Source organism: Tachyglossus aculeatus, chromosome 5 (genome assembly GCF_015852505.1).
Source record: "Tachyglossus aculeatus isolate mTacAcu1 chromosome 5, mTacAcu1.pri, whole genome shotgun sequence".
NCBI classification, from domain to species: domain Eukaryota; kingdom Metazoa; phylum Chordata; class Mammalia; order Monotremata; family Tachyglossidae; genus Tachyglossus; species Tachyglossus aculeatus.
In genome coordinates, this window is record NC_052070.1 from 22,451,109 (window position 1) to 22,595,287 (window position 144,179).

Sequence of the window (144,179 nt, forward strand, 5' to 3'; positions counted from 1 at the left end):
CCCAAGTCCTCTCCCAGGCCCACCTTCTTTCCACTAGGCCATGCTGCTGCTTAGTTGAGTTGTGTTTTTAATCCACGAAGAGCTTATTGTACTTTCCCAAGCGCTTAGTACAGTGCTGTGCACACAGTAAGTGCTCAATAAATACGATTGAATGAATGGAATTTTTATCTTAAATTGACCCTGAAACTTAAATTTAATTCAATTTTATTTTTAGTTTATGTTTCGCTGTGATGGAAAATTTCCGAGGTATAGCCGATGAGTCGTTTCCAAGCTTCTTGGCGAATTCTCTTGCCAGTGAAAACAGTGGGATTTTGGAAAATGTCACTATTTCCTCCAATCTTGGCTTGCCAGTTGCTGCTTCAACAGTTGCTAGAAATCCAGCTAGCTGTGAGAACAGGTAAACTTTTATTTTTACAGATTATATTTGCTCACCAGTGAAACATTTTGGTATTTGAAAATGTCGCTGCTCATTTTATCCCTTGTGCAAGAATAATCTGGGAACTTTTAAAATGGTTCGGAAGACTCTTTATCTTGAGTGTCTAACTACCACCTCGCTGGGGCAGCTTAGGTACCTTTTCCTCTTTTCTATACTCCAATCCTCCCAACATTATTGGCTTAATTCAGGAGCCAACAGGGTTTAAACTCAGGACCTCGGGTTTATGGAGACCGTGGCCTACCTCAAAATCATGCTTCTTGACTTTGTGAAAGATGCTGCAGCTAAGATGGTGGTCCTCCTAAAGTGGCCACCTCAAAGCAGCCCATGGCACAGTGCCTGCCTCTTAAAGGGGACACTGTGCTGTAAATAGCAGGAAATAGAATCCGCATGCCTTCAGAAATTCCATTAAAATCCTCCTTGCCCTCCACTCCACCAATGCCCCCCTTCTCAGCCCAACTCATAGGTAAGGGGAAGTAGTGATTAACACAGACAGGTGCCAAGCACCGTGCCCACCAACTCCTTAGCTCTTCATCTCAAATCAGGAGGGCCCTCAGATCTGCTGAAGCACATTTCCTGCCATGCCTCTCCTTCCTGCTCCCTCTGTAACTTGTGCTTCCAAAACCAAAGACACTTGGAGAGTGAGGAGATGGAGGAGGTGTGGTGGGGATAGACCATAGGCCTGAGAGTCAGGAGGTAATGGATTCTAAATCTGACTCCACCACACAATAATAATAATACTATTATTATGGTATTTGTTAAGCACTTACTATGTTCCAGGCAGTGTACATAAATAAATGCCATTATTATTACTGTTCGGTCCTTGAGGTCTCTAGACTGTAAGCTCTTTATGGGCAGGGAATGTGTATACCAAGTCTGTTATTGTTCTCCCCCAAGTGCTTAGTAAAGTGCTTAGCCCATAGTAAACTCTCAATAAATACGAGTGATTCCCACAGATAAAAGGCAGCCTAATGATAGCAATAATAATAATCGTAGCTTTTTTAAGCACTTTGTGCCGAGCGTTGGGGTAGATAAAAGATAATCGGATTGGACATAGTCCCTGTCCCAAATGGGGTTCACAGTCCAAGGGGGAGGGAGAACCAGTACTTCATCCCCATTTTATAGGTGAGGAAACTGAGGCAAAGAGCAGTAAAGTGGCTTGCTCAAGGTCGCAGAACAGGCAAGTTTGGGAGCCAGGTGTGGAACCCCAACGGTTTCCTTGACCCTGGTTCTCCTGTCTGCACACAAAATGCAGGGTCTGAAGAACAAGGGTGGAGGTGACTTTTGTGGGTGTCTGTGTATGTAGTGTGCTCATTGTGCTTCTATCCCACTGTGCTCTGGGGTGTCAGTGACTAGGGAATGGGAGGACTCCTTTGTTGTCCTGAAGGTGCCTAATAATAACAGCTGTGGTATTTGTTAAGCACTTACTGTGTGCCAGGCTCTGCATTAAGGGCTGGGGTAGTTACAAGAAAATCCGGTTGGACACAGTCCCTGTCCCATACAGGGCTCACAATCCTAATCCCCCATTTTACAGTTGAGGTAACTGAGGCAGGGAGAAATGAAGTGACTTGTCCAAGGTCACGTAGCAGACAAATGGCAGAGCCAAGATTAGAATCCAGGTCCTCCTGACTCCCAAGCCGGTGCTTTATCCACTAGACCATGGTGCCGCTTGTCTCCGTTTTTCGGGAGAGCAAGCCGTTGGGCGAAGCCCGGAGAGGGAGGAGGGGCCCGCAAGTCCTGCCTGAGCCGGCTTCTGAGGCTGCCCTCAGTTCACTTCCATCTCTGCTGCTATGCCGATGGGTGGTACTGTAATGGCTTCATCTGCAGTGAGCATCACGTGAGAGAAGGGGCTGAGCATTCACGCCCTCTGAACAATGCTCTGCACACAGTTCTCTCTTAATAAATGCGATTGAATGGCTGCCTCCCAAAAGTCCTGCCGACTAACCCCCAAGTCGTATTCCTCTCAGCTGTCGGATCCCAGGCTACTGTTCTTTCCGAGTACCGCCTTCACGGTGAATTAGATTCCTAGGAGCAGGAAGATAATACGATCGATTGATTGATTTGAGCCATGAGAGCAACATTTATTTTACAGTAATTAGCTCATTGTGAGCAGAGAACGTGTCTACCAATTATTCTGTATTTTACTCTTCTAAGCGCTTAGTATAGTGTTCTGCACACAGTAAGTGCTCAGTAAACACCACTGATGTTTTGAATTAAATTTTTTATGGTATTTGTCAAGCGTTTACTCCGTGTCAAGCAGTGTTCTAAGTGGTGGGGTTTGTAGAAGTTTATTCCTCTAGACTACTAGGTCGTTAGTACAGAGTTCTGCAGCATGGCTCAGTGGAAAGAGCACGGGCTTTGGAGTTAGAGGTCATGGGTTCGAATCCCGGCTCTACCACATGTCTGCTGAGTGACCTTGGGCAAGTCACTTAACTTCTCTGAGCCTCAGTTACCTCATCTGTAAAAATGGGGATTAAGACTGCGAGCCCCACGTGGGACAACTTGATCACACTGTATCTCCCCCAGCACTTAGAACAGTGCTTTGCACATAGTAAGCGCTTAACAAATGCCATCATTATTATTATTATTATTCTGCACACAGCACGTGCTCAAATATTATTGATTGTTAATCAGGAGGGACACAGTCCCTGTGTCTCGTGGGGCTCATAGTCTAAGTAGGGGGGAGAACAGCTATTGACTCCGCACTTCGTAGTTCAGGAAAAGTTGGCACGGAGAAGTTAAGTGACTTGCCCAAGGTCACGCAGCAAGCGACAGAGCTGGGATTAGAACCCGTGCCCTCTGGCTCTCAGGCCTGTGGTTTATCTACTAGGCCATGCTGCATTCTCTATTAGTATATGGCAAATGGTATATAAGTAAATGGTGCCCTCTTTGTACCAAATGCATGGCTATTATATCTTCCTAAAGGCCTAATTACCACCAAGGGACTTGACAGAATCCAGTTCATTCCGTAATAATAATAATAATAATAATAATAATGGCATTTATTAAGTGCTTACTATGTGCAAAGCACTGTTCTCAGCGCTGGGGAGGTTACAGGGTGATCAGGTTGTCCCATGGGAGGCTCACAGTCTTAATCCCCATTTTACAGATGAGATAACTGAGGCCCAGAGAAGTTGACTTGCCCAAAGCCACACAGCTGGCAATTGGCGGAGCCAGGATTTGAGCCCATGACCTCTGACTCAAAAGCCCGTGCTCTTTCCATTGAGCCACACAGTAACTTCCCATATCTTCAACTCCTTTAGAGTTTCGTACAGTGTCTTGCCCACAGGCTGGGTTCTGATGATATCCAGTTTCTTCCATAATTTGGAAGGGCCACTAAGACTCTGGGAAAGGTGGCTATTTTGATCATGCCAATTTCAAAAATCACTGGACAACAAATTAGTCATCCAAGTGGTTGTCTGAGAACAATGTAGGGTTAATATAGCCCCAATTCACTCTGATGCAGCAGCTATTAATACCAGTAATGAAGGCTGTCTTCTCACCGGAGAGAATAGAAATCAGATTTTGCAGATTTTAGATTTTAGATCAGATTTTATCAATCCTGTATTTTTATTACTTTGAAATTCATTCATTCAATCGTATTATTGAGCACTTACTGTGTGCAGAGCACTGTACTAAGCCCTTGGGAAGTACCAGTTGGCAACATATACAGACGGTCCCTACCCAACTACGGGCTCACAGTCTAGAAGGGGGAGACAGACAACAAAACAAAATATGCAGACAGGTATCAAAACTGTCAGAATAAATAGAAATATGTCCACTTACATGCCATTGTACCATTCCTTAGTTTAATCAAAACAAACATTCTTCTGTAGGTATTCTGATGTTCAGGCATCTTACCTAGAAGGCAGATATTCAGTTATGTCTCGATCGTCTCATAGTAGTCAGCCTGGCCCAGAACCAGAAGGAAGGTTGGCTAGCTACCAGCATGATGGGTAAGTAATGTCTCCTTTTCATTCTTTTGGAAAAATGGGAATAACTTTTATAATGATCATTTCACAACTTTCTATGGAGATTGCCCCAGCTCTGTATTTGAAGTTAGTGTTTTCGAAAATATTTACAACGTGTCACAGACTTGCTGAGGGTTACTTAAAGCTATTTTTATTTGACCAATTTTTACCATTCTTTTGATTAAAATCACATTCCGTTCTTCACAGTCCCTTCTGCCTGGGCCACAGTTGTTTGAGTAGTGTCACAAGGCCAAAGTCAAATGATCTTAACGGGAAGGCAGTTATGTGATTTTCTGAATTAGTGGCTAAAATGTGTTGTCAACTATGTGAACCGATTGCTTTTTATAGGCTTACAGGTAACTATCTCTCTCTGTAGGCTTTGGGGTTACCACCTTTTGCTCTAGGAATATTATGAAGGTTAAACTCTTAGCCTCGACAATTCAGTGTGAATCTTTATTGTAAAATTCCAGGCTGACTTGATTTTTTTTTTTTAAATATGAAAATCAGGTTAGCAATTTAAACATTGGTTTCGTGGCCTAAGATGAAAGCTGAAATAAAATGTTGTAGCAGCTGTTTAAATGCCTGCATCTCTGAAACAGTTCCAGGCTGCAACATGAGCTTTGGATCTCTTTAAAGTTCAGTTTCTCTGTAGAGTTACAGTGATTCAGTATTTAGATAAAACAATGTAACTTTCTAATCTCATTCATTCATTCGTCTGTCTTCTGACCAGAGAGAATGGGAATCAGGTTTTGCAGTGGCTTTTATCAATCCTGTATTTTTATTACTTTGAAATTCATTCAATCGTATTTGAGTGCGTACTGCGTGCAGAGCACTGTTCTAAGCTCTTGGGAAGTACAAATCGGCAACATATAGAGATGGTCCCTACCCAACAACGGGCTCATCAGCTAAGTGGAAGGTGTAGAGGACGATTGTTATTTCAGTTAAACTCTGCTTAAAGCATATGTGGGCACCTTAGTGATACTTTTAATGGCATTTTCTCCACGTTTGTACTCAATCTGTCTTCATTTTGTAGAGTTGACCTTTAAAATGGAACCACACCGGATAGTACAAACTGGAAAATCTGCATTATAGTATGCATGCACTACAGAACAAAATTATCCGTCCTCTTTTGTCTTTTGAGTATTTGCATTATTTTCCCTGAGCCTTTGACAAAAAATACTCATTTAAATGAAACCTCGTAAAATCTTTCCTTTTGATTTCATTTCAGTGAATCTCCCAGTAGATCTTTTAAGGATCAGATTTAGCTGGATTTTCTTCCCATGAGTATGACTCTTGCCTGTGAGGCTGGGTTGTTTAGTTTTAGTTTAGTTGAGAAACAGATATATCTTACTGTTCTCTCAAAGCTTAGTACTTCACCCAGGGTATCGTTTATATACGTAATGTTCTTTATATTGATTGGGGTATAAAGTTCAAAACAGTCTGTATTTGACCCCAAGACAATGCTTCTCTCTCGTTTTTTTCCTTTACCTGTTTGCCACAGTGTTTTAATCAAGGAGAGATTTATCTACTATTTAAGGCATCTTTCTTGACAAAGTTCATTTTTCTCATGCATAAGCTTATTGTGGGCAGGGAAAGTGTCTGTTTATTGTTATATTGTACTCTCCCAAGCACCTAGTACAGTGCTCTGCACACATTAAGCGCCTCAAGTATGATTGACTGACTAGTGGAAAGTGCTTGGGATGAGGAGTCAGGAGACCTGGATTCTAATCCCTGCTCCACCATTTACCTTCTTCTCCCCCTTCTCTCCCTCCCCATCCCCCCCGCCTTACCTCCTTCCCCTCTCCACAGCACCTGTATATATGTTTGTACATATTTATTATGCCATTTATTTATTTTACTTGTACATATTTATTCTATTTATTTTGTGAATATGTTTTGTTTTGTTGTCTGTCTCCCCCGTCTAGATTGTGAGCCCGCTGTTGGGTAGGGACCGTCTCTCTATGTTGCCAACGTGTACTTCCCAAGCACTTAGTACAGTGCTCTGCACACAGTAAGCACTCAATAAATACGATTAATGAATGAATGAATGAATTTATCTGCAGTGTGAATATGGGCAAGTCACTTAAACTCTGAACCTGAATTCCCTCATCTGTAAAAGCGGGATAAAACTCCTGTTTTCCCTCCTTCGTAGACTGTGAATTCCAAGTGAAGCAGTGTGGCCTAGTGGATAGAACACAGGCCTGGGAGTTAAAAGGACTTGGGTTCTAATCCCAGCTCTGCCAATTGTCTGCTGTGACCTTGGGCAAGTCATTTAACTTCTCTGTGCCTCTGTTACCACATCTGTAAAATGGGGATTAAGACTGTTAGCCCCATGTGGAACATGGACTGTAACCAACCTGATTATCTCCTATTTACTCTAGTGCTTAGTACAGTGCCTGGCACATAGTAAGCACTTAATAAATACCATTTAAAAAAAAAAGTAGCAAGGGAACTGTGTCCAGTCAGATTACCTTATCACCATCATCAATCGTATTTATTGAGCGCTTACTGTGTGCAGAGCACTGTACTAAGCGCTTGGGAAGTACAAATTGGCAACATATAGAGACAGTCCCTACCTAACAGTGGGCTCACAGTCTATCTCAGTTCTTAGCACAGTGCATGGCATATAGTAAACGTATTACTATTATTATTATCGTCATCATCATTATGATTAATTAAAATAATTTACTGACCAAATGTAGCCAAACATTAAATACCCACTATATGCAATTTTTTTTAAAATTCAAAGTTACTTTAAATGGTTTCTAAACGACTGTATGAAGGACACAGGTACTTATCAACTAGGACCACTAAAAGTGGCATTTAATTCCTGGTGATGCATATACTTAGTAATAATAATAGTTTTTAACTTGGGTTTTTCCGTAGCGAAAATGACAAGTGTACAGGGACTCACCATATGTCAGAGGTCCTCAGGAAGGAATTAACCTTAGAACAGTCACCTTCACAGCGTGAGACTGGAGATGGAGAACAAAACAACACTGACACAAATATGAAGTTCGTCAGTCAAGGTAATATATTTTATTGTTTTAGCTAAATCCTGTGAAAGGATCAAGCTTGGAAACTCCTGCATGGAGAAGTTTTTTTGTTTTTCTGTTGTCTCTTTCTACCCAAGGTAGCCTTTTGGTATGATGAAGTCAAAACTTTTCCTGGATATTGTACATATCCGTATTGTGATTGTTGACTTATTGAAAGTAAGGACACTAATTTAGTTGTGTTTTGTACTGAGTTATTTTCCCTTAATATTTTTGTAAACAGGTCTGTCTACTGATGCGTATTTACTACCGCAAATGACGAATAAAGAGAGCAAGGTAAATAATTCCACAGTGACTATCCCAGTAGTACCATCTCTTCACTCTTTGCTTGGGGCCAAACTTGAGGTGGCTTGAGGGAGTAGGGAACAGTGGAAAAGAAAGAGGGGAAGGGAAGGGTGAAGAAGAGTGTGTCTCATTTCTGTTGTACTCTCCCAAGTGCCTAGAATATTCAGTCAGTCGTATTTATGGAGCACTTACTCTATGCAGAGCACTGTCTTGAGTGTTTGGGAGAATACGATGTAACAGACACATTCCCTGCCCACAGTAGTGCTCTGTACACCCAAGGGCTCAATGAGTGAAACTTTCTCCCTGTTTTTGTCACCATCTCGCCGTCGTCTTCTAACACCCGCTAATATCACTGAGCAGTAGGCCTGGCCAGAGGCTACTGTCACTACTGCTGCTTGCCCACCTGCTGCTGTCGTTCATAGACCGCGGTGGGGCTGAGAATAGGGTTGCTCAGCCAGTGCCTCTGACCCAGCTGGCCCATCTTTGGCATCGCGGGTGCTTCCTGTAGACAACAGCGTGTGGGCAGTTGTGGCACCAGATAGGAATGGGTTGTTCTCAGGAGCCAGGAGGCCATACAAAGAAATGCCATAACTGTGACCCCATGAATCAGTTAGTTCACTGGATCCAGCAGGAAACTGAAATCGCCTATATCCTGGCCTCGTAGTCCGAGGACCCCCAGAATATCATCATGGGGAAGTGGATAGAGCACGGGCCTGGGAATTAGTAGATCATGGGTTCTAATCCCAGCTCCACCACTTGTCTGCTGTGTGATCTCGGGCAAGTCACTTCACTTCTCTGGGCCTCAGTTACCCCCATCTGTGAAATGGGGATTGAGACTGTGAGCCCCACGTGGGAGAAGGGACAGTGTCCAACCCGATTTGCTTGTATCCACCCCAGCGCTAGTAAGCGCTAAGCAAATACTATTATTGTTGTTATTATTGTAATTAGCACAGGTTCCAGAGCTGGGCCGGGGCCTGCGGGTCTGCCAGAAGAGGGAAGCTGGAACCTATGGTTTCATCTGCAGCTCCTTTCTAACTTCAGCGGGCAGGACAGGCTACATATGGCTGCTCACCCCATCCAAAAAGCTGTGAGGATGAAGCTAATGGCTTGGCTCTTGTAGTGCCAAATACATACTGGTGATTCCCCACTTTGCTCCCTTTCATTTAGTCATTCATTCAGTCTTATTTATTGAGCTCTGACTGTGTGCAGAGCAGTATGCTAAGCACTTGGGAAAGTACAGTACAACAGTAAACAGTGTCATTCCCTGCCCACAAGCTCACAGTCTAGAGTGGCGGGGGGGGGACAGACATCAGTACAAATAAATAAAATGACAGATAAGTACATAAGTGCTTTGGGGCTGGGAGGGGGGAAGAGCAAAGGGATAAATAAAATTACAGATATAGACATAAATGCCTTGGGGTTGGGAGAGAGGAAGAGCAAGGGGAGCAAGTCAGAAGGGGGTGGGAGAAGACGAAAAGTGGGGCTTAGTCTGGGAAGGCCTCTTAAAGGAGATGTGCCCTCCATAAAGCTTCGAAGCGGGGGAGACTGATTGTCTGTCAGATGAGAGGAGGGAGGGTGTTCCGGGACAGAGGCAGGATGTGAAGTCAGTAGCTGTGTGATACCACTGAACTGATTGACTTATTGGGCAGCAGTTATGGTGTATGTTTTAATATTCTGGGGATTGGTGGGGAATTTCTTAGTCATTTCCCTCCTCCTCCTTATCGTCTTCCTCCTCCTCCTTCAAGGACATAGGGCTCCAAGTAGAAGATGACTGTCTACCCATCTATGAGGGACTCCAAGAAATGACACGCTGCATTGGCTAGCTGATTACACATTCATTCATTCAATCATATTTATTGAGCGCTTACTGTGTGCAGAGCACTGTACTAAGCGCTTGGGAAGTGCAAGTTGGCATCACATAGAGACGGTCCCTACCCAGCAGCGGGCTCACAGTCTAGAAGGGGGAGACAGACAACAAAACAAAACATATTAACAAAGTAAAATAAATAGAATAAATATGTACAAATAAAATAAATACATAGAGATAAATACGTACAAACATATACAGTAGATTAGAATATTCCTTAGGAAAGATTGTAGCACTTGTATTGGAAGCAAAACAATAATTTGATCTGAGCTCAAGTGATCCGGAGAGTAGCACTCTAACTTTAGCTGTGTGTTTGAAGATCTTTTAAATTCTTTGTAGGTTGTTACACCTGAGCCTGGAAAAAAGTTGCCTGAAGATGACTCTTTAAATATAAGCCTTAGCAGTTTTTTAGAAAATGAGAAATTGCTGTCTCTTACAAGCTTAGAAGACTCTACCGGTAAAGTATAAATTTTTTTTCCTGTTGTAGTACCCTTATAGGAATCCTCTAGAAATTTAGCAGCTTCAGAGTTATAACTTGTGGAGGAACGAGGGCAGGATTTTTCTTGTAAAAGCATTTAACTTAGCCCATTTCCTCTATTTGAAGTTATCCGTTGAAAATCTTTTCTATCACTGATTGTAATAGACACATTTAAGTTTTTTCCTTCTCACATCTGGAATACCGGGTACCTTTCTGATTGCAATATCTTGGGAAGAAAAAGGTGCAGAGAAAAGTAACCAAATGACTATGATGATGGGATGTGGAAGCTATGAGCATTTAGCCAAAGGATTAATTCTTAAGTCTGGAAAAATGCAGGCTGAAAGGGGGCATGATTGAATTTGATAGAATCATTAAGTCAACAGGATAAGGGGTGGTAGGTTTAAAACAAACAAGGCATTACTTCAGGCGGTAGAAGGCAGCTTGTGGAATCCATTACTATAGAAGGCTGAAATTACTAGTTCATTCAGTTGTATTTATTCAGTGATTACTGTGTGGAGAACACTGTACTAATAGCTAACACTGACTAAGAGTATGTCACCAATAAACAGACACACTCCTTGTCCACAACAAGCTTACAATCTAGAGGTGGAGACGGGCAATATAAATAAATTACAGATATGTACATAAGTGCTGTGGGGCTGGGCGAGGGATGAATAAAGGGAGCAGTCAGAGCTATGCAGAAGGGAGTGGGAGAAGAGGAAAGGGGGGCTTAGGGAAGGCTTCATGGAGGAGATGTGCCTTCAGTAAGGATTTGAAGGCAGGGAGAGTGATTGTCAGATTTGAGGGGGGAGGGTGTGGGTGAGGGGTCGGCGGTGAGATAGATGAAATCGAGGTACAGTGAGAAAGCATCAGAGGAGTGAAGTGTGCAGGCTCACTTGTAGTAGGAGAGTAGCGAGGTGAGGTAGAAGGGGGTAAGGTGATTGAGTGCTTTAAAGGCAATGATGAGTTTTTGTTTGCAGAGGTGGACAGGCAACCACTGGAGCTTCTTGAGGAGTGGGGATACATGTCGTGAACGTTTTTGTAGAAAAATGGTCTGGGCAGCAGAGCGAAGTATGGATTGGAGTAGGGAGAGACAGGAGGCTGAGAGGTCAGCAAGGAGGCTGGTGCAGTAATCACGGCAGGAGAGGATAAGTGATTCTAGTAACGTGGTAGCATTCATTCATTCATTCATTTATTTGTAGTTATTGAGTGCTTACTGTGGGCAGAGCACTGTACTAAGTACTTGGGAAGTACAAGTTGGCAACATATAGAGATGGTCCCTATCCAACAGTGGGCTCACAGTCTAGAAGGGGGAGACAGACGACAAAACAAAACATATTAACAAAATAAAATAAATAGAATAGATATGTACAAATAAAATGAATAGAATAATAAATACGTACAAACATATATACATATACAAGTGCTGTGGGGAGGGGAAGGAGGTAAGGCGGGGGAGGGGGAAGAGGGGGAGAGGAAGGAGGGGGCTCGGTCTGGGAAGGCCTCCTGGAGGAGGTAAGCTCTCAGTAGGGCCTTGAAGGGAGGAAGAGAGCTAGCTTGACGGATGTGCAGAGGGAGGACATTCTAGGCCAGGGGGATGACGTGGGCCGGGGGTTGACGGCGAGACAGGTGAGAACGAGGCACGGTGAGGAGATTAGCGGTGGCGGAGGGTGCGGGCTGGGCTGTAGAAGGAGAGAAGGGAGGTGACGTAGGAGGGGGCGAGGTGATGGACAGCCTTGAAGCCCAGGGTGAGGAGTTTTTGCCTGATACGTAGGTTGATTGGTAGCCACTGGAGATTGGTAACATGTCCAGAGCGTTTCTGGACAAAGACGATCCGGGCAGCGGCGTGAAGTATGGATTGAAGTGGGAAGAGACAGGAGGATGGGAGATCGGAGAGGAGGCTGATACAGTAATCCAGACGGGATAGGATGAGAGCTTGAACCAGCAGGGTAGCGGTTTGGATGTAGAGGAACGGGCGGATCTTGGCAATGTTGTGGAGGTGAGACTGGCAGGTTTTGGTGACGGCTTGGATGTGAGGGGTGAACGAGAGAGCAGAGTCGAGGATGACACCAATGTTGCGGGCTTGTGAGACGGGAAGGATGGTAGTGCCGTCAACAGTGATGGGAAAGTCAGGGAGAGGGCGGGGTTTGGGAGGGAAGACAAGGAGTTCAGTCTCGGACATGTTGAGTTTTAAGTGGCGGGTAGACATCCAGATGGAGATGTCCTGAAGGCAGGAGGACATGCGAGCCTGGAGGGAGGGAGAGAGAGCAGGGGCAGAGATGTAGATTTGGGTGTCATCAGCGTAGAGATGGTAGTTGAAGCCGTGGGAGCGAATGAGGTCACCAAGGGAGTGAGTGTAGATGGAGAACAGAAGGGGACCAAGAACTGAACCTTGAGGAACCCCTACAGTAAGGGGATGGGAGGGGGAGGGGGAGCCCGCAAAAGAGACTGAGAATGAACGACCAGAGAGATAAGAGGAGAACCAGAAGAGGACGGAGTCTGTGAAGCCAAGGTTGGATAGTGTGTTGAGGAGAAGGGGGTGGTCCACAGTGTCGATGGCAGCTGAGAGGTCGAGGAGGATTAGGATAGAGTAGGAGCCATTGGATTTGGCAAGCAGGAGGTCATTGGTGACCTTTGAGAGGGCAGTTTCTGTGGAATGTAAGGGACGGAAGCCAGACTGGAGGGGGTCGAGGAAAGAGTTGTTGTTGAGGAATTCTAGGCAGCGTGTGTAGACAACTCGTTCAAGGAGTTTGGAAAGGAATGGTAGGAGGGAGATAGGGCGATAACTAGAAGGTGAGGTGGGGTCGAGAGAGAGTTTTTTTATAATGGGAGAGATGTTGGCATGTTTGAAGGCAGAGGGGAAGGAACCAGTGGAGAGTGAGCGGTTAAGGATGGAAGTTAAGGAGGGGAGAAGGGACGGGGAGAGAGATTTCATAAGATGAGAGGGAATGGGATCAGAAGCACAGGTGGCCGGAGTAGCACTTGAGAGGAGGGAGAAGATCTCCTCTGGTGATACTGCTGGGAAGGGTGGGAGAGTAGCGGAGAGCGTTGAGAGCCGGGGGTTTGGAGAAGGTGGGGGAGTGACTTTGGGGAGCTCAGACCTGTTGGATTTAATTTTATTAATGAAGTAGGAGGCCAGATCGTTGGGGGTGAGGGAAGGAGGAGGGGGAGGAACCGGGGGCCTGAGAAGGGAGTCGAATGTATGGAGGAGCTGATGGGGATGGTGGGCATGGGTGTCAGTAAGGGAGGAGAAATAGTTTTGTCTGGCAGAGGAGAGGGCTGTTAAGGCAGGAAAGGATAGACTTGAAGTGAATGAGGTTGGCTTGGTGTTTAGACTTTTGCCAGCGGCGTTCAGCAGCTCGAGCATAAGAGCGAAGGAGGTGGACAGTGGCAGTGATCCAGGGCTGTGAGTTAGTGGTACGAGAGCGGCAAAGGGAAAGGGGAGCGAGCGAGTCTGAGTAGAAAGGATAGAATTGAGAGCAGTAACAGTTTGGATGGAGAGGAAAGGTTGGATTTTAGGAATGTTATGAAGGTGGAACCAGCAGGATTTAGTGATGGATTGAATATGTGGCTTCAATGAGAGAGAGGAGTCAAGGATAACACCAAGGTTATGGGCTTGTGAGACAGGAAGGATGGTGGTGTGGTCTGCATGTGAGGGGAAGGTAAGGGTTTGGGAGCGATGATAAAGAGTTCTGTTTTGGATCTGTTAAGTTTGAGGTGACAGGAGGACATCCAAGTAGAGATGCCTTGAAGGCAGGAGGAGATGCGAAACTGCAGAGAGGAAGGGAGATCAGGGCTGGAGGTGTAGATTTGGGTGTCATCTGCATAGAGTAGTTGAAGCCTTGGGAGTAAATGATTTCTCCAAGGGAGTGGGCATGGACGGAGAATAGAAGGGGACAAGAACTGAACCTTGAGGGACACCCCCCACCCTCACAGTTTGTCGGGGGTGGGGGTGGGGAGCAGAGTAGGAACCTGTGAAGGAGACTGAGAATGAGCTGCCAGAGAGATAAGAGGATAACCTGGAGAGGACAGTGTCAGGGAAGCAGAGGTTGGATAATATTTCCAGAAGAAAACATTGTCGAAGGCAGCAGAGAGGTAGAGGATTAGGATGGAGTAGAGGCCATTGGCTTCTGCAAGAAGAAGATCATTGGTGACCTTTGAGAGGGCGGTTTCTGTGGACTGAAGGGGGTGGAAACCACATTGGAGGGGTTCACACAGAGAATTGGAGGAAAGGAATATGACATATCGGGTTTAGACAACTCGCTCAAGGAGTTTGGAGAGGAATGGTAGGAGGGAGATGGGGCAATAACAGGAGGGGGCTGTGGGGTCAAGGGAGGGTTTATTTAGGATGGGGTGATATGGGCATGTTTGAGTGCAGAGGGGAAGAAGCTGTTGGAGAGTGAGCAGTTGAAGATGGCTGCTAGGGAGGGAAGAAAGAGTAAGTGTTTTGATAAGGTGAAAAGGATTGGAGTCACATGCGCAGGTAGAGAAAGGTAGATTTTTGAGAGAAGGCAGGGCATCTCTTGAGATACTTCTGGGAAAGATAGGAGAGTTGGAGAGGGCAGGATGATGGAGGAACAGGGGAGATTTTAGGGAGGTCACACTTGATAGTGTTAATTTTCTCAATAAAGTAGGTGGCCAGGTCATCAGGGGCAAAGGCTGGCAGAAGTTGGGGGACAGGGGCCTGAGGAGGGAGTTAACTGTCTGGAACAGTGGCGAGGGTGATTGGCAAGGGTGTCAATAACGGGGGGAGAATTAATTTTGCCGGACAGTTTAAGCACCCAAACATAAACTTGAAATGGATGAAGTCAGCCTGATATTTAGATTTCTGCCAGCAACACTCTGCGGCTCGTACATAAGAGCAAAGGAGGAGGGCTGTGCAGGTGATCCAGGGCTTTGGGTTAGTGGTATGAGATTGATGCTGGGTTAGGGGAGCGAGTGTGTTGAGCTCAGTAGAGGGGGTGTTGAAAAATCTCACTTTGGTCATCAAGGGAAGGAAGTTTGGGTATGGAGGCTAAGCGGGTCATGATGAGTTGAGAAGAAAATTGGATGAGGTCTCTCATCTCTTGGGGGGAACGGGGCAGATTTACAGGGAGAAGGTTTGTGGGAGAGAAGACAAGTGAGGAGGTTGTTGTCAGATAGGGGGATTACAGAGTAGGTGAGCGTAGAGAGTGTAGTGGCTAGAGATGATGAGACTGAATGTGTGTCCAGGTTGGTGAGTGGGTGAGGTGAAGTGGAGCAGGAGATCAGTGAGGTGCCTGGCACATAACAAGCACTTAACAAATGCAATGATTACTATTATTGTTATTGAGGAGTGATAGATAACAGGTAGTGGGAACGGGCATCAGGAACATCTGTTTGGATAGTGAAGTCCTCAAGGATCAAAGTAGGCATGGAGAAGGAGAGGTGGAATGTGAGAAGGGGATCAAAATGGTTCAAGAATTTGGAGATGGTACTTGGAAGGCAGTAGATGACGACTGGTACTGGAATCTGGAGGGGTGGTAAAGGCAGGTGATATGGGCTTTGAAGGAAGGGAAAGAAAGGGGAGGGGGAGGTGCAGTGATGTGAAAGCGGCATTGGGATGCGTAAAGGAAGCCAACACCTCCTCCTTTCCCAGTGAGTCTGGGGAGTGGGAGAAGTTGAGGCCCCCTTCTCCGGAGAGAGTAGCAGGGGAGACCACGTATTCTGGGGTGAGCCAGGTTTCGGTGGTGGCGAGGAGGAGGAGTGATTGGGTCAGGAACGGGTCAAGGATGAAGGGAAGCTTCCCCATGATGGAGCGGGGGTTCCACAGGCTGCACTTGGTTGAGGCGGAAAGGGGGTTCTGGGGGAGGGAATGGCATGGGGGGGGGGGAGGAGTTGGATGGGAGTGGGTTGATGGGGCCTGGCATATGGGGAGGGGGATGAGGGGTGACACTGGGACAGGATTACAGAAATGGGGCAGGGAGGAAGGGAGGGGGTGGCGCAAAGGGTAAGGAGGTGGCGGGTGGCGGAGGTGAGGACTGGGATGGGCCGACTGGAGGAGAAGCTTCGGCAGCACATACGCTAAAATTGGAACGATACGGAGAAGATCAGCATGGCCCCTGCACAAGGGTGACATGTAAATTCGTGAAGCATTCCATATTTTTCTCTGCCGCTCACCTCCTCACTGTGCCTCGTTCTCGCCTGTCCCACCGTCGACCCCCGGCCCATGTCCTCCCCATGGCCTGGAATGCCCTCCCTCCACACATCCACCAAGCTAGCTCTCTTCCTCCCTTCAAAGCCCTACTGAGAGCTCACCACCCCCAGGAGGCCTTCCCAGACTCAGCCCCCTCCTTCCTCTCCCCCTCCCCATCCTCCCCGCCCTACCTCCTTCCCTTCCCCACAGCACCTGTACATATGTTTGTACAGATTTACTACTCTTATTTTTTTAAATTGTACATATTTACTATTCTATTTATTTTATTTTGTTAATATATTTTGTTTTGTTGTCTGTCTCCCCCTTCTAGACTGTGAGCTCGTTGTTGGGTAGGGACCGTCTCTATATGTTGCCAACTTGTACTTCCCAAGCGCTTAGTACACTGCTCTGCACACAGTAAGCGCTCAATAAATACAATTGAATGAATGAATGAGAAGAACTGAAGGGGCATGGAGGGGCTGGCGATGTTTTAGCCTGGTATTTGAGGTAAAAGACAGCAATAACTACTTAATCCGGTGACCCTGAGGAGATGGTTGAATCACCTTTGAGTTCTTGAGAGTGAAGAGGCCAGTGATTAGGAGAACCTTGAGGAGGTGATTGAATTGTCCTTGGGGCCTTGAGAGTGAAGAGGCCATGATTACGAGTTGAATATGTAGCTGAAAGAAAATTCTCTAATTCAGGCGGAGAAAAACTTTAATTTAGTCAGTTCTTTTAAAACGCTTTAAATAAAATGATCTTTGGTTCTAGCAACGTCTGGTATGAGCTTCTAAAGTCCTTTTTTTAATTCAATAGATGAAGATATTGATGATGAAGAGTTTTATGATGATCATTTGGAAGCTTATTTTGAACAACTGGCACTCCCAGGAATGCTAAGAGAAGACTTCGAAGCCCAGGAACTTCCAGAATCAAATTCAGCTTTTAATTTATCTGAAAACAGTAAAACTCTGGTAGGTCTGAATCCCATCTGATTGTCTGCAGGAAACTGATTGAAAGAGTATTGAAAAACATTAATAATAGTAATAATAATAATGCTGGTATTTAAGTGCTCACTGTGTGCCAAGCACTGTTCAAAGTGCTGGGGTAGATAGAAGGTAATCAGGTTGTCCCACAGAGGGCTCACAGTCTGAATCCCCATTTTACAGATGAGGTAACTGAGGCACAGAGAAGTTAAGTGACTTGCCCAAAGTCACACAGCTGACAAGTGGTGGAGGCAGGATTAGAACCCACGACCTCTGACTCCCAAGCTTGGGCTCTTGCCACTAAGTCACGCTGCTTCTCCAGGGGCATATTACTGGCTTCTTCAGAGTTGCTGATGATGCTGAAGAGAATTACTCTGGGACATCACTTGCCTACTCCTAGATGACTTTTTTTTTTTAAAAAAAAGCTCCTTTATTGCCTTGCAGATTAGAAACAGCTCCTGTTGTACAGTTCAGTTCTCAGTAACTTCAGCAGGAATTCAAACTGCCCAAAGACTAGATAATACATTCACCATTCAGATCTTCAAATCCAGAGAAGCCATCAAGTTATCTTACCAAAGGGGTATACTTTTTTAAAGTAAGGTACAAGGCGTGCATTTTATTTAACTGGGTAACTGCAATTTTGTAATGAAATAGTGCCTGTGGGCCCAATGAGCATTTTTGAATGCATGCATTTAGTCTGTGGATTTGACAGGAAAATGATTTTGGGGATTTGAATAGAAGGGACCAAACGAGATCCAAGTGAAAGGTAGTAATTACGTGTTTAAGCGAGCTTTTTTTCGCCCAGCCTGTTCTCTCAGATACTTCCATCGTATCGTAATGTAAAATTTCATCCACATCTAATTTGAACAGTTTCCTGGAAGAAAATGTAAGAGATTCTTTTTGAGTGGGGCACCTTTTGGGTACAAAAAGGGGGAAAAAACCTTACGCTTAAGATTTGAGTTAGTCTTCGAAGGATGTTACCATTTATCAATAAATGCTCAATAAATAAAACGCTCAATAAATAAATAAGCGCTCAATGAATATGATTGATTGATTAATTGATTTATCAGCATGATAAATTGTATTACACAGCTGCTAGTGGTTTAGAAGAATTTCTGAGTGACTCATTTTCATGAGGTTCTCCCAGCACTGGATTTTGTGACTGCCATTGGGGAAAAGGATTCCTAGCATGAATTCAGGGAAGCCGACAGTCAGAATTTAAGAGAAGCACTCTTGTTAGAAGGACGTTTAGTTTTCAGAATAAAAGTAATTTCAGAACACCAATTCTTTGTCTCTTGAGACTATTGAAAGTGCAATATTCTACTCATTAAGACTAGTGGTAGGCATTGAAGTTGAGGGCGTTTATCGGTTTTGTAGTAACCTTCATATAGTTGATTGGTAGCTTTAAATATGAAAAGGTACCAGGTATTTGCAAGATTTGGAATGAGTTGTAAATATTTTGAATTGAGCTGAGTTCTCCCCATTTTGCATGAAGTATCATTGGCAGGCTTAGTTGGGAGTCCTTTTACATTTATTTTGGTATTTAAGTGCTTACTGTGTGCCAGGCACTCTATTAAGAGTTGGGGTAAATATAAGCAAATTGGGCTGGACACAGTCCTTGTCCTATGTGGGTGGGGCTGACAGTCTCAATCCCCATTTTAGAGCTGAGGTAACTGAGGCACTGAGAAGTGAAGTGATTTGCCCAAGGCCACACAGCAGACAAGTGTTTGAGTCAGAATTAGAACCCATAACCTTCTGACTCTCTATCCACTAGGCCATGCTGGTTTTTTGTGTTGTACAGGGAAGGCCTCTCCTGGAACAATGGGGCACGACCCCCAAACCTAAGCATTGCCAGAGCCATTTTGCTCTTTTTGGGGTGTGTCCCAGGCAGAAAGTAGTGGGATTTGAGAGCAGCTTCTGCTCCAGTTTTTGCATTTCGGGCCTTCCTTAATGGTGGTCTTGAGCTAACCTTTTTAAAGGATGATTATTTTTTATTTTTAATATTTTTTGGTTCCCCCACCGTTTAGAAAGGGGTTTTTCTTGCACAACTTCAGTGATTGTGAATCTCTGGGCCGGTGACTCTGGGCTAGTTTTAGTTTTTAACCCGGACAGTGTGTTACTGCACATTCCTGAGCGAGGTCCAAGTGGGAGAATTGAAGCTGTAAATGAATAAATGAATAGCTGTAATTTGAATCAAGTCAAATTTTCTCCTCAGGGTATTACAAGGTGGTGTTTCATCCCACCCTCGTGTGTCTTAGAAGCTTGAAACAGGTATTTTAGAACGTGATTTCGACTCTATATAACAAAGGCACTGATGCTGTTCTCAACAGGTAGGTGAGAGGACTGGACAGGATTGTAGAGCTGAAGTAGGTGACAGCTCTGTTGAGCCACCTTCGGGAGTGCAGATCGTACATTCTGAAGGAGGCCTCCAACAGACAATAGAGAATCAAATCATCCATCTACCTGTGCCTGGTAAGCGTACGTAAAGTTCCGTACTATGCTTGTAATCTTCTGATGTTTGTGTTCATTTAAAAAGTATAATTTGTTTAAAGTTGAGGTCAATTAACTTCAAGTTATTATTTTGCTAAAGCACGTTGTCACACATTTTTCTTTTGTAATACTGCTAAAAAGGGAGAACAAATAAATCCCCATTTACAGATGTCTACCATTGCACATGGTCATCTTTTCTTGATTCATGCCCACCAACCACTACCGTAAAACCAGCTCTTAGCATTATAAGCTGAGTAAACTGGAGTATTGGCAATAAAAGAAAATTGTGGCTTTGGTTAGCAGCAGCTGGAAAGGAGATTATTCTATGTGGTTTCTAGGTAAGGATGCTTGGCCACTATTTGTTTAGAGTTAGCACGTATTTCTCTCATTTTTAAAAATGGTATTTAAGAGCTTACAGTGTGCAATGCACTGTATTAAGTGCTGGGGATAGGTGCAAGCTAATCAGGTGGGATATAGTCCATATCCCACATGGGACTCACCGTCTTAATCCCCATTTTACAGATGAGGTAACTGAGATGGAGAAGTGAAATGACTTGCCTAAGGTCACACTGCAGACAGGGGGAGGAGCCAGAATTAGAACCCAGGTCCCTCTGACTCCCAGAGCCATTCTATAACCACTACCTTAAAGTAGATTACAGAGGAGAAATAGAGTATAAAGCTATGTACCTAAGTGCTGAGGGGCTGCAGTGTATATCAAAGTCCTTAAGAAGTACTTAGCAAGCACAGCGTGGCCTAGTGAAAGGAGTATGCGCTTGGGAGTCAGAGGACCTGGGTCCTCTACCTGGCTCAGCCACTTGTCTCCTGTGTGACCTTGGACAAGTCACTTAACGTTCCTGTGCCTCAGTTACCTGATCCTTAAAGTGGGGATTAAATCCCCCTCCCTCCGATTTAGACTGTGAGCCCTATGTGGAACAGGGACTGTGCCCAACCTGATTAGAGCAGTGCTTGACACAAAGTGCTTAACAAATACCATTTTTTAAAAAGTGGATAGGTGATGCAGGTGGGAGGGCGAGTAGGGGAAAGTAGGGCTTAATCAGGGAAGGTCTCTTGGAGGAAATGTGATTTTAGGAGGGGGGAGCGGCGAATTCTCAGATATGAAGGTGGGGTGGGGAGAGAGTTCCAGGCCAGAGGGAGGATGCAGGCAAGGGTCCACAGCGAGGTAAATAAAGATTGAGATACTGAGAGTAGGGTAATGTTGGAGGAATGATGTGTGTGGATTAGGTTGTAGTAGATGGAGCTACAGATGTAGGGGAGAGTACGTAACTCAACTAGTAGTAGTTAGTGGTAGAAGACGTTTTCCTTCCCTGTTGCTTCTCCCATGCGCTTAGTACCCCTCCACCTGTGCAACACACGTCGATATTCATTCAATCGTATTTATTGAGTGCTTACTGTGTGCAGAGCACTGTTACTAAGTGCTTGGGAAGCACAAATCAGCAACATATAGAGATGGTCCCTACCCAGCAACGGGCTCACAGTCTAGAATGGGGAGACAGACAAAGCAAAACATGTAGACAGGTGTCAAAATCGTCAGAACAAATAGAATTATAGCTAGATGCACATCATTAACAAAATAACAAATTAACAAAATAAATAGAATAGTAAATATGTACAAGTAAAATAGAGTAATGAATCTGTACAAACATATACAAGTGCTGTGGGGAGGGGATGGAGTGGAGGAGGAGAGGAAAAAGGGGGCTCTGTCTGGGAAGGCCTCCTGGAGGAGATGAGCTGTCAGTAGGGCTTTGAAGGAAGGAAGAGAGCTAGTTCGGATGTGTGGAGGGAGGGCATTCCAGGCCGAGGGAAGGACGTGGGCCGGGGATCGACGGCGGGACAGGCGAGAACGAGGCACAGTGAGGAGGTTAGCGGCAAAGGAGCGGAGCGTGCGGGCTGGGCTGGAGAAGGAGAGAAGGGAGGTGCTGTAGGAGGGGACAAGGTGATGGACAGCCTTGAAGCCGAGAATGAGGAGTTTTTGCTTGATTTGTAGGTTGGCAGGCAGCTACTGGAGATTTTTGAGGAGGGGAGTGACATGCCCAGAGCGCTTCTTTACAAAGATAATCCGAGCAGCAGAGTGAAGTATAGAATGAAGTGGGGAGAGACAGGAGGATGGGAGATCAGAGAGGAGACTGATGCAGTAATCCAGTCGGGATAGGATGAGAGATTGAATCAGCAATGTATCGGTTTGGATGGAGAGGAAGGGGTGGATCTTGGTGATGTTGCGAAGGTGAGACCGGCAGGTTTTCGTGACGGATTGGATGTGTGGAGTGAACGAGAGAGCGGAATTGAGGATGACACCAAGGTTGCGGGCTTGAGACAGGAAGGATGGTAGTGCCGTCTACAGTGATGGGAAAGTCAGGGAGAGAACAGGGTTTGGGAGGGTAGATTAGGAGTTCAGTCTTGGACTGAACCTTGGCCTCACCCTCGGCTTCATCCTTATCCTCGGCTTCAATCAATCAATCAATCGTATTTATTGAGTGCTTACTGTGTGCAGAGCACTGTACTAAGCGCTTGGGAAGTACAAGTTGGAAACATACAGAGACAGTCCCTACCCAACAGTGGGCTCACAGTCTAGAAGGGGGAGACAGAGAACAAAACCAAACATATTAACAAAATAAAATAAATAGAATAGATACGTACAAGTAAAATAAATAGAGTAATAAATATGTACAAACATGTATACGTATATACAGGTGCTGTGGGGAAGGGAAGGAGGTAAGATGGGGCGGATGGAGAGGAGGGTGGGGGGAGAGGAAGGAAGGGGCTCAGTCTGGGAAGGCCTTCTGGAGGAGGTGAGCTCTCAGTAGGGTCTTGAAGGGAGGAAGAGAGCTAGTTTGGTGGATGTGGGGAGGGAGGGCATTCCAGGCCCGGGGGAGGACGTGGGCCGGGGGTCGACAGCGGGACAGGCGAGAACGAGGCACAGTGAGGAGATTAGCGGCGGCAGAGGAGCGGAGGGTGTGGGCTGGGCTGGAGAAGGAGAGAAGGGAGGTGAGGTAGGAGGGGGCGAGGGGATGGAGACCCTTGAAGCCCAGGGTGAGGAGTTTCTGCCTGATGCGCAGATTGTTTGGTAGCCACTGGAGATTTTTGAGGCTTCAAGGCTGTCCATCCCCTCGCCCCCTCCTACCTCACATCCCTTCTCTCCTTCTCCAGGCCAGCCCGCACCCTCCGCTTCTCTGCCGCTAATCTCTTCACTGGGCCTCGTTCTCGCGTGTGCCGCTGTCGACCCCCGGCCCACGTCCTCCCCCTGGCCTGGAATGCCCTCCCTCCGCACATTGCCAAGCTATCTCTCTTCCTCCCTTCAGAGCTCTACTGAGAGCTCACCTCCTCCAGGAGGCCTTTCCAGACGGAGCCCTCTCCTTCCTCTCTCCCACCTCCTCCTCCCCCTCCCCATCCCCCCCCGCCTTACCTCCTTCCTCTCCCCACAGCACCTGTATATATGTATATACGTTTGTACATATTACTCTGTTTTATTTGTTCATATTTATTCTATTTATTATATTTTGTTAATATGTTTTGTTTTGTTGTCTTGTCTCCCCCTTCTAGACTGTGAGCCCGCTGTTGGGTAGGGACCGTCTCTATACGTTGCCAACTTGTACTTCCCAAGCGCTTAGTACAGTGCTCTGCACACAGTAAGCACTCAAGAAATACGATTGAATGAATGAATGAATGACATTGAGTTTTAGATGCTGTGCATACAGTAAGCGCTCAATAAATACGATTGAATGAATGAGGAGATAAGAGCCTTGGAGGGAGGGAGAGAGGGCAGGGGCGGAGATGTAGATTTGGGTGTCATCACCGTAGAGATGATAGTTGAAGCCGTGGGAGCGAATGAGTTCACCAAGGGGGAGTGAGTGTAGAGAGAGAACAGAAGGGGACCAAGAACTGACCTTTGAGGAACCCCTACAAGTAAGGTTATGTCCTATACACGGTTGCTTCCCTTACCTGTAACTTTAATTCATGTCTCCCCTCTTAATCTGTATTGTGCCCCAGAAGAGCTTAGTACAATGCTCTCTGCACAAAGTAAACATTCATTAAGTACAGCTGATTGATTTAAGAGTATTTGACTGCTTTCCGAATGCAGCGCACTTAATGGTGGCAAAATACAACAGAAGCATTGCTTCCCAAAGGATTGGACACTGTAACCAACTGTTCTGGCATTTTTAGTTCATATTGAATTTTCAGTTTGGGGAATAATTAATTGTACCTTTTTAATCTGATTGTTGTGATTACATTCACTCGCCTCTTAAGTAGAAATAGCCAGAGAAGCAGGGGAATATTATTTTGCTGGAGTTGTAGGGGGGCAACCCAAGATCTCAGTACAGTGCTGTGCATGCAAAAAGCGCTCACTAAATACTATTGATAAAGTAGAAATTCTTGGAATCATCAGAGTAGGATGCTTATTAGGATAATTTAACCATATTTTTCTTTAATTCTGTAGGTAATGGCAGTTGTGGTAAAGATGGTGAGTGTGTAGATAATATTCTGCCACCGTTTTCTGCAAAAACAATGATACCCAATGTTTGGGGAAGTGCAAGAGAAGTATTAAGAGAAGAAAATAAAGATTCAGTTCGTACTTCTACAAAGGTTTTTACCAACGATTGCGTTCCAAGGCTCAGCATGGTAAATTTTCATAATGGTTCCTCTTTAAAAAAAAATAGTAATCTAAAAAATTCTAGAAGAAATTCTGGATGGCAATGTTGTCTTTTTTTTTAGTGGTATTTAAGTGCTTACTATGTGCTAGGCATTGTACAAAGCACTGGGGTAGATATAAGCTTATCAGGTTGGACACAGTCCCTGTCCTACATGGGCTCTCAGTATTCTTCATTTTACAGATGAAGTAAGTGAGGTACAGAGAAGTGAAAGCACTTGCCCAAGGTCACACAGCAGACAAGTTTTGAGCTGGGATTAGAACCCAGGTCCTTCTGGCTCCCAGGCACATGCGCTACCCACTAGGCCATGCTGCTTTTCTTCAGACAATTATATGAATTTTTGAGACTTTCTAGCACCTCTGGGGTAATATTTGCTGTGAGTAATATATGTTTAGATTTGCTGGTGGTGGTCAACTTTGATTATGGTTTTGAATGGAGGGGTGATGAGGCATAGATAATTTGGAGCCACAGATAATTTAAAAGAAGAGGAGACTTGGGTTTCTGGGATTTATCGAGGGATTGAAATTGATAGATGTAGGTCAGTGAGGCTTGTAAGAAACTACTCCTGTGGATTCTGGTGACCCCCTAAAGCTCTAAAGGAAGGCAGTTTCAGGTTTAGAGTTGGACAATCTGTAAATTCCTAATTCAGCTGAAGACGGGTCGGGCTTCTTAGTTCATAATTGGATTTTCACTGTCAATTTAGTATTAGCTTCCCACAGTTTGTTAGGGTTTGTCTAGAAGTCTGCCCTCAAGTAACCTGTATTACCCAGCTGATTAACCTGACCGCTAAGTGTGAATTAATAACGGCTGTTGACAGCTCAAGTAAATGGCCAAAGATTAGTATGGATTTTATCAGGTATAACATTTTTATTTGGCTGTATTAGTAATTCCCAAGTAATTGCAAAGAAACTCAATTTAATACAACAAAATGAGCCAGGATACTTGTTGTAGTTCAGTTCCAATAGGTATTTAGAAAATATTTGTGAATGATGAAAGGAATGCAGAAAATGAGTAGTGTGTTGATTTTAATGTTATGGGTTTTATTTCCATTAAATTTTAAGTGTAGAAGTTCCCATGTTATTTTTGGCTTTAAGTGAAGTTTTTTCCTCATGATGATATTTGTTAAGGGACTACTACATGCCACACACTATACTAAGATCTGAGGTAGATGCAAGGTAATCAGGACGGACACAGTCTTTGTTCCACGAGGGGCTCACAGTTTGTCGGTGGCAATAGGATTTAATCCCCATTTTACAGATGAGGAAACTGAGGCACAAGAGCATTTAAATGAAGAAAATGACATCTAAACTGTAGTAAAGAGGATTAGTAAAATTCACTTGCTTCTTAATTCATAGATAGCAAACAGTTAAATGGGAAATTATGAGATTACACCTGGGGGTTTTCAGCTATTTTTATAAATAATCCCTGTGGTTTTGAGATTTTCCTACCTCTTCTTTGTGAGTTGGTGTTCTCCTTTCATGCACTCTTGTCTTCCTCAAATATTCACTAGATCTGATGTAAATATTGGGTATGAATTAAGAAGTACATTTATGGTTTTTGCAGGTAGAGTCTCCAATATTTAAATTCTAGGATTTAATACCTCAATGTTGATATCCAAGTTGGTTCCCGTGGTGAATGTTTTTCTTTTCTGCTGAGTGCTCTGCTATCTTCTTAAGTGACAGCCCAGTATACAGTTGCTTTAAGTGTCATAGTATTTTCTATGGTACTCAGTGGAAAGAGCCCGGGCTTTGGAGTCAGAGGTCATCGGTTCAAATCCCGGCTCCGCCACTTGTCAGCTGTGTGACTTTGGGCAAGTCACTTAACTTCTCTGTGCCTCAGTTACCTCATCTGTAAAAAAAAAAAAAAATGGGGATTAAGACCGTGAGCCCACCGTGGGACAACCTGATCACCTTGTAAGCTCCCCAGTGCTTAGAACAGTGCTTTGCACATAGTAAGCGCTTAATAAATGCCATTATTATTATTATTATTATTATGTTCAAAGAACGTGGACTTGGGAGTCAGAGGACCTGAGTTCTAATCCCTGCTCTGCCCCTTGTCTGCCAGTGGATTTTGGGCAAGTCACTTTACTTCTTTGTGCCTCAGTTACTTCATCTGTAAAATGGGGATTAAGACTGTGAGCCCCGTGTGGGACATGGACGGCGTCCAATCTGGTATCAACCACAGCAATTAGTACAGCATCTGGCACAGAGTAAATGCTTCACAGATACCATAAAAAGGCAATTGGATCCCATTTTCTTTGTAAACTTGTATTTTTGTGTTTATTTTAATGCCTAATGGAGTGTTTGCTTTTAAAGGGTGCTTTGGTTGATGAAAATGCATCCAAGACCGTCGATGCCACTGACCTGAAACTGGACTGTCTCTACCTTCAGGACATGAATAGCAGGAAAGGGGATGTTGATTTTCCAGATAGATTTTTAAAACAGGGATTGCACTCAGCTCAGAAGACTTTAGCCTTTGCATCAAGTCCAGAAGACCTCTTGTCCTTACCTGATGGATTTTTAGAGACCAGCGAAATTCCCAAAATACCTGCGCAAAGAAATACTGATAAAACTTTTATGAAACCCCTCTGTGATCCTGCATTTGCTTTACCTGACCCTTACTGGTCTCCAACTGCGGAAAGGAGAGCGTGCGAACCTTGGGATTATGCTGAGAAGGGTAAGTTTCCATAGAGACAGTCGAGGCGCATTTGTAGGTATAAAGTTGTCCACTTCGGCTTGATTTTTATAGATTTAAATATAGATTTTAAAGGCTGTATTTTAAAAGAAAATGCAAGAATTACTCCTAAAACAAATTTAGGACCTCAAAATATGAATTTTAAAATTTGTCTTCAAGAGCTTTGCGTGTTTCACTGTTGCATGTTTTTCAGGAGCTGACCCACCACACAATGTGGTCTATCAAAATGAAGAAGGGAAATGGGTGACTGATCTTGCCTATTATACCTCTTTTGATAAAGAACAGAATTTAAACCACTCTCTGGCTGATCAAATGAATGAGGACTTCAGGACTGGATGTAAGTTGATAATTTTTTTTCCCCCTTATTTCTCTGAATTGACTTTCTCTGGCATGAGATTATAAATACAAAATGTATTTGTTACCTCTGTTTTCTTCTGAATGCATGAACAAGGGATAGGAATGCTAACTGCTTTGTCACTTAGAGGAAATGAAATAGAATATTGACAGCTGGTTATTAAAGTTCCTAAGATATCGAGTCAAAACAAGCTCCTCTCTCTTTAGTCATCTCATATATTCAGTTGGGATTTTTTTTTTTTTGGCCATGATAAGTGGATATTCATTTTTTATTCAGTATAAAGGTCCTGTAGGATCTGAGGCAAAGAATTTTCGTAATGAAACATCCCTGAGTGTTTTGAATTGACATATTGATAAAAGAAAAGTGGGTTAAACCAATTAGAATCTTCTCCAAAAGTGTTAAAGTGAGTTTCTCTCTTACTGCTAATCTTTAAGTTGTATTTTGGTAGTGTTTACAAGCACTTACGAAATGCTAAGTACTGTGGTAGATTCAAGGCTAAGAGATTAGGCACAATCCCCGTCCCCCACTGCACTCAGCATCTATTTTGTGCCCATTTGCCAGATGATGAAACTGAGACCCAAAGAGGTTGTAATTTGCCCAGCGTCACACAGTAAACTATTGGTAGCGCTGAGACTTGAACTGAGTCCCATACTCTTTCTGCTATGCTGTGCTGCCTCCAGGAGAAATATACATTTTTCAGTCATAGATTTCTGTTAACCCTGCAAGGGATATTTGGATGCTGCAGGCTTTTTTTTTTTAATTTAAATTTTTTTTTGTACAGCCTTGGCAAAACAAAAAACACCCCTGAACTAACGTGGTGGGACTCAGCAGATCAGGATTTACTAATCTAAGGCAGAAGGAGTGAGTTTATAGCTCTACCTCAGTGATTCCTAGTTCTCAGAAGATTTTTTATTAGTTTTGTAAGATGGTTTTCAAATCCTCAGTTTTAAATGATTTTTGCAATACCTATGTGTTTTGGGATATTTGGGAAGACTAGAGAAGCAGCATGGCTCAGTGAAAAGAGCCCGGGCTTTGGAGTCAGAGATCATGGGTTCAAATCCTGGCTCTGCCACTTGTCAGCTGTGTGACTTTGGGCAAGTCACTTCACTTCTCTGGGCCTCAGTTACCTCATCTGTAAAATGGGGATGAAGACTGTGAGCCCCCATGGGACAGCTTGATTACCTTGTAACTTCCCCAGTGCTTAGAACAGTGCTTTGCACATAGGTAAGCGCTTAATAAATGCCATTATTATTATTAATAATAATAATAAAATGGTATTTGTTAAGCACTTACTATCAATCAACCAGTCAATCAATCGTATTTATTGAGCGCTTACTGTGTGCAGAGCACTGTACTGAGCGCTTGGGAAGTATAAGTCGGCAACATATAGAGACAGTCCCTACCTAACAGTGGGCTGACAGTCTAAAAGGGGGAGACAGACAACAAAACTGTACTAGACGCTGAGGTGGATACCAGCAAATCAAGTTGGACACATTCCCTGTCCCACATGGGGTGCACAGTCTCAATCCCCATTTTACAGGTAATAATAATAATAATAATAATAATAATAATAATGGTATTTGTTAAGCGCTTACTATGTGTGAAGCACTGTGGCACCTGAGGCACAGAGAAGTGAATAGGCTTTCCCAAAGTCACGCTGCAGATAAGTGGCGGAATTGGGATTAGAACCCATGAACTTTCGATTCCCACTGTTGGGTAGGGACTGTCTCTATATGTTGCCAATTTGTACTTCCCAAGCGCTTAGTACAGTGCTCTGCACATAGCGCTCAATAAATGCGATTGATGATTCCCAGGCCTGTGCTCTATCCAGTAGGCCATGAAGGGAGTGAAGCCTAGGGCTCAGTCATGGCTAGCTGTGGGTTTCCTGGGATGCACATCCTATGCTTGCTTGCCACCCTCTCTGCTTAGTTACCCAATCCTCATCCTCACCCAGACCTCAAGTTAATAATAGTAGTCGTCATAATGATAATAACAATTATTGCATTAAGTGCTTGCTACATGCCAAGCACCGTACTCAGAGCTGGGGTAGATAAGTGATAATCGGGTCCCACATGGGACTCAGTCTAAGTAAGAGGGAGGACAGGTATTGAATCACCATTTTGTAGGGGAGGGAACTGAGGCACAGAGAAGTGAAGTGACTTGCCCAAGTTCACACAGCAGATCAGTGGCAGAGCCGCTACGATTAGAAATGGGCACACTTGGATTTTAGCGGGCAAAATGGAAGGATCCATTTCAGCGTCCAAGAGGAAGTGCTTTGGTTAGAGCATAGAGCATTCATTCAGTCGTATTTATTGAGCGCTTAGCGTGTGCAGAGCACTGTACTAAGCGCTCAGCCACATATAGAGGCGGTCCCTCCCCAACAGCGGGCTCACAGTCTAGAAGGGGGAGACAGACAATAAAACAAAACATGTGGACAGGTGTCAAGTCGTCACAATAAAAGGAAATAAAGCTAGATGCACATCATCAACAAACTAAATAGAATAGTAAGTATGTACAAGTAAAATCAATAGAGTAATTTGTACAAATATGTACAAGTGCTGTGGGGAGGGGAAGGAGGTAGGGTGGGGGGGTGGGGGGGAGGAGAGGAAAAAGGGGGCTCAGTCTGGGGAGGCCTCCTGGAGGAGGTGAGCTCTCAGTAGGGCTTCGAAGGGAGGAAGAGAGCTAGCTGGGCGGATGGGCAGAGGGAGGGCATTCCGGGCAGGGGGGAGGACGTGGACCGGGGGTCGATGGCGGGACAGGCGAGAACGAGGTACAGTGAGGTGGTTAGCGGCAGAGGAGCGGAGGCTGTGGGCTGGGCTGGAGAAGGAGAGAAGGGAGGTGAGGTAGGAGGGGGAGAAGGGATGGACAGCCTTGAAGCCCAGGGTGAGGAGTTTCTGCCTGATGCGTAGGTTGCCAGGTGGCCCTCAGAGTGATACTGTAATCATCATCATCATCATCATCAATCGTATTTATTGAGCGCTTACTATGTGCAGAGCACTGTACTAAGCGCTTGGGAAGTACCAATTGGCAACATCTAGAGACAGTCCCTACCCAACAGTGGGCTCACAGTCTAAAAGGGGGAGACAGAGAACAAAACCAAACATATTAACAAAATAAAATAAATAGAATAGATATGTGGTCGCTGTGGCTTCTGGGTCCTTGCCGCCTCCCGTCCGTACCTGCCTTTTCCTCTCACAAACACTGAGGCTGGTGGGGTGGTGGGTGGTAGGTGGGGCCCAAAATGAAGAATCAGAAACGCCTGCCCCTTAACAATAATAATAATGATGATGATGGCATTTATTAAGCGCTTACTATGTGCAAAGCACTGTTCTAAGCGCTGGGGAGGTTACAAGGTGGTCAGGTTGTCCCACGGGGGGCTCATAGTCTTCACCCCCATTTTCCAGGTGAGGGAACTGAGGCCCAGAGAAGTGAACTAATAATAATAATAATTATGGTATTAAGTGCTTACTATGTGCCAGACACTGTAATAATAATAATAATGATGGCATTTATTAAGCACTTACTATGTGCAAAGAACTGTTCTAAGCGCTGGGGAGGTTACAGGGTGATCAGGTTGTCCCACGGGGGTCTCACCGTCTTAATCCCCATTTTACAGATGAGGGAACTGAGGCCCAGAGAAGTGAAGTGACTTGCCCAGAGTCACACAGCTGACAAGTGGCGGAGCCGGGATTTGAACCCATGACCTCTGACTCCAAACTCCGTGCTCTTTCCACTGAGCCACGCTGCTTCTCTAGGTTAGCTACCCTTACCCTAGCTACCACAAGGTACTCAGCACTCCTGGACCCTTCTCCATTGCTTTTGGCACGGCAGTGTCAAACAGCAGAGTGGAGCCTGATTCAGGTGGGAAAGAGGCAGAAAGCCGCCCTATCCATGAAGACTTAGATCAATCAATCATATTTATTGAGCGCTTACTGTGTGCAGAGCACTGTACTAAGCGCTTGGATATTTGGGAACACTCACAGAACACTTCAGTAACGCTAGTTCCACTGATTTTCAAACTTGATTTGTGTTTTCTCCGACTTTTCTTCCATAGCTCTCTCTTAACTTTATACTTGTATTCTCAGTGTGTGCTTAAAGCACGATGATGCTAATATTGTTTCTAAAAAACTTTTTAAGCCGACGCAGTGGCGCTGATTGCACAGGATGAAGAAGAATTTGAGAAAGAGCACAAATTTATGCAGGTTAGTCATTTGACTATATACATGTTTTTAACCTAAAGAGGCGGTGAGAGATGCCCTTAGCCATATCTGAACTCTTTTTTGAATGGAATTATACTTCATACGAAATTCTTCCCAAGTGAATCTGTTCTCCTTAGTAAAGATCTGGGATCGGCATTCATTCACTGAAAACTAAGATCGAGCCATTTTCCTGGAACAAGAAAATCTGCAAATATATTTCTGATTAAATTGTGAAATGATTCCCTTGGAAGGTTTAACTGTTTCTCTCCCTCTTGTGCTGTTTATGGCTCCTCTTACCTTCACCCCAGGGTATTTTCCACAAGTCATGCTGCCTTTTGAGACACATTCAAAAATCCATTTTCTAGCCATGTCCGTTTATCCCATATGGAAGAGGAATTTACAGGGTTTAGAATTCAAGTCCCTGATATATTTACATAACCGCTAGTAATGTAATGTACAAAACAGGTTGAACTTCCAGTTAATCAGGGAGTCTGGGTAGAATTTTTAATCTGTTAATCTGATCAGACGGTCGGACCACCAGATGAGCCCTCCGGGTGACCATGCACCTCCTGGGCAGCCCTGACTAGTAAATCGGCACGTTTGACTAACCAGCAGCCCCTGTTTATTCGTTCCCTGCCTTTAAAATTGTCAGCTCCAAATCAAATTTAAAATGCATATTGAGTTTAAAAAAAAAAAGTACTCGTATCTTGCTATTCACAATATTCTAGAAAACCCTTTCCTTTCCGGCCGTTCTTAGCTCCAAGTGTTTTGTTATTTCGGCTCTTTTTGAAACTTGGAATTGTTTTCCATAGTTAACTTTTTTTTTTTCTTCACAGGAAGAGAAAATAGAAACCCAGAATACGTCAGTTGGTTCAGGGGACACGTCATGGCGGGCTTCTATTAACTATAACCTGCTTAGGGGATCACTGACGGTATCGGGTGTTGACACACATGATGCCAGTTACTTACGTCTGTCTCTGGGAGAATTCTTTGGGCAGAGATCGGAAGCTCTTGGCTGTCTTGGAGGTGGCATGGATGTGAAACGGGTAACTGAAGTGTACGGCCTTTGCTTGAAAGCGGCCAGATACTATTTGTGGCGCATGTTATGACCATATTAGTAGCCTGTTATTTCTGGCAGTTTTCATTAGCTGGTAACTTCCTTTGTCATGGGGAAACTATTCTTGGACTGATTGCCGTATAGTAGAACCACTTCTGATAAAAACAGTGACTCCGTTTATTCATTCAGTTGTATCTATTGAGTGCTTACTGTGTGCAGAGCACTGTACTAAGCGCTTGGGAAGTACAAGTTGGCAGCATAAATGAATTGATGTTGCCCGATCATTCCTAAATGGCAAGAGAAGACTATTAGAATCGTAGAATGCCTGCTGGGAACAGTAAGCCTGATTCAAAATATGACATCAATTTGGCATTATAACCCTATCAGCAGGATATTGCCTTTGAGGTTAGGCGGAGTTCGTAGAGCGGGCGTTATTTTCCATTAGCTCAGTAATTGTATGAAATTTTGCCTGTTGGAGTCTAGAATGTTTTAATATTTCCATAATTATTAGGTTTTAACACCTTCACTTGTTTTTGTAGCCGTCCTTTGGTTACTTTATCACATCTCCAGAGAAGAGAGAACCTGTGGCTCTATTAAGACAATCTGATGTGTCCGGAGGCATCTCAGAGCAAGGTATAATGCTGCAAAAGGTGCTGTTAGGTAATGAGTGAGGCTCACGGGTTTGTGTGATCAAATGATCAGCGGATGAACCAAGCTACTGATTAATAGAATTTCTTCCTTCCCCAGCCCCTGACGGCTTCTGCTTATTGGTGGGAAGATGGGAATTGGCTTCTGACTTGCTCCCTTTATTCATCGCCGCCCTCCCAGCCCCCCAACACTTATATGCATATCTGTAATTTATTTAAATTAACACCTGTCTCCCCCTCTAGACTGGAAGCTTTTTGTGGGCAGGGAATGTGTCTTTTGGTTGTACTCTCCAGAGAGGGTACAGTGCTCTCCACACAGTAAGCACTCAGATACGATTGATTGAATGAATGAATATTTTTTGGCTTCCAAAGACTGGGCTTATTGATTTTTTTTTTTTCCCTTTTAGTTCTTTGTGAACTATCTAAAACATCAATAACTGAAAATACACAGTTTAAAGCCTAGGAATGCTGGCATTATATATAATGTTAGGCAGTTTGGGAGGGCCAAGTGATTCAGACCACTAGGAAATAGTGCAGTGCATGGCAGCAGTGGTTTGAAAGAGTTGATGTTCTTCCCAACGTGCCTAATGTATCACCAGGGAATTTTCGGCATTGTAGCTTTGAGCTTCCAGTTTGAAATTGAAATTCAGTTTCCAGTCCTCTGCTCTGGCAGAATCAAGCAGTATTCACTTCCAGTGTTTGACATCAAATTAGCAGTTTGAACTCTGGGTTATTTATTAATCATCTTTTGTAATGCAAAAATGTCTTTCTATCGAAGACTGGAAAGAGCAATCCAAGGAGCAGATAGATGATGGTTCGACGACATTTAACATTGGAGAATTGGAGGCCATTCCGGAAGAAGACAAAAATTCGGATGCTACCGTCACTGCCAGTAATGGCAGCGCAGAGGTATCCTTGTATGAAACCCAAAATCCCGTTAAGAGGTTTTGTCATTTCTTGACATTCCTTTCATGCCCAGTCAGTGACTTTTCCACATTTGGATTTTGGGCGAATGTATGAGAGAAATCTCCTAGACTTTGAACCTGTTGTTGGGTAGGGATTGTCTCTATTTGTTGCCGTACTTTCCAAGCGTTTAGTACAGTGCTTTGTACACAGTAAGCGCTCAATAAATACAATTGAATGAATGAATGAATCAAGCAGCAGGCCTAGTGGATAGAGGATGGGCTTGAGAGTCCGAGGGACCTGTTTTATAATCCTGGCAGTGCCGCTTGCCTGGTGTGTGACCTTGGGCAAGTCACTTCACTTCTCTGGGCCTCACTTACCTCCTCTGTAAAATGGGGATTAAGTCTGTGAACCCCAGGTGGGACATAGACCGGGTCCAACCTGATCAGCTCTTATCTACCCCAGCGTTTAACCCAGTGCCTGGAACATAACAAATAGCATAAAAATGGTATTTATTGAGCGATTACCGTGCACTGAGCACTTAGGGGGAACTGTGGAGGTGTAGCAATACGACAGCTCAAAATGAAGTGTTTTGGCTGATAGCGTAGTACCAAATTGATGTCATATTTCGAGTGGGACGTAGTGTTCCCAGCAGGCATGTAGTTGCTCCGAGGCAGGGAAAAGTTTGATGCCCCTTCCCATTCCATGGGTGTGCAAATTCAGGGTTCCAAATAACATTGTTTCACAGTATATGAACACAGCATCCAGAGTAATATTTTGCGGCAACCCGTGCCAAGTCCCCGAACCTAGAATATCTTTCTGAGGGGACCCCTGCCTTGCCTTGAGAGAAGCAGCATGGCATAGTGGATAGAGCCCGGGCCTGGGACTCACAAGGTCATGGGTTCAAATCCCAGCTCTGCCACTTGTCGGCTGTGTGACCTTGGGCCAGTCACTTCACTTTTCTGGGCCTCAGTTACCTCCTCTGTAAAGTGGGGATTGAGACTGTGAGCCCCACATGGGACAGGGACTGTGTCCAACCCGATTTGCTTGTATCCACCCCAGTGCTTAATACAGTGCGTGGCACATATTAAGCGCTTAATAAATACCATAATTATAAGCCACATTTTGTTCCAGAGCCAGTGTGTTTCCCTGCCAGATCCCTGCTCTTAAAGGTGCCACTTCCACAGGGTAGGCATTTGTCAAATCCTCACCAGCGGCCTCACTTGCTCACCACCTGAAGCCTACACGGGTCCCCAGTCAGATCCAGGCGTACATTTCAAAAGTACAACGTTTTAGTCCATCTCCCAAAATACTGTTTAAACACAAAGTAGGTAACCGTTCTTTCACCTGTCACCTTTTAATCTTTCGATGTATAGTTTTACTTCTGTTCAGGTAGCATTTATTACGCCTACATATTATTTCTGGAGCCCCACCGCCAAAATATAAAATGTGAATATGGAAACTAAGGCTTGTGTCTGAAAATTGGGTGTTTAGATTTGCCAGACATTTTGAGAGCTTAAACTTAACACTGATCTGTGTGTGCGAATTGATGAGAAGCAGCATGGCTCAGTGGAAAGAGCACAGGCGTGGTAGTCAGAGGTCATGGGTTCTAATCCCGGCTCCACCACTTGTCAGCTGTGTGACTTTGGGCAAGTCACTTAACTCCTCTGGGCCTCAGTTCCCTCATCTGTAAAATGGGGATTAGGACTGTGAGCCCCACATGGGACAACCTGCTTATGCTGTATCTACCCCAGCACTTAGAACAGTGCTTGGCACATACCTTAACAAATACCAACGTTATTATATAGACTTCTGGGTTAGTACTGGATTCCCTGCAGTTGTCTTTTTGTTTTTAAGCAGATAGCATTTACTGTTGAACTCTCAAACTAATCCTATAAAGGGTAAAGGTTAGGGTAGACTGTGCCGTAAAACAAATGAGAAGCAGAGCGACCTGGGGGGCCTGAGAGTCAGAGGATCTGGGTTCTAATCCCGGCTCCCACCACTTACCTACTGTGACACCTTGGACAAGTCTCTTAGCTTTTCTGTGCCTCAGTTCCCTCATCCGTAAAATGGGGATTCAGTTCCCGTCCTCCCTCCTATTTAGACTGTGAGCCCCATATGGGGAAGAGGTCGTGTCCGACCTGATTAACCTGTATACCTATCCCCGTGCTTGACACGTAATACGCGCTTACCAAATATCGTAATCAGTCGAAATATTTAGTGTTAATTCATAGTAATAATTTCATCTCTTTTCATTTTTAGGAAACCCTTTCCTGCAAAAGCAAACCTGTAGGGAATGAAGACAAGCTTCCTGTTGGTGGCGATTCTATGCTCAGTATAAACACCATCGCCACAGCTATCGCCAATGCTTCAGTGAGTGCCGACCCTGCCCAATTAGCCGCTATGATAATGGCACTTTCTAATAAAAATAAAGACAAGACTTTTTTTCCTCAGGGTAATAAGGAAATGGACCTCTCTATTGTGAATCACGTCTTACTTAGCAATTTAGAGAAAAGCAATGCAGCTAATACATTTGATATGGAGAAGTACCTCAAAAAAACAGAGGTTCATGGATGTGAAGGGGATTCTGAAAATTTTTCGAAAGGTGTGGTATCTGGCACGTGGGACTTAACTTTGACAACTGCACAAGAACCCCAGGCGGTACATTTGCTCACTAAGAGTTTAAATTTCAAGGGACCAGAAGACAGCTCAGAAGATACTTCCAGAAAAGAACTGAAAGGAAAGAAAGATAGGCAGGGCTCATTAAATGCTTCAAATTCAAGTAAAAATAAGCAAGAAATGTGGGGAAGGGCTCAGTGTTCTGAAAATTCATCTGATTTAATAACTAGTAAACATTCATTACCGAAGCAAGCACATTTAACATCTAGTAGAAGTAATGTGAAAGACTCTTCCAAGGACCTTGCCTCCCCAAAGGAAAAGGCACCAAAAAGCAAGTTTTCCTCATTAAAATGGAGCAGTAGCCACACTAATAGCCCTGAGAATTCTGTGCTGGATGATGGAGCAAGAAACACAGAAAGAACTGAAGTGAGGAATTCCCATTATCCCGAATTTTTAGACATTGGTTCAGGTGAAAAGCCTACGGTTACAGAGTTAACCCCAACCATGACCCCAAAGGCTGGCCCGTATTCATTAGAAAGGAATCAGAAAACCGCTTCTACGTCAGCTCCCGGCGGAGGAAGAGAAATGCAGGACCATGGAAAAACCCAGAAGGCCAATGGGGATGTTACTGTGTCGTGCAGCAATGAGAAGCATGTGACTTTTGAAAAGCATTTTGTTACTGCCCCTAAAAATGTTGGTAAGTTGTTTTTTTTTCTTTCAGTACTGTTCAGATTCCTAAAGTTTCACTGGAAATTTTTCCGTATTTTGCGTTTATAAACTTCCTCTCCACCACAGATTTGAAAAACACTTCTCCTGAACGTGACCCGCAGTATTCAGAGGATGACCAGTGTAGCTTCCGGCCTTCAACTTCACCACTGATCCACTCTTCTCCCAGCGAAGTTTCTGCAACGACTATTTCAGGGTAAATAAGCTTTGAGAGATGGGAGTGGTCATAAGATCTCTCTAATAGGCAAATATACCTGTAAGTAATGCGTAAGTGGATAATATTCACCCAAAGTCCTAGAGGCAGTGATTTGAGAAATGCTAAGTGCAGATGACTCGCCATGTGCATTTACAGACGGCTTCACTGAGTCAGCGAGGCATTGTGGATTGACAGGAAGCCTAAAGGAGGAGTCCAAACCCTCTGACTCGGGAGCTAGATGTGGGTCTTCATGAAACCAGAAGTGGCTTATGAGCACAGGCTTCATTCCATGACAACTCACTCAGTACCGTGAGGGTGATACCACTAACATTCGCCGTCACGGCTTTGTGCAAAAGTAACTAGCCTGTCCTGCCCCTTGGATAGGTGGAAAGGGGTCTGTGGGGTATCAAGAGCTATTCTTATTTCTTATACCTATTTCTTGGTATCGGGCAGCGGGATGTAGCCTTAGTTCAGCTTGTTGTGGGCTGGGAAAGTGTCTCCCAACTCTGTTATACTGTAGTCTCCCAAGCGCTTAGTACAGTGCTCTGCACAAAGTAAGTGCTCAGTAGGTACCATTGATTGACTCAGGGAACCATGGGGCCCCACCAGTTTCACAGGACTACAGGGAAAGTTGGAGCTGCTCTTACCCCTGCCCGCCTTTCAGCAGCACACATATATGCACGTGAATTCTCTCCTTCCCTCTCCCTCCCTCTCCCTCCCTCTCCCTCCCTCTCCCTCCCTCTCCCTCCCTCTCCCTCCCTCTCTCTCCCTCTCCCTCCCTCTCCCTCTCTCTCCCTCTCTCTCCCTCTCTCCCCCCCAAGAAGGGAAGGCTTCTCGGAAGAGGTGTTAATTTAGTAGGGCTTTGAAGATGGGGAGAGTGCTGGTCTGTTGGTTATGAAGTCGGCAGGAATTCCTGGCCACGAGGAGGGTGGGAGCAAGAGATTGATAATAATAATAATAATAATGGCATTTATTAAGCACTTACTATGTGCAAAGCACTGTTCTAAGCGCTGGGGAGAATACAAGGTGATCAGGTTGTCCCACGGGGGGGCTCACAGTCTTAATCCCCATTTTCCAGATGAGGGAACTGAGGCGCAGAGAAGTGAAGTGACTTGCCCAAAGTCGCACAGCTGACAATTGGCGGAGCCAGGATTTGAACCCAAGACCTCTGACTCCAAAGCTCGGGCTTTTTCCACTGAGCCATGCTGCTTCTCCAGTGTGGCTAGAGAAAGATCAAAGTACAGTAGGTAGTTACAATTAAAGGAGCAAGGTGTATGGGCTGGGCTGTAGTAGGAGATGAGTGAGGTTGAGCTGATTGAGTGTCTATAATAATAATAATTGTGGTATTTGTTAAGTGCTTACTAGTGTCAAGCACTGTTCTAACAGCTGGAGTAGACAGAAAACTTAATCAGGTCTGACATGGTCCCTTGTCCCACCTGGAGCTCTCAGTCTAAGTAGGAGGGAGAACAAGTATTAAATCCCCACTTTACAGTCGAGAAAACCAAGGCACTGAGATGGTAATTGTCATCCCCAAGGTCACACAGCAGATCACATGGCAGGCAAGAGGCAGAGCCAGGATTAGAACCCAGGTCCTCTGATTCCCAGGCCCAAGATTTAGGCCATGCTGCTTCCCAAATCCAATTCAATTTTGATTTGGAGGCTTTCGGGGATTGGAGACGTGTGGACTGAATGGTTATTTTAGAAAACCGACCTCAGCAGCAGAGTGTAGTAAGGACTAGAGTGGGAAGAGCCTGGAGGCAGGGAGGGTCAGAGAGGAGGCTGATGCAGTAGTTGAGCCAGGTTATGACACGTGTTTTTGGAGCAGCATGGTAGAGATTTGGATGAGAGGGAAGGGTGTACTTCCCAAGCGCTTAGTACAGTGCTCTGCACACAGTAAGCGCTCAATAAATACGATTGATGATGATGACGGGTGGATTCTAGAGATGTTATGAAGGTAGAACCGACAGTTTCACGACCGATCGGTTACGTGCCTTGAATGAGAGATGAGTCGAGGGTACCACCAGAGTTAGAGCATCATTAATGTATTCCTCTTCCAGTATCTAACCCCCGCTGGTTTCTTCTGTCTTTCAGATCTGATTCAGATTCCCCTAGCTGTACAGTTGCTCATCTTCATAGGCTTCCTTGTGACGATCGTGTACTGCCTCCATCTGTATGTTTAAGTCCGAGCATGAGCAGGTTGACTTACATCTCTGTCTGCGATCGCACCATTCCTGCTAGAGCGGACATTCCTACTGCCGAGAAACGGCAGGTAAGGTGGCATTTATCTGTTGAATGTCTCATGTTAACCGTGAGTCAATTGGCCCAGTGTGTTTGGTGTTTTTGGCCCAATAGGAGATTAGTAACATCCTATTAATTTTTAATACAGTGGCATGTTATTTAGGATAATACCTTGTCTTCTAACAGCATCTTTCCCCATTCTGCTGCTTTTGTATCAGCCAGGCTGAAAGATTGAAAAGTCTGTTGCGGAAGGTCTTGATGGCTTTTTCAAGAGCTCTGTTTTGGCTTGGTCATATCCCTGAGTTCTGAATCTGGGTTGCTCCATGGATTGGTTTGGTTGAGTCGTCCATCCTCTTCTCCTTCTGACACTCTCTCTAAGTTGAGCCAGTTTCAGCTGGGCTTGGCACTTGCCTGGTTTCCCTTTCCAATTTTGTCCCCTCGCCTTTTTAGATTTGGGGAGGGCTGGCTGCGTCGGGTGTGGAAGTTCTCATGAAATCCCCATTAGGGAGCCACTCTGGCCTCTGGAATTGTCACTTTCCCTGTCAGTGAGTCTTGGAAATATGTTTTGTGGATATTCAGAGAAGCAGCGTAGCTCAGTGGAAAGAGCACGGGCTTTGGAGTCAGAGGTCATGGGTTCAAATCCCGGCTCCACCAATTGTCAGCTGTGTGACTTTGGGCGAGTCACTTCACTTCTCTGTGCCTCAATTACCTCATCTGTAAAATGGGGATTAAGACTGTGAGCCCCCCGTGGGACAACCTGATCACCTTGTAAACTCTCCAGCGCTTAGAACAGTTCTTTGCACACAGTAAGCGCTTAACAAATGCCATTATTATTACTATTATTATTATTATTAAATCAGTTGGTCAAGCCTACTGAAGTGTGGTGAATACCAACAATTCATCAGACTATATTAATGTTTTTCTCGTTTTGTTTTTGGTATTTAAGCCCTTACTCTGTGCCAGGCAGCTAGACCTGGGTTAGATTTAAGGTAATCAGTTTGGACACGTCCATGCCTCACATGGGGCTCACAGTCTTAATCCCCATTTCATAGATGAGGTAACTGAGGCACAGAGAAGTTAGTGGCTTGTCCTCAGTCACACAGCAAAGTGGTGGAGTCGGGATTAGAACCCAGGTCCTTCTGATTTCCAGGCCAGTGCTCTATCCAATAGGCCACTCTGCTTCTCTAGGTAGGTTTTGAAAGTGCTACTTACAAGTTGTGAATTGGCACATGTAGCAGTTTGTACTCATATTTTCAGCCGTAGATTTTTCTGAACATGTTTTACATTTCTCCTGCACATGAACGTGGTTTCCTACATTCTGTAGCTCTCTCAAATGTTAGCCACTGAGATTAAAATTACATAGATGTGTTGCAGTCCATTTTTTTGGGTCAATTCAGGTGGAAAAGCATCCAGGCACAACAAAGTGATGCTTTATGAATTATGATTATCTCTTCTTTGCAAGAGTAAACATTTCACTGTTAAGCGCAGCAGAAATAAGACCTGAAAATATAATTTTGGTAATGGATAATAAATAGTCAAACTTTCCTGAGTGGAAATTAGATAATTTTAAAATGGAAAAAACTATGACTTTAAAACCTATGCTTGTTGAATGCCAATTAAAATTAAAAATAAAATTTAAAATCACTTTTCCCTTCCCTAAGAGACAGCCTAGCAAACGTCTGTGTTAGAAGTTGGACATTAGACTAAAAGAGATGATTTGGATTAGACTAATAGGCTGTACTGTAGCTGAGGTGTCCTGTTTGTGATTGAGCATCTTCTGGGTAGCTGAAAATTGGCTGATATCGTTGTAACTATAGTAAGCACTTTAATACCATTTAAAAAACGCCCCCAAATTGTGGCACTGGTACAAAAGGACTTTTAGTGTGAATGTTTAAAAAATTAGTGAATCATGAAAATTATGACTTCTTTTTAACTGTGCAGTATTGCTGAATTGGAATTGTCTTTTGGTCATTCTTAGAGTGATGCCACGAATGAATTGAGCACAACAATAGTTCGAGCCAGTCCAATTCCGATGGAGGACCAAACTGCCGCCAAATTAAAAGAAAATCTGTCTCTGCAAAGCATAGGAAAAGGAACGTCGTTAAGTAAAAGTCCATCAAATTTGAACAAGATTGAAGTGACCGAGCCTGCTGGTTCTGGCAGTGGAATTGAACATCAGATTCCTTCCCCGCAGAGTGGCAATCTCCTGGAAGTTCACCCACGAAGCCTAACATTTAACCATGAGGAATTGGGGCAAGTTAACCTGGCTCCACCAGGCAAGCCATGTGTAGTCCATCAGGCTTTTTCAGCCAGCGTAGATACTCCCACGTCATGCCAAGATTGTGCAAACAAAGCTCAAAGTCAAGGATTCCCCTCGACAGATAGGGTAAATGCCCTTGGCGGATTAAGCGGCTACATTCCACTGAGTCAGAATGCTTCTAGTGACCAGCCTGCTTCACTTCCAAGCTTCAAGTCTCATGGCTCCGCCTCTGAAATGAGGACCCTGTCGGCTCCGGTTCCTCCGCTCCTGACCGGGCACTCCCTTTCGACGGCACCCTTCGCCCAGCAGTACTTAGGAACTTTGCCTTCCAGTGGTAATGTCGCTCTGCCTCAGTATATTGGCAGTTCTACCCTTTATGGTCTTCCAGGATTTCCTTGTGCTGCCGTTCCAGCCGAACATATCCAGAACACTCTTGCGATGGGAATTCCTTTAGGGCAGAATGTCGGATCTGGACTGTTGGGTGCTCCTCCTCTTTGTAACACTCACTCTAATTCCTTGAATCAGAATCTTTTAAATGCCGCAAAACCATATCCTGGGCAACCTATTAGAACCTGTGGTATTGACCAGTGGGAATCAAGAATGACACCGGGGTTTGGTAAGGATATAATTTTTCTCCTATGCTGAATTTTTGCTCGGATTAATTCGATTTTTTGAATTTAAAATGAAATAACGGTCGCTCATTTATGAAATGTGATGTTATTTCATCATTATTTATCTTCAACACCTTCTGCACTGAGAGAATGGAGAACCTACTGTCTCACCTACCTTTTCTTCTTCATATTTATCCATGGACTAAGAGGTCATTTTAAAAAAAGTTCCCTTACGAATTATTCTTTCTCAGAAACAGAGCCTCTCCCATTTTACAAGACACCTCATCCAAAGTCCTGATGCAGAAGTTGAAAGTATTTCAAGTGCACTGAATATTTGTATCCTATTCTCAGGAGGTGTAATTTTATACTTTTATACAGAGTAGAGTTAGTCTGTGACAAAAATTATAGGTGAGTTGGAAACTTCCAGAGAATTACTCTGCTGTGCTGAGTAAAATTTTACTTTAGACCTCACGGTCCCTCTCCCAATACACTGCCTAGGCTGAAGCTCAAATTCTAGCTGGGAATCCCAGATGATGATGATGGTATTTGTTAAGCACTTACTATGTGTCAAGCACTGTTCTAAATGCTTGAGGGGGGGGATACAAGGTAATCAGGTTGTCCCACGTGGGACTCACAGTCTTAATCCCCATTTTACAGATGAGGGAACTGAGGCCCAGAGAAATTGTGACTTGCCCAAAGTCACACAGCTGACAAGTGGCAGAGCCAGAATTAGAACCCGTGACCCCTGACTCTGAAACCCGTGGTCTTTCCACTGAGCCACTCTGCTTCCAGGGAAGCCTCTGATGGGCACCTGGTTGGGATGTTTTGTTGAGCTTAAGTCCATTTCCTTGGCAGTCCTGGAACTGGAGAGGGGTAACTCAGGGGAGCCCTGCAGCTGAGGGGGAGGGGGCGGAATTTGCTCATAAAATGGACCATTTTGGGGATTTCTCAACTTTTGCAAATACCTTAATAGTGAAGCCATTTGCACCTCTCTGTTTAATCATCCTGTCATTGTATTTTCCCCTCTACCCTTCAGTTATAAGCAGTTGATATCATTACTTCTACTTCCCTTGTACTATCCTCCTAAAATCACTTTTCCTCCAAGAGGCCTTCTCTAACCGAGCCCATATTTCCCCTATTTGTCCTCCCCTCTTTGGACTATGCCCTTGACTCTGTACTTATTAATCCGTCCATCATTGGAGTTTACTGAACGCTTACTATGTGCAAAGCACTGTAATAATAATTATGGTATTTTTTAAGCACGTACTATGTGCCCAACACTACACTAAGTGCTGGGGTAGATACAAGGTAATCAGGCTGTCCCACGTGGGGCTCACAGTCTTAAACAGTGTTTGGCACGTAGTAAGCGCTAAACATGCCATTATTATTATTATTATTAATAGTCAATCCCCATTTTACAGATGAGGGAACTGAGGCACAGAGAAGGGAAGTGGCTTGCCCAAGGTCACACAGCAGCTTTGGAGGAGTATTCATTCAATCTTATTGGAGCATTTACTGTGTGCAGAGCACTATACTAAGCACTTGGGAGAGTACAGTACAGCCATAAACATATTCCGTGCCCACGAGTTTACAGTCTAGAGGAGAGTACAGGACAACAGAGTTAGCAGAGTACTTTGATACTTCCTCTAGTCCCACAGCACTCGTAAATATCCTTAGACTTTACTACTTCCCCTAGCCGGAATTTATTTTAATGTCTGTCTTCCCTTGTAGACTGTAAGCTACTTTTGGTCTTTGCATCTGGGAACTCGTATTGTACTTTTCCATGCTCTGCACACTGTAAGCACTCAATCAGCACCCTTGATTTATTTATTTATTATTTTTTTAATCTAGGGGATTTATATTCCCGAAACATGCCTTACTGCTCCATGGCAATCTTTCCAGGCACCCTGACTGTGTGGCTAGTTTAGGGGTGCACGTTAAAGCAGATTCTTGCCTAGTAAAGTGATATTTTTGTTGGAAATCAGAATATTTCAACCAGTCTTCTTTGCTGCTAGGTTTCTAAATAGTATGAAACGTTCAGTCCGTGTTTCCCCTCTCTTCAAGAACCTCCAGTGGTTGCCCATCCACCTCCACACCAAACAGAAACTCCTCACCATTGACTTTAAAGCACTCAATCACCTTGCCCCCTCCTACCTCACCTCACCACTCTATTACTACAGCCCAGCCCGCACACTTTGTTCCCCTAATGCTAACCTTGTCACTGTGCCTCAATCTCATCTATCTTTCCGCCGACCTCTCGCTCACATCCTACCTCTGGCCTGGAATGCCCTCCCTCCTCATATCAGACAGATAATTGCATATAGCTTTAATTCTTTAATTCTTTTTGTTCTGACGATTTTGACACCCGTCTACATGTTTTGTTGTCTGTCTCCCCCTTCTAGACTGTGAGCCCGTTGTTGGATAGGGACCGTCTCTATATGTTACCGACTTGTACTTCCCAAGCGCTTAGTACAGTGCTCTGCACACAGTAAGCGCTCAATAAATACGACTGAATGAAAGAATTGCTCTCCCCCGTTTGAAAGTTTAGTGAAGGCACATCTCCAAGAAACCTTCCCAGATTAAGCCCTCCTCTCCTCTTCTCCCACTCCCTTCCGTGCTGCTCTTACTTGCTCCTTCATTCATTCGCTCTCATTCATTCATTCAGTCGTATTTATTGAGCACTTACTGTGTGCAGAGCACTGTACTAAGCACTTGGGAAGTACAAGTAGGTAACATATAGAGACGGTCCCTACCCAACAACGGGCTCACAGTCTAGAAAGGGGAGACAGACAACAAAACATGTAGACAGGTGTCAAAATCGTCAGAACAAAAAGAATTAAAGAATTAAAGCTATATGCAATTATCGGTCCCATCCCCACAGCACATATGTATATATCTGTAATTTATTTATGTATATATTTATTTATATTAATGTCTGTCTCCCCCTCTAGACTGTGAGCTCATTGTGGGCAGAAATGTGTCTATTTGTTGTTGTACTCTCCCAAGCACTTAGTGCAGTGCTTTGCACACAGTAAGCGCTCAATAAATATGGTTGAATGAAAGTATGTACATATTTGTAATTTATTTTAATGTCTCCCCTCTAGACTGCAAGCTTATTGTGGACAGGGAACATGTCTGTTTATTGTTCTATAGTATTCCCCCAAGCGCTTAGTACAGTGCTGTGCGCACAGCAAGCACTCAACCAGTATAGGTCTGACTGACCGACTGACTTTATGAAAACCTATGTTTGGCCGGCTGTCTCTGAAATTGCGTGTGTGCTGTTCCTTTTCTGATTCTTTGCTGCAGTTTTCAAGTACCTGCTCCCTAACAGCCATCAGGGTCAGTTATTTATCCTTTTGTCCGTAGAAGTTGATTACTAGGCATTTGTAGCTGTGTAAAATGAGAAGGACAGAATCCAACTCAAAGCACAGTGAAGGACCTCAGTGAGCATTAAATAACCTAGCTATACAGAAGCACATACATTCTGAGTTGGCAACGTATGGAGAAAATCTGACACAAAAGATCACTGACCATGTGTGTGTTCTCTTCACCAGGGCAGGTGCGTGTACCTGAAGAATTGAAGTTCCCCCATGCTTGTTGTGTGGGAATCGCTTCGCAGACCAGTCTTAGTGTTTTTAATCCAACAGACCGCTGGTTACAAGTCAGTATTGGAGTACTCAGTGTTACTGTCAACGGTGAAAAGGTAAGCCACCTCTGATTTGTGGCATCCAGTGAAAAGACTGAGTGGAGTCAACTTCTTTGGCCTTTTTTTTTTTTTTTTAAGATTTAAGTGCCTACTATGTGTCAAGCGCTGTTCGAAGTGCTGGGCTAGATACAAAATAATCAGGTCAGACACAGTCCTTGCCCCACATGGGGCTCCCAGTCTTAACCCCCACCTTGCAGATGAGATAACTGAGGCACAGAGAAGGTAAACGATTTGTCCACGGTCACACAGCAGGCAAGTGGCAGAGCTGGGACTAGAACCCAGGTCTCCTGACTCCTAGGCCTGTGCTTTTTCCACTAGGCCACACTACTTCCCTATAGTTTGAATCTCAGTCTGGTGGTATTTGTCTCCGCTCTTCTCTAGGTACTTGGGCTCCAAACTTCTATCTTCCTTTGTCGTCTTTTTTAGGAGGAGTGCTTTGCTATTGTTTGTTCTTTTCCCGGCAATGTTGATGATTCCTGAAAGGTATGAGCTTTTGAGCCCCTTGAGGGGCAGGGCCCGTGTCTAATTTCCATCTGTGTACTCTTTCTCGTGCTTAGATCAGTGCTTGGCATGCAGTAAATCCTGTTATTATTACTGCTACCAGATCTTAGCCTTTGTGAAAGGAGGACAGGGAGATGTGGCTCAGACTTTTAGAGTCGGTTTGTCGAGCTTGGGACACACAATTTAGTTGAATGTGGCCTTCACAGGACCACTGCTTGGCAGTGGCAAGAAAGCAGGAGTAGAGAGAAAACAGTTGTTGTTATTATTATTTCAGGTGTTGAAGGGCACAGATCTAAGTGCCTGGGTGACACAGAAAGGAGAGGGATTCTCACTGGTCTTCAAGAATCCAGCCTCTCCTCCCTTCAGTTTATACTACATCCTACTGCTCAAGTCGTCTTTCTGAAACGTCACTTGGCACCTGTCTCTCCAGTGCCTAAAATAGTCACCCACTTCTCTCTGAATCAAGCAAAATGTCTTTATCATTGGTTTCAGGACTTTCCACCTCCTCTCCCCATCTTAAACTTGCTAGATTCTGGCTCACACCCATTGCTTCTCCCAGAGTCCATCTCCTAATTGAACTCCACTCTAGACTTATTCCTTTCCTGATCACTTGTTCGTTCTGTTCTCCTACCTGGAAATCTGTCTCTCTTCAGTCCGGTGTTTGCTGGTCTATGGCTTAAAAGCCCTCCTGAAAAAAAACCTCCAGGGATGCCTTCCCTGATTAATTCCCAACATCTTAATACAAGTCAAACCAACATTCATCCCTTAGCACTTACGTGTTCCCATCATATCCAAACGTTTGTTCTCTCAAAACGTGTGCTCACTGAGCATTTCAGACAGAACCTTGTTAGGGAATTAAGATGTGTTCTGACACGTCTACAGCTGGAGGCAATTTTTGGAGGAAATGCTTGTGTGTGATGTTGGTCGGGGCACGCGTACAGCAACACAAGTTGTCCTTGGTGTGAAATTCATGAAGAAGGTCACCCCCATGTTCTGGGAGAACGGAACGTGTGTATATTCAGTGGCTTATTCCTATACTGTATCCTGATGGGGTCATGCTAAAGTTGTTCTTTCTCCTGTTCTCGCTCCTTTAATCTTGAGGGTAGAGAACTTCCATATATTATGCTTCTTTGTACTCTCCCAAGCATTTGGAACACTTAGCACTCAGTACATCTTCAATAGATAACCACTGATTAACTGATTGAAATTAATAGTCGCATTTTTGAGAAAATGAAAATTTTTTATTTTAACCTGTCCCTTTTTCTTTTAAAGGTGGACCTTTCAACTTATCATTGTCTCGTTTTCAAGAATAAAGCCATCGTAGGCCCTCATACTACAGAAGACATAAAAATACTTTTTATCCCATCCCACCCGGGAATTTTTCGGTGTGTGTTCAGTGTTTCTTCTTGGCCAGTTTCAGCGGATCCTGAAACAATAATGCAGGCCGAAGCCTTGGCAACGAGGGTAATTTTAACATCGGTTGCTGAAAACCCCGTCCTAGAGGTAAGGGATTTCTATTTAAGCATACTGTCTATTCTGAAATGTTTCCGTGTAGGAACAATTTAATTCAAACCGAATTTACATCTAACAAAGATTGCTAATATTAGGTTGCTACTGAGCTAGGCTATTAAGATGGTGATTGGTTGGGAAAATTAGGGAAAAATCTCACTTCATACTGTAGTCATGATAAGGGTTAGGGTGTTACCTACCTAATGAGATAATCCTTGTGAATTAGCAAAGTTTTTTTCCTTATAGGTTCATAAATTTTTTTACTGCCTTTTAAATTTAGATAGAAACAGGAATGACAGAAGCAGCAAAGACAGATGTTCTAGATTTTGGCGATCTGACATGTGGAAGCTGGAAAGCTCTCCCATTAAAGCTGATCAACAAAACCCACGCCACGGTCCCAATCAGACTTATTATCAATGCAGTAAGTATGACAATATAAGCAAATCTCTGAAAGAGCAATCATACAACTTTTGGCCTCATAGACAATTAGGTAATGTTTATTCATGAGGAATGCATATAAAAAACAGGCTTAACTAGTTTGGATATAGTGAAAGACAGCATATTAAAATCATATTATGTTTTTGACCTTATAGTACCCATTTAGCCATTTTCATTTATTTAACATTCTTTTTCCCAACAGAATGCCATAGCATGGCGTTGTTTCACATTTTCCAAGGAACCTGTTAATGCTTCTTTTGAAACTGCACTTCAGACTGATCTCATGGCCCAGCTAGCAGCTCCTTCTGTCATAAACCATGTGATGCACGCAAGTTATGATGGACAGGCAAGTAGTGGGATTTATAAACTTGATTGATTTAATGAGGTAGGCCCCCCTTTTTTTTTTTTCCCTTCAAATGTAGTTAGCTTCGTTGCTTCTGCCTTCTGAAGAGGAAAATGAAGTCACTATCATTCAACCATAACTTTTTGGATACAAAGTGAGGAATGCCTTTTTTATTTTTCAGGATCCTGAAGTTCTGGTCATTTGGGTTATTTTCCGTGGACCAAAGAAACAGATTTCTGGATCAGGTATCTTGATTTCTTACATTTTAAGAGAGCTTTTCGGTTGAATCAAGGTAATTGTTTTTTTGGTTGAGCGTTGGTGGGTAGTTGAAGGTACTGGATGTATCAGACTCTCGAACATTAATTCTAAGAGGAAAATTGGTCCCTTCTTAGTCTAACTCCCACCTATGTAATCTCTCCCACTGCTTAGTACACTGCTCTACCTAGAGAAAGAACTTACTCTTTCAGAAACTATTGTGAAAACTTCATTCCCCATAAAGTACTTTGGTGTACTTTTCTAGGGGTACAGTGCTAAATTAACTTCACGGTCCATTTCCTCAGTTTAGTCCCACTTTCAGTATATAATAGTTGGAAAATGGCCTTGGTTCACAGATTACATGCTCCGGAAAAGCTTTTAGCATGTGATCGTAACATGTGGCGGCCTTTAAGATGCCTTCTTAACCTCCTTAGTTGTGGTCTTAAACAGCAGCAGCAGTGTGAGCCCTCCGCCACGCCTCTTCATCTCTCCCTGCGGAGCCCAACTGCGTGGGAGAGAGGCTGTCCCGTCCTCCGCGCCTCCAGGATCTCATCGGCCCCTGTTCCAGCCCAGGAAGGGCTCCAGTAGCAGCAGCATGAACGCTTCTCCGCTTTTAAAACGTTGAGAAGGTCACCGCCGTGGCTGTAGCTGTGACTTCTCTGACTGTTGTTCTGAGCCTGAAATCCTGCTGCTTGATTCTTGTTAGCTTTATCTTTTTTTTTAGATTTTTGCTTCATCTTTCCTTTTTTAAAACCGTCTCCATCTCCGTACCCGCCCCCCCTCCCCCACCCCCCAATTATTCTTAGACTTTGAGCCCTTTGGCGGAGGTCTTGGGTCAGATGTATAGCACATCCATATACTACTTTCACAGCGCTTAGTACAGTGCTTTGCATATCGTCAGCGTTTAATAAGTACTGGTTAACCTGTCCCTGACTCAACTTCTGATTTCTTTCTACCACCTTGCTTTAGATAATCCTTTTTTTCTTTCTCTTACCCTCTACTTTCTCTCTAATTTTTCCCTTCTACTTTCCCATGTCTTTTTTCTTCTTTATTTTTTCTTTATTTCTTTTCTTTTTTTTCTTTTCTTTTCTTTTCTTTTCTTTTCTTTTCTTTTCTTTTCTTTTCTTTTCTTTTCTTTTTTTTATTTTTTTATTCTTAACTTTTTTTTCTTTATTTTCTTTATTTTCTTTCGTTATTTTTTCTCCCTTTTCCTTTCTTCTTTTCCCTTTTTGGCCTTTTTCCCCATCAAGTCGCTTAACAGATGCCATCATTATTATCTTTGGGTTATTGCATAATCCTGCTGGTTATGCCTAGCACTTCTAAGGTCGAAGATCTCTGAACTAAAACACTAACCTTTTTCAGAGATTCTGGGTCCAGCGGAAGAATTCTTTGCCAGAATTGATGTGGAAGTTGACAGTCCAAGCCCTACTACTATCATCAAAACCGTGGCCCTCCGAGCAAGGATGGGAATAGCAAGGATACACGCTCCCAAAGACTTACAGGTATTGTAGATGTTGGAAAAAATACCTAAGCTATTGACATTGGCATTCTTATGCTATAAACCCAGCTTCTGTCCCCAACTGCGAAAGCTCCCTGTAGGAACAGTTTCACTGTTTTTAGAATTTAGGGTTGTACCATCTGGAGACCTTGACCATAAACTTTACCACCTCCTTATGTTCATGCCATCCAAGCATCTATCTAACCATTCCTGAGGTAGCATCCTTTGCCCTCCCCTCCTTCTCCTCCCCCCCGAGTATTCCTAACTTTCTTTTTAATATTACAGCTCTGTTAGATTGTAAGCAGGCCAAAATCATGCCTCCAGCCTCTGTCGTACTCTCCCAAGAGTTTATTATGGTTCTCTGTAGAGTAGGCACTAAATAAATATTGACTACTTAGTTCATGAATTCATGCAAATGCTTTTTGAGCCCATTTGGTTTTTTTGCCGCCTTAATTTCTTTTGCTAATAATGTCCATATACTTCTATCTAGTAGATTAAAAAACTACATGGAGAATTGTTTTCTGTATTTAGGCTTCATTTTTGTAAAAATACAACTGCTTTTTTTTTTTTTTCCTCCTTAGACAGTACATTTGTTTGCTGGTGTGGGTTCATCAACAAAGCAACTCTTGCCTTTGAAAAATGCCGGGAATATTGAAGTTTATTTGAGTATCAAGGTAGGAGGGGTTATTTTTACTTTTTTTTTTTTGAGAAATTGTTTCTTCTGGGCAGATTTAAAAAATCAAAATTGAGTAATCTTTTTTTGTAGAATAGTGTATATTGCAAAACTTTTATTTGAAGAATTGCTGTGCAGTGTTAGGCAAGTATTTTGCCTCCTACACTAAAAAATGCTGGGTGAAGCAGTGTGTGACTGGTGGGTCTCATTTATAGCTATCCTGATCAGAGATTTGTCATTTGTCATTTACACTTGCTCCTATTATTAACCCATCACCAGCCTGTTCTCCATCAAAGTCAAGCTTTTTTGAATCCATCAAGGGTATCTGTTTGAACTTATTTTGGAAGCAAATTCTTTATGCTCTAGTTGTGTGAGAGTGTGAGATATTTATGCTATCCTTGCGCCCAACGGATTTGCCCTTCAATGGTTCACTTGTAGTTTATTGTAGAATATTCTGAACTTGGATTCTTTGTTTGCCTTTAAACTGTGAGCTCATGTGGAACAGGGAATGGGTCTGATCTGAATGTATTAGGTGCACCCAAGCACTTAACGGAGTGTTTGACTCAAGTGCTTAACGAATACGATTATTGTTATTATTACCCAATTTACATCCATTGTGATTTTTATTGTCTTCAGGATTTTCCCTCTCAACCTTTCGTCTTTCTAGACCCAAGCACCTTAATGGTCACAATTTATCCTTCTTAGGAATCCTTCGATCCCCGGGGTCATTTTAGTTCCTCTACACTACACTAACCTTTAAGAGCTTAAGTCTGAAACAGAATAGGGAGGGTGGGCGCTTAGGGAAAGAAGAAGGGGTGAAATAGGAAGCAACACTGCCTAGTGGATAGAGCACGGGCCTGAAAGTCAGAAGGACCTGGGTTCTAATCCTGGCTCCACCAGTTGTCTGCTGTGTGATCTTGGGCAAGTCACTTAACTTCTCTAGGCCTCAGTCACCTCATTTGTAAGATAATAATTAATGGTATTTGTTAAACGCTTACTATGTGCTGAGCACTGTTCTAAACGCTAGGGTAGATACAGGGTAATCAGTTTGTCCCACGTGGGGCTCACAGTCTTAATCCCCATTTTACAGATGAGGTAACAAAGGCACAGAGAAGTCAAGTGACTTGCCCAAGGTCACACAGCAGACAAGCTCATTCATTCATTCAGTCATATTTATTGAGAGCTTTACTGTGTGCAGAGCACTGTACTAAGCGCTTAAGTGGCGGAGCCGGAATTAGAACCCACATCCTCTGACTCCCAAACCAGTGTTTTTCCCAAAGGGAAGCAGCGTGGCTCAGTGGAAAGAGCTCGGGCTTTGGAGTCAGAGGTCATGGGTTCAAATCCAGGCTCCGCCAATTGTCAGCTGTGTGACTTTGGGCAAGTCACTTAACTTCCCTGGACCTCAGTTGACTGTGAGACTGTGAGACAACCTGATCACCTTGTCACCTCCCCAGCGCTTAGAACAGTGCTTTACACATAGTAAGCGCTTAATAAATGCCATTAAAAAAAAGGGGGGTTAAAACTGTGAGCCCCATGTGGGACATGGACTGCGTTCAACCTGATTAGCTTGTATCTATCCCAGTGCTTAGAGCAGTGGTTGGCACATAGTAAGTGCTTAAGAAATGCCATCATTATAATATTGTTATTGTTATTATCATCATTATTAAATAGGGAGTGATGTGTGTAGGAAATATGATGTTATGGATAGAATTCCTCAGACTTGGCTGGGTCTAAGGTGTACTGGACTAGAACAAGTGAGTGGGTAGTACATAAGTGGCCAAGTGGAAAGGGATAGGGAAAAGAAAAAAAAAAAAGGGCTTTATTTGCCGCAGTAAGCATCTAGTCTAATTTTGAGTTTGTTTAGGTTTCAGATCAAGCCAAGTACTTTTCGGTTGAACCACAGAATCTTTTTCTGAAACCTGGAGAAGAGCAAGAAGTTGCAATTTCATTTGCTCCTAAAGATTCCAAAGTCTGTGATGAAAGGTACCGTGTCTTTCTTTCCCTTAAGAGAATAACATGTTGATTTTATCAAGGTATCTTTACTGGGTGATACCAGATCTTTTTTTTTACCTCTCCAAAGCCTAATTTTTGCAGATAAACTAGTAATTCTTAGTATTATATTTTCTGAGGAACACTGCATCCTTGAATAACTCAGTAAGTTGGCAAGTTGTTGCCAACCTGTACTTCCCAAGTGCTTAGTACGGTGCTCTGCACACAGTAAGCGCTCAGTAAATACGATTAAATGAATGAATGAACTCCAGTTTTACCAAAAAATTTATAGTGGCTTGCATACCCTTTTTTGATTGTATTATTTTGTGTCCACAACTAATCCATCTACACCCTCATACATCTATCAGCCTATAATTTTCTGAGTTCTGAAAGCTCTTAGATTGTTTTACTTGGAAGAGAAACAAAAAATTCCAACTGACCTGCTCTCTTCATCATCATCATCATCATCATCAATCGTATTTATTGAGCGCTTACTATGTGCAGAGCACTGTACTAAGCGCTTGGGAAGTACAAATTGGCAACATATAGAGACAGTCCCTACCCAACAGTGGGCTCACAGTCTAAAAGGGGGAGACAGAAAACAAAACCAAACATACTAACAAAATAAAATAAATAGAATAGATATGTACAAATAAAATAAATAAATAAATAGAGTAATAAATATGTACAAACATATAGACATATATACATATATCTCTTCTTCCTTCCTTCCTTCCCTCCCTCCCCTGAAAATCTCTCCACCTAAACCCCACTCATATCAGAAGAGGGAGAGACAATAATTGGACTTTAAGGACAGGGGGTCAAATAATCAGAAGTCTGTCCTGTCTAAAGGAGTCTTGGCGGGGCAGGAGCTAAGCCTGATAAGAAATTGTAAAGTATCCAGGTGTACTTCTGGGCTTGATCTTTTTTGTAATGATAGCAATATTAGGTAATTATGCTTACCCATTAGGTAAGCATTACTAACGTAAGTATTTTTCTTTGCATAGCATCTTGAAAATATTAGTGCAACCATCCGGGCCTCAGTATGAAGTAGTACTCAAAGGTGAAGTAGATCCCTCAGTGAGCAAACATCCGACAGCGACTTCCTGCTACTCCAATGTTCCCCCCCATTTTGTCTAATAAGCAGTTCGTAGCATGGGGTGGCGTTACCCTCGGAAGAATACTGTAAGTAGCAATATAATGTGTTTCATGTAAGAAATGTCTCATTCTTAAAATCCACCTCTCTTCTGTATTTGGGTTATAACTGCTAGAATTTCCAGAACATTCATGAATCATATACGATCTTTTTTTTTTTTCCTTTTGGTCATAACTCCTTGTGTGTGTGTGTTTGTGTGTTTTTGTTTGTTTTTAAAGTCAACAGAAACTTGCTCTAAGAAATAACTCTTCATCTACAACGCAGCATTTACGTTTGTTGATAAGAGGTCAGGATCAGGACTGTTTTCAGGTTTGTTTAGTATTCATTTCAATATAAAATCTGGAGCATATAATCTAAATATGAAAAGCATTTTGGAGATTAAATGGGTTTTGCCACCTGCCCACTGTGTTACCTTGGGCATATCATTTCACTGAACCTGTTTCCTCATCTGCAATATGGAGGTAAAATACCTGTATGCCCCCCCAGCCCCCAGTCTGTGTCTGAACTGATTATTTTATATCTGCCCCAGCACCTAACACTGCTTTGGCACATGATAAGTGTTTAAGAAACATTTTTATTAGTATTAGTAGTGGTAATAATAATGCCATAGCATTTTGAAATCAGGTTCTTGAAATGCAAAGTTTTACAAAGGCCGTAATGTAAAATGTGAAAACATGGTATTCAGTGACTTTTCTCCTGCATTTTCAATTTCTAGCTTCAAAGTACGTTTGGTCCAGAAGAGAGATTGACAAGTAATCGTGAAATCAAAATTCGTCCTAAAGAAGATATTAACATCTATTTAACATTTGCGCCCACTCGTATAGCTTGTATGTTGGCCAAACTTGAGATCAAACAACTAGGGATTCGGTCACAGCCAGGCATTAAATTTACCGTAAGATTACGCTTTTTTTTAATTGTTAATAGTGCCTTATGTGGACTTTCATGCGATAAATTTGGGATTTTTAAACTATTGTTAGGGATAATTCTGGATGTGTGATTGATTGTTCCATGTTTTGAGATTCTTAAATAGTTTTTTTAATTTTATTTTTGTTCTTGTGAAGTCTGAGTCACTAAATTTAATGATGTTGATTTTTTGTAAGACAAGCTGGCACCCTTATTTCACTTTAAAGTCCACCATGCATGGTAGAATTCCTTTCACTGTTTGCCTGTTAATAATTCAGAGACTACTGTTATTCTCTGAGTTTCTTCTGAGGTTGAATATTTAGACTATTTTCTTGAGTTTTGGCATTTTTCAGCTTTGTAATCATGCATTGTTATGACATTCATTACCCATTTTAAGGAAGAAGTTAGAAGTTTACTGTCTGGTTGATTTTTCTTAATGCTCCATGCCATAGCTTTAAAAATTGCTGACATGTCAGAAACTCTCAGAGTTTACTTTGATCCTTGTTTGTAAGATCTTTGACAACTGGGATTGTATCTTACACTTCGAAACATTTACTACGTGTCTCAGGGCTCTGCATATGTTAGACACTCAGTAAATACGGAGGTTGAGTAATATGGAAAGAGAAAGTTCTGCTTTGATTTAATACTGAAGAAAGAAATCAAATTCCTCTACTTCCCAATAGTTGAACCCCTATGGAGGAAATGCAAATGATGCTGTTTCCTCAAGGGCCTGGGAGTAAGAAGAACCTGGGTTCTAATTCTGGCTTTGTCACTTGTCTGCTGTGTGACTTTGGGCAAGTCACTTCACATCTCTGGGCCTCAGGTACTTCATCTAGGGATTAAGACTGTTAGCCCCATTTGGGACATGGACTGTGTCCAATGTGGTTAGCTTGTAGCTGATTAGCTCCAGTGTTTACTACGGTGCCTGGCACATAGTAAGTGCTTAACAAATACTATCCATAAGTCTGTAGCATAGCTGATTTAAAATCATAATCTTGCCATCAGAAATGGAATGTAGGCCTCCGACTTCCACTTCCTTCCAAATGCTGGCTTGGTGAAATGAAGAACCAGTGGCCCAACACTGACAACCATTCTTGCTTTCTTCTTAACATATTTTTAAGTCTGTGCAAATTTCAATTAGATATATCATATGGGGACACACATGTCAAATTAGGAAGTAAAACGGAATCTGTAGTGTTTTCCATATGCAACCCTAGAGGCTAACTTTGACGGTGGAAGAGCTTCGCATTGGAGAATCCAGACTAGCCTTAGGCCTGTGACTTCAACGCCACGGATCTGCAAGAAGGAATTGGTTGTGGGGTTAGGGATTGGAACAGAGCTGAGCCACTTTTCTTGTCCATGCTAATCGTGTTCCATCTGGGGAGTGGAGAGCATAGCGAGAAGTGGTGAATCACATCACAAAGTGCCCTCAGGATTTTCATGCGCAGGACACATTTGTGGCCAAAGCGACCACAACAAAGGGCTGATGCTACACTGTAACACAATAGGGCGGCAGGAGGTTGCTTTAGTAATAATAATGATGGCATTTAAGCGCTTACTATGTGCAAAGCACTGTTCTAAGTGCTGGGGAGGATACAAGGTGATTAGGTTGTCCCATGCGGGGCTCACAGTCTTCATCCCCATTTTCCAGATGAGGTAACTAAGGCAGAGAGAAGTGCCTTGCCCAGGGTCACACAGCTGACAAGTGGCGGAGCTGGGATTAGAGCCCACGACTTCTGACTCCCAAGCCCAGGCTCTTTCCACTGAGCCACGCTGCTTCCCAAGCTTCCTTAGTAGCTAGGGCAGTCTTTACCCTACACATTTGCCAGCTATTTTTCAGGTTTCCTTGATTTTTTTTCATTGAACCCATAAAGATGGTGTAACCCATGCAGGCATTCCCCTGCTTTCAGATCTGGGACAAGAACCCAGACCTCCCTGAGTCCTAGAGCCGTGCTCTTCCTCAGGACCAACAGCAAAGATTTATACTTGACTACTTCGGTGGCTCTGAATAAATTGTGATATGTACTTTTAATTCTAGATGACACATGACTACAGAGATGTATTGTCAAGGATTATTTTACGTACGTCATTTTTTTCTTTCAGATACCTCTGTCTGGGTATGGAGGAACAAGTAATCTTATACTGGAAGATGTTAAAAAGCTGACAGATAGCTACATGGTGACCCTGAATCAACCAGTACCTGGTAAAGGAAGTAGAGTTGCTTTCTCTGTGAGAAATACAGGGTCTCGAGCTGCCTACGTTAAGGCAGTATGTTTTAAGGACACACAGACAAAAACTGTTTTCGATCCTAAAGTGTTGAGCGTTTTTCCAGATAAATTTGTGCTCAAGGAAAGAACTCAAGAGGTAAGGAAAAAATCTCCAACTTAATAATTTAAGGTCAAGTTTTGAAATTACACAGCTTTATTTTTGATGTCTGAGAACATGGAGGAATTGCTACCGAAAGGTTTTTTTAGTTCCTATTAATTTCCACATTTGCCATTTATTTTAATGTCTATCACCCCCTGAAGACAGTAAGATCTTTGTGGACGAGGATCACAGCTACCAACTGTACCAACATCCACATGGATATCCCTGGTGACTTCTCTGCCACCCGCCTTCTATCTCTCCTTGACACTGCTGACTTCTTGCTCCACCCCACTTCGCCCACTCACCAACTTGGTTACACCCTCGACCTCATCATCTCCTACCGCTGCACTGTCTCCACCCTTATCAACTCTGAAATCCGTCTCTCTGATCATAACCTTCTCACCTGCCTCCTCACTCACACTCCTTTCCCCTGTAAATCTATATTACTTCCTCACAGAGCTCTCCGCTCTCTTGACCCCATCCATCTTTCTGAGTGCCTCACACCCCCCCTCGCCTCCCTATCCTCTCTACCCAATCTTGATGATCAGATTACTGCTCTCAACTCTACCCTCTCTACTCAGCTCGACTCGCTCGCTCCCCTTTCCTTTCGCTGCTCTGGTCATCATCATCATCATCAATCATATTTACTGAGCACTTACTGTGTGCAGAGCACTGTATTAAGTGCTTGGGAAGTACAACTTGGCAACATATAGAGACGGTCCCTACCCAACAGTGGGCTCACAGTCTAAAAGGGGGAGACAGAACAAAACCAAACATACTAACAAAATAAAATAAATAGAATAGATATGTACAAGTAAAATAGATGAATAGAGTAATAAATATGTACAAACATATATACATATACACAGGTGCTGTGGGGAAGGGAAGGAGGTAAGATGGGGGGGATGGAGAGGGGGGTGAGGGGGAGAGGAAGGAAGGGGCTCAGTCTGGGAAGGCCTCCTGGAGTAAGTGAGCTCTCAGTAGGGCCTTGAAGGGAGGAAGAGAGCTAGCTTGGCGGATGGGCAGAGGGAGGGCATTCCAGGCCCGGGGGATGACGTGGGCCGGGGGTCGATGGCGGGACAGGCGAGAGCGAGGGACGGTGAGGAGATTAGTAGCAGAGGAGCGGAGGGTGCGGGCTGGGCTGTAGAAGGAGAGAAGGGAGGTGAGGTAGGAGGGGGCGAGGGGATGGACAGCCTTGAAGCCCAGGGTGAGGAGTTTCTGCCTGATGCGCAGATTAATTGGTAGCCACTGGAGATTTTTGAGGAGGGGAGTAATATGCCCAGAGCGTTTCTGGACAAAGATAATCCGGGCAGCAGCATGAAGTATGGATTGAAGTGGGGAGAGACACGGGGATGGGAGATCAGAGAGAAGGCTGATGCAGTAGTCCAGACGGGATAGGATGAGAGCTTGAATGAGCAGGGTAGCGGTATGGATGGAGAGGAAAGGGCGGATCTTGGCAATGTTGCGGAGCTGAAACCGGCAGGTTTACAAAATTCTGCCCTGAAAAATGAGTTGCTAATGGTGGGGTGCCACAGCTGAAGCAATCCAGGGGTATGCTGACCACCCCAAAACTGAGGACCTGTATTCCTCACCAAAGAAGGTCGAGGGCATCATGCACACTGTTACGGCACCATTGAAGGGGGTGAGGACGGAACCACCGTTGACACAAAGATACCTAAACCTCAGGCTTAATTATATGAGCTTTTTTCTTTAATGGAATTTAAACACTTACTACATGCTCTGCAGTGTACTACACGCTGGGGTAGATACAAGCTAACCAGGTTGGATGCGGTCCATGGCCCATATGGGGCTCACAGTATTAATCCCCATTTTACAGGTGAGGTAACTGAGGTGCAGAAAAATTAAATGCCTTGACCAGCCGACAAGTGGTGGAGCTGGGATTAGAACCCAGGTCATTCATTCAATCATATTTATTGAGCACTTACTGTGTGCAGAGCACTGTACTAAGTGCTTGGAAGAGTACAATAGAACAACAATACAACAGTTGGGTCATTCCAACTCCAAGGCCCATGCTGTATCCCCTAGGCAACACTGCTTCTCTGCTTTTCCTCAGCATCTGGAACACAGGGGAGATGCCCCAAGCCTTCAGAGTTGGCACCACAATAAATATTTTCAAAAAGAACGGGAATCTCTGTGCTTTCCATTGCAGCCAAGATATTAGCCAGAATCCATCAGAGCAGAAAAAGAAGCCAAGTGCACTTTTATCCAGATCTCCATGTGGCTGCAGATCAAAAGGCGTCCAGCAGAAATGGTCTTTACAGTGTGTCAGGGAAAATGCAGAGAACCATGCCAAAACATTATACTGAATTCTTTGACCTTTCTAAAAGCATTCGATGGTATCAGCAGGGTTGTCCCAGTAGGGCTTTGCGGATTAAGTAAGTTTACCTGTGCTGAGAAAGTCGCCAAGGTACTCAGGCACGACAAAATTGTTGGTAGGAGTGAAGGTGCCTTGTCTGCTCTTTTTCCCCCAATCACCATGAGGCCCTGTAAATGGGGCTACTTGTAAACCATCTAATTTTGGTGGGGGGAACATATATTCTGTGAGGATTTCCCATTTGTTACATTTAGTTTATATGCAGGTTAGTATTAACCCAGACTAAGCCCCCCTTTTCCTCAACTCCCCCTCCCATCCATATCACCTCAACTCACTCCCTTTGCTCTTCCCCCCTCTCCCCACCCCGCAGCACTTATGTATTTATAATTCTGTTTATTTATATTGATGCCTGTATACCTGTTTTGATGTGTATGTATCTATAATTTTATTTACTTATATTGATGCCTGTTTACTTGTTTTGCTGTCTGTCTTCCCCCTTCTAGACTGTGAGCCCGTTGTTGGGTAGGGACCGTCTCTATATGTTGCTGATTTGTACTTCCCAAGCGCTTAGTATAGTGCTCTGTGCACAGTAAGTGCTCAATAAATACGATTGAATGAATGAATGAATTCTTATTCATTAATTCAGTATTAATTCTTATTTTTTTGGTGTCAGGTTGTTACTCTATTGTATAATCCTACTGAAACAGAAAAAGTCAGCACCACCAGAACATCAATGTTATCTACAGTATACTTCTTTTGTGGTGATGAAGTTTCAAGACAACAGTATCGCAGGTATGGTTTGCTCTGCAGTTTTTAATCAAGGGATCCTAAATTGCGTATTTACTAAAAGCAATGAGTGCCTTAATGGTTTGGAAACTGTAGGCAGGGAACGTGTCTGCTAATTCTGTGTATTCTCCCAAACGCTCAGAACAGTGCTGTGCACTTAGTAAGTGATCAGTAAATACCATTGATTGATAGAGAGTTAAGGAGACTTGAAGTGACCTCCTTTTAATTTTTGGTCGGGCTCTTTAATTCCCAAACTGGTACTTCATATTTGGCAAGCGACATGCTCTAATGGTTGGACAAAGGTGGTTTGGACTTTGCCTTTTTTTTTTTTTAAGTTAACAAATTCACCGGTAATCAGTATGAAAATAAGAATTACCTAATTTATGATTTTCGGTTGTAGAGGTGTCTAACACTATTCTAGCCAAATATACAGTGAAAACGTGTGTTCACAGAATTGGCTGTAGTCTTAGCCACCCTCGTTCTCCCATTAGATTATATGGTTCTCAAGGGCAGGGATCATTTGTACTAATTTTAGTGTACCCTTCTTAGAATTTAGAAGAGGGCTCTGAGCAGAGGTGCTCAGTATGTACTCTGCGTGATAATAATGATGGTATTTGTTAAAGCGCTTAACTGTGCCAAGCACTGTTCTAAGAATGATGGTAGACGTCTCTTAGAATTGATTTTGAGAAGAGGCTATTTACTCAATTGTGCTATCACTTTTTTGCACTTTGCAGGGAACAGGCCAGAATGCAAATCTGGGCCCAACAGCCCAATAAGGGCAAAACCCCACAAGGCCAGAGTCTGTGGACCCAATGTCCCTCGATCAGATCTCCCAAAATCAGATCAGATGTCCCAAAATGTCGAGCAAAATGTCCAACAGGCAATATACACAAATCAATATGTAAACTTTCACTGGGACATAATAGCAGTGGATAAAAATTGCCTACTAGAACATTAGACATTTTAGTAAAAAATTTTGTGTGCCTACTTGATGCAACTGATGCAATTTACTTTAAATGGCAGTTATTAAATTCCTGGAGAGAGAGGGCTTTGATCATAAAATATAATAAATAACAATTATGGTACTTGTTAAGGGCTTACTATGTGGCAAGCACTGTTCTAAATATTGGGACAGATACAAGGTAAGCAGGTTGTCCCACGTGGGGCTCCCAGTCTTAATCCCCATTTTACAGATGGGGTAACTGAGGCACAGAGAAGCTTGCCCGAAGTCACACAGCTGACAAGTGGCAGAGCCGGGATTAGAACCCAAGACCTCTGACTCCCAAGCCTGTGCTCCTTCCACCAAGCCACATAGCTTCTCGTAGGATATCACTACATAGTCCTCTTAATAAATAAATAAATAAATAATGATGGCATCTGTTAAGCCCTTACTGTGTGTGAAGCACTGTTCTAAGCACTGGGGGGATACAAGTTGATCAGGTTGTCCCACGTAGGGCCCACAGTCTTAATCCCCATTTTACAGATGAGGTAACTGAGGCTCAGAGAAGTTAAGTGACTTGCCCAAAGTCACACAGCTGACAAGTGGCGGAGCCGGGATTAGAACCCATGATCTCTGACTCCCAAGCCTGTGATCTTTCCACGGAGCCACTCTTTGTGTATTCATTTGCTTGCATTCGTACACAAAGATATCTAGAACTCATTTTTTGATTTTGGTGTTTTCTGCCATGTCCTTCTGACAGGTTTTGGGATCAATCAATTGAATTTATTGAGTGCTTACTGTGTGCAGAGCACTGTACTAAACGCTTGGGAAGTACAAGTTGGCAACATATAGAGACAGTCCCTACCCAATAGTGGGGATGGGGAGTCTTTTGTGGGGATGAGGTGGGGAGATGAGGTGATACTGGCCGTTATTCCTGATCAGTAGCCTCTGGGCACCACAGTACTGTTTGGGGATTAATACTTTTGATCCTAACTAGGCCAAGCCGCTTTTACCCTGCTTATGCCCAGTAAGGATAATAATAATAATAATGATGGCATTTATTAAGCGCTTACTATGTGCAAAGCACTGTTCTAAGCGCTGGGGAATTTACAAGGTGACCAGGTTGTCCCACGTGGGGCTCACCGTCTTAGTCCCCATTTTACAGAGGAGGTAACTGAGGCCCAGAGAAGTGAAGTGACTTGCCCAAAGTCACACAGCTGACAAGTGGCAGAGCCGGGATTTGAACCGATGACCTCTGACTTCAAAGCCCGGGCTCCTTCCGCTGAGCCACGCTGCTTCCCAACTTCCCAAGCGCGTAGTACAGTGCTCTAACCACAGTAAGCGCTCCATAAATACGACGGAATGAATGAGTGGATGAAGCACTGTTCTAAGCGCTGGGGGGTTACAAGGTGATCAGGTTGCCCCACGCAGGGCTCCCAGTCTTCATCCCCATTTTACAGTTGGAACTGAGGCCCAGAGAACTGAAGTGACTTGCCCAAATCAATCAATCGTATTCATTGAGCGCTTACTGTGTGCAGAGCACTGTACTAAGCGCTTGGGAAGTACAAGTTGGCAACATATAGTGACAGTCCCTACCCAACAGTGTGCTCACAGTCTAGGAGGGGGAGACAGAGAACAAAACCAAAGATATTAACAAAATAAAATAAATAGAATAGATATGTACAAGTAAAATAAATAGAGTAATAAATATGTACAAACATATTATACAGGTGCTGTGGGGAAGGGAAGGATCATAGCACCCCAACTTCAGTGTTGGAAGCTCCTATTCTACCGTATGTGTGCACTTTCATCTGTGACCTTCGGACATTTGATATTTGCCCAAACCCAACCTCACAGCTCTACATAACTTTATATATTAAAAATAACTTATTCATGTTAATGTCTGCCTCCCCCTCTAGACTGTAATTTTATGGCACTAATTCTGTTGCACTCTCCCAAGTGCTTAGTAGAGTGCTCTGCGCTTAGTAAGTGCTCAGTAAATATGATCGATAGCATTGATATTTCATTAGAAGTAAATATGCTATTCCAAGAATTTGCAGTCCTTTGCCTTAATTCACTGTTGGATTATTAAGACAAGATTTCTAAGATAAAGAATTATTAACTGTACTTTGGGACCGCATTAGGGATCAAGTATGCTAATGATATACAGAAGAAGAATAAAACTGTCCACCCTGTGGTAAACTGAGACACAGGCAAATTGGTGACTAGATCATAGTTAAAAGCATGAGTAGATATAGGGTGTGCATGTAATATCTTGTTGTTTATCCAGGTTTTGCTATAAAATTATTTAATAATGTAACTGGATACGTTAAACTAATTTTTAATTAAAACCTCCCCTGGCAGAGCTCTGATGCACAAACCAGATCTGGCAGAACAAATTCTTCCACAACATAGTCTCCTGAAGAATATTAAATTTGATGAGGTATTTCAAGATGAACAACTGGTTACTGAAGGTAAGGTTTTTTTGATAAAGAAAATTAATGAAGGACTTTGAAACCGTCACTCCTAAAATATCTCACATGAGCTTCCAGTGTAATTAGAAATCCAGATTGCAACCGAATTATTATATCTCTCCTATGTTTTCTTACCTGAAAAAATGGATTTTCTGCATCGTAGCTACCCAATAGTCTTACTTATTCTGAGGAAAAGAAATGTAAGGTACAAATGGATTTTAGACTGTGAGCCCACTGTTGGGTAGGGACTGTCTCTATATGTTGCCAACTTGTACTTCCCAAGTGCTTAGTACAGTGCTCTGCACACAGTAAGCGCTCAATAAATACGATTGATTGATTAATAATTTAGGGGCAAAGCAATATAAGTGAAATCACCAGTCTTTTTCACTGTATTTGCCGAATTTAAGAACTTCAAATCCTTTGAATGATTTTTATAACAACTGGTGATCCTTATGTTAGAGAAGCATCATGGCCTAGCGGAAAGAGCATGGGCTTGGGGGTTAAAGGACTTGGATCCTAATCCTGGCTTTGCCTCTTTCTTTTCTTTCTTTTTTTTTTTTCTTCTAATGGTATTTAAGCACTTACTGTGTGCCAGGCACTATACTAAGCACTGGGGTAGATACAAAACAATCAGTTTGGACACAGTTCCTGTCCCACACAGGGCTCACAGTCTTAATTCCCATTTTACTGATGAGATAACTGAGGAACAGAGAAGTGAAGTAACTTGCCCAAGATCACACAACAGACAAGTGGTGGAAGGAGCTGGGATTAGAAGCCAGGAGCTTCTGACGCCAAGGCCCAGGCTGTATCCACTGGGCAATGCTGCCTTTCTTGTCTGCTGTATGACCTTAGGCAGTTCACTTCTCTGGGCCTCAGTTCCCTCATTTGCAAAATGGGGATTCAGTACCTGTTCACATTCATTCATTCAATCATGTTTATTGAGCACTTACTGTGTGCAGAGCACTGTACTAAGCACTTGGGAAGCACGAAGCTCACTGTGGACAGGGATTATGTACTCTCCCCAAGTGCTTAGTACAGTGCTGTGCACACAGTAAGCTTTCAGTAAATACGATTGACTGACTACTTAAATTGTGAGCCCCATGTGGAACCTGATTAGCTTGTATCTACCCCTGCACTTAATACAGTGCTTGACACATAGTAAGTGCTTGACCAATCAATCAATCAATCGTATTTATTGAGCGCTTACTGTGTGCAGAGCACTGTACTAAGCGCTTGGGAAGTACAAGTTGGCAACATATAGAGGCAGTCTCTACCCAACAGCGGGCTCACAGTCTAAAAGGGGGAGACAGAGAACAAAACCAAACATACTAACAAAATAAAATAAATAGAATAGATATGTACAAGTAAAATAAATAGAGTAATAAATATGTACAAACATATATACATATATACAGGTGGTGTGGGGAAGGGAAGGAGGTAAGATGGTGGGGATGGAGAGGGGGACGAGGGGGAGAGGAAGGAAGGGGCTCAGTCTGGGAAGGCCTCCTGGAGGAGGTGAGCTCTCAGTAGGGCCTTGAAGGGAGGAAGAGAGCTAGCTTATCATTTTTTAAATTATTACATTTTCTATTTATGGTATTTAAGCATCTACTATGTGCCAGTCACTGTGCAAAGCACTGGTATTGATACAGACTAATCAGGTTGAACACAGTCCATGCCCAACATGGGGCTCCCAGTCTTAATCCCTGTTTTATAGATGAGGTAAATGAGGCCCAGAGAAGTTAAGTAACTTGCCCAAGGTCACTCAGCAGACAAGTGGCAGAACTGGGATTAGAACCCAGGTCCTTCTAACTCCCAGGCCCACCTCTCTCCACGGGACTACACCGCTTCTCTAACTGTATTACGTTGCTTGCTTCTGGAACCTTTCTGCCTCATTTGCAAATGCTGAGCTGCCTATTGAGCTTACATAGTTCTAAAAGATTGCAGTCGACATACACAGCGCTTTTTGAAAGTCAGCAGAGGTAATCCAAGAAGAAAATGAGATCTAGATGTATTGTCGTTGAAGACCATAACTGAATGAGAGAGCCTGACGGTCTCTTCCCTTCTTTAACGCGTCAGTGAGTTTCAATCCATTTAAGCTCTGAACTCTTTCAATTAATGGTATTTTTTGAGAATCACTGGGTGCAGAGCACAGTACTAAGCACTTAAGAGAGAGTACAAAACAACAGAGCTGGCAGACACTTTCCTTGCCCACAAGAAACTTGCTGTCTAGAGGGGAAGACGGACGTGGGTATAAGTAAATTACAGATATGTATGTTAAGGTGCTGTGGGGCTGAGAGTGGGGTGAATATCAACTCCTGGAAGGGTACAGATCCATAGGAAACACAGGAGGGAGGAGGGGAAATGAGGGCTTAATTGGGGAATGTCTCTTGGAGGAGATGTGATCTTTAATAAGACTTTGAAGGTAGGGAGGGTGGTGGTTTTGAATGTGGAGGTCACAGGGAGGATATGGGCAAAGAGAGTCGAGATCGATTAAGTTGCCGTTGGAGGAACAGAGTGTGTGGACTAGATCGTAGTAAGAAATCAAGATGCAGTTGTAGGGGGCAAGCTGATTGAGTGCTTTAAAAGCCAATTGTAAGGAATTTCCATTTGATCTGGAGATGTACTGGTAACCCCTGGAGGGTCTTGAGGAGAAGCAGTGTGGCTTAGTGAAAAGTACACGGGCCTGGGATCAGAAGACCTGGGTTCTAGTCCTGACTCTGCCAGTTGCTTGCTGGGTGACTCTGGGCAAGTCACTTAATTTCTCTGTGCCTAGCTTAAGTGTAAAAGTGCATAGACTTAAGGAGCATCTTGATTTCTTTTCTGCTCAAGTGAATGACCTCCCACCACGGTCTAATGATATCCAGCTCTTTTATGGAAACATGCATAAAATTACACTTTCTGTGATTGGAGATATTGGTGATTCCAGTTCTAACAAGGATTTCATTCAGCATTCTCCAAAACACAGTTTGGAGCCTATCAGGTAAGAGAATTCAGGTTTTATTTGATACAAAAGCCCTTGCTTTGTTGGGTCATTCAGCATTCTCCAAAACACAGTTTAGAGCCTATCAGGTAAGAGAATTCAGGTTTTATATGATACAAAAGCCCCTGCTTTATTGGGTCTGGTCATTATGAACATCACTGAGTTTTCCATGCGCATACATTCTTAATGATTGATCAATCAGTTGTATTTATCGAGCACTTACTGTGTGCTAAGCAATGTACTAAGTGCTTGAAAGTAGAATTTAACAATATTAGAGACTCATCCCCATCCACAACGAGCTCCCAGTCTAGAGAGGGAGACAGAAAATATAAGCAAATTATGATTATGTATGTAAGTTCTGTGGGGCCGAGGGGGAGTTGGTGATTAAGGGGAGCAAATTAGGGTGGCAGAGAAGGGAGTGGGAGAAAAGGAAATGAGGACTTAATCAGGGAAGGCCTCTTGGAGGAGAAGTGCCTTCAACAAAGCTATGAAGGTGGGGAGAGTAATTGTCTTTTGGATATGAAGAGGGAGGGCATTCCAGACTAGAGACAGGATGTGGGCGAGATAGACAAGATCGAGGTACTGAGTTGGATGACGTTAGAGGAGTGAAGTGTGTGGGCCGGGTTGTAGAAGGAGAGCAGCAAGGTGAGATAGGAAGGGGCAAGGTGATTGAGTGCTTTAAAGCCAGTGGTGAGGAGTTTCTTTTTTATATGGAGGTGGATGGGCAACCACTGAAGGTTTTTGAGGAGTGGGGAAACATGGACTGAGGATTTTGGTAGAAAAATGATCCGGGTAGCAGGGTGAAGTGTGGACTGGAATTGGGAGAAACAGGAGGCAGGAAAGTCAGCAAGGAGGCCGATACAATAATCAAGGTGGGATAGGATAAATGCTTGGATTAGATAGAGAGGGAAAGGCAGATTTTAGCCGTTGGTGTTGTGAAGGTTGAACAGACACAATCTAGGGTCAGACTGAATATGTGCGTTGAATGAGGGAGATGAATCAAAGATAATGCCAAGGTTAAAGGCTTGTGAGACGGGAAGGCTGGTGGTGCTGTCTATAATAATGGAAAAGTCACAGGGAGAGAACACGGCTTGGGTGGGAAGATAAGGAGTTCTGTTTTAGACATGTTAAGTTGGAGTTGAAGGCAGGCCATCCAAGTAGAGATGTCTTGAAGCCAGGAGGAGATGTCAGATTGCAGAGAGGGAGAGAGATCAGGGTCGGAAATGTAGATTTGGGAGTCATCTGCAGAGAGGTGGTAGTTGAAGCCATGGGAGTGAATGAGGCCTTCGAGGGAGTGGTGGATGTACATGGAGAATATAAGGGAACATAGAACTGAAACTTGAGGGACACCCACAGTTAGGAACTGGGAGGCAGAGGAGGAGTCTGCGAAAGAGTGAGAATGAGCATTCAGAGAGATAGGAGGAGAACCAGGAGGGGTCAGTGTCAGTAAAGCCGAGGTTGGATAATATTTCCAGGTGGTTGACAGGGTCGAAAGCAGCTGAGAGGTTGAGGAGGATTAGGATGGAGTAGAGGCCATTGGAGTCGGCAAGGAGGAAATTGTTTGTGACTTTGAGATATAGTGGTTTCTGTTGAGCTGAGAGAGACAGAAGCCAGATTGGAGGGCATCAAGGAGAGAATTGGAGGAGAGGAACTTGAGACAGCAGGTGTAGACAACTTACTCCGGGAATTTGGAAAGGAATTTTATTTCAAATTCGTGCTAGTTTATTGTGTAGGTGGAGTTGAGAGAGACAGAAGCCAGATTGGAGGGCATCAAGGAGAGAATTGGAGGAGAGGAACTTGAGACAGCAGGTGTAGACAACTTAGGGAATTTGGAAAGGAATTTTATTTCAAATTAATGCTAGTTTATTGTGTAGATGGATTGGGTAGACTTCCGTTTTGCATTTAATGGCAACTTAAATGTCACAGAATATATTTCAGTTGTAATTTTGTACACTTTCAAAGTCGTTTTTGTTTGGTCATCCGGAAATGTTGGGCATCGATGAAGTAACCAGACCATTTTTTTCCTCTTCTCTATTTCTCTCTTCCATTCTTTAATGGTTTCCTAGTGGACTTGGAAATTCTGAGCGGCATATTGGCAATGTTTCTCTGGACGTTCTTCCAGTTAAAGGACCTCAAGGTCCTTCCCTCTCTTTACAAACTGCTGAGCCAGTTTCCAATCAGTTAGATCCGCCACAGACATGGACTGTTTTGCCTGAGCACTTGATTTTGACAGCTCCGTCTACTAGTGAGTATATCATCAAACCATGAGTTAGAATTGACAGGGTAAAAAAAATGTCACTGTTAATTTTGGTAAACCCACATTTAGGGAGTAAAAGTCTAGCAACTTTTCATTTGCCAACTTCGACTAGGTTGGTGAGATTACTGGTTGGCCCAAAATAAGTTATGTAAGAACTCATACTTTTTACCTATTTTATTTCTGATTTTATTAATGTAAATTGTAAAGCTTAATTCACCCCCAAACACTTAACTTTTTATATCTTTAATTTTCAATAGGTAGCACAGTAAGAACTGGACATTTGCAAATTTCAAACAATTCTGTTAGAACATTGAAATTTGAATTGTCGTGGCCAGCTCACTGTCTGATGATAACCCCACAGCATGGAATTATTGAGCCACAGTAAGATTATTTTCTCATTGGTTTTAATAAGAAAAACAATTTTGGGATTTGTAGAGATGTTCTTGATTTGCGCTATGTATACAATTTAAAATGATATTACAAATTACTTATTTAGATCTAATGTCTGTCTCCCCCTCTAGACTGTAAGCCTGTTATGGTCAGGGAATATGTTTACTAATTCTGTTGTCTTGTACTCCTGCAAACTCTTAGTATAATGCTGTGCACATAGTAAGCGCTCAGTAAATACCATTGTTTGAATGCTTTAAGTTTTCGGTCAGTGGCGTTAGAGGGCTTCCTATGTGCAGAGTAATTAGTAAATTCTTAAGAGAGTACAGTAGAGTTGGTAGACGTGATCCCTATCCTCAAGGAACTTACAATCCAAATAGTATATCAGTTAGATTAAGGGAATTTCAAGGTAGAATAAGGCCTCATTTACCATGTGGTGGTATACGGTTATTAAATCATTTAACTATTCTAAGTGCTTAAATATTGCTCTTGTGAGGCAGTGGCATTCAACCGGGAAGCACATTCATTCATTCATTCATTCATTCATAATAATAATAATAATAATAATGATGGCATTTATTAAGCATTTACTATGTGCAAAGCACTGTTCTCATTCAATCATATTTATTGAGTGCTTACTGTGTGCAGAGCACTGTACTAATTGCCTGGGAAGTACAAGTTGGCGACATATAGAGATGGTCCCTACCCAAAAACGGGCTCATGATCTAGAATGGGGAGACAGACAACAAAACAAAACATGTGGACAGGTGTCAAGTCGTCAGAATAAATGGAATTAAAGCTAAATGCACATCATTAACAAAATAAATAGAATAGTAAGTATGTACAAGTAAAATAGAGTAATAAATCTGTACATACATATATACAGGTGCTACATGTAATCGAGTGATTTCCTAAAAGCAAACAGAATGAGTTAGTAGTAAAAATTGTGCACGCACTCATTCCAATGTAAATTTAAATTAGTGGACCTTACCTTAAATGTGTAGATCTATAAATTACCTCCTTTATTAAGAGAGATTTGAAAAATTACAAACCAGAATTATTTACTTCACGTTTTATTCGAACTGGCTACGAAAATAACTACTCACTAAGCTTGCGAACTTCCAAAAGTGGGAAAATCCATGGGAATCTTCCTTACCAGTGTATCTTCAGGAAATTTCTGGGTTGGATGTGATGCATCTTTGTTATCCTGCCTTTTGTACGCTCTGTTCAAATTTTTAAACCAATCTTTCATTTAGAAGCCAACTAGTAATTCTTGTGAGTCCTAATTCATCACTTGCTACAAATCCATCACTATTCCCATGGAGTGGTGTGATCTACATACATTGTGACAATGGGCAGAAGGTAACATTTTAAACTAATTTCTTGAATCTTTCAGTTTTAGATACTTTGTCCCATGAACCGTTTCTCTCCTCCGCCCCCCCCAGCTGATTTCCAAACTGTAGTCTGTTTTCGGTTAAGCAAATTTGCTTGCATTTCTCATCTGGAAGGGGCCTGGTCCAGTTTAACCAGTGCCGTGGTTTGTGAGTCTGACTCCGCTATATACCAAGTTGGCAGTAAAGAAAAACTGACGTTGGGTTTGCTCGGCTGACTGTAGAGGCCACAGATGATCCAATGGAATATTTTATTATTTTTAAATAGTAGGGAAAGGGCAGTGATGAGAATGAAAAAATGTTTTATTATAGTCCGTGACCAATTGAAATGTTGGCGTTTAAGTATAGCAGTTGATTTGGCCGTCTTAGGCATGGCTAAATTAATGTACTTGGAGTACTTTTCTAAAGGGTGAAAAAAAAAATTGGATTGATTATTCACTTAAAATATCGACTGCTTTTAATTGCTATTGTGTTCACATAAAATAAGGCCGTGGGTCTCAAGTTGAACACATTGGGTTAATTTTGGGGCAGAGAATATAAAGAATAAAAAGACCACAGTTATCAGGGCAGTGTTTAGAAATTCCCAAATGCTCTGATTTTATGAATGTTGAACTTTGTATGAAGAATTTATATTCCCCTCCCTTGACCCTGGCAGTATATTCTCTTTGCAGTGGAGTTCTTGCAGGTGTCTAACCATGTCGAAACTACTTTATACTGCTTTCTGTGAACTCTGCATTTAACTGGGCCTTATCCTAATGGTAAGGAGGGTAAAAATAACCCTCCGATAGTCTCTGTTGGAGTTGTGGTAATTCCACAGAACTATTTATTACAATAGTCATTTATTGAAAATGATATTCTAGTAGTTTCAAAAATAATGTCTGCGCAATAGATATTAGTTTACTCCTTCCCTAGTGATCAGGGTAATCTATTGTAATTTAGTAGTCATAAGTATGTGATTGCTACAGGAAGTCAGGTAGTGCCAAATTGTGTTTCCAGAGCCATTTACCAGCTCTTTTGAGGTTGAAGTGCGGTTTTGAGAGAACACCCAGTGTTTTTTCTGACCTACAACCAAGTTCCACTCCAAACCTCATGGCCTACTTGCTCCCAATGTGCTAACCGCGGCCATCGTGACCCTTCCTTCCTTTTATTCCATTTATTAAATGGCTCGTAGTACTAAAATAGTACTAAAATACTCTGACTTTAGGCAGCAGGTCCAGCTGAGAAGAAGAATGGGTAGAGGGGACATTCTGCAAGTGCCTCACTGCTCTTAGATTTCTAAAGTTGATCTTGCCAACACTCTCCACGTCAGTTCACCTAGGTAATTGAACATGTTTTCCTTCTCCTTGTTTTTCGAAAGGTTGTGAAAGTACAGATTCGAGAAGACGTATCCCATGAAGTTGCTTCCACTAGCTCAGCGTCTAAGCAAGTGGCTGTCCTTTCGCCGATACCTGAGACTCCCATTACTCATATGGTTAAACCCATAACCAAACCACCTTCAACCAAGGTTGAAATAAAAAACAGAACCATCACTTTTCCCGAGACAGTATCTGGTGAAAGCTCAGGTAATTTATGCTAAAGTGATTACCATTAGCGATCTTAAATTCCTTGCAACATTTTATGTAGATATCCCTCTAGACGGTAAGCTCCTCCTCAGACTAAGCTCATTATAGTCGGGGAATGTATCCGCTAATTCTGTTGTATCGTACTCTCCCAAGTGCTTAGTGCAGTGCTCTGCACACAGTAAGTGCCTTTAATTTCACTCTATCATATCGGATGCGTGGTGGCCTCGTAGAAAGGGCGTAGCACTAGGAATCAGGAGACTTGGCATCTAATCCTTGGTCTACCGCTTCCCTGCTGTGTGACCTTGGGCAAGTCACTTAACTTCTGTGACTCAGTTTCCATAGAGGACTCGTTTGCTCCCAAGCCTTCAACTGCCATCTCTGTGCAGGTGATTCTCAAATCTCTAACTCCAGCCCTGATTTTTCTTGCCTTCAGGACATCTCTACTTTGAACGTCCTGCCGACACCTCAAATTTAACATATCCAAAACAGAAACTCTTTATCCTCCCACCCTAACCCTGTCTTCCCACTGACTTTCTCATCACTGTAGACAGCACCACCCTCCTCCTTGTCTCAAAACCCTGGCATAATCCTCTATTCATCTCTCTCATTCAACGCACATATTCAGTCTGTCACCTCTATCTTCACGTCATTAAAGTCCACCTTTTTCTGTCCATCCAAGCTGCTACTATAACAATCCAATCACTATTCTGCCGTGATTATGCTTCAGCCTTATTGCTGACCTCTCTGCCTCCTGTCTACCGAGCAGGCATTTAATAAAATACAGTTCATTAATAGTTCTCCCTTTCAAACTGTGAGCTCTCTGGGGGATGTGGTCTGTGTCTGATATAATTATCCTATCTAGTCCAGTGCTTAGCAGAGTTCTGTAGCATAGTGTGAATGCTATACAAATGCCACAATTTATTATTATTATTATTATAAGGTGTTAAGCGACCTCTCTATGTAGGTAAGTTTTATGAGCATAATATTTTGTATCTGTATTTGCCACTCTGGATCCCCTTTCAGAGAAGCAGCGTGGCTCAGTGGAAAGAGCCCGGGCTTGGGAGTCAGAGGTCATGGGTTCTAATCCTGGCTCTGCCACTTGTCAGCTGTGTGACTTTGGGTAAGTCACTTCACTTCTCTGGGCCTCAGTTCCCTCATCTGTAAAATGGGGATTAAGACTGTGAGCCCCACGTGGGACAACCTGATCAACTTGTATCCTCCCCAGCACTTAGAACAGTGCTTTGCACATAGTAAGCGCTTAACAAACGCCATTATTGTTATTATTATTTGGTATAATTTGACTTGATTTCTGGAAACTTTCAAGTGTTTGAGCTTGTCATTCATTCTATATCAAGACTATGCCAGTGATGATGACGTGGTAATTTCTTTGTGCCTGCTTCAACGTACCTGGAGGGCTGAGCATTTTTTGAAAATATTGTGAAGGTGCTATGTTCCGAGCCCTAATGATGGCTCAAGAACTTCCTTTAACTGCATTTCTTACCAAGCTTGTTAGTTCAACCAGGCGATAAGCTTGAACTGAGATTTGAAGGTTTTAAAAAGTGTTCACTGACTTCAGGTTACCAAAGTGGTACTATTAATTGCATGTTTTGACCACAACAGTATTTTTGTGGCATACTTCATATCTGATGCTTCCTTAAAAATACTGATCTTCATGACTGAGTGTGACTCACTGGTTGCCTTCTCTCTTGCCCTTCTCAATTTGGATCTTCCTATTTTAATCACAACTTTATTTTTGCTTTCTCAGTCAGTATATTTTCTACTAAGTTAGTAAATTATCTCCCTGGTAGTTAAATTGCCTAACAACTGAGATGGGCATCTAAACATTTGTGACATTTGATTCTTTTAAAAAACTTTGGGACTTTGTATAGCTCATGAATTAAACTGTGTAATGAATATTACCTTCAGAAAAATACTAAATATTGCTTTTCCCTAAGAGGAATTATTTTTTAAGTTGTGAATAAGATGTGCCACATTTAGCTGGCCATATTTTTAACTTATAAAGTGTTTCAGTATGATTTGGAACTCTTCTGGAGCAGGGAATATTTGTCTCACTTCCAAATCTTTAATGTGTTATCCATCACAGCAGACCCAGAGCACTGTTATAAGCACTTGAGTGACTGCAGTAGGATTACGACACATGATTTCTGCCCTCATATAGCTTTCAATTTAGCAGAGGAGACGCACTAAAATAAATTACATTTAGGATGAAGTAATAGAATGTGAGCAGATGCACATTTGCCGTGGTGGCATAGTGGATAGAGAGCATGGGCCTGGGAATCAGAAGGTCAAGGGTTCTAATCCGGGCTCCGCCGCTTGTCTACTCTGTGGCCTTGGGCAACTCACTTCAATTCTCTGTGCCTCAGTTACCTCATTTGCAAAATGGGGATTGAGGCTGTGAGCCCTATGTGGGACAGGGACTGTGTCCAACCTGATTTTATTATATCCACCCCAGCACTTAGTACAGTACTTTGCACAGAGTAAGCACTTAACAAATACTATTATTATTATTAATATTATTATTATTGAGTGTGTGACTACCCAAGTGCTCAGGTGTCACAGAAGTGATCATAATTATAACTGGTATTTAGATGCTTATTGTGTGCCAAGCACTGTTCTAAGCACTAGGGTAAATGAAGTATCTACAGATACGTAAAGGGGGATATAAAGTTGGTGGGGGGTGTTCAGAATTATTCAGAAGAGCTTAGTGGAGAGAGCAGTGGTCTGTTGGGTTTGAATGGGGAGGAAATCCCAGGCAGGGGAGAGGGTGTGAACAAGAGGTCAGTGATGGGAGAGGAGAGAGTGGAACACAAGTAAGTAGGCTAGCTTGAGAAGAACAAAACATGTGAGCTGGGGTGTAATGGGAGAAAAGACCGGATAACTAGGAGGGAGAGATCTGATCGAGTGCCTTTAAAGCCAGTGGTTAGGAGTTTCTGCTTGACGTGGAGAGGAATGGAAACTTTAGGGGTCGTTGCTTGAGGAAATATAGTCCTGTTCAGTTAAGCTTCTAATGTAAAATTCGTATACATGTTTTCCTTCCTTTTAGAGAGTTATTTGGAGCTGGAAAATCATGGCAATGAAGATGTTAAATGGCATTTGTCATCTTTTGCTCCACCTTATGTCAAGGTTAGTAACAGTGGTATAAAGTGTATGGAGGATCAATTCCCCGTATCTTAATATTTCTGGAGGAAAACTCATTGGATCTACTGTCTTTCCAATCATGTTTCTACTTTAAGAAACCCCTGCTGAACACTAGATCATTTGTTGTCCATGGGATTAATTTATTTTTTTCATTACTTTAATTTTGTGTAAATTAGTTCACTCACTGGACGGAGGTGTTGGTGTGTGAATAGCAGTCTGGCCTACCTCCTTGCTCTTCCACCTCCCAGTAATTGGGGATTTGACGTCCAACTGGATGGAATTCTTCCAACGACACCTAGTTCTCATATTTAGATTTTAATGAACTTGTTACTTCATTTTTAGGGTGTTGATGACAGTGGAGATGTCTACAGAGCGACCTACACAGCTTTCAGATGTTCCCGTATTTCTGGTACACTGGAAGCCTACGGAAAACAGAAAGTGAGCTTTGGGGTTAAGAAATTGTACCCATTGGTTTCTCTTCATAAAATGACTTGTACTTGGTTAATTGGGCACCCTAACAGAAATCTGTGTTTTAGAAACCAAAGTCTGACCTTTGAAAAATGACTTTTGCAATTCATACAATACATTCAAATGTGAAGGGGTCTTCTGGAAGTAGTTAAGACCCAAGAATACCATATTATAAACTGCACTCTTTCACGTCTTGCCCCTTTTAATTCTAAAGCAAGACTTTCCTCTCTCCGAGATACTCATTCAGGATATTTAACTTGGATAAAAAGATAACAAGCTCTGAGGGCGGAATAGGAAAAGGATCTGCATCTCTTTTTTATTGTCTTTGATTCATTCTTATGTCTCGTTCCCTCAACTGTCTCTAAACCTACACTACTTCTATCCCCATCAAACATCCTTCTATTTTCAGAAGTTGAGAGCTTATTGCCTCCGCTTTTGTCCTCTCTCCTGACCAGCAGAGGGTTGCATCTGCCTGGCCATGACAGCCTCACCAGAAGCTCTTATTTGGATTTCTGTGATTTAGATACTTAGCTCGTCCCCCCCGTTTCCCCATTTAGGTATCCGACCTAACAGCTGTGGTATATTTTGAGATGGCTTTTTCAAAAACAATGTGCCAAGGGAGGTGTAGCTGTATATAAAGTCTTAACCAAAAAAAGGATTTTGCAGACGGAATTACATTAACTTGTTGACTAGAAATAGAGTTTCAGCCTCTTTTTTTAATACCTGATAAATAACGGTCTAATGCTAGGCATTTGTTCCACTGTGTACTCTCTACCGAAGCTGTTTACTGGTTACCAAGCAGCGGGGGTTTAAGGTTAGTTGTTTAGCCCACAATAAAGAAACTTTCAGTAAGGTTTTTATTCTGGTTGTGCCTGTAGGTTGCCATTACGTTTTTACCTAGAGATCAAGGAGATTATGCTCAGTTTTGGGATCTCGAATGTCATCCATATGCAGAACCTTCCATGAAACACACACTAAGATTTCAACTTTCTGGAGAAGTGAGTACTGGTTTGAATAGAGTCATCATCTGTATGACTTAAGTGGACTCTCTTAAAAAGTGAAATGTATTAGAAAGGAAATTGTTGGCATCCAAATGCTTTCTGAGATGTGAACTATCTAGTTCTGATTTTCTTTTTTTTTTGGTATTTTAATTTCCAGTTTCTTGCCACTTTGTTGTTTCATTTCTACTTAGCCACTACTCGTGCCTTCCTGGAATTCGTGGCATCGGTTCTGGGGAGGGTTCAGAACTATTTATCCCCATAGAAATGGTAATAAAGCAGATTTGAAGGGGGAAAAAATATCTAGATAATTCCGTTATATTAATGTTCATCATATCAGTGCAAGACAAAAGTTGAGTCACCTGTACTGGGCAGCAGCAGCTTGGGGAAGAATCAAAGATCAAAGATAGCGGCAGAGACTCAAGTTTTTACTCCATGGAAAAAGGCGGTGATAAGCCGCTCGTATTTTTTACCAAGAAAACGCTATGAACTACATACCGGAATGACCACAAATGAATAACAATAATAACAAAAATAATAATGATGATGGGATTTGTTAAGCGCTTACTATGTGCCAAGCACTGTTCTAAGTGCTGGTGTAGGTACAAGGTCAGCAGATTGTCCTGCTTGGGGCTCACAGCCTTAATCCCCATTTTACAGATGAGGTAACTGAGGCACAGAGAAGTTAAGCAACTTGCCCAAAGTCACACAGTTGGCAAGTGGCAGAGCCAGGATTAGAACCCACGACCTCTGACTCCCAAGCCCGTGCTCTTTCCACTAAGCCATGCTGCTTCTCAGATGAAGGTGGGATGTTCTGGAGAAGACGCATCCATGGAGCCGCCACGGGTTGGAAATGACTCGCCGGCATTTGACAGTCAGTGCAAGAACCCAGCTGAGACACCGAAGGATTTGGGGGGATTTTAGGGAATTTTAAGAACATCTCTTAAACTTCCTTTTGAAAAGTTGGTGTGAAATCGTCTATTTTGCTTTGTAAACTGTAGCTTGACCAGTTTAAGGATGATGGTAGGAACTTCGCCTCACTTTTTCGTCAACAAACATTGCTCAGACCCTGTTACAAATTTTGGGTAACCAAGAACTTGTGTTGGTTTACCCATCCAATTGGCTATTAAATCTCTCTAAAATAGTTAAGTTTTTTCATGTAGTCCCATCCCTTGTACATAAGATTCTGTTTAATTTGAGCACCTAATGTTAGGAGGGGCTCTGGATTTGTCAAAGCAGTTAAGTTTTCTCCAGTCCTTGTCCTTATATTTCTGGTATCTTCATTGTTTCCCCTCTGAATCTTTTCCCTCTTAATAGGGCGTCAAAGCAGAAAACGAACCTGCAAATGCCAGAGTTTCCACAGATACCCTCGTAAAGACAGATAATCTAGTTAAACCCAGAAGGCGAGCCGGATCTGAGGCATCTGCTCTCACTACTAGGTATGTGCTGCTTGAAACCAACCCTGTGAGCCGTTCAGATGTGTGTCTTGACCAATTAGCTCTGCCCAGTTTTAATGATGCTGTTTTTCTCAAATAGGTCAGAGTGGAAAAAAAGTGGAATTTGTCATCCCCAGTGCCCAAGTGCCTCCCCTTGTAGTAAGCTAGGTGCTTAGGGCCGCTAGGCGACCCGTTTAGTGCAGTGCCGCTGCAAGGCATTAAATGGTCCTTTGGGGGATTGACAGAGGGAATGTGCCTCCCTTGGCGCCTCATTTACTATCAAGGAGTGACTTAAGCATCGGGGATTGCCTGGCTCATTATTTGTTAGCCACCTGCCTTGCTTAGGGTAAATCTGATGCTTTGTTAACTGCCTGGGATGAAAACTGGCCCTAATGAAGCCATTGCACTTTCAAGAGAAATGAAGGTCTTGAAGTTGAATCTTTCCCACTCATTCCTAGCCATGTGCTTCCTTGCTCTCTTTCTTACTTAGACTGTGTGAGCCCCAGGTGGGACAGGGACCGTCTGGCCTGATTATAATAATAATAACAATAATAATAATGATGGCATTTATTAAGCGCTTACTATGTGCAAAGCACTGTTCCAAGCGCTGGGGAGTTTAGAAGGCGATCAAGTTGTCCCACGGGGGGTTCGCAGTCTTAATCCCCATTTTACAGATGAGGTAACTGAAGCCCAGAGAAGTTAAGTGACTTGCCCAAAGTCACAGAGCTGACAATTGGCAGAACTGGGATTCATTCATTCAATCGTATTTATTGAGCGCTTACTGTGTGCAGAGCACTGTACTAAGCGCTTGAGCACTGTACTTTGAACCCATGACCTCTGACTCCAAAGCCCGTGCTCTTTCCACTGAGCCATGCTGCCTCTTATTTCCTGTCTACCCCAGGATTTAGAACAGTGCTTCTTTTTTTTAAAAAAAAATTTTTATAGTATCTGTTAAGCGTTTACCATGTGCCCAGCACTGTACTAAGTGCTGGGGTAGATTCAAGTTAATCGGGTTGGACACAGCCCCTCTCTCACATAGGGCTGTCAGTCTTAATCCCCATTTTACATGTGATGTAACTGAGGCCCAGAGAAGGGATGTGACTTGCCGGAGGTCACACAGCTGGCAAGCGGAGAAGCCGGGATTAGAACCCACATCCTTCTGACCCCTGGGCCCATGCACTAACCACTAGGCAACCCTGCTCAGTGCTTGGCACAGAGGAAGCTAATGCCAGTATTACTGTTATTATTATCTGGTTCTATTCTCTGCATTTTCTCCTCAGAAGTGCCTTTTGGCTTGAGGGAAATCTCGTAGAGAGAAATCTCCTTTTTATAGGGCAGAGACTGTGGAGGACGGCGTGGCTGCTTCTACACTTGCAGTGTGGGGAACGGACACCGTGCAGGAGGGAGAGGGCATGTGTGGCAGCAGCAGCCGCCTTCCAAGCCTTCACCCTTGGCTAGTCTGGCCCATCCCCAATATATTTTTTTGTGTGTGCATATAGCTTTAATTCTCTTTGTTCTGATGACACCGGTCTACATGTTTTGTTGCCTGTCTCTCCCTTCTAGACTGTGAGCCCGTTGTTGGGTAGGGACCGTCTCTCTATGTTGCCGACTTGTCAATCAATCAATCGTATTTATTGAGCGCTTACTGTGTGCAGAGCACTGTACTAAGCGCTTGGGAAGTACAAGATGGCAACATATAGAGACAGTTCCTATCCAACAGTGGGCTCACAGTCTAAAAGGGGGAGACAGAGAACAAAACCAAACATACGTCGCAAGCGCTTAGTACAGCGCTCTGCACACAGTAAGCACTCAATAAATACGATTGAATGAATCCCCTTGTGGCTCGGGCATTCCCAGTGGGCACAGAGGGAGATTTACAGCGCCCAGCTCAGCTGTGTATTACTATTAAAAAAACAACAACAAAACAAAACCCAAAACAAAGCAAAAAACCCAGAAATGGTGCCAGGGCGAGGTGGTGGTTACGGATGGACCCTGGACATGGGGACACGGGGGAGCCATGGGGAAAGTTTAAAGAGCAATGGAGCAGGAGAGTGGGGAGCGGCCAGGCCTATTTAATCGTCTGGTGTCGTTCCCCGGATAGCCCACTACATCCAGCCTCTCCATGATGAAGCTATACCGCTGTTGCCGACCTGTACTTCCCAAGCGCTTAGTACAGTGCTCTGCACACAGTAAGCGCTCAATAAATACGATTGACTGTAGCCGGCACACTCATCTAGTGCCATAGAAAGGAGGCTCGTGTAAAGTTGGAGCAGGTGGCCAAGTTGAAACGGGTGTTTCATGTAGAAACACCGGGATTGTCATTGGTCCAGATTTAAAAATACGAAAGTTGAGGACTGCATCGATCTTTTAAGAACTTCGAGAATGTACTGTTAAATATTTGTCTCTGACCCAGGGTCACATCTTCTCCAACACCCAGTTCATTTGGTAGAAATAGGATTTGTTTCACTGTTTTGCCAAAAGCGTATAAAACACATCAGTCCTTAGTGTTTGATGATGTTTTGATCAGTCCTGATGGAGAGTTCCTAACTGGAACTAAAGAACAGGTTTCCCGGCCCAGAGAGAAGGGCCCTTTTCTCAGCTGCCCCATCCACCCTTCCTTCCAGCTATGCCTGTACTTGAATTAGAATATGGCTCATTTAAGTGCTAAGAATAATTTACATCTACCTTAAATCTTTTCTAAATCAGGCAAGCTGAATTAACTCGGCGAGGAGTTTATGCTCCAGAAGATGTTTATATGTTTCTCCCAACTAGAGTTGGGGAATCAAGAACACTGAAAGTCAATCTGCGGAATAATTCTTTCACCACACACTTGGTAAGTACAGGGAACTCTTACTATGGTTTGGCAAGTTAAAGAACATCTGAAAGAGCTGAGGTAAAATACAAAAAAAAAAGGGCATTTAAATGCATAAGTGAACTTTAACAACGCACTTTGAGATGTTGAGGAGAAACTCCCAGCATTCAGTGGTATGGCCACGGTACTTGAAGTGAAAAATGAGATAAGTGTAAACTTACACCATGACTTGAGGGGGGTAAGGGGAGGTCATTATTTTTTCCTTTTTTTTTCGCTCTCCACAACTTGTAAGCAGGCACACTTTTCTATAAAAACATATTTGATCAAATTCATCTAGTAAGTTTACCAGTAAATTTGGTCTTGAAATTTTTTATTATTATATTAGGTGTTAGAACTCTATCTTGTAATGCATGCTTTTGGATGTCTGGTGGCCTTCCTAATATATGGCATGCAATTCTTACTAAAAGAGCATTTAGAGCATGGTTTGTTTAAATGTGTTGAGATAATATATGCGTTATATTATATATATATATATATATATATATATATATATATATATACCCACGCATTAGCTTGCATGCTGTTTTTTAAAGTGTTTCATGTTAAATTCCAGCTGAAGTTTTTAAGTCCCAGAGAGCCTTTCTACGTCAAGCATTCGAAATACTCTTTGAGGTGAGTTAAATGAAAATCAAAAGTGTATATTAAAATAAATAGAGTTTTGTATCCAGTAGGACACGGGTGGCCAAGCGATGGCTACCCTGGGAATCGCGGGGCCAAGAATCTCGTCTCTCTGCCCCGTCTTCTCTTTGTTTCTTCCCTCGGGACTAAACAGACAGAGGGCTTGAGGAGGTGGAAAAGGCGGGTGTTGGGCCTATCTAGTCCAAGTGCTCTAAATGTGGCCGGAAAATGAACACTTCAGAGTTCTGGCAAAGGCTCTCAACTGCCAAGTAAGCGTCTTGGCCACCTCTGACGCATTGCCTCTGCTGAAATCTATCTTGGATCGCATCCCATTTGTAGGTTTGCACACAGTCTTTTGATTCAGGTTTATCCACGGGCACTGGATAATGTAGAGAATCTTAGTTCTTTGATTAAGAATAATTTATGTATTATGTATGTATCTGATTCATCAAAGGCCCCCATGTAAGTCCTCTCCAGTTTTTCTTCTGCTTTGTTCTAGACTCCTTGTCACGGAACAAAGCTTCAAGTAAATCATTGTACATAATTGTTTTCCTGATAGTACAGGCATAGCTACTTTTCTCTTCTTTCCACTGGTAGCTGATCCGGCCTTTGGAATTGTAACAGAATTTTTCTTTAGCTGTTTTTGTGGAAATAACTTTCAAACATTCTACAGTTATTACCAAGGAACAACTTGTCCACTTTGGAAAATCCAGCTCATCCTCTAATAACGTGGCCTAGCAGACGTGGTGTGCTCATACCAACAGAAAATTATAATTGTATCTAAGCAGATACAATATAGAAAATCCAAAGTGTACCACAAAGATGGAACTTCAAGCAGTGTGGTCTAGTGGATAGAGCAAGCACCTGGGAGTCAGAAAGACCTGGGTTCTAATCCCGGCTCCACCACTCTGCTGTTTAACCTTGGACAAGTCACTTCACTTCTCTGGGCCCCAGTTCCCTCATCTATAAAATGGGGATTAAGACTGTGAGCCCCATGTGGGACTTGGACTTGTCCAACCTGATTACTTTGTTTTTACCCCAGAACTTAAAACAGCGTGTGACACGTAGAAAACGCCTAAGAGATATCACAAAAAAAGGTATCTAATCATATGCATCTGTAGCATACGTAGAAATATGTTACCCGAAAGACACTTATATGCATTAGACTGTTTACAAATGGCTCAAATTCAGCCTTCTTTAGGGGAGAACCTAGAGCATCATTAACATTAGTTGCCCACATTTATTTCAAATATGACAAATTACAACCAGTCCGACCTGTTTATTTTAGGTGGGCAGAATGTTACTATCCAACATCGTGCCCAGAGCCAACAAGTATTGGATACTGCAGAGTTTTCAAAGACTATTAAAGTGGCAGCATGGTGCCCTTCATCATGTCTTTTTTTCAAAGGACATGAAAATATCCTGTGGTAGAACTTAGGAACACTCGCTTTGCATGGTGAATGCTAATTCTGGCCAAAGCACTGTACTAAATATTGGGGTAGATACAAGATAATCAGGACCCACACGTGGCTTGCAGTTTCAAGTCTGAGGGAGAACAGATGTTGGATCCCCATTTTGCAGATGAGGGAATTGAGGCACAGAGAAGTTAAGTGACTTGCCGAAGGTCACACAGCAAGTAAGTGGCAGAGCTGGGGTCAATCCTTTGACTCCCTTCCACTGGGCCATGCTGTTTGGAGTTCCATCTTCGTGGAACATTGGATTTTCTAGGAAGCCTGCAATTGCAGTATTCCCATGGCCCATCTCGCTATAGGTTGTAAGAAAAACTGTCTCTAGGGAAACCTCTGATTAATCAGCTGTGAAATACCCATAAAGAAAAATAATCTCCTATTAAACACCTTGTAAAAATGCTTTCCAGAAAGGACAGCAAAAAAGCTTGACGGATTTATATCACAGTTTTTTTTCTGAAGAAATTTTAAGAACAGCAGAGAACTTGAGAAACAAGCATGTATGTTTCATCTAAGCAGCATAAATTACTCTGTCATCATGGCAGCATCGTTTTGAAATGTATAAAGTGGTGTGTTCTGATTTACAGATGATAAAACCCAGAGGTTAACTAAATTTTCAAAATTCGTCCAAGAACAGTGCAGCTAGGAATATAATCCATACTTCTCAGTCAGCCCATCAGCAGGCACCTATAATCTTAGACTGATTGTTGTCTTAAAAGGAGCACTATTTAGGAATGATTAATAATCTTAGTGACAGTTAAATCTTTTCATATATTTGATAGGACACAAACCTGCCATTTTTCTTTCTGTATGTACCAATGTGGATTTTGCCATGTCTTTGCTTAGTTTATGGCATCAGAGAACAACGTGTCTTAAGCATCTGTAAACTTTAACCTTAAAATGTAAGCTTTTATTTCACAAATGATAGTAAACTGTGGTAATTCGCTTAGTAACTGCTTGCTTTTTTAACCTGCTTTATAGTGTGAAAGTGTTTTTGCTGCCATCCTGAAGAGCTAACCATTTAAAATGATTGGTACTTATTCTACTGAAGTTGAGCCTGTTGAATTGCTAGTGCAGTGCAAAAGTTTAAAGGCATTATAAATTAGGGCAGTGCTATCCTACTAAGGTGTGGATCTGTTTGAGATGATTGCATTGAAAAGAAAATGAAAATCTGTACTACAAAGTGTGAACTTGGGCAAAACGTGGTAATTAGAACTATATTTAAAATGAGGAGCCTTGATTCATAATTCAGTTTGGCTCTAATTCTGTTTTTTGGTATTCATTCATTCTAGAACAAAATAGTTTATCAGATAATATAAACTGATCCTCAGGGACTCGGAATCCATGTGGATGTTCTCAACGACCTTTCAGTCTCCCGCTTCCTCTCAGTTGGTCAATCGGTGGTATTTATTGAATGCTTACTTTTTGCAGAGCACTATAGTGCTTGGGAGAAGAGTGCCATGCAGCAGAGTTTAGCAGACACATTCCCTGCCCATAACGAGCCTACGCTTTAGAGGGGGAGACAGACATATAAATAAGCAATTTGTAATACATAATTTTTGAGAAATGTACTAAAGTGGTGTCGATTGAGGGTGGGGTGACCATCAAATGCCCAAAGGTCACAGATCCAAGCACAGTCCTCAACTCCACTGACCTCACCATTCGCAACATGAACGCAGACTTTGTCTCATTTTCTCCAATTACTGGACAGTCTCTAACCCTACCAACTGTGAAATCATACTCTGACCACCACCTCCTCACGTGCCTTCTCCCATACACTCACCCCTCACAAAACTGTCCCACTGCCCCACGGACATCTCTGATCTCTTGATTTCCTCCAGTTATCCCAAGGCGACATGCCCTATTTGATCTCTTTCCTTCCCTGCGGTCTCATTTTTTAAAATTGGTATTGGTTAAAAACTTACTATAATCCAGGCACTTTGCTAAGCGCTGGGGTGGATACAAGCTAATCTGGTTGGGCCTAGTTCCGCAGTTCATGTACCACAAGGGGCTCTCAGTCTGAGTCCCCATTTTTCTGATAAGACTGAGCCCCCCTTTCCTCTGCTCCTCCTCCCATCCCTATTCCCCCAACTCCCTCCCTCCTGCTCTACCCCCATTCCCTCCGCCTTACCTCCTTCCCCTCCCCACAGCACCTGTATATATGTATGTACGTATTTATTACTGTATTTTATTTGTACATATTCTATTCATTTTATTTTGTTAATATGTTTTGTTTTATCGTCTGTCTACCCCTTCTAGACTGTGAGCCCACTGTTGGGTAGGGACCGTCTCTATATGTTGCCAACTTGGACTTCCCAAGCGCTTAGTACAGTGCTCTGCACACAGTAAGTGCTCAATAAATATGAATGAATGAATGAATACCCCCTTCCCTTCCCCACGGCACTTGTGCATACATGTACATATTTGTTATTTTATTAATTTTATTAATGATGTATATATGTCTATAATTTATTTATATTGATACATGTCTACTTGTTTTGTTTTGCTGTCTGTCACCCCCCTTCTAGACTGTGAACCCGTTGTTGTGTAGGGATTGTCTCTATTTGTTGCCAAACTGTACTTTCCAAGTGCTTGGGGAAGCAGTGTGGCTCAGTGGAAAGAGCACGGGCTTTGGAGTCAGAGGTCGTGGGTTCAAGTCCCGGCTCTGCCACTTGTCAGCTGTGAGACTTTGGGCAAGTCACTTAACTTCTCTGGGCCTCAGTTCCCTCATCTGTAAAATGGGGATGAAGACTGTGAGTCCCACGTGGGACAACCTGATTACCTTGTATCTACCCCAGCGCTTAGAACAGTGCTTTGCACATAGTAAGCACTTAACAAATACCAACATTATTATTATTACAGTGCTCTGCACACAGTAAGCGCTCAATAAATACGATTGAATGAATGAATAAGGTAGGTAACCTGAGGCACAGAGAAGTTAAGTAACTTTCCCAGGGTCACACAGTGGACAAATGGCAGAGCCACGACTAGAACCCAGGTTCTTCTGACTCCCAGGCTTGTGCTCTAACCACTTGGCCATGATGCTTCTCCTTTATCTTGGAGTTGGGCAGGGATCCAGAGAAGGATGGCCTAGTCCGTGGGTCTACCCACTGTCCCACCAGCACCTCCGAATTAGCACACCCAAACCAGAGCACCTTTTCATCCAAGCCCTCTCTTCCCCGTGCCTTTCCCATCACCATAGAAAACCCCATCATCCTCACAAGTGTGTAACCATGGCATTATTCTCGACTCATCTCTCTCATTCAATCTGCTTATTCAGTCTGTCACCAAATCCTGTCAGTTCTACCATCGCAGCATCCACCCCTCCTCTTGAATCCTTCTCTCCATCCAAATTTCTACCGCGTTGGTCCAAGCAGTTGTCATTTCCCACTTCAACTACTCACATCAGCCTCCTCACCGAACTCCCTACCTCCTGGCTCCCCTACTCCAGTTCTTACGTTCTGTCTTCTTGTTTTTTTTTAATGGTATTTAAGGGCTTACTATGTGCGAGGCACCATACTAAGCCCTGGGGTAGATGCAACTTAATCAGGTTGGCCCAGTCCAGGTCCTCCATGGGCCTCACAGTCTTAATCCCCATTTTACAGAAGAGGTAGCTGAGGCACAGAGAGGTTAAAGCGCCTTGCCCAAGGTCACACAGCAGCAAAGTGGAGGATCTGGAATTAGAACCCAGGTACTTCTGATTCCCAGGCCGGTGCCCTACCCACTGTCCACTAACTTCACTCTGCTACCCGGCTCATTTTTGTATAAAATCAACAAAATGTCTTATACTGTTCAGTCATCTCCGACCCATAGCGACACCATGGACGCATCTCCCCTAGAACGCCCCACCTGCATCTGCAGTTGTTCTGGTAGTGGATCCATAGAGTTTTCTGCGTAAAAATACAGGAGTGATTTACCATTGCCTCCTTCCGTGCAGTGAATTTGAGTCTCTGCTCTTGACTCTCTCCCACGCCGCTGCTGCCCTGCACAGGGGAGTCTTGACTTGCCGTAGATTGCCTTCCACTCGCTAGCCACTGGCCAAGCTGGGAATGGACTGGCCATGCCTCTGCTTGACTCTCCCTCCCGTAATCAAGACTGGTAGAGTACAGGAAACTCTCCAGGTGTGATCCTGAGAGGGGAGCACTTACGTATATATCTAATTTATTTTAACGTCTGCCTCTCACTCTGAACTGCAGGCTCCATCTGGACAGGGAACACGTCTACCAATTCTGTTGCATTGTAGTCTCCCAAGTGCTCAGTGCAGTGCTCTATATTCATTCATTCAATCGTATTGAGCGCTTACTGTGTACTAAGCTCTATACCCAGTAAGCACTCAGTAAGTACCATTGATTGACTACTGAGTGCTTACTGTGTGCAGAGCACTGTTTGCCCATCCATCTCCACATCAAAGGAGCAGCATTAGAGAAGCAGCGTGACTTAGTGGAAAGCACACTGGTTTGGGAGTCAGAGGACGTGGGTTCTAATCCCGGCTCCGCCACTTGTCTGCAGTGTGACCTTGGGCAAGCCACTTAATTTCTCTCTGCCTCAGTTACCTCATCTGTAAAATGGGGATTAAGAGTGTAAGCCCCACATGGGACAACCTGATTACCTTGTATCTACCCCAGGGCTTCGAACAGTGTTTGGCACATAGTAAGCATTTAACAAATGCCATAATTATTATTATTATTGTCGAACAGAAACTCCTTAGCATTTACTTTAAGGCAGTCAGTCAACTCTCCCGCCCCTACCTACTCTTGCTCCTTTCCCGCTACCACCCAGCCCACACAGTGTGTTCCTCTGAGGTGGCCAGAGAGGGGAAAAAAAGAACTACGATGATTTCAGCAGAAAGAGTTCTTCACCAATAAAGCCGTTGTGATGTGAGACATTCCGTTAATTGTTAGGCAGTTTTTCATTATGTTTGGCTCTATCTTCCTCTGACAGCCGTGTCCCAAACTTGAAAAATAGTTTCTACATTTCCATTGGCGACTGAATATCCTTCCTATCAAGCTGAGCAGATTTCTGCCTTTGCAGTGATGGAAAAACTCATCTCTGCTGGCTGAGAATTTTGGCTAGAATGCTTTTGGCTGCAGTTTTGTTAAGCATGTACTCTCAGAATTGTGATGAAACTTCATGCTGTACGGTTCAGTGTTCGGTTCAGGAGGAAGGCAGGGAATAAGATTTTCTGCATAGAATTTCTTAATTTAATATAAAAATATGAATCAACCAATTGTACTTACTGGGTACCGAGCACTGCACTAAGTGGGGAGAGTATAGTACAATAGAGTTGGTAGGCACAGTCCGTGCCTCCGTGGAGCTTACAGTCTAGCAGAGGGAGACAGACATTAAATTCTAGATAGGCGAAATAGCAGAATGTATGGATGTGGACAGAAGTGCTGTGGGGTGAATATCAAATGCTTAGGGGACAGACCTAAGTGCATAGGTAATGGATAAGGTAGTATGAGTTGGGGAAATGAGGACATGGTTGGGGAAAGCCTATTGAAGAAATTATTATTTTTTTGAAGGTGGGGAAAACAGTGGTGTGTCAGATATGCAGGGGAAGGGAATTCCAGGCTAGAGGGAAGATGAGGGCAAGGGGTTGGCAGTGGGATAGCCATGATTGAGGTAGAGCAGGTTGGTGTAAGAGGAGCGAAGTATGCAGGGTGCATTGTAGAAGGAGATAAGTAAGGTGGGGCGGAAGAACTGATGACTTTAAGGCTGATGATAAGGACTTGGTGTTTGATGCGGAGACGGATGGGTGGCCACTGGAGTTTTTTGAGGAGTGGGGAGATATGGACTGAATGTTTTTTTAGAAAAATGATCCAGGCAGAGGTCAGTTTGGAATGGAGTTGGGGGAGACGGGTGGCAAAGAGGTCAGCCAGGAGGCAGATGCAATGGTGTGCTTGGATGAGAGTGGTAGCAGTTTGGATGGAGAGGAAAGAGCAAGAGAACCCGGACACCGCTAGCTACTAAGCAAGTTTGGGTGCCCAAGGAACTGTGGTCAGGCTGCATGGTGATATCAATCAACCAACGGTATTTATTGAGTGCTTACTATGAGCAGAGCACTGTACTAAGTGCTTGGGAGAGTATGATGCAACAGTTAGCTTCAAGTTTGTTAGCTGAGTAATAGCTGATCTCTAGCACCCACAGAACTGGCCTGTGTGAAAGGTCCAGTTGCATTTTATCATCTCAGCATTTCTGGATCCTGCCGCAGGAAATCTGAAAGTCAGTGACAGACCACGCTTCCAGCTCAGGAGACTGCCGAGTCCTTGAGACGTCATTTAGAAACTGCTCTATCCTGATGACTCTTCCAGAAGCAGAAATACGCCTATATTAGAGCAAGGGATTTTGGACGGCTCTGCAGAGTCAGCATAGTATTATGGATTGACAATCAATCTCAAAGAGACAGGGTTCATTTCCAAGTCTGCTCCAGGGAAAGTATACAATTAAAGCTGAGGTGTTCGCGGGAGACAGAATTGAAAGCTGTTGTCAGTTTCTGGCCAATGTAGCAGAATTCACGAGTGACAAATAGAAGACTGGATTAAGAAGACCAACACGTTCTCTGAAAGACGATCAAAACCTATTGTGTCTCCAGATCAAGCAAATGGTCTTCAGAGTATGAGACCAGGAGCTCCCACAGGTGCCACATATAGCTTCTTGAGCAGTTCTGGTAAGCGCTTAGTAAGCGCTCAATAAATATGATTGAATGAATGAATGAATAAGAGGAGAGCTCCTGGAACCCAGCCAGTAGACTACCATCAAATGTCTGGGCTCTGCTGGGCAGGAAATTAATGACCAGAAGATGTGAGAGAGTTCAATAGAGGCTTCTTATTAAAATCACTGGGGCCAAACCCAATTCAGATAACTGGAAGCTTGGTTAGCTAAATCCTGTTTTGTTTGGTTGTTTTGGGCAGGTGGTGCTAAATGTCCCAGTTTTGTTCAGTTGTCTGTCCTTTCTTTTAATCCAAATAGTCCTTGATTTGGAAAACTGCAAGGCGTGAGTAACTGATAGTCTGATTTCCATTGTACTGAATGGCTAAAGCGTCCAAAATCAGGCCATCAATCCGAGTTGATGGTTGAGCACTCTACTAGTTAAAGGAAACAGGAGACTTGGTTTCTTTTCTCAACTATTGTGCATCATGATGAAGCAGGGCAAATACCAAAGGACATAGAAACATAAGTAACAGGCTTTTATAGCTAACTGCAAATACACAGAATTAGTCCGCAATTCCGTCGAATCCTGGAATAACTGAAGCCAGCTTCATGAGAATGAGTTTTGAGTGGTGTTTGAGAGGGAGAGAATCTAGTTTGAAAGGAGGAGGCCATTCTAGGCCTCTTGGGGCCTGAGTTTCCTCACCTCTAAAATAGGGATGAAATACTTACTTTCCCTCCCTCCTTAGATAGTGTGAGTCCCATGTTGGGCAGGGGCAGTGATGATCTGATCCGATCTTTACCCCAGTGCCTAGCACCTGAGAGGATTTAATAAATGCGGTAATGATTATGGGAAGCTGTGGGGCTGGAGAGCCGATCAGTGAACGGCCATAAAACCAATCAGGTGTTTCAGTTTTATTTGCCAGGCAATTTAGTGGTCCTGTAGGCATCTGAGAGTGAGAGAGATCATCAGAAGATAATTCTCATTGCCCAGTTAGGAATTGAAGTGGGAAGACTCTTCCAGGCTTGGGGGTGTCTTCTTCCTGTACTAGCCTGGTGACTGAAGGGAGAAAAGGAGGACGAGAAAGGTCCAAGAAATACCGTGGAGGCGGCATCAGGATTTAGGGTTTGATAGAACGTGGGAGTTGAAGACAGATGATCCCAAAATTATGAACCTGGTGATCGGAAGGATACTTCTGCCACTGACCAAAATGATTATAGTTGTCCTTCACGATAGACGCTATTGACAGTTAAATGGCTGACAAGGAGGTTGGCAGCCAACAGTCCTTTCCTTGCAAAGACTGTCCTTGGCTACTGTTGAATTTGCAGTTTGTATCCCTCGATTCTACCTCTCCAAATCATAATCTCCTGAAGTCTGTGTTCAAGGAGAGCCCCCTCCCTTCCCCCTTTCCCTGTTGCCATCATTGGGGGGTTCTGCCTGCCACCCTGAAGTACGTCCCGGAAGTCTGCTGCTAGTCCACCTAGTTTGAGGGTGTTTCCCACAATCTCTAAAGCTTTGGATCGGCCCTTCGTGTTTATTTATTTATTTATTTTACTTGTACATATCTATTCTATTTGTTTTATTTTGTTAGTACGTTTGGTTTTGTTCTCTGTCTCCCCATTTTAGACTGTGAGCCCAATGTTGGGTAGGGACTGTCTCTACATGTTGCCAATTTGTACTTCCCAAGCGCTTAGTACAGTGCTCTGCACATAGTAAGTGCTCAATAAATACGATTGATGATGATGATGATGATGATGATTGATGACAGTCTCCCCAGTTTCCTACCCCAACTGCCTAGGTGTTCTACTGTTGCTTGTTCATCCCGTATGAGTCACCTAGTGAAATTGTGGGTGATGAGCTATAACTTTCACTCTGACATTCCCAGAAGGCGAGATCTGTGTTCCTGTCTTACCATTTGATGTTTCTGAAACTTATAAGTGAGGGCATTTAGAGGGCAAATGAGAGCGTTTCTATTTTGCCTAAAGAGCTCTTTTCACATGTCGGGTCGCAAAGGCGCAAAGTTAGGTTAAGTTTCTCAGATGAGGTTCTTCCCACGAAACGTCGTCGATGCGCAGGCTGCAAGTACCCTGGTTTCTCAAGATTCTGTCTGATAACGCTAGTATCGTGGGCTTGCTAGTTCTTTCCATGAAGCAATGTTTGTTACCTTTTGACTCAAAAGGGGAAAAAAAAAATAATGGATTTTTGTGACTTTTTTTAAGGTTCTTTTTAAAAAAAAAAAACCTTTAAATGTAAATGGGTGGCATACAGTGGAAGGGATTGTAAAGCCCTGGTTTAGAGTGCATTTCCACAATTGCCTTTTAGCTGTCTTAATGCATTTTTCCCCTTGTGTCCCTTTGCTGCAAAAGTAGTCATTAGCTGTTAAAAGGGTTTTGAACCGGACCCCTTCCATTTGGGTTCAGAATACTTGCTTTCCCTTTTTCCAAGGTCTCCATTGAATAGCTTAAGTGTGTGTGTGGTTAAGGCTTATCTTAATGATAATACAAAATGTATAATGCTTTAAACTGTGTCCTTGTCCCTTTTTTCCATGAAAACTCCTGGAATAAGTTTACTGGCGGTAACTTTACACACTGCCGTCCCCTTTTAATCTGCATTCATCAGATTGTTCAATTTCTTTGCCATAATTCTTAGTTAAAAAAAATCCTTTAGTCGCTGTGTTTCAAATAAATGCTTAATACTATATTTAGGTAGTCAAGAAAATCGTGCTTTTCTAGAGGAAACCACTTTTTAAGAGTTTCTTTTTGCTTTCCGCCGGCTTTCCGTCATCTGTCTTTCATATCTTCAGCTGACAACTAAGATGGTAATTAATTATAGAAAAACCTGTGTTCTGACAAATCAAGTAGTGACATAAAGGAGATTAAAAAAAAATGAAAGCACTTTCCTTGAGTCCCGGTTAGTTTTACTAGATCTTGTTCACCTGTTGCTCCCATCCCTTTTGGTTTGAATTGGTGTTCGAATGGGGGAATTGCCGTTATGTGACTAACATTTTCCACTCCTTCAATACAGACCTCAGCATTACATCAATATGCCAGTCCAATTCAAACCCAAATCAGTGGGCCGATTCGAAGCTCTCTTAGTCGTACAAACAGACGGCGGCACAAGTCTCGGTATTCGACTGGTTGGTGAAGCTCTTGAAAAACAGTAGAGAGCGATGTTATTGTGTGTAAAGTAAATTATTAAGGTGTTATATTTGGTAAGCTCCTAACTTTTCTACACTACCGTGTTATTTGTAAGCCTTCTGTAAAGATAAATTAAGCTATATGTTTAATAACAGACTTCTGGTTTATTGTTCTAATATGAAGATCCTGACTTTGTATATTAAACAATCATGTTCCTAGCTTTGATACTGCACATTTAGTTTTTACAAGGGATAAAAGTGTTATATTTTTGCATTGGATTTGATTTGCCAAATGAAGATGTATTTATTTTAAAGTGGTATATCCAGAAATAAACTTAAATTTTCAGAGAACAGGACTTTTGTGTACAGTGTTGTAGAGAAAAGTGTAAAGTATAATAGTGCTTTATAAAAATAAAATGGTTTTAAGCTCAGGCTCGCTACCCCTCTCTCTTATCACCTTCTGCCATTCTAGAAATCACTTCTGTTGAAGAAATCACTTCTGTTTTCCCTCTACTTCATCCCGGGCTGGAAAAGTCTTTCTTTTTCCCCAAGGGTTGTTGTTGGAAGAGTAGACTAGAATAGAAAAACAATAATGGGTTGGGATAGGGCACTGACCCTACTTGTCAGTGGTTGGACAAGCCTCCCCTTCAGCGGCTCCACCCAGGAGAGTTATCCTGCAATTTTCCTGTTCATAATAGCTTTGAGCTTTGGGAGAGAATGGAAACGGCAACTCTCTAGTCTTTCCCCCTCTCTTTTAACAATTCCCAATTTTGGAAATAGCTAAAAATTCAAATTGTTTTTACTCAAAGCCATCATTGTAGAGAAAAAAGAATTTGTAGGGCCAAGAGGACAAAATCGAGCTGGTAGATGCTTTTTGGGGTCATGTGTTTTGTAGAGAAGCGGCATGTCCTAGCTCTGCCACTTGGCTGCTGTACGACTTAACTTCTCTGGGCCTCAGCTTCCTCATCTATAAAATGGGGATTTAATAGCGGTTCTGCCTCCCCATTAGGCTTTGAGCCTCATGTGCGGCAGGGACTACGCCTAACTGGATGATCTTGTGTATGCCCCAACACTTATAACAGTGCTTGGCCCATTGTACGCCCTTAACAAATCTCGCAGTTACTATTTTTTTTTGTTCCACATATACTCTGTTTTGTTTTTTGACTCTTGTTGTTGCTTTTCTCTTGGTTTCCAATGAAAGGGGAAAATATGCCCTGACATTACTAACCTACTCTTAGGGTCCTCGTAATGAGGGCTTATGAAATGGATGATGGGACAAGGGTGTTTGCTGCTGATGAGATCTTAGAGACCTTCTGTTCTGTGACCCCAAACTGCATCCATTCTCCCTAACAGCCTTTTCTTGATGGATGTTATTCGACACACGGGGAAGTGAGCAAGAGAGTGGGTATGGCTGTTCCAAAGTGAACCGGGACACTCTGCACCTCATGGTCAAACACTGTCTTGTGACTGCCCAAGTTAGCAAAGCGGAACTTGGAAGCGCGGGCTGGATACCGCCCCCGCAACCGAAACCGCTAAGTAGACATCCCAGGCCGTGAATACGGAAGGTGTCCCTCGCCTCCGTGCCAACCGAATAAGGTATGGAAGGGTGGGTTGGGGGGTACACACAGAGATTGGACAAGCAGAAACCGTAAGCCGTGAACAGCCTGGAAGGACTGAGGATAAATACCTGCCGTATTGGATAGCGGATCGAGAATTGCAACAGCCAGCTGTGTGTCGCCTCTGCCCGGAGCGTGAGATGCCCGCTTTGTCTGCACCAAGTGAGAGCCGTGGAATAGGTGAGTGTCCCTCTGAGTGCTCATGGATGTGGAAGCCAGGTGGTTCGCCACACGCGTGTAACGCATAAGTGGATTTCTCTTGAGAGGGAAGCATTTGTGGGCGAGAGCTAGATCCTTCGCCACGTGCGAGTCACACACAAGTGGATTTCCTCCCGATCGTGGGCAGGAGCTCGATGCTTCACCACAGGTGAGTAACACACAAGTGAATTCCTCCTGAGCGGGAAGCGTTCGTGGTTGGCAGCTAGGTGCTTCTCCGTGTGTAACACATAAGTGAATCCCTCCCGAGTGGGAAGTGTTTGTGGCTGGGGGCTAGCTCCCTCGCCAAGTGTATTCCTCCCAAGAGGGAAGTTAAATTTGCCACATGTGAATAACCAAAATAAGTGCATTCCTCCCGAAAGGGAAATTCAGTTCGCCATGTAGAATAAATTTCTCGTGGCCCAGCCCTTCTGACCCTGGTCTCGGTCTCGCTGGGTTGATCCTCGAATGCCTCCCCACACAATGGTTGATAATGGCTCAGGGCAAACCCTCGCCAAGCACCCATCCTGCTACCTTCCCCCTTTTAACCAGCTCATCCTAATTGGCAAAGGACTAGAAAAGACCCATCATTGTATTTTCATGAACAGAGTTTGCAGGGGATTCTCTCAGGCAAAACACTCAAATATAGCTTTGCTGTCAGCAGTCATCTTCTAACCAAAGGATAACCCCGTGCAGAAGACATGTCTAGCAAGTGTGGCAAATCCCCCCCATACAGTGCCACTCGGCAGATTCCTTGGCTTCCTTCGTTCCTGTGCACAAGCCACAGAGCTCTACTGGCGGAACTCCAGATCTGTCTGACCTCATTCACCTCAATTTCATCCTTACCTGCTTTAATTCTGCCCTCTTCTTTGCCTGGCAACATTATTTCTCCATCCCTATTGACCCTTCAAGGCCCTACTGAGAGCACACCTCCTCCAGGAGGCCTTCCCAGACTGAGCCCCTTCCTTCCTCTGCCCCTCGTCCCCCTCTCCATCCCCCCCATCTTAACCTCCTTCCCTTCCACACAGCACATGTATGTATGTATATATGTTTGTACATATTTATTACTCTATTTTACTTGTACATATCTATTCTATTTTATTTTGTTAGTATGTTTGGTTTTGTTCTCTGTCTCCCCCTTTTAGACTGTGAGCCCACTGCTGGGTAGGGACTGTCTCTATATGTTACTAACTTGTACTTCCCAAGCGGTTAGTACAGTGCTCTGCACACAGTAAGCACTCAATAAATACGATTGATGATGATGATGCTGATGACCCCTGCATGCCCAGTGCCTTCACCAGTTGTCCCACTGTTGGGTAGGGACCGTCCCTATATGTTGCCAACTTGGACTTCCCAAGTGCTTAGTACAGTGCTCCGCACACAGTAAGCGCTCAATAAATATGATTGATTGATTGATTGATAGAAGATACAAGGAGGATACTTGTATCTGTTTTGTTTTGTTCTGTCTCCCCCTTCTAGACTGTGAGCCCACTGTTGGGTAGGGACCGTCTCTATATGTTGCCAACTTGTACTTCCCAAGCGCTTAGTACAGTGCTCCGCATACAGTAAGCGCTCAATAAATACGATTGATTGATAGAAGATACAAGTAGGATACTTGTATCTGTTTTGTTTTGTTTTGTTGTCTGTCTCCCCCTTCTAGATTGTGAGCCCACTGTTGGGTAGGGACCGTCTCCATATGTTGCCAACGTGTACTTCCCAAGCACTTAGTACAGTGCTCCGCACACAGTAAGCGCTCAATAAATACGATTGATTGATTCCAGAAGTATAGCAATAATAATGACATTCGTTAAGCACTTACTATGTGCCAAGCACTGTTCTAAGCTCTGGAAACTTCCTCCTCAACCCCCACCCTTGTCTCCCTAATATCTTGTCCCTAGTGACTTTATTGAGAAAATTGAAACCCTCAGATGTGATCTCCCTAAAATCTCCCCTGCTGTTGTCCAGTCCCTCCCTCCACCTGCCCCTTCAATAATTTTCCAGTCTTTCCCAGCAGTATCTCTAGAGCTCCTGTCTCCTGTCAAAATCCGTCCCCTCCACCTCCAACCCCATCCTTTTGTACCTTATCAAAACGCTTGCACCCATCATTCCCTCCCTGACCACCATCTTCAATGGTTCACTGTCCAATGGCTTCTTCCCCACTGCTTTTAAACATGCCCATGTCTCCCTTGTGCTAAAAAAACCCAAAAACAACTTTCCCTTGACCCCAAGTCTCCCTCCAGTTATCACCCCATTTCTCTCCTACGATTCCTCTCCAAACTCTTTGAGCTAGTTGTCTAGACCAGCCGTCTCCACTTCCTCCTCCATTTTTCTCCTTGATCCCCCAGCCAAATCCGGTTTAAAGCCCCTTCACTGCCAAAATTGCCCCCTCAAAGGTCACCAATGATCTTGCCAAATCCAACGACCTCTATTCCATTCTAATCCTCTTCAACCTCTCAGCTGCCTTTGACACGGTTGACTGCCCCCCCCCCCCCCCACCCTTCTGGAAACATTATCCAACCTTGGCTTCACTGATAATGTCCTTTCCTGGTTTTCCTCTTTTCTCCCTGGCTGCTCATTCTCGGTCTCGTTCGTGGGCTCCTCCTCTGCCTCCCACCCCTTAACTCTGGGTGTCCCTCAAGGTTCAGTTCTGAGTCCCCCTTCTCCATCTACACCCACACCTTCGGAGAACTCATTCGCTCCCGTGGCTTCAGCCACCTCCTCTATGCAGATGATTCCCAAATCTACATCTCCTGCCACGATCTCCTTAACTGAAGATTCATATTTTCCCCTGCCTTCTACTTGTATGTCCCGCCAACACCTCCTACGTAACATGTCCTAAACAGAATTCCTCATATTCCCAACCAAAACCCTGTCCTCCTCCTGACTTTTTTTAATGGTATTTAAGTGCTTACTATGGGCCAGGCTGAGTGCTGGGGTGGGTAAAAGCTAATCAGGTTGGACGGAGTCCGTGTTCCACGTGGAACTCACAGTCTTGACCCCCGTTTTGCAGATGAGGAAACTGAGGTACAGAGAAGCTAAGTGACTTGCCCAAGGTCACACAGCGGTGGAGTAGGAATTAGAACCCAGGTCCATCTGTCTCCCAGGCCTGTGCTCTAGCCACTAGGCCACATTGCTTCTCTTTCCCATCACTGTAGACAACAACATCATCCTCCCTGTCTCACAAACCTATAACATTGGCTTTATCCTTAAGTCATCTCTGTCATTCAACCCTCGTATTCAATCTGTCATCAGAACCTGTTGATTCAACCTTCACAACATCGCTGAAATCTGCCTTCCTCCCCATCCAATCTGCTACCATGTTAATCCAAGCACTTATCCTATCCCGCCTTCATTACTGCATCAGCCTCTTTGCTTGAGGGATTGATTGGTTTGGTGTTATGGTCCCATTCTCATCAATCAATGGTATTTACTGGGCACTTACTGTGAGCACTGTACTAAGTGCTTGGGAGTTGGTAGACATGATCCCTGCTGACAGTGACAGTCTAGAGGGAGAGACAGACAATATAAATAAATTACAGATACATAAGTATCTGTGGGGCTCAGGGTGAGTAACTGGTCAGTCAGTGGGTATGGGCCCAAGTGCATAGATGACAATTAATTAATTAATGATGGTATTTGTTAAGCACTTACTATGTGCCAAGCATTGTTCTAAGCGCTGAGGGGGATACAAGGTAATCAGGTTGTCCCACGTGGGGCTCACAGTCTTAATCCCCATTTTACAGATGAGGGAATTGAGGCCCAGAGAAGTGACTTGCCCAAAGTCACACAGCTGACAAATGGCAGAGCCGGGATTAGAACCCATGACCTCAGACTCCACTGAGCCGTGAACACTCAGGAAGGGCCTCTTGGAGGAGATTTGATCTTTAATAACTTTGAAGTTGGGGGAGTGGTGGTCTGGTATATATGGAGGGGTAGGGAGTTTCAGCCCAGACAGAGGATGTGGGAAAGGGGTTGGCGGTGTGATAGGCGAGAAAGAGGCCCAATAAGTAAGCTGATGCTAGAGCGAAATGTGTGGGCTGGACTGTAATAGGCTATCACTAAGTTAAGATAGGATGGGTGAGCTGATTGAGTGGTTTAAACCAGGCGGTAAGGACTTTAAGTTTGATGCGGAGGTGAATGGGCAACCACTGGAGGTTCTTGAAGAGTGGGGAGATGAGGGCTGAGAGGTTTTGTAGAAAAATCATCTGGGCAGCAGAATGAAATATGGACCAGAGGGGAGAGACAAGTGGTGGGGAATCAATACCCACAGAGTTGGTGAGTCAGAGAAGCTGTGTGTAAACTGACAAGAACTTTGAGGGCCTGACTTCAAGTGTGTGCCCACCCATTTACCCCTGCCTCCTCCTTCCTCTGCTCATTTCAGTTGTGGTGAGGGTGGGAGGCAAGCAGTTTAACTGCTTTCTTACTCAAGCTTCTCTTCTCTCAGGAGCCTAGCCTCTCAGGCCCATCTCTGGCCCTAATTCCACTGCAGTTGGGCTTATCAGATTTGGTACCTTCACTGTCTGCCAAACTAAAATCTGTTTATCTTGAATGTCCATTTCTGAGAACACTTGCCCATAAACAGTAAGTAAAAAGGAACCCAGTGACTTCTTTTAAAAGGGTCAGGGCACAATCTTTCACAATTCATAAAAAGGTTTTGACATTCCACCCAACCATAAACTAGTTTGTCTATTTTTTTTTTTTTTGGATGGGGAGGAGACTGAGGAGGCAACGTAGTCACCTTTTAGAAGACTGCACTTCCTGATTGACGGTAACCCCAGCTTCTTCCTGAGCTCCTGAGCACAGTGCCGTCATCCTGTTCTGGAAGCCTTTACTTTGGAGATTAAATCAGTAAATCATTTCTAGGTTCATTCATTTTCTTACCCAGTAGGACCTGGGCTGAAAGTGCCAACTCAGGTTTCCCAGGCTCTGAAGGAAGAAATTAAAAGTGCTCAACCATTCCCTGAAAGCTGAAAAGTGGTTTCTCTGGTAATAACCAGTTTCCTGTAACAGTAAGCCTCTATTTTTCTTTTTCTAAGTGAATTTGGTGTCCACAGAGGTGGTTCAATGGACTGTTCTGGGGCTCCCCAGAGTCATCCTGGAGCTGCATTGAAAAGCTGCAGCCCAAGTTTCCTTGGAATTCACCCCCATCTGGAAGGCTCGCCTAAGGACTGAAAAATTACTAATGTCCCTTCAGCTTTTGCCCCCATATTGGGAGTTTCCTGGACCCTCATTTGTGAGGGTAATTCCTCTACCAGTGTTCTTCTTTTCTACAAGCAACAAAGCTGGTGGATGACCTCGAAAGGCATCACAAAACCCAGTCTGGTCACAGTCTGGTCTATAGATTGTAAACTCCTTGTGGGCAGGGAACTGTTGCATTGCACTCTCTTAAGCGCTTAGTTCAGTGCTCTGCATACAGTAAGTGCTTAATAAATCCCATTGATTGATTCCCATTGTTTGACTCAGAACAACATAGAGATAAAATTCTCTGTCCTATCTCTGATATCTAGAATTTGGTGGCCAGAGCCTTCTACTTTGTAGTTGCCTGTGGGTAAAATAAATCTGTAGAATTTCTCTGCTCTTGGAGTAAAACAGCTGTACCTTTCTTAAAATGGTATTCTATGTGCCAGGCATTGTACTAAGCTCTGGGGTATATATAAACTAGACTGTAGCTCATTGTGGGCAGAGAATGTGTCTGTTTATTGTTATATTGTTTTCATCCAAGCGCTTAGTACAGTGCTCTGTCCACGGTAAGTGCTCAATAAATACGAATGAATGAATAAGCTAGTCAGGTTGGACACAGTCCATGTCCCACGTGGGGCTCACAGTCTAAATCCTCATTTTACAGATGAGATAACCGAGGCACCCAGAAGTGACGTGCTTGCCCAAGGTCATACAGCAGACAAGTGGCAGAGCCTGGATTAGGTCTTCTGACTCCTGGGCCCATGCTCTTTCCACTAGCCCCCCTGCTTCTTGAGCCACAACCACTTTTAATAAAGTTGGTGCCTTCTGATTTCAAGACACTGCTGAAATTGCAAACTAATATACCCTTTGGCATGAATACATCTTAGCTCATTAAGATGAATAGGTGTAAAACGCCTTAATGTCATCAACAAGAGATGATGAGCATAGCAATTATATCCAGAACCTCATAAACTTCGGTGGTGAATGATAATAAAACCTAATGACTGAAATCAGAAACTAGATTGTCTATCAGCACATACTCTGACTCCAACTGAACTGAAAAGTTGGGATTCGTTTTGAAAGTTCTGATCTTGGAAGAAACATCTTGGGGTAGGACAAATTGAGTTATTTCTTCAATCGATCAATAGTATTTATTGAACACTTAGAGCACTCTACTAAACATTTGGGAGAGCCCAATAGTGTTCTTCATAGGGATATTTGGTGAACTCTTACTGTATGCCAGGTATTGGCGAAGGTAAAACACAATCGAATCAGACACAGTCCCCACCCCACAGGGGCCTCACAGTCTAAAGGAGAGGGAGAACAGATATTTTAGACCCATTTTACAGATCAGGAAACAGACACAGAGAAGTTAGGGAGCACTAATGGAAAGAGCATGGGCATGGGAGTCAGAGGACCTGGATTCTAATCTCGGCTTCACCAAGCTCCTGTTGTGTGACCTTAGGCAAGTCACTTATCTTCCCTGTACCTCTGTTACCTCATCATCATCATCATCATCATCATCAATTGTATTTATTGAGCGCTTACTATGTGCAGAGCACTGTACTAAGCGCTTGGGAAGTACAAATTGGCAACATATAGAGACAGTCCCTACCCAACAGTGGGCTCACAGTCTAAAAGGGGGAGACAGAGAACAAAACCAAACATACTAACAAAATAAAATAAATAGGATAGATATGTACAAGTAAAATAAATAAATAGAGTAATAAATATGTATGTATGTATATACCTCATCCGTAAAAGGGGGATTCAATGCCTGTTCTCCTTCCAATTTAAGATTGTGAGCCAGAGTGGGACAGGGATTGAATGTGATCTGATTATCTTGTACCTCCCCTAAGTGCCTAGAACAGTGCAATTACTATTATTATTATTATCATTATTATTAGCCTTGACCAAAGCTGCAGAGATGGGATTAGAACCCAGATAATAATAATAATGATGGCATCTATTAAGCGCTTACTATGTGCAATGCACTGTTCTAAGTGCTGGGGAGGTTACAAGGTGATCAGGTTGTCCCGCGGGGGTCTCACAGTCTTCATCCCCATTTTACAGATGAGGTAACTGAGGCACAGAGAAGTTAACTGACTTGCCCAGTCACACAGCTGACAATTGGCGGAGCCAGGATTGGAACCCATGACCTCTGACTCCAAAGCCCATGCTCTTTCCACTGAGCCACGCTGCTTCTCTAATCGAATCAGACACAGTCCCCATCCCACAGGGGCCTCACAGACTAAAGGGGAGGGAGAACAGATATTTTAGACCCACTTTACAGATCAGGAAACAGACACAGAGAAGTTAGGGAGCACTAGTGGAAAGAACATGGAGTCAGAGGACCTGGATTCTAATCCCGGTTTCACCACGTTCCTGTTGTGTGACCTTAGGCAAGTCACTTAGCTTCTCTGTGCCTCTGTTACCTCATCTATAAAAGGGGGATTCAATGCCTGTTCTCCTTCCAATTTAAGATTGTGAGCCCGAGTGGGACAGGGATTGAGTGTGATCTGATTATCTTGTATCTCCCCTAAGTGCTTAGAACAGTGCAATTACTATTATTATTATCATCATTATTATTAGCCTTGACTGAAGTTGCAGAGTGGGATTAGAACCCAGATCTTCTGACTCCTTTCCTGTGCTTTTTCCACTGGTGGATAAAGCATGGGCCTCAGGGTCAGAAGAATCTGTAGGATGTGAAGGAGGGAGCTCCGGGAAGAAAGGAGGGAGGGTGTGAGCCAGTGGTTGATGATGACAGAGATGAGAATGAAGAAGAGGGAGTAGGTCTGCTTGAGAGTGGATTGATGCTTTTTCCCCCAGTTTTTTAAAATGATTCGTTCCTGGAGATATTCCTAGCTGTTCTCGTCAAAGTCTGAGCCTGTCATTTGAACCAGAAGGCTGATATTCAGCATGGAGCCTGGCACCTCTCTCTGAAAGGTTTCGAGAGCTGAACAGTGAACTTTGGTCTGACGAGAACAGGCCATCTCTTCCAAGCCTCCTTGATGGATGGAGTCATTGCTGATGCTAATGTACCGTCCATTTAGTGAAACCTAATTCGTCCAGCCTTTTAGAGATAATAGTGCCTCCTGCCCCTGCAGAACCCCCTCTGTGATTCGTGGAGTTTTTTTTCACGTTTCTCTCCCTTCATGGTCAAAGACAATTACATCGGTGGCTCCGAGCTGCTTTGTCCAGAGATGCCATTTGCCTAACTTTAAAGATGGTTTTGGGGTTTGTTTGTTTTTTGGTATTTCGGGGTCCCAAGCAGCATTTTTTTTTGCCTTTTGAAGGCTCCTCCAGGTCCATGTGTTCCCTCCCACAGTTTCTGCCTTCCTTTTCAAAGAACCCTGTTTCTCCTTCCACCTCTTTCTCAGCCCTAGTGATCCTTTTCCTCTTCACAATCTCCCTCAAGTACCTGGACCTAAAGGTGCCGATGTCCCCTTTGGAGGAAAACGCTTTAAAGTCAATCAAGGGTCTTCTATCATGTCTGCCAACTCTATTGTATCCAACTCCCCCAAGCACTTAGCACAGTGCTCTGCACACAGTGAATGCTCAGTAAATACCATTGATGATGATTAAAAACCTGTGCCTAGAGCAATTAAATGGGACTATGCCCTCAAACAGGCTTTCCACCCTTTTGAATCACAATAGCAGAGACCAATGCCCATTTCCCTTGCTTGTGTGTTTCCCAATTCCCGCAGGGCTTCAGTGAGAGACTGGTGATGATTTGAAAAGGAAAAGACAAAGTCAACAAATAACAGAGAGAAACAATTTTTTGTTCAAGCTTGAGCATGGGCTTTGGAGTAAGGTCATGGATTCAAATCCTGGCTCTGCCAACTGTCAGCTGTGCGACTTTGGGCAAGTCACTTAACTTCTCTGTGCCTCAGTTCCCTCATCTGTAAAATGGGGATGAAGACTGTGAGCCCCCCGTGGAACAACCTGATCACCTTGTAACCTCCCCAGTGCTTAGAACAGTGCTTTGCACATGGTAAGCGCTTAATAAATGCCATCAGTATTATTATTGCAGTGCTCTGCACACAAATGCTCAGTAAATACCTTTGATTGAGCAGCGTGGCTTAATGGCAAAAGCATGGGCCTGAGAGTCAGCGGACCTCGGTTCTAATCCCAGTTCCATCACTTAATAATAATAATGATGGTATTTGTTAAGTGCTTAGAACAAAGCACTGTTCTAAGCACTGGGGAGGTTACAAGGTGATCAGGTTGTCCCACGGGAGGCTCACAGTTTTAATCCCCATTTTACAAATGAGACAACGGAGGCACAGAGAAGTTAAGTGACTTGCCCGAAGTCGCACAGCTGACAAGTGGCAGAGCTGGGATTTGAATCCATGACCTCTGACTCCAAAGCCCGTGCTCTTTCCACTGAGCCACGTGTGACCTTGGGCCAGTCACATAACTTCTCTGGGATGGGTTCAAATCCTGGCTCTGCCAATTGTCAGCTGTGTGACTTTGGGCAAGTCACTTAACTTCTCTGTGCCTCAGTTACCTCATCTGTAAAATGGGGATTAAGACTGTGAGCCCCCCGTGGGACAACCTGATCACCTTGTAACCTCCCCAGTGCTTAGAACAGTGCTTTGCACATAGTAAGTGCTTAATAAATGCCATTATTATTATTATTATTGTTACCTCATCTATAAAATGGGGATCCATTTCTACTCCCTCCTACTTAGAGAAGCAGAAGCATAGAGAAGCAGCATGGCTCAGTGGAAAGAGCCCGGGCTTTGGAGTCAGTGGTCATGGGTTCAAATCCCGGCTCCGCCAACTGTCAGCTGTGGGACTTTGGGCAAGTCACTTCACTTCTCTGGGCCTCAGTTCCCTCATCTGGAAAATGGGGATTAAGACTGTGAGCCCCCCGTGGGACAACCTGATCACCTTGTAACCTCCCCAGCGCTTAGAACAGTGCTTTGCACATAGTAAGCGCTTAACAAATACCATTATTATTATTATTATTATTAGATTGTGAGCCCCATGATTAACCTCATATCTATCCCAGTGTATGGCACGTAGTGAGCTTTAACAAGTACAATATTATTATTATTGTTTTTGGGGCCAGGACAGCCCACAGAGCCGATGCTGTTGGGGCAGGGCTATTCTGCGCTGAGAGTTGAGGTGGGTAGAAGGAGGCAGAGAAGTGGGGCTGTGAGCGGGTTCTCCAAGCAGAGATTAGGGAAAGGACTTTCTACCCAGTTTTCTCCCCTGCCTCCTGAAAATGAGGTCACCAGAATCGGAGCCCAGCCTCCGTCAGGCAGGATGGGGAGAGAGAGGGCATGGGCGCACCACACTGAGCCCGAGGCCGCACAGGGATAGGGGTGAGGTCCAGGGGCCAGCCAAGTCAGTGTCCTTGGGGAGGGACATTGCAGGTCTCCAGCGCTAGCAGTCCTCTAGAGAGACCTTCGCCTGCATCGGGCTCCACGAGGGCGAGCCCACGTGGCGGAAGAGCCACGCGCTCTGGCCGTGGGGCTCCTGCGGAAAGCTGCTCCCGGCCGGGCTAGCGTTCGACGCCCGGGAGTGGATCGGGCTCACGCGGGACCTGAACAACTGGACCGAACGATATGGGAGGTAAGGAGTGCTCACCTCCTCCAGGAGGCCTTCCCAGACTGAGCCCCCTCCTTCCTCTCCCCCTCCCCATCCCCCCTGCCTTACCTCCTTCCCCTCCCCAGAGCATCTGTATATATGTTTGCATGTATTTATTACTCTATTTATTTTAGTTGTACATATTTACTCTATTTATTTTATCTTGTTAATATGTTCTGTTTTGTTGTCTATCTCCCCCCTGTAGACTGTGGGCCCGCTGGTGGGTAGGGACCGTCTCTATGTGTTGCCAACTTGGACTTCCCAAGTGCTTAGTACAGTGCTCTGCACACAGTAAGCACTCAATAAATACGACTGAATGAATGAATGGAGTGCCGTCCTTCTCCTCCCTGCCCTTCCCCTCCCCACAGCGCCTGTATACATGTAAATATGTTTGCACATATTTATTACTCTATTTTATTTGTACATATTTATTCTATTTATTTTATCTTGTTAATATGTTCTGTTTTGTTGTCTGTCTCCCCGCTCTAGACTGTGAGCCCGCTGGTGGGTAGGGACCGTCTCTATATGTTGCCAACTTGGACTTCCCAAGCGCTTAGTACAGTGCTCTGCATACAGTAAGTGCTCAATAAATACAACAATGAATGAATGGAGTGCCATCCCCCTCCTCCCTGCCCTTTCCTTCCCCACAGCACCTGTATATATGTATATATGTTTGCATGTATTTATTACTCTATTTATTTTATTTGTACATATTTATTCTATTTATTTTATCTTGTTAATATGTTCTGTTTTGCTGTCTGTCTCCCCCTTCTAGACTGTGAGCCCTTTGTTGGGTAGGGACCGTCTCTATATGTTGCCAACTTGGACTTCCCAAGCGCTTAGTACAGTGCTCTGCACACAGTAAGCGCTCAATAAATACGATTGAATGAATGAATGAATGAATTGGAAGCTCCATGTGGACCGGGAACATGTGTACCAATTGTGTTGTATTGCACTCTCCCCAGTGCTTAGTGCAGTGCTTTGTACACAGTAAGCGCTCAATAAATACTGTTGATGATGGTGAGGAGGATCCAGGACATCCTCTGAGGAACAGGAGGGGAGCAGGAAACCCCTGTGGAAACAGAGCAGTTCTATGAGAACGCAGATTTCTTTTAAGAGCGTGGAGAAAAGCTCTGAGTTCGGGACCTGGTGGAAGCTCCTAGCCTGTGTCGGGGCTACAGCTATAGAGGATAATAATAATAATAATAATAATAATAATGGTATTCGTTAAGTGCTTACTATGTGCAAAGCACTGTTCTGAGCACTGGGAGGATACAAGGTGATCAGGTTGTCCCACGTGGGGTTTACAATCTTAATCCCATTTTACAGATGAGGTAACTGAGGCACAGAGAAGTGAAGTGACTTGCTCAAAGTCACACAGCCAATAAGTGGTGGATCCGGGATTTGAACCCATGACCTCTGACTCCCAAGCCCATGCTCTTTCTACTGAGCCATGCTCCTATTTTAACCTCTAGGACTGTTGAGTAGTAGTAGTAGCAGTAGTAGTTGTATTTACCTATTATGTGCAGAGCACTGGACTAAGCACTGGGGAAAATGCTCCGGTCCCTGCTGTCAGAGCTTGGGCTCCAAGAATAGAGGTGCCAAGACAGTTGGAGTCTGGGATGGGAATGAGGACAGGCAGACCTGGATTTCTGGGGACTGGGAAGAAATCAGCGTAGCTGGTTGAGGGGGGCTTGTTAATGTTAGTTATTTGCAACCCCAAGCGTCCTTGTCTTTTATTGAGCCCACTGTTGGGTATGGACTGTCTGTATATGTTGCCAACTTGTACTTCCCAAGCGCTTAGTACAGTGCTCTGCACACAGTAAGTGCTCAATAAATACGATTGATGATGATGTAGATTTTTATGTTTTCACTGCTTCATCTTTTCTTATGTGTCCGTTGCCAACCTCTTTTCCCACTTTTATTTTTAGATTGCCAATCCCTTGGGGGTCAGGGATCGGGCCTAATTCTCTCACAGTGGTTAGAACAGTGCTTTGCCACAGTAAGCCCTTGATAAATATCATTACTACTAGTGTCCTAATCATTTGCTCCACCATCCAGATCATACCAACCTAAGGCGCTCCTCAGAATTTGAATGCCAGCTACGTACTTTTTTTTAATGGCATTTATTATTATTATTAACAATAATAATGGCATTTATTAAGCGCTTACTATGTGCAAAGTGCTGTTCTAAGCGTACTTATGCCCTCACACCCATCTGAGACACTTCTGTGCATATCAACACCCAACTATTTAAGTATTCATCTGCAGATCTATTTTTCCTTTTCTTCTAGATGGAAATTATTTTGTTTCTGGATCCCCATCAGGCTGTAAACGCTTTGAGGGCAGGGATGGGTCTCTAACTTTTGAACTCTCACAAGCACTTAGTGCAGTTCGGGGCCCTCAGAAGGTACACAATAAATACTATTGACTGACTGATTGCAGCTGGCTCCAAGGAATCAATGAACCAGTCCGAAGACCATGGGCTTGGGAGTCAGAGGACGTGGGTTCCGATTCGGCTCCTCCACTTGTCTGCTGTGTGACCTTGGGCAAGCCACTGAACTTCACTGTGCCCTAGTTACCTCATCTGTAAAATGACGATTAAGACTGTGGGCCCCATGTGGGACAACTTGATTACCTTGTATCTACCCCAGCGATTAGAACAGTGTTTGGCACATAATGAACGCTTAACAAACACCATAATCATCATCAATATTTTTCCTTGTTGATGGCTAAGGCTAATATGCCTACATATACCTGTCTTCCTCTAGACTGTAAGCCCATGGTGGGCAGGGAATGTGTCCACTAACTGTTCATGGGTTCAAATCCCGGCTCCACCACTTGTCAACTGTGTGACTTCGGGCAAGTCACTTAACTTCTCTGGGCCTCAGTTCCCTCATCTGTAAAATGGGGATGAAGACTGTGAGCCCCATGTGGGACAACCTGATCACCTTGTAAATTCCCCAGCGCTTAGAACAGTGCTCTGCACATAGTAAGCGCTTAATAAATACCATTAAAAAAAAAAAAAACTGTTGCACTGCACTCTCCCAAGTGCTTAGTACAGTGCTCCGTACATAGCTGGTGCCCAATAAATGCATTGATTGATTTATACTTAGTTGCTTCTCCTACCTGTAATTTATTTTTACCGTCTCCCTTGCCATATTGTAAGCTCCTGAGGACAGGGACTGTATCTCCCATCTCTTTTTTTTTCAGTAGCATTTATTGAATGCTTACTATGTGCAGAGCAATCAATCAATCAGTCGTATTTATTGAGCACTTGCTGTGTGCAGAACACTGTACTAAGCGCTTGGGAAGTACAAGTTGAGCACTGTACCAAGCACTTGGGAGAGCGCAATACAACCGAGCTGGTGGCCATGATCCCTGCCCCACAAGTTTACAGTCTAGTCTCTGTTGTATTGTTCTCTCCCAAGACGCAGTAAGCACTCCATGATTAATACCATTGATTGATTAATTATGGGTTCCCTGAATCCCTTACACTGGTCACGTCTTGAATCCAGTTGAAACTTTTCTAATCTTGCTCCTACCCAAGCGTGCCATTTCTTTATTCAGTCAGTTCTTCCAAAACACGTGCCGTCTCCTTGCAATTTGGATAAAGTGCTACTGGGAAACCAGGGAATGTTCTTTTGTCAACGTGTCTTTTAGACTGTGAGCCCACCGTTGGGTAGGGACTGTCTCTATATGTTGCCAATCTGTACTTCCCAAGCGCTTAGTACAGTGCTCTGCACACAGTAAGCGCTCAATAAATAAATACGATTGATTGATGTGTCTGTGTGGATAGGATGCAAGGATGATGTCAGAAGAAGTGGGAGGGGGTGGCGGCTCATGGGCCGAAATGTAGGTTTTTCTTAGGGAAGCAGCATGGCCTAGCGGATAGAGCACAGGCTTGGGAGTCAGAAGGACTTGGGTTCTAATCCCAGCTCTGCCACTTGTCTGTTGGGTGACCTTGGAGAAGTCACTTCACTTCCCTGTGCCCCAGTTCCTTCATCTGCAAAATGGGGATGAAGACTGGGAGCCCCAAGTGGGACAGGGACTGTTTCCAACCTGATTACCTTGTATCTACCCCAGTGCTTAGAACAGTGCTTGGAACATAGTAAGCACTTAACGATTATTATTAGTGCAGGGTTCATCAGGACAGTTGGAGTTTGGTGCGTATACTGATTCCATCGGAGACTGGGGTTTAATAAATTGTTTCTGAACTTCTGGCCAATGTTGGGGGCCATTCTGGGGGTGCTCGGTGCAGAGGGGAGATCGCTTAGGGGAGCAGCTTCGATCTGAACGCAGATCAGCGTGGCTCAGTGGAAAGAGCCCGGGCTTTGGAGTCAGAGGTCATGGGTTCGAATACCGACTCTGCCACATGTCTGCTGTGTGATCTTAGGCAAGTCACTTAACTTCTCTGGGCCTCAGTTACCCCATCTGTAAAATGGGGATTAAGACTGTGAGCCCCATGTGGGACAACCTGATCACCCTGTATCCTCCCCAGCGCTTAGAACAGTGCTTTGCACATAGTAAGCGCTTAACAAATGCCAATTATTATTATTATTATTATTATTAGATCAGCAGTTCCTGCCCTGTGGCTCTTAATGAAGTTAAGCTTTATCGTGGTTATCGGAGCTACCATGGAGACCCCTTGGTATCCCTTCCTTTGGGGTGTGGGAGCTTGACGTAAATTTCCGATTTGGAGAATGAAATCTTTCTGTATTTTACACAGTATTCATTCATTCAGTCAGTCATTTATTGAACGCTTCCTGTGTGCAGAAGAGCACTGTACTAAGTGCTTGGAAAGTACAGTACAGCAATAGAGACAATCCCTGCCTGCAATGCTTAGAACAGTGCTTTGCACATAGTAAGCACTTAACAAATGCCCTCATTATTATTACAACGGGCTCGCAGTCCTGGTTGGCGGTGGAGGGGTTGGGGGGAACGCAGCAAGCTGGTTGGTTTCGTGCCTGCTTAACCTGAGCCTCCTAATAATAATAATTGTGGTATTTATTTAGTGCTTACTATGTGCCAGGTGCTGTACTAAACTCTGGGGTAGGTACAAGCGTGGCTCAGTGGAAAGAGCCCGGGCTTTGGAGTCAGAGGTCATGGGTTCAAAACCCGGCTCTGCCAATTGTCAGCTGTGTGACTTCGGGCAAGTCACTTCACTTCTCTGGGCCTCAGTTACCTCATCTGTAATATGGAGATTAAGGCTGTGGGACAACCTGATCACCTTGTAACCTCCCCAGCGCTTAGAACAGTGCTTTGCACATAGTAAGTGCTTAATAAATGCTATCATTATTATTATTATTATTCTTACAAGATAATTGGGTTGGACACAGTTGCTGTCCCTCATAGGGCTCACGGTCTTAATCCCCATTTTCCAGATTGAGGTAAATGAGGCCCAGAAAAGTGAAGCGACTTGCCCAAGGTCACTCAGCAAGTCATGTGGCAGAGCTGGATTGGAACCCAGGTCCTTCTGACTCCCAGGCCTGTGCTCTAAGCTAAGCTGACCAAATCATCATCTTCATCATCAATCGTATTTATTGAGCGCTTACTGTGTGCAGAGCACTGTACTAAGCACTTGGGAAGTACAAGTTGGCAACATATAGAGACAGTCCCTACCCAACAGTGGGCTCACAGTCTAAAAGGGGGAGACAGACAACAAAACCAAACATACTAACAAAATAAAATAAATAGAATAGATATGTACAAGTAAAATAAATAAATAAATAATGACCAAATGAGTGAAAAAGAAAGAAAATCATAGGACTTAATGCTGCAGAAGACATCAAAACAGAAGTGCCAGTTAGGCACTCTCCTTGGAACAACAGTTCCTTGTATTTCATTCCCTTGACAGCCATAATAATAATAATAATAATAATAATGGTATTTGTTAAGCGCTTACTTTGTGCAAAGCACTGTTCTAAGCGCTGAAGCACTGTTTAATTCTATTTGTTCTGACAATTTTGACACCTGTCTAGATGTTTTGTTCTCTGTCTCCCCTTTCTAGACTGTGAACCCATTGTTGGGTAGGGACCGTCTCTATATGTTGCCGACTTGTACTTCCCAAGCGCTTAGTCCAGTGCTCTGCACACAGTAAGCGCTCAATAAATACAATTGAATGAATGAATGAATTGTCTTTGAGTTAGAAGATGATGCTGTTGCTGGTGAGATTACATTGTTAAATGGGTGCCTCTCAGTAAGAATCACCTTCTCTCTTGCATCTTTATCCTTGAAATATATTAGTGCAGCTCTTCTGGCCCCTTGTCCCTTCTAGACTGTGATCCCGTTGTTGGGTAGGGGCTGTCTCCATATGTTGCCGACTTGTACTTCCCAAGCGCTTAGTGCAGTGCTCTGCACACAGTAAGCGCTCAATAAATACGATTAAATGAATGCATATTGCTTGGTCACTAGTGGTGAGAGAAAAGGTATGACCTAGGCAAGGACCTGCCTCCTCTAGACTGTAAAGAGCCTTGTGGATAGGGATCGTGTTTACCATCTCTGTCATACCCTCCCAAGTGCTTAGTACAGTGCTTTGCACACAGTGAGTGTTCAATAAGTCCCTTCTAGACTGTATACCCTGTGCCTCAGTTACCTCAACTGTAAAATGGGGATTAAGACTGTGAGCCCCCGTGGGACAACCTGATCACCTTGTAACCTCCCCAGCGCTTAGAACAGTGCTTTGCACATAGTAAGCACTTAATAAATGCTATTATTATTATTATTATTATTTATTATTATTATTAAACCCGGTGTGGGCAGGGATTGTCTCTATTGCTGAATTGTGCTTTCCAAGTGCTTAGTACAGTGCTCTGCACACAGTAAGTGCTCAATAAACACGATCAAGTGAATGAATAAGTACTATTGTGCTTAGAACAGTGCTTGGCACATAGTAAGTGCTTAACAAATGCCATTATTATCGAATGAGTGATTGATCTCCAGTGCTTAGAACAGTGCTTGGCATGTAGTAAGCGCTTAACAAATACCATAATTATTATTGCCAAAGGCCTACCCTGACTAGCCCCTCATTTCCCCACCCTGTGTGAGAAGCAGCGTGGCTCAGTGGAAAGGGCCCGGGCTTCGGAGTCAGAGGTCATGGGTTCAAATCCCGGCTCCGCCAATTGTCGGCTGTATGACTTTGGGCAAGTCACTTAAATTCTCTGTGCCTCAGTTCCCTCATCTGTAAAATGGGGATGAAGACTGTGAGCCCCCCGTGGGACAACCTGATCACCTTATAACCTCCCCAGCGCTTAGAACAGTGCTTTGCACATAGTAAGCGCTTAATAAATGCCATCATCATCATCATTCCCTTCTTCATCACCTGTGCAGTTGGGTGTGTGCTCCTTAAGCACTTCTGTGCGCCCTTCCACCCTCAGCCCCGCAGCTTGCATGTACATACCTTATACTCTCTCATTTCCCCTATCTGTAATCTATTTTAATGAATGTCTGTCCTGAAACACTGTGAACTCCTTGTGTGCAGGGAAAATGGTTACCGACTCTGTTGTATTGTCCTCTCTTAAGTGCTTGGTACAGTGCTCAAGCACTCAATCAATACCACTGATGATTGATTGAATAATTGATTGGGAGTGGCTTAGTAAGGGTTGGGTGGGTCTCCTCCACTTCCGTGCCAATTTTTTTCACTGTCGGACTTTGGGGTGAGTAGGTCAGACACTGGGGAAGACACTTAGTACAGTGCTAAGCGCTTAGTACAGTGCTCTGCACATAGTAAGCGCTCAATAAATACGATTGATGAAATACGATTGGTGGGATTTGGGATTTGGTGGGGAATCGGTGATGAAGCAGCATGTTGTAGTGGACGGAGCCTGGGCCCGGGAGCCTGGGCCCGGGAATCAGAAGGTCAGGAGTTCTAATCCCGGCTCTGCCACTTGTCTGCTGAGTGACCTCGGGCAAGTCACTTCACTTCTCTGGGCCTCAGTGACCTCATCTGTAAAATGGGAATGGAGACTGTGAGCCCCACTTGAGGCAGGGATTGTGTCCAATCCGATTTGCTTGTATTCACCCCAGCGCTTTGAATGGTATCTGGCATTCATTCATTCATCCATTCAATGAAGTCGGGTTCCCCTTGATTCTCCACTTACACCCACTCCCTCAGAGAGCTCATTGGCACTTGGGAAGTACAAGTCGGCAACATACAGAGACGGTCCCTACCCAACAACAGGCTCACAGTCTAGAAGGGGGAGACAGACAACAAAACAAAACATGTAGACAGGTGTCAAAATCGTCAAAACAAATAGAATTATAAGTATGTGTTCATCATTAACAAAATAAATAGAATAGTAAATATGTACAAGTAAAATAGAGTAATAGATCTGTACAAATATATACAAGTGCTGTGGGAAGGGGAAGGATGTAGGGTGGGGTGGATGGGGAGGAGGAGAGGAAAAAGGGGGCTTAGTCTGGGAAGGCCTCCTGGAGAAGGTGAGCTCTCAGTAGGGCTTTGAAGGGAGGAAGAGAGCTAGCTTGGCGGATGTGTGGAGGGACAGGTGAGAACGAGGCCCAGTGAGGAGGTTAGTGGCAGAGGAGCGGAGGGTGCGGGCTGCGCTGGAGAAGGAGAGAAGGGAGGGGAGGTAGGAGGGGCCGAGGGGATGGACAGCCTTGAAGCTGAGAGTGAGGAGTTTTTGCTTGATTCGTAGGTTGACAGGCATCCACTGCAGATTTTTGAAGAGGGGAGTGACATACCCAGAGCGCTTCTGCACAAGGGTAATCCAGGTAGCAGAGTGAAGTATAGACTGAAGTGGGAAGAGACAGGAGGAAGGGAGATCAGAGAGGAGGCTGATGCAGTAATCCAGTCAGGATAGGATGAGAGATTGAACCAGCAAAGTAGCAGTTTGGATGGAGAGGTAAGGGCAGATCTTGGCGATGTTGTGTGGGTGAGACCGGCAGGTTTTGGTGACAGATTGGATGTGTGGGGTGAATGAGAGAGCGGAGTCGAGGATGACACCAAGGTAGAAAGTAAGTGCTTAACAACTACCATAATTATTATTTTTATTCTTATAAATGTGTTCTGTCTTTCCCTTCGAGGGGGGGATCACCACCCCTTCGGGTTAAAGACGCACCCCATTCCAAGGGCAGCTCCTCCCAATCAATCAATCAATCAATCAATCGTATTTATTGAGCGCTTACTATGTGCAGAGCACTGTACTAAGCGCTTGGGAAGTACAAATTGGGATCACATAGAGACAGTCCCTACCCAACAGTGGGCTCACAGTCTAAAAGGGGGAGACAGAGAACAAAACCAAACATATTAACAAAATAAAATAAATAGAATAGATATGTACAAGTAAAATAAATAAATAAATAGAGTAATAAATATGTACAACCATATATACATATATACAGGTGCTGTGGGGAAGGGAAGGAGGTAAGACGGGGGGGATGGAGAGGGGGACGAGGGGGAGAGGAAAGAAGGGGCTCAGTCTGGGAAGGCCTCCTGGAGGAGGTGAGCTCTCAGCAGGGCCTTGAAGGGAGGAAGAGAGCTAGCTTGGCGGATGGGCAGAGGGAGGGCATTCCAGGCCCGGGGGATGACGTGGGCCGGGGGTCGATGGCGGGACAGGGGAGAGCAAGGTACAGTGAGGAGATTAGTGGTGGAGGAGCGGAGGGTGCGGGCTGGGCAGTAGAAGGAGAGAAGGGAGGTGAGGTAGGAGGGGGGCGAGGTGATGGACAGCCTTGAAGCCCAGGGTGAGGAGTTTCTGCCTGATGCGCAGATTGATCGGTAGCCATTGGAGGTTTTTGAGGAGGGGAGTAATATGTCCAGAGCGTTTCTGGACAAAGATAATCCGGGCAGCAGCATGAAGTATGGATTGAAGTGGAGAGAGACACGAGGATGGGAGATCAGAGAGAAGGCTAGTGCAGTAGTCCAGACGGGATAGGATGAGAGCTTGAATGAGCAGGGTAGCAGTTTGGATGGAGAGGAAAGGGCGGATCTTGGCAATGTTGCGGAGCTGAGACCGGCAGGTTTTGGTGACGGCTTGGATGTGAGGGGTGAATGAGAGAGCAGAGTCGAGGATGACACCAAGGTTGCGGGCTTGTGAGACGGGAAGGATGGTAGTGCCGTCAACAGAGATGGGAAAGTCAGGGAGAGGACAAGGTTTGGGAGGGAAGACAAGGAGCTCAGTCTTCGACATGTTGAGCTTTAGGTGGCGGGCGGACATCCAGATGGAGATGTCCTGAAGGCAGGAGGAGATGCGAGCCTGGAGGGAGGGGGAGAGAGCAGGGGCAGAGATGTAGATCTGGGTGTCATCAGCGTAGAGATGATAGTTGAAGCCGTGGGAGCGAATGAGGTCACCAAGGGAGTGAGTGTATATTGAGAACAGAAGGGGACCAAGCACTGAACCTTGGGGAACCCCCACCGTAAGAGGATGGGAGGGGGAGGAGGAGCCTGCAAAAGAGACTGAGAAAGAACGACCGGAGAGATAAGAGGAGAACCAGGAGAGGACGGAGTCTGAGAAGCCAAGGTCAGATAACGTGTGGAGGAGAAGGGGGTGGTCCACAGTGTCAAAGGCAGCTGAGAGGTCGAGGAGGATTAGGACAGAGTATGAGCCGTTGGATGACCTCCCAATGACCTCGTTGGATTTCTTGGGTCAGAGAGGAGGAAGCGGCGTGTGGGAGCAGGCCTTGAGGCACCGGGGCCCGTCTCGCCCGCCCATCGGACTAGGTCAGAATGGTACAGAGAGGGCCCCTGGGCAGAAAGATGGGCCCACCAAATCCCACGTGCGAGGTGGGTCTTCAAACCCAGAGTGAACCAACAATGAAAATGCCAGTGGAGCTGTTTCGTGTTCCGACCACAACACAATGGGGGCATTAGGTAGGTGGGTACAAAGAGCTCTCACCCTCCGAGGCCGTTGGCTTTAACGTTCGAAGGAAGAAAAAACTCAGCAGGGGTCCCCAACGTGGTTGAAATGCCCCCTTCCTCCCTCCCCCTGTCCCGTCTCCCGCTCTCTTCCTTTTCTACCTTCCTGCCAGGGATTTTCTTCCCGGCGAGCGGTAGGTAGCACTCGTCCGACAAAGAGCCGTTCCTCATTGTGACCATTCTGTCACCGCTCTGGGCTGCCAGTCAGGCCGCATTGTGGCCGTGTCACAGGCATAATCGGCGAGATTAGGTGGCCACAAAGAGCAGTGAATGAGGTAGTAATTGCGTTCAGGAAAAAAAGAGTTAAAGAAAGAGAAACTTTCCTTTCTCACAAGATCCATTAAAGAGGTGACAGCTAATATTTTAAAGCTGGAACAAGATAATTGTGGTAAGAGATCTTTGTGTGTTCCCTGCAAAATGCGGCCTGCTCACAATAAATATTCAAATGCTTGTCTTGGGTGGTGAATGCCAGATAAACTAGCTCCAGCGAAGCCGCTGACATTTGCCACTAGGAGAAGTTTGAATCCACTTGTTGTGGGGGGAGAAAGAGGTCCTGTGCCCCAAAGGGGAATGTCTCCTGCAGTTGCTACTCGGGACTCTCGAGGCCTCGGGGCGATTTGGGGTCCTTTGGTTGCAAAACGGGCTTCGAAGGGGATAGCGTATTTTGGGAGTCGGAGAAACCAAGTGGCCAACTCGGAGCCTCTCGAGCCGTTGCCTTTTTAACACCTGAAGGGATAGAAGGGGAGGTCAACGACTGAGACGTTCTCAAACCAGGGAAATGGCAAAATGGAAAAAAAAAATGACTCCGGGATGCCCTTTCTGTCTGCGTCCTTCTCCGTGTCTCTGTCCGACAGTTCTCTCCCACTTTCACACGAGGTCTGCACTCAGCCCTGGGGGAGAGAGATGATTAAGCTGTTTTCCAGGGTAAAATTAGCAAAATCAGTCACGGAAAGGTGCCGGAGCTTTTCACGTATAAGCTCCTCTTGACAGTGTTTCACTTCGACAAGAATTTCCTATTGTATCTGCTTGTCAGGTTTATCTGAAGATTAGCAGCGTGCAGCGGCGATGGCTTCCCCTATCTGCTCCCTTGTCTCCGCTGATTGATGCCGAAATGGTGGGAGAAACGTCTCCTCCAAAGCAGAGGGAGAGAGCTGACGTGTTTCCATTGGAACGGTCTCATAAGCACTTTCCAGACAGCGGCGCGCAGCCTGACTGATTGACTGGTTTGCTCCTTTGATACAGGTAAAGGCATTCTGATGCAGATGAATTCACCCTGGGCGTACAGACGTACCCCCCCTTCCCTGTCCCAAGCTGTTCAGAGTGGCGAAGCCCCCTCCCCAAAACCAAACAAAGCCATGGACAGGGCTATTCACCCAATAGGGGGTTTTCCTTCTAAACTGAGCCATGGGATCCATTGAAGGCTGACACATTTGGATTCTCACATTTTTGGCACAGTCCCTTATCAGTGCTTTAAAAGGCTCTGCATTTTTATGTGCGAGTTGGCATCTTTAAAGTTCCCGGCGCCTAGACCATGTGAGCTGTGAAGCCACACACAGATTCAATGAGCTGTGTGAACATGATACAAATCTCGGCCCAGTTTTCCAAGCCTTTCTGCTACAGGATGTTTTGTAGACAAAACCCAATGGGGGTTCCATTTAGAACCTCCCAGGAGTGGGTGGGTGGGAGGGAGGCCAATTGAAATTGAAGCGCCCTCTGAGGAGTCCACTAAAAGCAAAGTCACCCTCAGATGCCTTCAGGAAGCCTCGGTCTTGGCCTGCTGTGAATATCAACCTTTCAGCCCCGAGATGACAGCTTCTGGAAGCCTGTGTGTAAGCTCGTCGTGGGCAGTGAACGTGTCTACCAGCTCTGTCATATTGTACTCTCCCAAGTGCTTCGTACAGTGCTCTGCACACGTTAAGCACTCAACAAATACCATTGATCGATTGTGAAAGAAATGGGACCAGAGTATGCACGATCTGCCTCTTTTAGATTTACATTTTCGACAGTCCGCTCCTCTGCTGCTAATCTCCTCACCGTGCCTCGTTCTCGCCTGTCCCGCCATCGACCCCCGGCCTACATCATCCCCCGGGCCTGGAATGCCCTCCCTCTGCCCATCCGCCAAGCTAGCTCTCTTCCTCCCTTCAAGGCCCTACTGAGAGCTCACCTCCTCCAGAAGTCCTTCCCAGACTGAGCCCCTTCCTTCCTCTCCCCCTCGTCCCCCTCTCCATCCCCCCATCTTACCTCCTTCCCTTCCCCACAGCACCTGTATATATGTATATATGTTTGTACATATTTATTACTCTATTTATTTATTTAGTTTACTTGTACATATCTATTCTATTTATTTTATTTTGTTGGTATGTTTGGTTTTGTCTCCCCCTTTTAGACTGTGAGCCCACTGTTGGGTAGGGACTGTATCTATATGTTGCCAATTTGTACTTCCCAAGCGCTTAGTACAGTGCTCTGCACACAGTAAGTGCTCAATAAATACGATTGATGATGATGATGATGATGAAAGGTCCTCCAGAATGTCCCTGCAGGGAACTGACTATGGTCTCTGGGTCCTTCTGCTTCTCCGGGTGGGTACCCCAAATCCTGGGGCCCTTCTGGCTCCCTGATCCCGAGGGGCTGGGACAAGTGGCCTTCGCTTGCTTTCTCCTGGGCCTAATAATAATAATGGTTTTTGTGAAGCGCTTACTTTGTGTCAAGCGCTGTCCTAAGCTCTGGGCTTAGATACAAACTAATCGGGTTGGACACAGTCCCTGTCCCTCATGGGGCTCTCAATCTTAATCCCCATTTTATAGATGAGGTAACCGAGGCACTGAGAAGTGAAGTGACCTGCCCAAGGTCACACAGTGGACAAGTGGTGGAGCCGGGATTAGAACCCAGGTCCTTCCGACTTCCAGATCCATTCTGTATCCTCTAAGCCATGCTGTTTCTCTAAGCCTGGGATTATAGTCCCTGCTGATAAGAAGGGCAGGAAGAGAAGGAGGAGGCTGAGGAAGGTAAGAGGATGCTGTGTGGACTTGCCTGGATTCCTGGAACGTATTCACCTCAACCGTGCTACTCTCTTGTTCTCACCTCCTTCCAGCTTCCTCTAAGAGTACATTGTTGAGGTGAAGGCTCTCCAGTGGCATTTCTCATTCCTGGGCAATGCGCAAAGCACTGTTCCGAGCACTAGGAGCAGGGGATGGTTACGATTCCTCTCCCCACCATCCCGTCTGACCCAATCATCGCCACAGTGGGAGAATGAAACACGGAACAGAGGCACACCTGCTCGGGCAGTGTCACTAGTGGCGAAGAGTTCAATGCATGAGCCACCTAGACCGTCTCATATAGTGGACAGACTCAGCAGGAATCCTGAAATCAGCTGGCTCACATGATGATGATAATGAGAATGGTGATGGTATTTGTTGAGCACTCACTCTGTGTCAAGCACTGTTCTAAGCGTCGGGGTAGGTAATCAAGATAATTGAGTTGGACCCAGTCCCAGTCCCATTTGGGGCTCATAGTCTAAGTAGGAGGGGGAACAGTTAATGCCACAAGGGTGGGAAAGGCCCAGGAAATCCAGGAGTTCCCAGGGTCCTGATAGGCTCCTGGGTGGGTGCTCGCTCTCCCTCAGAAAGTGTCAAGTTCATCAACCGATCAATCATCTTCATTGAGCACATATTGTGTGCAAAGCATTTTTTTAATGGCATTTATTAAGTGCTTACTATGTGCAAAGCACTGTTCTCAGCGCTGGGGAGGTTGCAAGGTGATCAAGTTGCCCCATAAGGGGCTCACAGTCTTAATCCCCATTTTACAGATGAGGTAACTGAGGCACAGAGAAGTTGTCACACAGGCCGTCAATTGGTGGAGCGGGGAATTGAACCCACGACCTCTGACTCCAAAGCCCGGGCTCTTTCCACTGAGCCACACTGCTTCTCAAGCATTGTACTAAAAGCTTGGGAGGGTACAATGTAACAGAGCTGGAAAGACACATTCTTTGCCCACACTGAGCTTACAGTCTAGAGGGGGAGACAGACATTAATACGAAGAAATACATTTTGGCTATATACATAAATGCTGTGGGATTGAGGGAGGGGTGAATCAAGGGTGCAAATTCATTCATTCAATCATATTTATTGAGTGCTTACTATGTGCAAATCCAAGTGCGAGGACAGAAGGAAATGGGAGAGGAAGAAAATGAAATGAGGGCTTAGTTGGGGAAGGCCTCTAGGAGGATGTATGCTTTAAATAAGGATTTGAAGGTGGGGAAAGTGACTGTCTGTTAGTGGCTCAATGGAAAAAGCCCGGGTTTTGGAATCAGAGGTCATGGGTTCAAATCCCAGCTCCGCCAATTGTCAGCTGTGTGACTTTGGGCAAGTCACTTAACTTCTCTGTGCCTCAGTTACCTCGTCTGTAAAATGGGGATTAAGACTGTGATCCCCCCGTGGGACAACCTCATCACCTTGTAACTTCCCCAGCGCTTAGAACAGTGCTTTGCACATAGTAAGCGCTTAACAAATGCCATTATTATTATTATTACATGAAGCAGGATGGAGTTCCAGGGCAGAAGCAGGATGCGGGGGAGGGGTCGACCGAGATGGATGTATGGTGCCTTCTCCCCACCTCTCTCGCCTCCACCCTGTACTTGCCAAATACTTCAGTGACTAAATGGAAACCACCAGGTAGGAGCTCCCTAGAGTCTCTTCATCATGTACCTGGATCCTTCCCTCCAAATTCCACACTTTCGTTCTTCTCAGCCGTCTGTCAAGAGATCTCCTGCTTGCTTTCAAAGCCTAGCCCCTTCACTTGTGCCTCTGACCCCATCCCTTCGACACGTCTAAAAACATGTCTAATCATCCCTGAATATAATTTTGAACCGTTTGCTCTCTGATGGCTTTTTCCCCTCTGTCTTCAAGCATGCCCATTTTTCTCTCATCCTAAAAAAAACCCCTCACCTGAATCCCACTGCACCTCCAGTATTGCCACATCCCCCCTCCTCCTAGTCCCATCCAAATTCCTCAAATGAGTCATAAGCTCCCCTCTAGACTCTAAGCTTTTTGTATCTACTCTGTTATATTGTACTCTCCCAAGCACTTAGTACAGTGCCCTGCTCATAGTAAAGGTTCAATAAATATAATTGATCGAATGATTGCCTTCAATTCTTCCACTCCAGTTCCCTGCCTTGACCCTTATACTCTGGTTCCTGTTTTCTTCACCCCTCTATTCCCTCGGTTACCAGTGACCTGGTACTTGCCAAACCTAATGGATTTATCTCCATCCTAATTCTCCTTGGCTTCTCTGCTGACACTGTGGACCACACCCTTCTCCTGGAAACACCATCTATCCTTGATATTACAGACACCATTCCCCCCACCCCGCTTTTCCTCTTACCTCTAAGACTTATCCTCCTTTGTCTCCTTTGGAAGCTCTACAACTGCCTCCCAATTTCGATTCGGTGGCTGTCCATCCAGGCTCCATTCTGTATTCGCTCCTCAATTCACACCACTCCCTACTCTTACAGTTTCAACTACCAGCTCTATGCAGATGACTCCCAAATCTACAGCCCTAGATCTGACCTCTGTCAGGTCTCTGCCACTTTGCATTTTCTCCTGCCTCCCAGGACAACTCAGGGATGTCCTGTCGGTACCTAAAGCCCAACATGCTCAAAACTGAACTCCTCATCCTCCCCAACACCTGCAAAGCCCCTCCTCTGAAATCACATCTCTTCTAGGAGGCCTTTCTCCATTCACTTCTAATCTTCCCTGATTATAGCCCCACTATCACCTGTTCAGTTCTGCCCATATCTTATAAACCCTAAAACTTAAGCATAACTTATATGCAAATCTCCTTTTCCTTCCATATCTGTCCTGATTATCTCCCACCTACCTGAGTGGTTAGTCCAGTGCTTGGCACAACACTAACCAAATACAATTATTATCTTTATTTTATTATCCGTATCTCCCGCTGGATTGAGTGCTCCTTGAGGTCAGGGATCATGTTTACTCATTCTATTGTGCTCCCCTAAGTGTTTAGTAGAGGGCTCCAGCCATCCTTGGTACTCAGTAAATAGTATGGATTAATTGACCAATTGAGGGAAGACAATCAATAGGCTATAAATTCTACAGGAGAGACTATGATGAGGGGAGTGGGGACTGTGGAACTGCAAGTGATGAACTACATAGAACTGCATAAAAATCTTAGCAGACAAAATGAATCCTAGAAGTAGAAATTCTAAGCCTGTGTAAGCAAAAGCTCTCTTGACCAGGATAAGGAAAGTGTGCAGGAAATCTGAGATTCATTCATTCAATCGTATTTATTGAGCGCTTACTGTGTGCAGGGCACTGTACTAAGTGCTTGGGAAGTAGAAGTTGGCAACATATAGAGACTGTCCCTACCCAACAACGGGTTCACAGTCTACAAATGGCACTGGGGAAACTCTAAACTAGGTGGGCAGGAAATATCACTGTTCATTGTTGTATTGTACTTGCCCAAGCTCTTAGTACAGTGCTCTGCATACAGTAAGCACTTAATAAATGCAACTGAATGAAACGAATGAACGTGGCCATAGTGAGAGACTGCAGTTATCCTCACAAACTGGTCGAATGAGTCTCTGGGACTAGACAGGATCTGGGTCCGGGACAGGTCTGGGACATGATGAATGACCATTTTCTTCAACAACTTATTTCAGAGCCTAAATGAAATGAAATATATTTAATAATTAAAAACAATACTCTGTTTTTAATTCTGCGTGGTGGACAGGATCTGGTGCATGAGGTAACTCTGCAAAAGTGATCCCCACAATTGCTTTTAATATTTTCCCAGGAGAGGAAAGGCCCCCCAAAGTCAAAATAAAGACATACAATTTTAGAAAAAAGAATTATGATGAAACATGAATCTTAGAAAGAAATGAAAAGGATTAGCTAAAGAAGCCAAGTGACATTTCCAGAAGACTAGGGGTTGTTTTAAAAATATCTAATTAGAGGCCCAGGTAAATTGCGGCCACGGAACAAAGAAACAGAAACCCTGCATGGCTAACTGTCAGGGGAATTTACTTGAGGGAGGAGAGCAATGAAACGAAAAAAAAAGTGGTAGGGAAGACACAAACAGGAAGCTGGATGGGCAAAAAAGTGACACCAAAATTAATTATAAAAGATTGTTCAACTATACCGAGAACAGGAAGGACCTTAAGAATCAGTGGGGTGATGGGATGAAAGTGGTGTAAGAGTTGTGTTCAGGGATTCTAAGGAGGTCACGGGGGACTCAGTACATTCTTTACTTCAGTCTTTGCTGCTGGAGATATTGTATCTTTCACCCAAGTAATTTTTGTTAGCAGACGTGAGAGGGCAACCGGATCAAATTGTATTGAACACACGTGAGGTTTCAGAACAAATTGATGGACTAGACATAAAGCAAATCGTGAGGACTGGATTGCCTCCACCCAAGTTGATGGAGCAACCTGATAGAGAAGTTGCAGCTCTTCTAGCAAATGTGCGTGACCAGTTGTTACAAATGCTTCCTGACTCAAAGGAGTGGCAGATTGCTCATCCAACTTCCATCCATAAGAAGAGCTGTAATTTTGTGAATTATACGCTGGCGAGTCTCATTTCTCTACCTGGCACACCGGTAAAAACTATAATAACATTTAGGATCAGTGAGCACTAACAAAACACAACCAGTTGAGGAAAAGTTGATTCTGTGGGAGGAAAATGACTTATTCATATTAATATCAGCCTTTCCTCTATGCTGGAAGCTCATCATGGGCAGGGAATGTGTCTACCAACTTGGTTGTATTATAATCTCTCAAGTGCTTAGCACAGTGCTATGCATGCAATAAAGCTCAATAAATGCCATTGATGAGGATGAGGATAAAATCGTGCCCCTTAGAAGAGATCAACAAACAGGGCTCGAAGGAAAAGGTAGGCAGAATCTGCATAGATTTTCAAAAGGACTCGACAACGATCAACCCTAAAAGCTCGTGGGATTGGAAGAAATAGTCCATCATGGACAGAAAATTGTCCGTTAGGATTTAAGGGAAAGGACTAAATAGGCACTTTTGTGATTCCCCAGGGCTCTCTGTTATGTTTAAGATATTCCCAAGTGATCTGGAAGATGATGTGTACAATGAAATCCCCAAGCCTGCAGGTGATCTTGACTTCTTCCTGGTAGTGAAATGCTTCACGAACAAGAATCAGCTGCATGAAGATCTCATAAATCGAAGTGTGTGAACGATGAGCTATAAATATAAGATGACGGATGAGGGAAAAATAATTCAAACTACACGAGGATGAGCTCTAAGCCATCAGTCAGTTCTCTGGGACAGTCATGCCTAGTAGGCTTGGAAGTCAGAGGACCTGAATTCTAATCCCAGCTCTGCCACTTCCCTGCTGTGTGACCTTGGGCAAGACAAAAACATCTTCGGGTCTCAGTTATCTCTTTTGCAAAATAGGGAGTCAATACAGGGTCTTCTTCCTACTTTAACTATGTGCTTAGTGAAGGACCCCCTCTCAGGATTTCACCTGGAGAATTTCCAGTACTCTACCAGTCTTGGCTATGAGAGGGAGAGTCAAACAGAGGCCTACCCATTCCATTCTTAGCTTCCACAGTGGCTAGCAAGTGGAAGGCAATCTGCCACAAGTCAAAACTCACCTGTGCTGGGCAGCAGCAACATGGGAGAGAGTCAAGGGCAGAGACTTAAGTTTACTGTGCAGGAGGAAGCAATGCTCAACCACATCCCAATTTTTACCAAGAAAACTCTAAAGATACACTACCAGAATGATTGCAGATGGAGAGTGGGGTATTCTAGGAGAAATGGGTCCATGGAGTCTCTGTGGGTCAGAAACTACTCAGCAACATAAGCCAAGAATGAAGGACAGACACTGTGTCCGACCTTGATTAGCTTGTATTTAGTGCTTAGTATATTGCTTGGCACATAGGTGCTCAAAAAATACCACACTAATTATTGTTATAGCTTGTGGGGTCATTGCAGATTGTTCTCTCAGATCACAGCTGCAAGGGGCAGCAGCAGCCAACGAAGCCAACTGGAAGACTGGGTGAAGTCGAGCTCACTACATCTTCGGAAGGACAGGTTAGAGCCACAGAAGAAAATCAAGTAGAGCAATGGAGATGATTGGGGGCTGGGGCAGCTTCCACAGGTGCATAGACCAAATACACTCACCTGGGGTTCCAGAGAAGTATCATGGCCTAGTAGATAGAGCACAGACCTGAGAGCCAGACGGACCTGGATTCCAAACCCGGCTCTACCATTTGTCTGCTGTGTGACCTTGGGTAAGTCACTTCACTTCTCTGTGCCTCGGTTACCTCATCTGTAAAATGGAGATTAAGATTGCAAACTTGTTGTGGGCAGGGAATGTGTCTATTTATTGTTATAGTCTCCCAGGAGCTTAGTAGAGTGCTCTGCATAAAGTAAGTGCTCAATAAATACAATTGAATGAATGAATGACTGTGAACCTCATGTGGGACATGGACTGTGGCCAACCTAATAATAATAATTATTATTGTGGTATTGGTAAAGCGCTTACTATGTACTAGACACTGTACTAAGCGTGGGGGTGGATACAAGGAAATCAAGTTCGACACAGTCCCTTTCCCCTGAGGGGCTTACAATCTCAATCCCAATTTTACAGATGAGGTATTTGAGGCACAGAGAAATGAAGTGACTTTCATTCGTTCATTCATTCAATTGTATTTACTGAACGCTTATTGTGTGCAGAGCACTGTAGTAAGCGCTTGGGAAGTACAAGTTGGAGACATATAGAGACGGTCCCTACCCAACAACGGGCTCACAGTCTAGAAGGGGGAGACAGACAACAAAACAAAACATGCAAACGGGTGTCAAAATCTTCAGAACAAATAGAATTATAGCTATATACACATCATTAACAAAATAAATAGAATAGTAAATATGGACAAGTAAAATAGAGTAATAAATCTGTACAAACGTATATACAGGTGCTGTGGGGAGGGGAAGGAGGTAGGGTGGGGAGGATGAGGAGGCGGAGAGGAAAAAGGGAAGGCCTCCTGGAGGAGGTGAGCTCTCAGTAGGGCTTTGAAGGGAGGAAGAGAGCTAGCTTGGCGGATGGGCAGAGGGAGGGCATTCCAGGCCAGGGGGATGACGTGGGCCGGGGGTCGACGGTGGAACAGGCGAGAACGAGGCCCGGTGAGGAGGTTAGCGGCGGCAGAGGAGCGGAGGGTGCAGGCTGGGCTGGAGAAGGAGAGAAGGGAGGTGAGGTAGGAGGGGGCGAGGGGATGGACAGCCTTGAAGCCAAGAGTGAGGAGTTTTTGCTTGATGCATAGGTTGACAGGCAGCCACTGGAGATTTTTGAAGAGGGGAGTAACATGCCCAGAGCGTTTCTGCACAAAGACTTGCCCAAGGTCACATAGACAAGTGGTGGAGCTGGGATTAGAAACCTTGACCTTCTGACTCCCAGGGTCATGCTTGTTCTACCAGACCAACCTACTCCCCTTGCACGATTATTCATTACTATTTATTATTCCTGCAGTTCGTGGATGCCCTCCATCCTGCCCACCTCCCACCCATCACTGACCAGCTTGGCCCACTGAGGCCCCTCCGTTGACCCCACCCACATTCCCCCACCCACCTGGCCGGCTGGATCAATAAACCAGGTGTCCATTGACTAATTAGAACCCATGACCTTCTGAATCCCAGGCACATGTTCTATCCATACACCATGCTGCATCTCTGGAAGCCTTGGAAAGTGTTTTTGATTTATGGTCCTGTGGAAGCTGCCCCATCCATATCCACCTCAATACCTAGTACAGTCCCTGGCACATAGTTAGCACTTAACAAATACCATAGAGAAGCAGCGTGGCTCAGTGGAAAAAGCCCGGGCTTGGGGGCCAGAGGTCATGGGTTCTAATCCCGGCTCCGCCACTTGTCAGCTGTGTGACTTTGGGCAAGTCACTTCACTTCTCTGGGCCTCAGTTACCTCATCTGGAAAATGGGGATTAAGACTGTGAGCCCCATGTGGGACAACCTGATCACCTTGTATCCCCCAGCGCTTAGAACAGTGATTTTCACATAATAAGTGCTTAACAAATGCCATCATTATTATTATTATTTAAAAAAGGCTGGAATGACAAAAGTTAAGTGGGGACTGTTTTGGGGAGCGGCTGGAATTCCCCTTGCCTTAGCATCAGATAGGACATCTTTAACAAGTCAAACTCAAAACCGTCAGGCACAATGGGGCCTCCGCCCTTTCCCTCCCCTTCTCCACCTACCCTCCAAGAACCAGGCATCAGCAGGAAGAAGGAAGACAAGGAAGGTAAAGTTAGCGTTACGGGGAATTGACAAAAGTGTACTATTAAACTTAAACTAAACTTAAAAGTTTAGTATTAAACTTCAACTTTGGTATTAAAGTTTAGCATTAAAAATATAAAAGGATCAGGGCAAACCCCAAAGAGGGTTGGTGCCGGGAGATAGCAGGATGTTGGAAGAAGGGGGAGAGAGATGGGCTGGGCTGCTGGAGCCCAGAACACAAAGGACCATTGTGTCAATGGTAGCCAGAAAAGTAGGTAGCAGCCTGGTTTATTGACCCAGACTGCGGGTGGGTGGGGAAGTGGGGGTGGGATCAATGGAGGTGCCTCAGTCGGCCAAGCTGGTCAGTGATGGGTGGGAGGTGAGCAGGACAGAGGGCATCCATGAAGTGCGGGAATAATGAATAGTAATGAATAATAGTGCAGGAGAAGCAGCTTGGTCTAGAAGTATGAGCACAGGCCTGGGATTCAGAAGGTCAAGGGGTTCTAATCCCATCTCTACCACTTGTCTGCTGTGTGACCTTGGGCAAGTCACTTTACTTCTCTGTGCCTCAGTTACCTCACCTGTAAAATGAGGATTGAGATTGTGAGCCCCACATGGGACAGGAACTGTGTCCAACTCGATTTGCTTGTATCCACCCCAGTGCTTTGTACAGTGCCTGGCACGTAGTAAGCACTTAATCAATCAATCAATCGTATTTATTGAGTGCTTACTGTGTGCAGAGCACTGTACTAAGCGCTTGGGAAGTACAAGTTGGCACTTAACAAATGCCATCATTGTTATTATTACTAGTGATGCACTGCACTGCGCTGTACCAGCGCAGGTCCTCCGCTTCTCCCTCCCGGCCCCCCTCCTCCCCTTCTCCCCGTCCCCACCCCATCCCAGTTCTCCTTTCCCATCGCCACCCCCCTTCCCACTCTCCCCGCCCAGGCCCCCGCCAACTCATCCCAATCCAAACCCTCCCCACCCCTCGCACCCTTCCCCCTCCCTCCCCACCCTCGACAGCTGATGCCAAGTGTGGCCTCTGGAACCCCCGCTCCGTTTTAAGTAAGATCCCTTTCATCCTGGACCTTTTCCTTTCCAGTTCTCTACTCCTCCTCGCCCTAACTGAAACATGGCTGTCGCCGGACGACACGGTCTCTTCTGCTGCTCTCTGCAGTGCAGGCCTCTTCTTCTCCCACTCCCCCAGACTCACCGGAAAAGGAGGAGGTGTCGGTTTCCTTCTCGCCCCCCAATGTCGCTTTCGCACTATCCCTCCTCCCCCTTCCCTTTCCTTCCCTTCCTTTGAAGCCCACATTATTCGCCTCTACCACCCCCTCCAGATTCTTGTAGCCGTCATCTACCGCCCTCCGGGCCCCACTTCCAACTTCTTTAACGACTTTGACCCCTTCCTCACATTCCTTCTCTCCTTCTCCATGCCCACTCTGATCCTCGGAGACTTCAATATCCACATGGATATCCCTAACGACTCCTCTGCCGCCCGCCTTCTATCTCTCCTTGACGCTGCCAACCTCTTCCTCCACCCCACCTCACCCACTCACCAACTTGGTCATACCCTCGACCTCATCATCTCCTACCGCTGCACTGTGTCCACCCTCACCAACTCTGTGATCCCTCTCTCTGATCATAATCTTCTCACCTGCCTCCTCACTCACACTCCTTTCCCCTGTAAATCCGTATTACTCCCTCACAGAGATCTCCGCTCTCTGGACCCCACCCATCTTTCGGAGCGCCTCACACCCCACCTCGCCGCCCTCTCCTCTCTACCCAGTCTTGATGATCAGATTACTGTTCTCAACTCTACCCTTTCTACTCAGCTAGACTCGCTCGCTCCCCTTTCCCTTCGCCACTCTCGCACCACTAACCCACAGCCCTGGATCACTGCCACTGTCCGCCTCCTTCGCTCTTATGCTCGAGCTGCCGAACGCTGCTGGCGAAAGTCTAAACACCATGCCAACCTCGTTCACTTCAAGTTTATCCTTTCCTGCCTTAACTCAGCCCTCTCTTCTGCCAGACAAAACTATTTCTCCTCCCTTATTGACACCCATGCCCATCACCCCCGCCAGCTCTTCCGTACATTCAACTCCCTTCTCAGGCCCCCGGTTCCTCCCCCTCCTCCTTCCCTCACCCCCAACGATCTGGCCTCCTACTTCATTAACAAAATTAAATCCATCAGGTCCGACCTCCCCAAAGTCTCTTCCCCCCTTTCTCCAACCCCCCGGCTCTCAACACTCTCTGCTACTCTCCCATCCTTCCCAGCGGTATCTTCAGAGGAACTCTCCTCCCTCCTCTCAAGTGCTACTCCGGCCACCTGTGCTTCTGACCCCATTCCCTCTCATCTTATGAAATCTCTCGCTCCATCCCTTCTCCCCTCCTTAACTTCCATCTTCAACCGCTCACTCTCCACTGGTTCCTTCCCCTCTGCCTTCAAACATGCCCATGTCTCTCCCATCCTAAAAAAACCCTCTCTTGACCCCACCTCACCTTCTAGTTATCGTCCCATATCCCTCCTACCATTCCTTTCCAAACTCCTTGAACGAGTTGTCTACACTCACTGCCTAGAATTCCTCAACAACAACTCTCTCCTCGACCCCCTCCAGTCTGGCTTCCGTCCCCTTCATTCCACGGAAACTGCGCTCTCAAAGGTCACCAATGACCTCCTGCTTGCCAAATCCAACAGCTCATACTCTGTCCTAATCCTCCTCGACCTCTCAGCTGCCTTTGACACTGTGGACCACCCCCTTCTCCTCAACACGTTATCTGACCTTGGTTTCACAGACTCCGTCCTCTCCTGGTTCTCCTCTTATCTCTCCGGTCGTTCTTTCTCAGTCTCTTTTGCAGGCTCCTCCTCCCCCTCCCATCCTCTTACTGTGGGGGTTCCCCAAGGTTCAGTGCTTGGTCCCATTCTGTTCTCAATATACACTCACTCCCTTGGTGACCTCATTCGCTCCCACGGCTTCAACTATCATCTCTACGCTGATGACACCCAGATCTACATCTCTGCCCCTGCTCTCTCCCCCCTCCCTCCAGGCTCGCATCTCCTCCTGCCTTCAGGACATCTCCATCTGGATGTCCGCCCGCCACCTAAAGCTCAACATGTCGAAGACTGAGCTCCTTGTCTTCCCTCCCAAACCTTGTCCTCTCCCTGACTTTCCCATCTCTGTTGACGGCACTACCATCCTTCCCGTCTCACAAGCCCGCAACCTTGGTGTCATCCTCGACTCCGCTCTCTCATTCACCCCTCACATCCAAGCCGTCACCAAAACCTGCCGGTCTCAGCTCCGCAACATTGCCAAGATCCGCCCTTTCCTCTCCATCCAAACCGCTACCCTGCTAATTCAAGCTCTCATCCTATCCCGTCTGGACTACTGCACTAGCCTTCTCTCTGATCTCCCATCCTCGTGTCTCTCTCCACTTCAATCCATACTTCATGCTGCTGCCCGGATTATCTTTGTCCAGAAACGCTCTGGACATATTACTCCCCTCCTCAAAAACCTCCAATGGCTACCGATCAATCTGCGCATCAAGCAGAAACTCCTCACCCTGGGCTTCAAGGCTGTCCATCACCTCGCCCCCTCCTACCTCACCTCCCTTCTCTCCTTCTACTGCCCAGCCCGCACCCTCCGCTCCTCCACCACTAATCTCCTCACTGTACCTCGCTCTCGCCTGTCCCGCCATCGACCCCCCGGCCCACGTCATCCCCCGGGCCTGGAATGCCCTCCCTCTGCCCATCCGCCAAGCTAGCTCTCTTCCTCCCTTCAAGGCCCTGCTGAGAGCTCACCTCCTCCAGGAGGCCTTCCCAGACTGAGCCCCTTCTTTCCTCTCCCCCTCGTCCCCCTCTCCATCCTCCCGTCTTACCTCCTTCCCTTCCCCACAGCACCTGTATATATGTATATATGGTTGTACATATTTATTACTCTATTTATCTATTTATTTATTTATTTTACTTGTACATTTCTATCCTACTTATTTTATTTTGTTGGTATGTTTGGTTCTGTTCTCTGTCTCCCCCTTTTAGACTGTGAGCCCACTGTTGGGTAGGGACTGTCTCTATGTGATGCCAATTTGTACTTCCCAAGCACTTAGTACAGTGCTCTGCACATAGTAAGCGCTCAATAAATACGATTGATTGATTGATTGATTGATTGCAGAGGGAAACCTGAAATTTTATGTTTCAACCATTCTGCAAAAAGCCTAGATCCCTGGGCCTTAAAGGATTAAATACTTGTTCTCCCTCCCCATGAGACTGTGAGCCCCACTGGGGACAGGGACTCTGTCCTGTCTGGTAATCTTGAATCTACCCCAGTGCTTAGAACAGAGCTTGGCATAGAGTAAGTATTTAACAAACACCATTTTATCAACCCTTCCTCCCAATGGAGAGAGAACACGCACAACCCTGATGCTGTGATGCGTCCTGCAACAAGGTTCCAAAATGCCAAACTTGTCTGCTTACATAATTACTAGGCCATTTTTTAAATGGTATTTGTTAAGTGCTTATTATGTGCCAGACATTGTACTAAGCGCTGGGGTAGATACAAGAAAATCAGGTTAGATACAGTCCCTGACCCCCCTGGGGCTTACTGTCTTAATTCCCATTTTACAGATGAGATAACTCAGGTTCAGAGAAGTGACTTGCCCAATTTCACGCAGCAGGCAAGTGGAGGAGCCAGAATTAGAACCCAAGTCCTCTGACTCTCAGGCCTGTGCTCTTTCCACTAGGTCATGCTGCTTTTTAAGCACTCATATTCTCCTAAGTGCTCAATAAATATTATTGATTGGTTGATTGGGGTCTGTGAGTGCCACTTGAAGCTCCAACCCTATCCTTTGTCAATTAATTAAAAGACTTGCCCCTTCCCTTCTTTCCTTCATTACTACCATCTTCAACTTCTCCTTCTCCGGTTGCTTTCAAACATGCCCATGAATCTCCTATTTTTAAAAAAAGTCCCTTGACCCCAGTGCACCCTCCAGTTATCGTACCATCTCCCCTAGCTCCTTCCTTTCCAAGTTATTGGAGTAAATTGCTTACACCCTCTGCCTTTACTTCATCAATTCTCTCCATGGGACCCTGCAATCTGGCTTCTACCCCCACCCCCTGCTCCATGGAAACGGGCCCTCTCTGAGGTCACCAGTAATCTCCTTCTTGCCAAATCCAACGACTTCTACTCCATCCTAATCCTCCACAACCTCTTAGCTGCCTTCAACGTTGTATACCACCCTCTTCTCCTGGAAACACCATCCTATCTTGGCTTTACTGACACTGTCCTCTCCTGGCTTCCCTCCTATCTCTCTGGCCGCTCATTCTCAGTTTCGTTCATGGGCTTCTCCTCTGCTCCTTCCCTCCAACTGTGGGGGTCCCTCAAGGCTCATTTCTAGGTCCCCCTCTAGTCTCCTCCCTCTTACACAAGCCCATAACATTCACATTATCCTTGACTCAGCTCTCTCATTCAGTCTACACATTCAACCTGTCATGAAATCCCATCAGTTCTACCTTCACAACATCTCCAGAATCTATGAGAAGCAGCATGGCCTAGTGGAAAGATCAAAGGCCTGGGAATCAGAGAACACGGGTAGTAATCCTGACTCTGCCAATTGCTTGCTTTGTGACCTTGGGCAAGTCACTCAACTTCTCTGTCCCTCAGTTTCCTCATCTGTAAAATGGGGATTAAATTCCACGCCTTCCTACTTAGACTGTGAACACCATGTGAGACGGGCTGTGTCCAACCTGATTAATTTGTATCTACCCAAGTGCTTACCACAGTGCTCGACACATAATAAGTGCTTAATAAATGGTATTATTATCATTGTCATTATAATCTGCCCTTTCCTCTTCATCCAAACTGCTACCTTGCTGATCCAAGAACTCATCATTTCCTGCTTCAACTACTGCATCAGTCTCCTCACTGACTTCCCTGCCACCTATTTCCTCTCCAGTCCTTACTTCACTCTACCACCTGAATCATTTTTCTAAAAAAAAATCATTCTGTGCACCCCTCCTCACTCCACATAAACCTCCAGTGATTGCCCATCCAACACCCCATCATCAGAAACTCCTTCCCTTCAGCCTTAAGGTGCTCAATCAGTCTCTCTCTCCTACTTAGCCCCCTCATCTCCCACTACAATCCAGCCCACACACTCTGCTCTTCTAATACCAATCTTATTATTGTACCTTGATTTCATGTCTCTCACTGGCTTGGAACACCCTTCCCCCTTCATATCCATCAGGCCACCACTCTCAACATCGCTAGAATCCTCTCCATCCAAACTTCTATCATGTTAATACAATCACTTATCCTACTTGCCTTGATTACTTTATTAGCCTCCTTGCTGACCTTCCAGCCTTCTGTCTCTCCCTACTCCAGTCCATACATCACTCTGCTGCTCGGATCATTTTCCTACAGAAATGTTCAGGCCATGTTTCTCCAATCCTCAAGATCCTCTTGTCCATCCAGCTCCACATCAAACAGAAACTCCTCACCATTGGCTTTAAAGCACTCTAACACCTTATCCCTTCCTACCTCAACTTGCTACTCTTCTACTACAACTCAGCCCACAGTGTACCTTGATCTTGTCCATCTCACTACCAATCTCTCAACCGCATCGTGCCTCTGGCTTGGAACACCCTCCATCCTCATATCTCACAGACAATTATCCCCCAACCCCATTCAAAGCCTAATTGAAGGCACACCTCTTCCAAAAGGCCTTTCCTGACTAAGCTCTTTTTCCCTTTTCTTCAACTTCCCTCTGCATCGCCCTGACTGGCTCCCTTTATTCATCCCTCCTCCCAGCCCCACAGCACTTATGTATGTATCTGTAAATTATTTGTTTATATTAATGTCTTTCACCCCCTCTAGACTGTAAACTTGTGGGCAGGGAATGTATCTGTTATATGTTGTTATAGTGTACTCTTCCAAGTGCTGAGTAGAGTGCTCTGCATACAGTAAGGCTCAATAAATACAATTGACTGGCTGACTGATGACACTCCCCTTCTTCAGAGCCCTACTAAAATCACACCTCCCCCAGGAAGCCCTCCCTGGTTAACTTCTCATTTTGCTACTCTAGGCATTCTCCTTTCTGTACTGTGTATGGACTTGGGTTTGTACCTGACACTATAAGCTTGTGAGCAGGGAATGTGACTATTTATTGTCATATTGTACTCCCCCAGGTTCTTAGTACAGTTTCCTCATCTGTAAAATGTGGACTTAATACCTGTTCTCCTTTTCCGGTAGGCTATGAGTCCATGTTGTTACAGGGATTGTATCGAACTGATAATCTTGTATTTCCTCTAGCAGTTAGTAGAATACTTGGAGCAATAAGCATTTAACAAATGTCACAGTTCCTACTTGTCAGGATGGAGGACTCAGAACAATCCTGAAGGCAGGGCAGCACCATGGCTTCCTGGACCTCCATTTCGGCCTGATCTCAGGTGCTGCCCTGCCACCGCACTCTACTGTCTCTGAAAGGACATGATGACCAGCTTGGCTTGATTTTCTGCTTCCTCTTTTTTTTATGTTATTTGCCAAGTACTTATTTTGTGCCGGGCTTTGTATTAAGTGCTGGGATAGATACAAGCTAATCAAATTGGATACAATCCATGATCCATATGAGGCTCAGTCTTAATCCCCATTTTAGAGTTGGGGTAACTGAGGCACAGAGTAATGGTGGAGCCGAAGGCCACGCAGCAGACCAGTGGTGGAGCTGGGATTAGAACTCATGTGCTCTGACTGCCAGCCTCATGCTCTTTCCACTAGGCTACGGTGCTCCTTGACAACTGTTGGCAGGGGCGTTTGAGTCTGAGCTGCCAAAGAAGCTCTTTGATCAAGCTCTGGGTTTCCCTGGAGCAAGCTGGTACATTATCTTGAATTTCTTCAGACTCAGTTAGTCCCTAGCACTGGGCTGACTCTACAAAGTGACTCATGTACCTTTGAATGCAAGGGGAGCCACGTTTTGCTTTTGAGTATGGCGGGAGAACTTGGGACAGGGCTTTAGGGGGCTGAGAGAGTAAAAGAGAGTGGGGGACAAAGGAAGCTCAGCGAGGAGTCTCTGACCTGGTCCTGGAGCCTGGGGAGCTTGACAAGAACCCTACCCGACTCGGGGGGCGGCTGGGCCAGGGGACAAATGAGAAACCAATTTCAGCCCCTTTTTGGCTTCAGGTGGTGGGGGGAGCCAGAGGCAGCTCTGATGGAAGGATTGTCGGGGTCCAGAGATGATGGGCTGCGGTCCACTGCTCCTTAGCCTGGCCCCAGGGTTTGAGGCAGAGAAGCTCAAGGAGGGTTACCAGGTGGTGGACGGGTGGCTAGGGATGGCTGAGGAAGAGTAGGAGGAAATTCGACTATGGTGCTTGGAAATTATAATTTGGCAACAAAAAGAGACAATCCCTACCCAACAACGGGCTCACAGTCTGGAAGGAGACACAGTACGTGCACAGTAAGTGCTCAATAAATGCCACTGATTGATTGTTGTACTTTGATTTGTACCCTTTATTCACCCTCAGCCAGCCCCACAGCACTTATGTACATACCCATAATATCTTTATATTAGTGCCTGTCTCCCCCTCTAGACTATAACTTTGTAGTGGGCAGGGAACATATCTACCAACTCTGTTACACTGTACTCTCCCAAACTCTTAGTATGGTGCTCTGCACATAGTATGCACTTAATCAATCAAACAATGGTATTTATTGAGTGCTTACTACATGCAGAGCAGTGTACTAAGCACTTGGGAAAGTACAATACAACAGAATTTGCAGACACATTCCCTGCCCATGATGAGCTTACAGTCTAGTGGGAAAATATGGAGTGCTTCATTGCGCTTCTTGCAATATGGATGAACTTGCGTGGCATCCTTGCACAGGGGCCATGCTTATCTTCTCTGTATCATTGTAATTTTAGTAAAGATGCAGCCAAAGTAAATATGATTGGTTGATTGATTGATTGATGGATGGATTCATGAGCTCAGATGGAGCAGAGGATTTTTGTTTCAGGGTTAGTGTCCTTTGTGGTCCTAACTTTAGGTTACATCAGAACTGGGTCAGTCCCTGGGGCCAACATTAGGATGTCAGGGGCAGGACCAGAAGTTGGGGGAGCCCTGAGTGTTTGCTGGTTTGCATTTTCAGGTCCAGATTGAAACTGGGGAGCCGTGGCCCAGCAGTGGCTCCATGGACATAGTTTTCATGGGGATGACCGAGGCAAAAAAAGTGGAATGCGGTCTGGAAATGTGGGGGCTCTTTTGCCTCATGACTCTGAGGACCCATGGGCCTGGGAAGAGCCGGACCTGCAAACTGAAACCTGTTTGACTTTGGGGAATTACTCTAGGGGATGTTTCTTTGGGGCCTGCCTACTTGGGGCACATTCAGGGAGAAAAACTTTCTTTTTGACAAAGTCCTCCGTTTCAGATTGTACTTATCATTCCTCCGATCCCATAGACACCCTTTTCCACAGCAGGACCCCTTGCAGAGAGAGTGGGGAGGGGGCACAAACACTGTGGAAGGGCGGGGGGAAAGGCATGAATGGAAGAATCCCCTAAACGATGGGACAGATTGTCTTCTAGGTGGAAGGAAGCAGTCCATCATCTCCAAGACTCTCTCATGGCTACAGGAACAAGATCTCTTTGTTTAATCAATTGTTCAGAGTCTCTTCCCTCCTAAAGAAACCAATCTTTCTTTCATTTACTGATTATTGTATTGAACCAATGAATAATATATTGCAACCCAGTGGCTGAAACCATCTTCAGAGTAAATAAAAATACCAGTTCCTCTCTAAGACCAGGAGTGCAGACCAGGAGACAATGTCTTTATGATTCTGTTTCTCCCTGAAGAATTTAACACAGAAATATCCTACTGGGAGCCTGAACTGAGACATAGTTGATGGTGACAATATCAGCTGCTATTCCTGTGACACAGCTTCGTGGAAGGTCAGAAAGAAGCTAGGCTGTGGGAGCATCAAGGTAAAAATCAAAAGGAAAATTCATTGAATAGATGATCTCCCTTTCTCTTTCGCCTTCCTATCCCCTTCCCCCTTTCTTGGATTTTTAGGGAAAGCTGGATTTTGGCAGGAATTCTAAAACAGGCTTCCAGCAGGCAGGAGCTTGTGGTCTTCTTGTCCCCTCTGGGGAGGCAAGCAGGCCAGAAAAGCGAGGAGGCAGGGAGAGAGATGGTGGCAGTGGTAAGCGTGGAACCAATGAAAGTTCCCTGAATCAAATAGAATGTCCTTGCCTATGTGTTTTTTGAAAGCTAATGGCAGGGTTGATCATTTTTATAATTATTATTAGACATTATTAGGTTTTGAGTCCTCCAAGGTACAGGGATCATGTCTAATTCCCACCTGTGTATTCTCTCCCTGCACTTAGTACAGTGCTCTCTATCCGTCAATCGATGGTATTTACAGAGCACATACTGTGTGCAGAGACAGCATAGCCTAGTGGAAAGCACATGGGCCCGGGAGTTAGAGGACCTAGGTTCTAATCCTGGCTCTACCACATATCTGTTGTGTGACCTTGGGTAGGTCACTTAACTTCTCTGTGCCTCAGTTCCCTCGTCTACAAAAATGGGAATTCAATACCTTGTCTCCCTCTCACTTAGACTGTGAGCACCATATGGGGCCTGATTATCTGGTATGTACCCCAGCGCTTAGTACACTGCTTGATACATAGTAAGTGCTTAGCAAATAACACAGTTCATTCATTCATTCATTCATTCAATCGTATTTATTGAGTGCTTACTGTGTGCAGAGCACTGTACTAAGCGCTGGGGAAGTACAAGTTGGCAACATATAGAGACGGTCCCTACCCAACAGCGGACTCACAGTCTAGAAGACTGTTGATCATTATTATTATTGCAGAGCACTGTACTAAGCACTTGGGAGAGTACAGTACAACAGAGTTGGTAGGCAGGTTCCTTGCCCACAGCAAGCTTACAGCCCTACCTCCTTCCTCTCCCCACAGCACCTGTATATACATTTGTACAGATTTATTACTCTATTTTACTTGTACATATTTACTATTCTAGTTATTTTATTTTGTTAATATGTTTTGTTTTGTTGTCTGTCTCCCCCTTCTAGACTGTGAGCCCGCTGTTGGGTAGGGACCGTCTCTATATGTTACCAACTTGTACTTCCCAAGTGCTTAGTACAGTGCTCTGCACACAGTAAACACTCAATAAATACGATTGAATGAATGAATGAATAGAAGGGAGACAGACATTAATATAAGTAAATAATTTATAGATATGTATATAAGTGCTGTGGGACTGAGGCCAGGGTGAATACCAAATACCCAAGGGGCACAGATCCAAGTGCAATGAGCACTTAATAAATACTATTATTATTACTATGACGATTACTGTTTCTTAAGGGTCATTCATTCATTCAATCGTATTTATTGAGCGCTTACTGTGTGCAGGGCACTGTACTAAACGCTTGGGAAGTACAAGGGTCCACAAGGTTGTAGACATGGTCCACAGTAAATAGAAAAAACCCAGTGCCTGTCTGATTCCCCAAATAGTCATCTAAAGACATATCATTGAAAGGATTTATTAGAGGCCTGTTTGCATGTAGCAGGGTGACATTCCTGTAATTATAACAATGGTATTTGTTAAGCACCTACTAGGTGCCAAGCACTGTGCCAAATATAATTCAATCTGTGAGCCCGTTGTTGGGTAGGGACCGTCTCTATATGTTGCCAACTTGTACTTCCCAAGCGCTTAGTACAGTGCTTTGCACGCAGTAAGCGCTCAATAAATACGATTGAATGAATGAACATCCGATACAGTCTCTGTCTTAAATGGGACTCCCAGTCTAGAGAAGCCGCCTGGCCTTGTGGATAGACCATGGGCCTGGGAGTGAGAAGGACCTGGGTTCTAATCCTGGCTCCACCACATACCTCCTGTGTGACCTTGGGCAAGTCACTTATCTTCTCTGTGCCTCAGTTATCTCATCTATAAAATGGGGATTAAGACTGTGAGGCTTATGTGGGATAGGGGCTGTGTGCAACCCAGTTACCTTGTATCTATCCCAGTGCTCACTATAGCACCTGACGCATAGTAAACCCTTAACGAATACCACAATTCTTATTATCATTTAACATCGTAATATTATCATATTATGATATTATCATATTATTATTATATTAGGGGCTGTGAGGGAGAACAGAGAAAACATTTTACAGATGAAGAAACAGAAGCATAGAAGAGTTAAGGTCACACAGCAGGCTGGGTTTAGAATCAAGGCCTCCTGACGCCCAGTCCCGTGATCTTTCTACTAGCACCCTTGCTGCTTCTCTCATGGGCTTCCCTCATAGCCCGTGAATACAGGTCACGACAGATTGATGCAGAAACAAGGAAGCATTTGGCCTAATGGAAAAAAATGTTTTGGTCTAATTCTTTATTGGGGGAACAAGGCAGAAAAGGAGATTGGAAAGAGTTGGAAAGGAAGAAGGGGTAGTGGAGGCAACCAGTAAGAAAGAAAGGATGGAAGAATGGAGCGGGATGGAAGGAGCGAGGGTGATCATCATCATCATCATCAATCATATTTATTGAGCGCTTACTATGTGCAGAGCACTGTACTAAGCGCTTGGGAAGTACAAATTGTCAACATATAGAGACAGTCCCTACCCAACAGTGGGCTCAGGGTGATGGTGATGGAGGGTTGGAGGGAGCCCAGGGAGCTGAGGGATTAAAGGAAAGAACCAGGAATTAAAAAAGATAGACAGCAAGACCCAAGCAGTCAATACTTCATTCAGATTCTAGGGGTTTCATATCCCCAGGGGAAGAAAAATACCCTGCTCCTGAAGTCTTAATATTCCCACTTTGTCAATGCCGTCATCAGAATCATCATCCTTATTGCCATCACCATTACCAGCGTCATTCATTCATTCAATCGTATTTATTGAGCACTTACTATGTGCAGAGCACTGTACTAAGCACTTGGGAAGTACAAGTTGGCAACATGTAGAGACGGTCCCTACCCAGCAATGGGCTCATCATCATCATCATCATCAACATCAATCGTATTTATTGAGCGCTTACTGTGTGCAGAGCACTGTACGAAGCGCTTGAGAAGTACAAGTTGGCAACATATAGAGACAGTCCCTACCCAACAGTGGGCTCACAGTCTAAAAGAGATGGGAAAGGAGGAGGAAAGGCTCACAGATTGAACACTACATTATAAATGTAAGTGCTTAGTACAGTGCTCTGCACACAGTAAGCGCTCAATAACTATGATTGATTGATTGATTACAAATTCCTTGAGGGCAGGGATCACATCTACCAACTCTAATGTACTGCATTCTCCCAAGTGCTTAGTACACTGTTAGGGACACTGCGAGTGCACAATAAATACCATTGATTGAGCATCACCAGTATCAACACTTTCAACACTACTATCACCACCATCATCACAACTTCCACCGCCATTATCATCTTCATCAGCTCTCATTATCTAGAATTTATTGAGAGCTCAAAGGATACAGTGACATCCAGAAGACACATGGGCGTCATAATAGAGAGTAGCAGCAGTTGCTGACTTCAAGCATTTAAAACTGATTAATGGACAATCAATAGTCAAATATTTACACATAATTAGGGCGTTCAGGAGAATGAGTGGGTGGCCAGAGTGGGATAGAGATCAGGCTGGCTTCGAGGAAGTGGGTTGGGCTTATCGAGGAGAGCTTTTTGGGGAAGGTGGGTCTTGAGCAAAGAGTTAAAGGAGGGGAGTGTTGTTCAGTGGCAAACGAAGCTGTTTTATAAAGTTCCCATGGCTTCAGTTACCCCTTCTATGCAACCACCACCAAATCCAACTAGCTAGTCCTGACCTCTCTCTTTCTCTGCAAATTCCCATCTCCTCCTGCCCCCAGCATGTCTCCATATGGATTCCCTGCCAAAACCTCAAGCCCGATACGTCCAAAATGGAACTCCTCATCTTTCCCAAATTCTCTCTCTCCACCCAACTTTCCAAGCCTAGTGAACCCCACCACCATCCTAATTTCTCAATCCTCATACCCTTGGCAGGGGGAGCAGTGTGGCTTAGTGGAAAGAGCATGGGCCTGGGAATCAAAGGACCTGAATTCTAATACCGATTCTGTCACTTTTCTGCTGTGTGTGACCTTGGGCAAGTCACTTAACTTCTCTGGCACTCAGTTTCCTCATCTGTAAAATAGTGATTAAATCCTACTCCTCCTACTTAGATTAGGAGCCCCATATGGGACAGGGACCGTGTCCAACCTGAATATCTTGTATCTACTCCAGCACTTAGTCCAGTGCTTGGCACGTAGTAATGGCTTGACAAATATTATTATTGTTATTGACTCCTCCCTCTCTCTCTCAAAACCCACGTTCAGGCCGTCACCAAGTCGTGTCAGTTCTTCCTCCATAACATTTCCAGGATCTACCGCTTCCTTGTCATCCAAATGTCCACCACACTGGCCATCCTTACTTGACTCCTGCATTGGCCTCCTCACTGATCTCCCTGTCTCCTGTCTCTTTCCTCTCCAGTTCATATTTCATTCTGCTGCCTGGATCATTTTTCTTAAACCTTGTATTGCACATATCTCCCCATTCCTCAGAAACCCCAATGGTTGCCCATTCCCCTCCACGTCAGGCAGAAACTCCTGACCATTGGCTTTAATGGCACTCCATCAGCTCCCTCCCTCCTACTTATCCACTCTCTTATAATAATAATAGTACTTGTTAAGCGCTTACTATGTGCCAAGCACTGTTATAAGCACTAGAGTAGATACAAGGTAATCAGGTTGGACACAGTCCCTGTCCCACATGGGGCTCACAGTCTCAACCCCCATTTTCCAGATGAGGTAACTGAGGCACAGAGAAGTGAAGAGACTTTCCCAAGGTCACACAGCAGACAAATTAGAACCCATGACCTTATCCCGCTACACTCATGTTCAAACTCTTGATTCCTCTCAAGCCAACCTGCTCACGGAGAAGCAGTGTGGCTCAGTGGAAAGAGCACGGGCTTGGGAGTCAGAGGCCATGGGTTCAAATCCTGGCTTCACCAATTGTCAGCTGTGTGACTTTGGGCAAGTCACTTAACTTCTCTGTGCTTCAGTTACCTCATCTGTAAAATGGGGATTAAGACTGTGAGCCCCATATGGGGCAACCTGATCACCTTGTATCCTTCCTAGCGCTTAGAACAGTTCTTTGCACATAGTAAGCGCTTAACAAATGCCACCATTTATTTATTTTTTATTATGTCTCTTCTGCCGCTTATCTCTTGTTCACACTCCCCCCTTTTCCTGGATCTGTCTTCCTCTTTGTATCTGACAGACCGCTGCTCTCCCCATCTTGAAAACCCCTT

The 144,179-nt window shown here is 44.4% G+C and overlaps 1 protein-coding gene, 3 non-coding genes and 1 pseudogene across 4 annotated transcripts; 3 read left to right on the forward strand and 2 right to left on the reverse strand.

Annotated features, from left to right (window-relative positions):
- Window positions 1-230: 230 nt before the first annotated feature.
- On the forward strand, window positions 231-94,563 carry CEP192 (centrosomal protein 192). The gene is given in 45 exon segments (XM_038746216.1): window positions 231-397; window positions 4,270-4,389; window positions 7,291-7,433; window positions 7,681-7,733; window positions 9,949-10,066; window positions 17,055-17,209; window positions 19,552-19,693; window positions 24,165-24,346; window positions 26,691-27,051; window positions 27,263-27,406; window positions 31,562-31,626; window positions 32,460-32,669; window positions 33,220-33,313; window positions 34,106-34,236; window positions 36,493-37,546; window positions 37,645-37,771; window positions 39,863-40,040; window positions 41,988-42,885; window positions 46,435-46,583; window positions 48,360-48,590; window positions 48,877-49,017; window positions 49,237-49,380; window positions 49,559-49,622; window positions 50,995-51,134; window positions 51,712-51,804; window positions 53,668-53,786; window positions 54,800-54,914; window positions 54,916-54,977; window positions 55,167-55,257; window positions 55,664-55,840; window positions 57,955-58,215; window positions 61,227-61,345; window positions 64,644-64,753; window positions 67,583-67,733; window positions 69,800-69,978; window positions 70,248-70,371; window positions 71,634-71,739; window positions 73,126-73,330; window positions 76,395-76,474; window positions 76,832-76,927; window positions 77,836-77,955; window positions 79,273-79,394; window positions 82,098-82,224; window positions 82,817-82,875; window positions 94,021-94,563. Coding segments are annotated over 45 exon segments (7,866 nt in total). The 3' UTR covers window positions 94,160-94,563.
- Window positions 16,110-16,212, forward strand: LOC119929225. The gene has a single exon (XR_005451359.1). It is a non-coding gene; the product is annotated as a U6 spliceosomal RNA (small nuclear RNA).
- LOC119929291 lies at window positions 88,349-88,486 on the reverse strand. The gene has a single exon (XR_005451423.1). It is a non-coding gene; the product is annotated as a small nucleolar RNA SNORA7 (small nucleolar RNA).
- A 31,515-nt stretch (window positions 94,564-126,078) lies between the features above and the next one.
- Window positions 126,079-126,216, forward strand: LOC119929224. The gene has a single exon (XR_005451358.1). It is a non-coding gene; the product is annotated as a small nucleolar RNA SNORA7 (small nucleolar RNA).
- An 11,474-nt stretch (window positions 126,217-137,690) lies between these two features.
- Window positions 137,691-137,787, reverse strand: LOC119929303 (annotated as a pseudogene).
- Window positions 137,788-144,179: the final 6,392 nt, after the last annotated feature.